The sequence below is a fragment of the Urocitellus parryii genome, chromosome 2 (assembly GCF_045843805.1).
Source record: "Urocitellus parryii isolate mUroPar1 chromosome 2, mUroPar1.hap1, whole genome shotgun sequence".
NCBI lineage: Eukaryota > Metazoa > Chordata > Mammalia > Rodentia > Sciuridae > Urocitellus > Urocitellus parryii.
The window spans coordinates 8,128,288-8,272,466 of NC_135532.1; positions in this window are offsets into that span (position 1 = coordinate 8,128,288).

Sequence of the window (144,179 nt, forward strand, 5' to 3'; positions counted from 1 at the left end):
CATTTCTAATCAGTTACCAGCTTCCAGAGTTGTATCTACTAACTCTCAAAGCCGCCCCTTCCTCACTTCTCCTGTTGGAATGTGGCTCTTCACCTTTTTTAACAGGTACAACCTCTGCAGCCTTCCATGGCCTGGTTCTGAGCATTCCCTACTCCTAGGGTCCTCTCCTTCCAGAAAGAAGTTGGTTGCCTCCTGTCACCTGTACCAAAGAAAGAGACAGCATGCAAACACTGCTGTTGTCCTCCCCAGTGTCATCTCAGGCCAGTACCCATGACCCACGGGTATTCAGGCAATATGTTTAACAAATGCTTTCACAATGCCCAGGGCAGTGCCGACCCAATCCGGTACTCATTTGATTTGTAATTGCATTCATTTTCTATTGCTGAGATAACAAATTACCAAGCCTTGGTGTTTTGCCAACACAAGTTTATTCTTTTACAGTTTTGTGAGTCAGGAATCTCACGTGAGTCTGTTTATTGCGGTCTTTCAGGAGATGTAGGAGAGAATCGAATTCCTGGCCTTCTCCAGCTTCCAGAGGCCACCTCCACCAGCTCTTGGTCCTTTCCTCCCTCCTCAAAGCCAGCAGCAAGTAGCCTCTGTCCTCTGTGACCTTGGCTTTCCTCCTCAGATTTGTTCTCCATGATGATCCCCAACCCCTCTCATAAGAACCCTTCTGACTGCAACAGAGTAATCTCTCCCTTTTGAGATCCTGAATTCATTGCAGGTGTCTGGCTCCTTTCCATGCATGGTGGCCCGTCCAGAGCTTCCATCCACAGTGACATGGCTATTGGCTACCCCAGCAAAAGTCACCTGTTGAAAATTTTTTTAAAAAATATTTTCAGTTGTCAAAGGACTTTATTTATTTATGTGGTGCTGAGAAGCAAACCCAGTGCCTCTCACACGCTAGGCAAGTGCTCTACCGCTGAGCCACAGCCCCAGCCCCATCTGCTGAAATTTTAATACCCGTGGTGAGGGCGTTTGGAAGTAGGGCCTTTGGGAAGCAAGTGAGGAGCCCTCTTGGGTACCATTAGTGCCCACAGGAGAGAGGCCCAAGAGAGACCACCCACCCTTCCCACAGCATGAAATCACAGCAAGAAGGGGCCCTCTGGGAGCTATCCACTGAATCTGGTGGCACTTTGGTAATGCCCCTCCCAGCTTCCAACAGGGTGAGAGGAAATGCCTGTTGTTCAGAGGCCGCCCAGTTTACAGTGTTTTATTAAAGCAGACAGAGAAGCCTAAACAATTAAAAATAATAGCCAAAACAAGTACTTCAGAGCCTTATGACAACCCCTAATGTAGCTGGGCTTCTATTTACTTAATTTTCCCTAGGGAATAATTTTATCTGTCTCTACAACTATCAGGCACACACTTTTTTTCACTTGTTAGGAAATCATGAAAGTTCTTGTGCATCTCATATCAAAGATGGTGCAAAAGAGCTTTATTCTCAGCAAAACATCAGGGGAGGGGAGAGGGAGGAAGAGGGGGTCTGGAATGAGACAGAGCAAACTGTGTCATGTGCCTGTAAGCCTGTGGCTTCATGAGTCCCATCACTGGGTGTAATTATATTGCACTAATAAATTTTTTTAAAAAGAAAAACTCTATTCTGAAACTATCCTATGAAGATTTTAGTTTGTCCTGATTTATCAAAATGGTTTATGCTACATAAATAAAATATTTAGTAAATTCTGACCTATAAAGTATTTATTTACTAGAAATGGTAAATGTAACAAGTCACATTTTCTTTTACTTTCTAAGTATTATTTTCTCCCTTTGTGGAAGTGAAGACACTTCTCCACATTAGCCTTTTGACCTAATACCTCATTATTCCTGATACACTTAAAAGAGGTTCTGTGATCAAATATGAAAATTCATAATTCAGTTAAAGTATTTTGAGTCTTCTATATTTACTAGGTTTATAATTTACATGTTTTAGAAAAATACTACTAATAAAATGTATTTAGACACATCATATATGCCTATACAATATACAAAATATTTACAGTTAGCATATATATTATGTATTAGAAATAAGTTACACTTATAAATATACATTAATTTTACATATATAAATATATATTATATAATATTATACAATTCAATATAAATTATACAAATTTATATATATACATATATTTGCAGATATGCATATTTAATACACAAGTTACCTTTAATTGTATAAAACATTTTTATGGAAACTTATTAAATGAAAATATATAAATACATTTATATAAGTATGTAATATATTTTATATCACATAAATATTTATATTTTGACATACATTTCATACACTAAATATTTTAGATCCTGTAACACAAACTTAGTTAAGACAATATTATAGAATTACTTTTATCTTTATATATGTTTTTGTAAATAACATATTATGCAAACTAAGATAAAACATAATTTTGAAATGCATATCTGCTTACTTATATGTAAAGTTATTTTTAAAAAGCTACCAAGAAATTAGATGCACAAAACATAACTGCAAAAAGATAGTGTTAACACAAAGATTTGAATAGGAGACTTGAAGGCATTATCCTCTTCCTTGGAGAGCTAGGTGAGAAGTACAAGTCCTTTAACTACATTTCAGAACTGGGAGTTTAGATATGTTTAAATTGATAGCTCAACACAAATCCATTTCTATGTAGAACATCAAGTCCTACATCAAATACTAAGCACTTTTATTCCATGGAATCTATTCCTGTCTCTTGAGATAAAATCTACAAAGTAGATGAATATAATTGAATGAAAATGTGCTAAATGTGGAGTGTGTATTTATTATTTGATCACAAGTCTTATTTTAAACCTGCTATCAACACAAGAGTTACCTCTGTATCGTTTTTCTATCTTTATTAACAAATATTTATTTACTATTTCAAAACCACATACACATGTTTATCTCATCCTTATGTAAGTCAAATTTACTGGGCCAATGAGGAACAGGATCACACATCTGAATTAAGTGATTCGCCAACCACAGAATTTCTCATGATTACAAACCCCCACCATTATACCATATCATACTAAATATTTTTATCTACTAGATAATGTCACTCTCATTTCTTCTTAAAGTTGTTGTAAATAGTATTTTGCATTTACCTTTGAGATGATAATTTTAAACCATGTAGTCAATATGACTTTGTTAAAAATTCATATTAAATTTCAGAAATCTATAAAATTTATCACTGGGAAAAGGAAACATTGCCACAATCAGGCAAACATCTAAGAAAAAAATTTGTGTTGACCAGCTGGCGTTTTCTCTTATTTGTTTGTTTGTGTATTTTAGATAACTCAAGATAACCAGAGCCCCAGCTCACAGGTCCAGGGATTCAGGTTGGGGAGAAGATGTGAGGAAATCACCAGAACCTCAGCTCCACCTCCAGCCCCACAGCCAGACAGTAGCCTCTCTGTTCCCTGGGGCAGGGACTGGGAAGTGAGGACTGTCACCACAGGACCTAATGCTAGCAGGTAGGACTGGCAGAGGAGGGCTGTGGTGACCACAGGGTTCAGGACGGTTATAAAGAACACAGAGAAGCCATCCATGGGGACACCGGGTCATCAGCAGCCCAGGTAAAGCCATGGGCTCTGAATTTTCCTTCTCAACCCCCTTCTCTTCAGCTTATGCTATGTACCAGTGTCTAGCTAACATGCTGATTTTTCAAAATAAATTTTAAAATTGTCCTTTCTCACAGATCTGAGCTTTCATGTTTGAACAGAGAGTTACTCATTCAACATACAAATTCAATACCTCTTACATATTAGACATTGGGTAAAACTAACACTACATTGAATAAAAGTGACTTGGTTCCTGACATCATAATTATCACATAAAGAATTATTCAGTTTCAAACTGTTATAAATACTATAAAAGGAAACTTTAAACATTACAAGAGAATATGAACATGGCATTTGCAGGTAAATGGATGGCATTGGAGAAGATAATGCTAAGTGAAGTTAGCCAATCCAAAAAGAAAACAAAATGCCAAATGTTTTCTCTGATATAAGGAGGCTGACTCATAGTCAGGGAGGGAGGGAGAACATGGGAGGAATAGATTAATTCTAGATGGGGAGAAGGGTGGGAGGGGAGGGAAGGGGGCAGGGGATTAGCAAGGATGGTGGAATGTGATGGCCATCATTATCCAAAGTACATGTATGAAGACATGAATTGGTGTCAACATATTTTATATACAGAGGTGTGAAAAATCATTCTATATGTGTAATAATAATGGTGATGCATTCCACTGTCATGTATTTAAAAATAAAACCAATTAAAAAAAGAATGACCCAAAATAATTTAATACTGACTTGGGGAGGAATTTGAAAAGTCTCTTTAAGGAAAAAATATTTTACTGAGACTTAAAGAATAAAAATATTAGCTGTCTTATATTTCAGTACCAAAATTGATCTAAGAATGAACAAAGGCAAGAATACCTACCACTGGGCACAGACCAAGAGGGATGATTTTCAAGCAATCAGAGAAAATCTTGCTATATAAAATATTAATACAATAGAAACTTAAAATATCTTCTTTAGGCTCAGAAATATTTTATGAGAAAACACTAAAATTCAGCCCCTTTTGAGCATGAGGAAAGTGAAGCTCCTTGGGTTAAACAACTTTAATGGTTACCAATTTCATGATAAGAGAGAATTAGAACTATTCTGGATCCATTTGTGAGTAGAGCTAGCATCCATGTCCCACTGACACAGCACTGATGCTCATGATTCAGCAAAAGGATGTAAGATACATACAAGAATTCAAACTTAAAAGATCAAGTATTTAGAGGAGAAGTAATAGAACAGAAAGAAATTTCCCTTAAAAAAAAAAGAGACTTAAATCTTCATAATAACAAGAGTCAAGGGGCACCTGGCAAAATGAATGACAGAGGAAAATCTGTGGGTCCTCCCCACTATGCTTATTATCACTTCAAGAATGTAGAAAGGCTGTCTTCTCCACTGAAGAAAAATGGCAAATGGCCACTGTGCTGGAATGAGCAGGTGGAGACAGTCTCCCATCCGAGCTACAGGGAGCTAGGAGACAGTGGACTGCGTCTTACCAGTGAAAACCCCCTTCCTGGCTCAAGGTCACTGACAATATCTTCCTGGGGCTCACAAAAAAATGTATGAGATAAATGCTAGGCACGTCTATGAGATAAACTAGGCACTTGGAAATAAGTAACCTACAAAAATGGTGGAGCTGCCTCTCTTTCCTCTCTTCCCCTTCACATCCCCTGTGGACTTTTAGATAATACTGAGCCCCTCCCAAGAATAATGGGAATGAGCCCCTAGGTGAATAGCACCTTTACCCCATGTGTTCACCCACAATCTCACAACGCTGACACCTGGGGCTTCAGATGCCTGGTGCTGGACCTAGTGAATTTGAATAGGCTTCTTGTTCCACTGGACACACTCTGAGGAGGAAGGCCAGAACTCTGGCTGAAGCAGTGGTAAATCGATACGGGCATTTCCATGCACAAACCTTCCCCTGAGGTTTAAATGTGGCACAGTGCACGGTACTAAATTCACCTCTCAGAACCTGCTACTCGCTAATCCTAATGGGATCCTCTGTGATTCTCCCTCTCTGTGTGGGGGAGAGCAGGAATGGAAAAGTGCTCCTGCCTCATCAACCCTTTCCTTGCCGTTTCTATTGTATGTTCCGAGCCTTCCTTTCTGAGCATGGCCCAGATCTTATTCTTGTTGACAGGCAAAGGGAAGGATCAGACTAGGCTTTTCTCTCTCGGTCTCATCTACCTGAGGTTTGAAATTGAAAGCCGGTGATTTCAGATCTATTACATCTGTTGAGAAATTTAAAACTCTATTCCTTAAATAAATCCTCCGCCTTGACTTCTACAACCTGAACTGAAGCTGCTAGTTCCCTGATAAATATATATTACTAAATAAATGAGTTAAAGATAAAAGATAACGATGCATGATAACAAAATTCCTGAAATTGAAAATGATTAAACTTATTAGAATATATTTTAATACACTTATTATACAATATACATTAGGAAATATGTTGTATATAGTTAAAAATAAAAACTATAAATAGAATTTGTAGGGAAGAAATGTCAGTGACTAATAAAGAGTGAAATATTTGTAGCATGACAATAATATAAAAGATTGAAAATCACAAAACACCAAAGAACCAGTTTCAAACTAGTACACTAGTTAAGCACAATGATTTGAAAAGTATATACACACAAACAAAAGGACACCCTAAATATTTGTCATTAAACAACTGGAATGCCCGTGATGGCATCTTCCTTTTTTTGTGTCACTGGAGGCTATTCACAGTAACCAGGACCTGACCCTGGTGGACAGCCTAGGGAAACACTATGGGTTTATTTTTGCAGTTGTTTTACTCTATACTTTAATCCTTTGTCATCACAGGGCCTTATGTTGAATCACGTTGCTATGGCAGCCGTTAGTCAAGCTGAATCTTGACTTAAGCACACTGTTCGGTCTGCTTGCCTGAACATGGAATAACCATTTATTTAAGTTTGGATGACCAATGGATACATACAGGTGTCAGGTGAGTGGCAGCATTCCAATTCTGCAGACACAAAAATATGGACTAAACAAAGAATTCAGGAGTCATCAAAAATTGCTAGGCATCATATAACTCTCGATGCCTGTCTGTGTCTTTTCTTCTTGATTGTGTCCTTGAGGGAAGCTCATTGAGGACCATGTAGGCCAGAAGAGGAAAGGAGGTATGAGAGGCTGACAGTCCTGCCGGGGCCAATTAATGCATGGTCTAGGAAAGATCATGCTCTGAACTGCTAATAGTAGTCATTCTTATTAATTGTGAGTTGTAATTGTTCATTTTGTTTGAGAAAAACATATAAAGAATGAAACCCAGCACACATGGTCTAGAATATACTACTCTCCAACAAAAATATGATACGAGTCAAATATGCAAGTCTAATTTTTCTAATAAGTACATTTATAAGAAAGAAAACATTGGCAAGTTAGATTTAGTAATATACTTCATTTAGCCCCATGTGCCTGAACAATAGGATTTCAACATGTGATCAATATAAAATGTTAGATATGATGCATAATTTTTAATTAGTCTTTGAAATCACACTTATTTTACATTAAAAACATATCTCAATTCACATTAAATTGGCAACAGAAAAATCTAGAAGAGTTTATACAACAGAGTTGATAAGTAGATTCACATGCCATAGTTTTTCAAACATAAGATTTTTCATTAGCTAAATTGAATATAAAGGAAACTTAATAAAAGAACTCAACAATAAATCTCCCCTTGTCTTCCATCTGGAGACATCCTGGCTTCTCAGTTTTCAGAAATCAACTAAGTAACAACAATTATTATTTAGTCATTAGATATAGCAATGCTGATGTCCTGGCAAGGAGAGTTTTATCACATTGTTGTAAAAAAATAAAGCAGATTATGAAGCAACATGCATTTTAAATATGGTTGTAAATGTAACTATATAGAAATAAATGGATAGATATCAAGATACACAAAGACATAGAGAGATAGACGTATATGTATGTCTCTGAAATATTCCACTTGGGGTGTTCTGGTTTTTGTTTAATAACTGGTTCTAAAAATATATTCTGATTTGCTATGTTTTATGACTTCCAGTTCCCACATTACAAACATTTGCACACACAGAGTGACGTGGAAGCTGACAATGTGATATCACTGAACACAGGGAGTTGGGGAAAGATGCACCATTACCGGTGGTATTTCCAAGATACACAAGCAATAGATGCAAACAGCCTTAGGAAACAAAAGAATTAAGAAATGATGGATTTTGATTGTATACTCTCTTTTTTCAATAATTTAATAACAACCTAATTTTTAAAATTATTGTATTCAACATCTCACTTACAAAATTCCTGAAGATTTAACAACAGGTCCTATAAACTGGAATGAGTTGCCTCTCACATATCCCCAGCTACAGATGAGAAGGTTTACATCACATTGTGTGGCAAGCTCTACCAGCTGCCTAGTGAAATCTGGGCTTTCTACCACTTGATCCATTGTGGTGGTCAGAAGAAGAATGGATGTTCAGCAGGAGGCTAAAGTCCATTACCATTTGGTCTGTCAATTTAACTAAGTCTAAAAAAGAATGTTCAAGAAAAGTACCATTGGCAACTTTTAAAGCTTGCTGCTTTGTGTTCTACAGGTGACATATAATGTAAAAATAAAACATAATGATAATAGTGCTTCAGTACAGTACTACCTCTGCTGCCAGTTGCTTACAGAAGGTGGTAGAGCCAGAAGAAACAACTAGCCTAGATCCCTGAGTCACCAAGTGCAAAAAGTTACCTGCTGGCATGGAACATGGACTTCATGAGCCAAAATGGATTTCTTTGAGTTAATTCTAAAATTATTTGCAAAAAAGGACATTTTCACAAGCAATACACATATGAATTTGATTTTTATATATTCTTATTTTGCAATAAAGAATATGGAGTTGACAACAAAAATAAATATTTAAGGTGAATTTCATCATGCAAACATTAAAATGAAAATCTTATATATCATGTAAATGTAAGGAAATGTGATGTTTCAATGATTTTGTGAGCTATTTTTTAAAATAATATTAAGACATTAAATAAACTCTAACTTGGGGCTCATTCTCTTGGATTTTATCCATAAATTACTGTATACCCTACATTTCTTCTGACAGGTGACATATATTGTCTATCCTATATAAATATAATCACCTTTAAAAATTGCATTTTATTAAAATAATGTATCCGATAACTTATATCTACAAAAATATGATCTTAACTGTAAAGCTGTTTTTGGACTTTTTGTTTCCCCTAAGGGCAGGTGTCAATGCACCTGAAAGCCTGTGCTAATGGCCCTGGAGGCTGATGAACTGTGAAGGTTCACCTCTGCAGCTGTGGAGACCAAGCTCAGCCCCAACACGTGAAAGGTTTTGAGGTCGCCCCTCAAATATTATTTTTTTTATGTTCAAGGTTTAAAATCACATAATGGATGATCTAGATTCTAAAGAGCTTCTGAAGCACTTCTAATTTCTAGTTGTGATTAGAGGATATGGATTCTAATCTGCTTCACCTAAACTTCTCTTGTGACACTGTATGACAACAGCTAGTAAGAAATTGTGTGGAAACTAGAAAAGTGGGGTCTGAAAAAGAATGTCCAAAAAATAGTATACCATTGGCAACTTCCAAAGCTTGAAGCTTTGTGTTCTACAGGGAATATATAATGTAAAAATAAACACATAATGATAATAATGCTATTCATAATAATAACTTTAATAATAATATGTTATGTTTATTGAATTCTTTATGTTGAAAAACCTAAAACATCTCTACAGAGGTTGATAAAAGATAAAAACATTAGCAAATTTAGCTAATAAGATAAAAACTGATATTTATGAATAAATTATTTTACTTAACAGATAATACCATTCTTGGGATAAAAATTTTAGGAATATAATTGAAATCCATACATACTAAACTTGAGGTGTTCCTGTAGAAACAGAAGAACTTAGGAATAAAAATACATTTTGAAATAACCTCTATCAAGTAACATCACATTAAATAACATAATAAGGGAAATTTGATTGAAAAAAAGGAAATCTCCTTAACCTAGACGTGTCATTTCATCACATAAAAAAAAATGAAGCATTTTTGTGGCTAGAAGACAGAAGATAGGGCTCTGGCCATGCAGAGTTAATTAGATGTGGCCTTTGACCTTGAGCTTATGGTCAAATGCACTTTTAAGTTCAACAAAAAATTGAGCATCTTAAGTCAGTTTTCAGAATATACCACTTGAATTCAATACTATAAAACCTCATTTTATAACAGGAAAGAGTTTGGGGTTAGGAGTGTTCTTTTATTTTATTTTTTTCTCAAAATGCAAATGCCATATGTGAGTTTTGTGATTCGCTTTTAACACACAAGATAAATCTGGACTTCATTTACAGAAGTACTACTTAGTCACTTCAACCAGTGAAACCAAGGGAGATGATGTAATTAATACACTCTATCTTAAGATTAATATGCAAATATATACCTGGGTCATAAGAAATCTCTGGATTTCTTCCAGAATAAAGGCAGTTATATACTGACAGCTTAGATTAAACAAACACTATTCTGCTTGCTTTCTGTTATGCTCAGGATGAAACAAAATTGCAAAATACAAAAGGCATTGATGGTTTTGCTTATAAATTGTACAGAATGGAAAAAATAAAATTGAAGTGTGGAGGGCTGTGTTTTTTAAATTAGGGGCATTTAGTGTAGCATATATTGGAGATCAATTAAAAATATCATTGGGGAATCAAAGAAAAAATAGAAGCATCGTAGAATCAAGGTACAATGCTATAAAGGCCACATGAACGGACCCTGACTGCATAATATTTGCTGCAATCACAGCTGCTAATCTGTTTTAAAGGCCTGGTCCTTGCATCGCAGTTGGAAAGCCTCCAGACCACAGGAGGTCACAGCCGTGAGTTTCAGAAGATCTTCTGGAAATGCTCATCTTAGCTTTTTCTTGTAAACCACCTGTAAGAGAGGGCCTAGGAACTCATCAAATCATGAATACACAATATTGATATTAGATGTGTTCCCACTTTCAAATATCTCAAAGGCATTAGATCATCATAGAATTAAACTGAGAAACAAAATAAGATGGAAACAAACCACTTGCATATAGCCACACATAATTAATAATGTTCATGTATATGTGTCAAGGGTAAAGTATGGTAGAAATCACTTTGTTCTCCTCATGATACATTTTCCTAGTTAATTTTTGGGTTAAACTGAGCCATTCATCCTTATGATGTTATGTGTGTAATCATAGTAAATGTCTGCCTTCATAAAATCAAGGTGAAAATTCCAGCCTGATTCACTGATTAATTGAGACTAGCAGCCCCAGCCCGCCTCATCCTGAGACGGCAAGAGTAAATTGATTTTAGGGTTGTGAAAGAGTTTCATAAGCACTAAGCCATCATGAGAAGATGATATGAGTATTATTCAAGCTTGTCTTGTATGACCACTATAGACCTCCTTTGAACAAGAATCCTAGTATTTTTCAGTGACTGATTCCACTATGAGTATCAATCAAGTGCACGTTGAAAGCTTATTAAATGTAAGACTTAATATGGATATTTTGGAGGTATGAAGATGAGTAATGAACATTTCCTGCATTTAAGGAGTCTTTAATTTATTAGAAGACACTTTGGATGCAATGAACAATTTGAGAATTAATCTTACATTTTAAGATTTTATTCCACAGTAATTAACATTCCTGGCTGAGATATAGAGCCATCAAGATCTGTTTATCCAAAATAGAAGTCACTAGAGCTGTCAACTGGTAGAGGCACTCAAATCCTGGCTGTGGTGGGAACTGAAACCAGTCCAGCCTAAAATCAACTGAGGCCCCGACGTGAGGGCGACTGCACTCTCACGGGCTTCACCTGAAGAATGGCACAAGGTTCTCATGGTGACAATCCATTAATAAGCCCTTCCTGACGCTGGCCAGGGACAGGATGAGTAAACACAATAAAACTGAACCAGAGACTTCCAACTAGCCAAGGCCTACTCCCCAGGGCAAAGGACTTCACCAGACCTCAATTCTGAAATCTTATCCCAGCAGGAGGAAGGGAATTTTTCCCCACTCCAACCCTATATAACCTTGTTATATCAAGTAAGAGAGAAAATTAAAAAATAATAAAAGTCCTAGTCAAGAGAGAGAGGCTAGAGTTTCACAGAGACCACCTGGGAGTACTACTGCTAGGAAAAGGAGGGGGTGAGGGAGCTAGGATCTGTGAAGGCAGAGCTCTGAAATGCACGTCCATCCAAGGGCTGTGGACCCTGCCTCTGCTGCATATCCTATACCCACACCCAACAAAGTTCCAGGTTAATAACAGTGTACAGTGGCTGAAAGAGCAGCCGAATACACACGGTCTGAGGAGTTGTTGATAGGAAATCTTCAAAATCTACAGAACAGACAAAAAGCAACATTCTGAAGGCACTGCAACCTGCTGGTATCTCTAGTTACACAAACATCGAATGCAGCCCACTTTTTATCCACACTAATACACATTTTATGCAAAATGCCTGTTTACTGCAACGTCTGTTCTCTAAAGCAACACGTCTGGCTTTGAACAATGACAATGGAAACAAAAAGTCCAAATGACGTCGAAAGACAAAAAACCAAACAGCTTGGAAAACACAAAACAGCCATCAAAATGAGACTCGGGTATGACTCAGATGTTGGAATTATGAAGTGAGGAATTGAAAATAAGAATGAGCAGAAAACGAAGTGCTATAAGGAAAAGGTGGACCACAAGCAAGAATATAGGGGTTACGTAAGGAGAGAAATGTAAATACTGACAGCTAAAGGGACATCTAAACATCAAAATACAGAAATAGAAATGAAGAACACCTTTGATGTGGTCATCAGAGACTTTATGTGGCTGACAGAAGAATCTGAAAACTTGAAAAGAGGTCAATAAAATCAAACACATGGCTGGAATATCAAAGGACAATAAAGAGGAAAATGTAAACTACTTGAAGTAATAATGTCTGGTAACATTCCATAATTAATAATGCACACTGGAACTCAGATTCAGAAAATAAATAATATCCAGCAGCTTAAATATCAGAAAACCACACCGAGACATATCATATTCAGATTGCTACAAAAACTGAGACAAAAATCAAACCTTAAAGAAAAAACAGAAGATGGCAAAACAAGCACACTACCTTGCTTTACCTACAGAGAAACAAGTATAATCCTTTGGTTTCTCATAAAAATAAAAATAAACAGTAAGAAGTGAAGAAAGTGAAATTTTTAAGAGAATAGTACAATCTAGAATCCGTTATCCAGTGAAAGTATACTTGAAAAAGTGAAGAACAAGTAAAAAGATTTTCTAAAACAACAAAAAATGAACATTCTTGCTGGTAGGTATGTTCCTTGAGTAGAAAAAACAACAAGAAAATATTTTATAGGTAAAAAGCCTAGATCTTCCCAAAAACAGTGTACGAGAAGGAATAAATTAAGTTGAAATAAAATCTTTTATTTTTCTTATTTACAATATAACTTTATGTAAAAATAACTTTATGTAAAGCAATAGTAGTGAAAATTGGTGTTTATGGATATATGAAGTGGAACAATATGAAATTATTTCATAGTAAACTACAGTTATTTAAAAGTGTAGGCTGCATACTCTAAGGATGTGATTGAATAACTGAATATGTCTTAAAACAAGTATGAATGAGCCAAGTGTGGTGGCACATGTCTGTAATCATAGTGGCTGAGGAGGCTGAGGCAGGAGGATTGCAAGTTCAAAGCTAGCCTCAGCAAATTAGGGAGGCACTAAGCAACTCAGTGAGACCCTGTCTCTAAATAAAATGCAAAAAAGGATAGGGATGTTGTTTAGTGGTAAAGTACCTCTGGGTTCAATCCCTGGTACCAAAAAAAAAAAAAAAAAAAGTATGACTGACAAAAACGCTCAAACAGAAAATTATATAAAATGGTCATCAAATAGCAAATGCAAAGAATTAAAAAATAGTTTAAAAGATCACAGGTATTAATCCATCTATATCAGTAATCACTATAAATGTGAATGGTCTAAATTCACCATCAAAAAGAGAGAGATTATGCAAATGAATAAAACCAAGTCCAATGTCAAAGACAGTTTCACAGTCAACTTTAGGAACTTGAAGAACATACACTTCTGTTTTTTTCTGATGCTCTTCTCCAAAATCATTCACACATTTCAAGCCACTTCTTATAACTCAATCACCAACTGTGTATGCTATGATGTGGTTTGGCTTGGGCTATATATCCGCTACTTCAGTAAGTTTTGTGCTATGTGCAAATAGGATACACGTAACTTCTCTGTACAAGTAAAGCAAAATTGTTGCAATTTGATGGCCCCAATTATTGCTTTTATTCAAATTTTATCATAAGTGGTCACTGTATATTATAAATCAAACAAAATATACTATGTTCTAGTCCATTTATTTTCTTCCTGGCCACAAGAATATCAGGGAACACCGAATCAAATAACTTACCAAAACCTAAGCTAATTTTCCAACTGCCACTGCCCATGTCCTGATACTCCACTCTAATAATCCTGAAATGTCCTTAAAGGGTGCCAGTTAGTTTTAGTTAAACAAATCTGGTTCACAAAGATTGACTTTTGTTTTGAAACCCTTCAAAATGATACTTCAACTCTTTCTCGTTTTTTTATTACATTATTATCAAACATACCTGAGTATAGTGATTGTGATTTTGTTTTCTTTTTGTAAATACTATGATGCATTTTTTCTAGGACATCTCAAGAAACATTAAATAAAGATTCACAATTACACTTATGTGTTTTCTACAAAGGCTGGGTTAGTATTCATGACCAATGAAACAAACTCATTTAGATAAGAAGGGTTTTTAAGTCAAATTACCTTTTTTTCCTCTATAAATTAAATCTTCTTTATATATTTAACCAATACTTATTAAATGCAGGTGAAGGGTCAGACACTAAGTTAAAAGAAAAAAAATGATACTTGTGGGATTACCTTATTTTCTCTGCTACCTGAATTTTTCCAATTTTAACAACAAATTAGAATGGATAGATAGATGGATAACTTTTGTTATATATGTATATATTAAAGACATGGAAAACAACCAGTAAAAAAAAAAATACTTAATTTATTTGAAAATGGTCCGTTTTTGTATAGAAATATACAAATATGATGGATAAAATTTTTAAGAAATTTTAAGCCTAATGATTAACTAAGGAGTTTTGAAATATCGGCAAGACTAACAAATTGTTAAGTATGTGTAAAGTATTGGCATGAATCTTGAAAGACACAGATGTAATTTTTTAAAAAGTGGCAAATGTTGGTAATAACCAGTAAAACATGCCATAAAAGAATCAATAGAAAAGATCAACTAAATAAGAATTCACTTGAATATGGAAAAGAGAGAAAGATAAAGTCATTCCATGCCACTTCTGAAGAGACAGCTCTGTCCCCTCCAGGTTGAACACTCCAGAAAGACAACACAAGGTTTACTCTAGCCATACATACCCACCCTTAAGAAGCAGAAATAAAACTCATAGTTTTTCAGGAGCTAATTTGGAAGTTCATCATGGGTCAGATATGTCCCCACCTTTCCCTTGTATATACCACTAACCTGAGGGTCTCAAAGGCCCACCTTTGTGTCTTTGCTTATTAACAATCATACCTTTGGAAATTGAATAATAATCCATGTGATTTCAACATATTTCTTTTTAGTATTTGAGGTTTCTTTTTCAATATCTAAGATAATGTAGTAGGGTACTTGGAAGATACCATTGCAACAAAGTGATTTCTACACAGTAGCTATAAAAACTATATCATTGTGTGTTTTCTGTTGTTAGTAATTTATTCAAATAACTAAAGTCTACATAAGAGAATGAGAATTGCAAAAAAAAAAATAGAAAAGAGGATAACTATGTTTAGGTCTGGTTTTTAATCTATTCCACAATGTTGTACTTTTCCACCTACGAAGTGAAAGTCAATGAGACTTTATAAGGAGGTATGATTACTATATTTTTATAAATAACTGAATCTTATCTATATTCTTTATACAATTAAGAGCAATGGTTGAATTGTAAACTATTCAGCATATGAAATAAGTATTCCAATTATGAAGTACAACTCTACAAGTGCATCTGTTTTCCATATTCCTGATTTACATATTTACATACTTCACAAAAAACTCATAATGAATTTTCTCAGTAGTAGATATTGATATAGATAAAATGAGCTATTTCTTAATTATTAATAGCCATTCCATTCATTACAAATACCATGAAGCAATTAGAACTTTGAAGATCTAATAAAAATATATTTACTATGCTTCATCATTCCAGTATAGTTTGAAAGAGTGAACACAAGCTCAGGAATCTAACATTTATTATAGTCAGCAATCATTTGTGCAAAAACAATATTGAATCAATTTTTTATGAAATGGGTCATTCCTTTAGCATTTCTTATTTAAGGTTGGGGAGAGAGCTCAGTGGTAGAGCACTTGCCTAGCATGCAGAAGGCCCTGAATTCAATCCCCATCACCACATAAAAAATACGTATTCTCTTACTTAAAATCATTCAGATATGGAAAAAATATTATAATGTTTTTGTGACAGAATACAAAAATAATGATGCCATTTTTTCAAAGCATGAATTGCTAAATTGTTCATACTAATGATAAAAATTTACCTAATTCATAAAACAAACTCACTTGTAAAAGAGTAGTTAAAAGAGGAGTATTGAACAATGAAACTCCTAATATTAAACATTACAGAGTTTAATTGTTTGTTAGAAAGAAAGATAAAAAGAAAACATAATTTGCTTCCTCTGAAGATACGAAAGTATTTGTTCCATATTTCTTTATAATGGGAAAATAATATTTATTTAACATAATTTAATAATTTGAATAAAAGATGAGAAAATTTACATTCTCAATTTTTATTTATTTTATAGTATTGAGGGTTGAACTCAGAGATGCTTAACCACTGAGCCACATTCCCAACCCTTTTTATTTTATTTCACTTTTTAAAATTTTAAACAGGGTTTCTCCAAGTTGCTTAAGTCCTCACTAAATTGCTGAGGCTGGCTTTGAATTTGCGATCCTCCTACCTCAGCCTCCAAGCCACTGGGATTATAGTTATGCACCACAATTCCAGGCTTTAATTGTTTAAATTGAAAATTTAAAACATATCTGAAAAGAAACAATAAGTCAGAAATATGGTTGTCCAGAAAGACTGGTCAAGAGTGGGTTATAAATGGTAACGGACTTAGTTTTCAGACTCAGAGTCTTGGTTGGCTTTATGCAGGTGTGTTAAGTTTTTAAACATCTGAAAAGTTGAATAATAGTTTTTAAATAACTTACTTTGTGCTTTATTCAACTTTTTTGCTCTTACAACCAAAAGACCTAAAAAGAACAATTAGAAGAGGAAACGTTTCAGCAGTCTCAGTCCACAGATGGCCAACTCCATTCCTCAGGGCCTCGGGTGAGGCAGAACACCATGGAAGAAGAGTGTGGCAGAGGAGAAGAGCTGGGAGCATGGCACCAGGAGGCAGAGAGAGTGACTTCTCTCCCCACAGACAAAATGTAAACCCCAAAGGCACTGCCACAAAGACCCCCCTCCTCCTTCCACACCCCACTTGCCCACAGTAACCACCCAGTTCATCCCTTTCAACAGATAATGCACTGATTGGGTTAGGGCTCTCAGTACCTGATCCTTTCGCCTCTATATCTTCTTGCATTATCTCACACATAAGCCTTTCCAGAACACCTCTTATTTAAATCATGACACTCTGTGTATTAGACTGTGTGCCTTCCCTCGGAGAGCTCCTCTCTCAATACGTTTTCCACAGTACACATTTTAAAAGCACATGCTAGAGAAATTTATTCTTTATAATGATGTTTTAAAAACGTTAGATCTGAAATAAATTCCTGGACAAGGTGTGGGATTTCAGTGTCTGCTTTGATCTCTAGAAAAGCAAAGATTAGCCAAGTTAGCAATGGCTTTCTTCTTGCATGATGCAATTCAAAAGTTTGGTTGTATGCAATGTATTGATTTCGCCCTTGCCACGCAAAAGGCTTCTTAACAGATACATGTTACCAGCAGGAGGACGAAGTTAATTAAGCCTTTAGGCTAAAGGTGTTTGGACTCAAGGCTACTTTTGTGTCCAGGGTCAACACAGGGTATCTCAGGCCAGTGACAGCACCGAGAGTTTCAGAGTTGCAAACCTAGTGCCCATGTTTTATTCTTCTATTTCTTTCACAAAGGAGGACTCAGCGATGCACTGCAACCAACAGCAGGATGATTCATGTCCCATCACCAAAAAATAAGAGGCCGCTCTACTTCTTCTGCACAGGCATAATTATACTCCTGCTCTGTCACGGTTACTTTTGATAGAATACAGGAAAGGTAGATGGATTGTGGAAGTCCTCACAAAGTGAACAATTTGAAGAACTACAGAATGAAGCAAACTGGACGCAAGGTTTCATGATACTTAAAAAACTTCTGAAGCCAAACTATAGTAGTCAAAAGTTTTGCTATGTTGCAAAACATTTGCATAATCTGATATGAGCCACATTACATCCTAACTATTGTAAGAAATTCTCCCAATCTGAATATCATTGACACACAAACGTTCTCTGAGCACTGTTTCTCAAGGCCGTTTCTGAGGAAGTTGTGATGCACGCATCTTTGGTAGGACACAGTATTTGTTTAGCAAACTGCTGATCGTGTTTTCTTAAGTTATGTTGTGTAAAGATGGTGGATATAATGAAGGTTTAACTCTCACAAGAAATATACAGGCCATTCTAAGGATGTTACCAGGGCCTCCAGCTTGGCACATTTACCCCTAATTATACAGAATTCAACTTCATCAGAGAAATTTTGGTCTAATGGAAACCCCTGCCTGGACTGGAAAGCACATTTGTCAGCAACATCCATTATAATAGATAAATAATCCCCACTTGTTCATTCCAGATCCGGACTTCCAGAGTGCCTCCTGATAATCACAAAATATTCTCAGGACTCTTCAGAGGGCATACTGGAGAGTCAGGAGATGGTTCCATCAGTAATTTGAACAGAAGCACTTTTTCTCACATCTATTGGGCAAAAGTTAACCTACTCTGTTTTCATGCACATGTAATCCATCAGCAAACCAAGCTCGAATTTCTGATTTCCTTGCCCCCTTCATATTTATACTACCATCAATTTCCCATTTTTGAATGATGCAACAGAAATCACAAAAACCCTTGGTGAATGGCACTTTCTCTCAACTATGAAAATTCCCTCTTGATTCAGGCTTTATTTAAAAACAAGAGCTGACCAACTGTGTGTGAGTGCATGTGTGTGAGAGCGTATGTACATCTGTACGTGGGAATGTAAAATACAAATGTGCATAGACTAAAATCCTTCTCTTTTCCTCATGTTAGCTTCACACCCTTCCCACTCATGTACAAGCAGGGTAAATAACTGTGAGGGGAAAAACAGCAAGAGTTGGATTTGATATTTCTTTCACATTTGATATCAAATAAGATCCAGTAAAAGTATCTGGGAAAATATGTAGGGGGAGAAAAAAGCATAAATTTTATTCTCTTTCAAGGACTTTGTAACAGATAAGTCACAAAAGAAGAATCTGGCTCTAGAGTGATAAATATGGAAATACAAGCTACATGCAGTTCTTGGTGTCTGTCAGTTGAAGGCTATGTGAAACCAACGTTGGCATGAATATTCTCCTAAAAGGCAGCAGTCAAGTCCTGGTGAGGTATGTTGTAAAGTATGAATGGGCTTTCATTTTCAGAAAGACAGGGGATCAAAGATTGAAGAAAACAGAGGTGATGACAAATTCTATATGAGGAAATTAAAATTAGAGTTCTAGAGCAGACAGGGAATATGTATGGTGAAGAAAGAGAGGAGAAAATTCTTTTATTTTGTCATATACAAATCATTAGCTGTGCCATGCACCATTATTTACAGATAGCAGCTAAATTAGTAAGCGGTAAAGACACCTCTACAAAGAAAGCTCCAAATTTGCATGTTGACTTTGCCTTGTAGTGCCAAATACTGAATTTCTATGTCAACAAATTTGATCCAACTTACAAAAGCCAACTATAAATACTGAGTGAAGAATTTTTTGTTAAAATGCTGTATCCTGGTCTCCCACAGTCCTTCAAAATTAGGTTTCCTGTAAACAGGAAAAGTTACTTTTGTGATCCACATAAGTCTGATTTTCTGTCCACTCTCAATGTCATTCTTAGACTTAACTTACTAAACCCACATAAGACAATGTAAATTGTAGATAAGAAAGCATTAAGCTGACTCTCAATAGTATTTTGTTCATTACTTTTCTCTAGACAAATTTAAGTACAAAGCATGTAAGTGAATCCCATTCTTTTCCTTTCTTAAATCTCAAATACAGCCCTTTTTTGTGGTTACATAGTAGCTTCTTATATTATCTATAGAAACACTGCTTTTCTATTCATTTTGGCAATATACAATAAGAATTTCTCTATTGTACCAGAATTTCAGTGAATATAGACACCATCATTTTGTGTCGTAAAATTAGATTTATGAAGATTAGTTTTAGCTACATTCTGTCTTTTAAAGATACCTCCAACCATTGAAAATGTGAATTGATAAGGCAGGTAAAATAAAGTATTTACAAATAACTTATGAACACATTCTTCATTTTAACTATGTAACTATATAACCTAAGCAAAATTAAAAGTGCTATGATTTATATACCCAATATTTAGAAAATGAAATGTAAGAGAATTTCTTTCCTAACTACAGATTATTTCTTAAAGAATCCACACATCTGGATTTGAGATATCAAAACTATGTTTTTTTAAAATCTTTATTTAAACAAATAAATAATGAGTACTTACACATAAGCTGTCGTTCTAAATTACTTTTTATTTTTATATTTAAAACTCTCCTTGTCTAAAGTGATTTCAATAAACTCAAATCATATTTTCCTATTTTTGTCCACTACACTATTAAGTAATGAATCTGAGGAACATTGTCAATAAGAATATGGGCTATTTTATCATAAATTGTCTGGAAAGTTTTTAAATGCTAATGCCTGGTATATTTTCATTTAAAGGATATTTCAATTATAGAGTGTCACACAGCAGAACAAAACTGTACCAACTATAGACCAGCCCAGTGGTAAACTGGTGGATATAATATGCTTAAGAGCAAGAAAATGTTTTACCTAAAATTTACAATATGGCTTAAAAATCAAAGCAAACATTTTGTGAGAAAGGTGGAATGTTTACTGAAAATTCATCATGAATTTGTCCATGACTTTGCTTTCCTTCTACCCCGGTTGCTTGGATGGCAAATGCATTGGTGCCCTCAGTTAGTAAGCAGTTTATTTGTTAATGGAAGTCTTCAAAGTTATTTACTTCCCAAGCTTTTTACAAACATAGGAATAATCTGTATTCGTAGGTCAAAGTAGTAAAAATGGATTTTTATTTATCTGCCATGTTCCTGACATGTCACAAATGAATCTCGGTTAGTGACATTATCTCATATTCCCTTGGTAAAGATTAACATGACACTGAATCAAAGCTTCACTGAGGTTAAAGTCTAACATATCTTTGGTTTTTGCCAATAGAGTGCTTGCTATTAATTTGTAGAAAAGCCTGGTAGGGTTTCTTCTTCAATTGAGCTGCTTTTTATCTAATTTTTCTATGATCCTCTCTTGTGCTTATTAGTGAGTTCTTTCCTTTGGAGACACCCTTGAATCAGTTCATATTAGAGAAAATACTTCAAGTTTACAGATTCCAGGTACAAGAAGGTATCTGTCACCACTTCATTTTGAATTAAATAAGTGAATCTACCTCAATTTTAGAGCCTAAAAGTAGTATGATCGGATATCCATATTCTATTGACCTCCTTATAAACAAAAAATGATTTCACTTGGCAGTGAGATTTTCAATGTTTCACAATACCTAAATTTGAAATATTTAAAATTTATCTAATAAAAAAAATTTAACAATGTGCAGGAAACCCTTTTGTATTCCTCTACGTTGATGGATGGTTGAACTCTGCCAGTTGTGTATGGGATAGTAGAGAGTGAGGTATACAGTTTCCAGTGTGGAATTTGTGCTCATCTAGACAGGGCTGTGCTTTGAGTTTGTTGTTGCTATGGTAACTCTCAGTGCAAGGAGGCTTCAAATTCCTCCTGTGAGTCTTGGTTTTATATGGCGCGTACAATTTTGTGATAGTAGTTTTTCTAACGCCTACTCCCCTTTTGGCTTTTGGCTCTCCCTTCTTGAATTTCCCCTTTGTGCTGCTCCCTAGAGAGCCTACCTTGAAACTGTCTTCATTTTTGACTTGACACTTGCTGGCATGCTGATGATGGGAAGTGGTATTTTCCCTGAGCTCCAGTAGGACTGGGTCTGTGAACCTGGGTCTCAGGGAATGGCATTCTCAAATGACCCTGTCCCTCCTGCAGGTGGGACATGGCACCTAGCAGACATTGCTGAATCTGTTGCTGTTTCTTTATTTATTTTTGTGTACTTCCCTTCCTAAGGTGCTGTAGGTTTCTACCACACCCTCAGGCTACAGTTATTGTTTTCTTTCCTTTCAAATTTAAGGGACTGTTCTACTGCAGCATGCATTCGTGTTCTATGGATGCATAGCAAATTATTGGAAATGTAGGGCCTTAAAATAAAACATTTTCTCACAGTTTTTGTAAGTCAGAAGTCTGGTATGGTGCCTGCTTGTTCTCTGCTTCGGGTATCACAAGATTGAAATCAAATTTGCCCAGCGGAGTTCTCATCTAGAGTCTTGGTAGAAAACCCACATCCACAGCCATTCTTGTTATTAGCAAAATTCAATCGCAGGACTGAGTTGTCCCTTAGCTTGCTGTCTGGCTCTTCAAGGACAGGGGCATTCCCTTGTGTCTCTCTTCATCTCCAAAGCTAAAATGTCAAATCATGCTTTGAATTTCTCAGAACAGAGAAACTCTCCACTCGTGAAGGGTGATGTGACCAGGTCAGACCTGTTTGAATGGTTGCTTTGTTTCAAGGTCAAGTGCACACTGCAGGATCTAACCTAATCACAGCAGTAAAATCCATCTGACCTGCAGTCCCAGGGATTATGCACATCACATGGAGGAAACACGGGGGTATCTTACGATTCTGTGGGGTTCAGAGAGAGCTGTGTGGACCTGGGCAGTTTCTGGCACAGGATGCTTGTCCCTGGCCTCATCCAGCCCCCTGTGATTCAGCCCGGTCTTCTCTGTGAGCTGCTGGTGTGTTGCCTGAAGGAAATGCCCAGAAATGGGTATGAAGCCCTCTATGTCTGTGGTCTCCAGGGCCTCATCTCTCACAGCAAATCACACTTAACCCTTAGCAATTTGTGATGAATTTCCAGCTGAATCTCCACACCAGCTTGCCTAGGGTCAGTGGTGTGGCTCTCGGGCACAGGCATGCTGCAGTCCTGCACCCTGCAGATGCCCCTCTCTCTCCAGGTTCAGGATAGTTGTTTGCTTGGCACCTTAGTTTTCTAAAGAGCTCAAGGAAAATTGTGAGTTTGCATTTTGTTTTGCACTGTTTCATTGTAAGGGGTGGGCCTGGTTCTCATTCCACCTCTCCACATCTCTGCACTGAATTCAGCATTTCATGCTGAGTTGAGAATTTTACACACAAAAGTTTTCGATGCTTACGTAGCCTACTGCTTTGTCTATTTTTTTTAATAGATTCTGTTTCTTTATTCACTACTTTTCTAAGGGATTCCCACTCTCTGAGACTGAATGCATTCACATGATCAACTTCTATGTTTAGCTTTTACATTCAATTTTTAAATAATTATGCACAAGTAAACATAAACTCCAAAGAATTTCTTAAACCCTTTGACTCTGTTTTGGATCTTTTGTCCGGTTGAATTTCCAAGGCTGTTCAAGCATAGCTGGACTGGCCCGACCCCCTGTCCACCCATCTCCTCATTGTCATGACCCAAGTCTCCCTGGTATTTCCTTCCTATGTAGCTTTCTCTCAGTTCCTGTACTAAAGTTCACAAGTATCTTTTGCTGTGAATCACTCTCCACCGCCTCATGGCCATTCAGGCCCATGCATCCCCCCGACATGCATCCCCAGCTCCCCCAGGGTCTTCCCAGGCTGTATTTTTCATCTCTGATGTGTTTACTTTGCCTCCTCTTAGCCCCCCTCTGGTTATTGCTTTGTTATCTAATCCATAGTGAGAGCAAAGAGCATCAGTGAGATTTAGGAACTTACCTTCTAGTGTTAGTACATTATGCTGGGAGTATGCTTTGAAATCTCTCAAGTTTGGTTGCTTCATCTATAAGAAAACGGGTTATAAAAAATTGTCTCTAAGTCTCTGGCCAGTGTTTAAAATTCCACAATGGGGAACAGCTCTAGGCTTCTCCAGAGCAGGTCCCTGGGGTTCTGTGCCTCTTCCCACTGTACCTGGTCTAGGGAATAAGTGGATTCCTAAAGACCTAGATGTGGGATAAACTGATTGCATCAAGAATCTTGGTGGTAGCCAGGCCTGGTGGCACACATATGCAATCCTGGGAAGCTGAGGCGGGGGGGTTTGAGTTCAAGTCAAGCCTGCGCAACATAGCAGGACTCTATCTTGAAACAATTTAAAAATAGAAAAATCCAAAAACTTTCCTAAGGCTCATTCAGCCTAACAGATCCTCTACCACACACATTTGTGCACTGAATTTCCTAATGTCGTAAAAAAGTGACCTCTGGGACATTCAGGGAAGATCCCGAGTCCATGTCAGCCACACAGCTAGAAAGCACAGCATTAGAAGGTGTGCTGTCCAGATTTCTGTTTCTGTCACCAGTGTAGTGTCTGCTTCAAGATGCTGGTGCAGAATTCACTTTATGCCATTTCCAAACAAAATGTCTGTGGAATCTTCAAGGTGAAAATCTGTGCATCAAATTTGAAGGAAAAACAGAATTCTCACCCTGTTGTGTGACTTCGGCTAGGCTAACTGGAAAGCAAACAAATAAGAAAAGAGAACAAAAGTTGAGAAAATATGAATTTTATTTCAAATCTTGATTTTATTGCAAGTTCTTTAACATACAAAAGGGTGAGGTGGAACATTTCTACATGTGATTCCAGTAAATATAATGTTAGCCCCCTATTGACACATCAAAAGAAAGTTCCCCAAATCTATAACTTCCATGTGTTCCAATCGGTCCTTCTCTGTTTTACTTACCTATTTATTTACATTTCCCATCTGTAATCCACAAGAGCCCCAGAGGCTCTGGTCAACTGCTTGATGGGAAAGAGGGCCTTTGTGGTACTGCTGAGCTGTTCAGTTCCAGGGAGCTCTTCCATTCCGTCTGCCTTGGGCTTGCAGGACCCTGGAAGATGGATGAGCCAGTCAGGCCAGGGTGAGCTGCACATCCATCCACGCTGCCACTGCAGGGACAGTCCACTTTGCATGATGGGCAGGGGGACACAAGTGTGTGTGTGTGTGTGTGTGTGTGTGTGCACTCGTGCACTGCCCTGCGTTTTCCCTCGTGTCCATCCCTGGCCCTCCCTGAACCATGAGGGCCTGGTTACTAGAAATGCACTTCGGAGGCAATGGCCCCCACAGGAGTTACTGTGCTTTCATTCCTGGCATTTTCTTAGGCTTCAGATACATTTAATTCTACCAAATATTTGAGTGGATTCATGATTCATCTACCTAGACTGGGTTACTTTGGTCCATGAATCTAGAGCTTCAGCCTGTAAATCACATAAGAACCTGAAAGGCAAACGAACTTACTTTGTTTTACTGTTCATTACATACTCTATTGCTCGGCTCTATTTTAATTACAGTTACATGAATTCTAATGTGAAGTTAAATGTCATGGCATTGGTTGAATTATATACTACACATCATTTTATAGTACAAATACTGGCTGACTTTAATTTTTTTTCCTTTTGTTCAAAATCTGTTTGTCTAAGATTGTTTCTGCATTTATTTTAGAATTAAATATCAAGAACTCTTGCCTGAAGCAGAGAACAATTTGCAAATTTTACAATCATGATGATGTGGTTCTACATAAAAGGCCAGCTATAAATACTTAATGTATCAGTCATAATAATAAGGCAAGAATTGAGCATGGGTCTCTGTGATAAAACTTGGAAAAATATCAGAAAACATTTGAAATAAATAATGGCAAATCAAAGCTGTTTATTTAAACCAGCAATGAGCTTTAGAAGTAGGCCTATATATTAAGAGTGTGTGAATGATTTTCTAACTTTTCCCCCTCTTCAGGCATTAGCTCCTATCTTACTGAAGACGTAGGTGGGTCCCTAATCACATACATGAGAGTTTCAGCCACATAAACCCATCATAATGCCTGGAAGATTGCAATGATTTGATTGAACAGTTCTGGGTTAACAGCTGCTGGGTTGGGGGGCTAGTCAACTAATAAAACAGCTGAGGCTTGGCTTTTACAAAAATAGGGAAGGGATAGTTATCTCTGTCATATGTAAGTCTTGGAGGTCAGCAAATTCTTTATGGAAAGAGTGGTTTATAATTTTAGCCCTATCTAATGTGTGAACCAAAGTGATGCTAGCAGAGAGAGGGAAGATGGCAAATTGAAAAGTGTCCAAGAAAAAGCAGGATTACAAGAGCATTAGATTTCATACTCAACATGGCTAGAGCATTTTGTGCAAGTATGGTGATGGTTACAATTGATGAGAAGGGAGAGGATCCCAGTGATCAGGAGAACCTTGTAAGACACACAAAAAGGCTTGAACTTAATTCTGAGGACAAGAGACTCCGTGGAAAGAGTTTGAGCAGGAGCACACATGTCTGAATCTGTTCTTTAGCGTGTTCATTAATGAGACACTGGGAAGAGTAGAAGGGAGAAAGGACACTAAATCAAAGACAGTTGCTTTGAATTTGACCAAGATCAGGGTAGCCTGTGGTCCAGCAATGGCATTAAATGTAGAAATGGGTACATGAACTATCATTTACAGAGAGGAAAATTCAACTGTCTTGGCAATTGATTGAATGGGAAAAGAAGAACGGGGTAAAAGACTTAAGCTGAGGTCTGGGATCGTGGCAAGGTGAATTGAAGAAGATAAGGAGCCCAGGAGATGAGCCAGCCTTGGAAGCACGTATTACAAATTCATTTTGTAGGTGCTGATTTTGAAATTTGTCTCCAAATGTCAAGGGAGGTTTATCTATTAGAAAATGATGTAGAATCGTCTAAATTTCAAAAGAAAGTGTCAAGTTTGTTAAAGTTTTAACAAGCCAATATAACTTTGTATTCTTCTACATTGTAGCTTATTAAGTTAATTTCTATTATCGTTGCAACAATTTACCACAAGTTTGGCAGCTGAAAGCAAAATCATCATCTTGTAGTTTGGTGGGCAACAAGTCCATCGGGTCTCATGGGGCTAGAATCCTGATCCTTTGGGCTTTGCTCCATTGTGAAAACTCTCAAGAGGAATCATCTCCTTGCCTTCTCTGGCTTCTAGAGCCTGCTCACATCCCTGGCTCTTTCAATTTCATGGACCGACGTGATAACTTTGGATCACCTGGATTATACAAGATAGCCTCCCCATCTCGAGGTCAGCTGATGAGCAACAGGTAATTCTATCTGTAGCCTCAATTTCCATTCATCACCTGTCACAGTATACTCCCAGTTTATAGGGATTAGGCAATGAACATCATGGAACTGTTATCGTACTTGTTATGTAGATGTATTGAGTCGACTGGAGTCCAGTTATCTAAAACGAAAAGCATGGTGGCTATTTCAGCAGGCACAGAACTCAAGCTAGCACAGGTATTGGGGGACTTGGAGAACAGAAAGGAAACATTGGAGGTCTAAACTACAGGAAGCAGCTAACAACCTTGGTGCTTGGGGAATAGAATAAAATTATTACCAAGCACTATCAGAAATTAGGACCTTGGAAGAAAGATCCCAAAGTGGTAAGGCATCAGATAGATGCCTGAGGAAGGGGCACTAACTCAGGTGGTGTTGGTACCCCTAACATGTGCAGAGAAGCTTGTTCTAGAAGTGCAAGAAAAAAATACAAAACAATGACAATAACAGCAACCAAACCTGGAGCTGCAACCAAATGACCACAGTAAAATTCAGCTGCCAGGATGGCTCAGAGCAAAACTATCAGAGTGAGGATGGGAGCGTCTTCCCTCCTCCTCCTCCAGTCTCCAAGTCCACTATTGCTCTCTCTTACCAAAGCACTCAGAAATGGCAATTTTCACAATCCCAGCAGTAGCATCGTGTATGAATAGGCATATATATTTAAAAAAACACAGGTATAACAGTGGAAAAGAATAGAACAAGTATAAAAGACTAGGTGTCCATCTTGAGAGCCAATAGGTGTTTCTTGGCACAGCATCCTGCCATTAGAACCTGTAGAATCAAGACAGAGGACAAGATATTTTTAACAAAGAAGTGAGAGTGAAATACCTGCTATTTCCACTCCAGGAGGTGAGCACAATCGAGGGAGAGGGAGGAATGACTCTCCTCCTAGCAGAACCCCAAGGGGAGGAACAGCAGGAAGCGGGCTGGCTTGGAGAGTGGACATCCGCCCATGTCCCTGGTCACACCACACCAGGAGCAGATAAGCCTGCCGAGTCTCCTGCATCGCCATTCCCACAGCAAAGAACGGAACTCTGGGTTTCTAGAAGTTTCTATATGCCATGTGAGGAAGGGGCCCAGGAAGTACTAGGAAGACCTTGGGATCATTGGGGTACTGAGATTTGGCAAAGAACCCCGTGCCTGAGTGGAATCTAGTGTGAATGAAATCTAAGCATGGCACCACTGTCCTGCCTCAAATGCCACCAAGGCTGTCAGACCTCAGTGATTAAGGATTCACGAGGCAGGTCACAAATGGTGCCCCGCAGGAGAGAACAGCAAATATCTGAAGGACACTGGGTGAGTCCAAGGCCTCCTGTCTTCTTCAGCAGGTCATGTCCTACCTATAAGCAGCCATGGAGAATCTGAGAATGAGAATTTAAAGAAAATTACTAACAAACCTGTGAGTCAGCACGTCTAGATTTTTCTCTCCCCTGCCCGCTCCCATGAAAAGACACTTTTTGAATAATTGAAGGGACCCTAAAAGCACTGAAAAAGTGACAGATTACAAAGAAGTCATGTTTACACACTGCAACTCAAGGCGGAAGGTGTGTTTTTCTGAGCCTCACTCACACGCATTAGGGCTGAGAACTACATGAGTCACATAAATATTAATTAACATCATCTTATTACATAAGGCTGGAAGGCTTGACTGAACAGGGAACCAGAAACTTTAAGGACAAGGAAACCCTAGTTGTATATCCCCAAGCTACTGTACCTGTGTCTATATTTCATATATAATTACCAGGACCTATTGTCCCAGTTTTATAGTTTCATATATGATTATGCAAAGCTATTAATATAGTTGTCTATGTTTCAAATATAATTATTTGAAGGCATTTGAAGAAGCTGATATTTAAAAGGAGGGTTTGCAATACTACAAGAGAAAAGGACCTAGGACCAAGTCCTGGAAAGACTAGTTCATCAGACTTAAAACAAAAAAAGCACAGCAAAGAAGACCGCACATTTGGAGCAGTGTGTGCATGACTTCAGAGAGGCCAGGGAAAGAAGACGGCTCAGGAAAGAAGAGGTGGTCCAGAGCACCAGATGCTGCAGATACTAAGAGAGAAAAGGACTGGAAAGTGACAGAAGAGCCATTGCTCCTACAGGTGTCTGCATCCACAGACTGGAGAGAAGAAGCCAAACTGAAGCAGGTCTGAGGAACCCCAAACAACAGTGTGGCAGGGAATGCAGTACTTACGCTGGAGACCCCTCCACTAAGCGACATGCTCATTTTATAATGAAATGACAGTGAAACACAACTCCCAGAACCGAGTGGCAGCTGGCACAGCAGGGAAGTCTTCATGGCAAGAAGTGAAAATCTCCAAACCATCAACATCCAACCAGTCCTACACACATACGTACACTCACACATGCACAAACGCTCATACCCACACACATACACTCACACGTATGAGTATACATACATGCACACACCACAGTCTAAATTTAGAAAATGCTCAGGAGTCATGGTGATAAAATAACAAGAACTATAGTATTTAAAACATTCTCTCTGCTAGGCCCTGTATTGGATATATCAATTAATATGTAAGATCTTGTTTCATCTTTACATGCTACCCAGTAGATTTTCAGGAGATTCAGTTTAAGATTCAGAAAAATGAGTTTTGGAGAGATTGAGTAACCAAGCAGCCATATGACTTTGGCAATTCTGTTGCACAGAGCATTCAAAAGGTATAGGTAACAGCTTGTAAAATCCTGGTGTCTAGCTCAAAATAGGCACATAGAGAAAGAAATTATGTTGCTACTCTGATTTCTGTCAATGTCCTTGTGCTTAAGATTTATCTTCTTTGAAAACAGCTTTTCTTGAATCTCTTAAACCCTGAATGGTTGGTGCAGTGCACAGGCCTCAGGATACCTTTAACCCACCCTTCCTATTATGTGTTGATGCTGCACGTACTCTGATTCAATTTTGCTTTTTCATAAAGGATTATCAACAACCCTGATTTATTCAGCTAATCACTCATATTAATCTTTGCCTTCATTTGGCTTTTAATTCCTCCCTGGGGTCACTTGAATGGCTTTTCTACTGTCTGAAGTAAGTTTCTTAGGATTCTCATTGCCAGTGATGATCTTTTCAGGTGGTTTTGTTTTGTGAGAGACAGTTGGCAAAGTGGTAATGAGAAGAGTCACTGGAGATAGAATAGCTTCCAGCCACACACTGGCTTACACTGCAGGGCATTGGACAAATTAGTAAGCCCTGCATGCTCTCATGTTCTCAAAAACGACAGTGGATAATCAGAGCAGCTCCCTCACAGGTCACTGGAAGGTAACTGAGATGATGTATCTATATACACATATTCAATCATTATGATTTTATATGAGTTACTTATAAGATACACATATATATCTAACATGAGTATATGTATGTAAGTATATTCAAGTGCCATTTATAATAATGACTTTGGTTATCCGAAAAGGTCTATTTAATTCTCCTTCTTGGGAAATATTATTTTAACTATAAAATTCTAGGTTGATAGTTATTTTCTTTTATCATGTTAACAAAATCACTCTACTCTTGTCAGTTTTCAGCCAGTTGAACCACAGTTTTGTTTTTCTTGTATTTAATTCCTTTAACTGCAATGTTCTTTTGTTTCATTAAAAGTTTATCTAGACTAGTACTAATTTTTCTTTATACTTCTTGGGAGTCCCTGTATTTTGTAAATCTGCAGTTTGCTGTTATTAATCAGAAAGGGAAATTCTCAGTCTTTTCTTTTCAAATGTTAGTTTTTCTAATTTGTTTCTCATTCTCTATTTTCAGGACAGGAATTAAAAGCTTGGTAAATATTTTCCCTCTACTAGTCTTCTTTAAATCTGTCTTTCATAATCTCTTTTAGTTTTTCCTTTCTGCGATGCCTTTGAACAATGTCTCCGGACCAGTCTTCTAGTCTGCTAATTCTCTCTGTAGTTGCATCTATTCTGATTTTAAAACAAATGATTAAATTTCTTATAATTTAAATTATTTTAATTATTGCATGATTTTTTGGTTCTTTTTTCAATTGGATGAGTATTTTTTTAAACAACTTCTCCATGAAAAGTTTTACAATTTTCTCTTTCTTCTTATTTCATAGTGTAAAACTTTTTATATTGTGATCTTTATACCACATTTTCTCTATCTGTAGTGTTCTCAGAAATTATCCCAGATGTCTCATACTGTGATGAGTGTTATTTACTTGACTTCTTAGTTTTAAATACATTTATATGACCATTAATAATCCTTGGTTAATTATTTGTATTAGCATCTGAAACTAAGTGGGAGCAAGTGCATAAGAAAATATCTGGATTTGCCTGGTGCCTTCTAGTCCACAATCACTTGAAGTAAATTAATGGTTTAAGTTATTCCAGTTACTGCAATTTGGGGCTCTAAATTGAAAGGCTACTTGTAGTTTTACTCTGAGATTATTTTTGCATCTATTTACTACTTTAGTCAGTCTCAAAACAGCTCTCATTGAGGTTAGTTCTGTGAGTCTTCTATTTTTCTGGGTGATGTCTTTGTGTTCCTAAAGTGACTTCAGGAGGTTCTCCAAAGACTCCACATTGGGCAGACAGCAAGATTTCACCTCTGTCTCACTTAATACATGGAACTTTTGAAATGAAAGGTCCATGTCACCAAGGCTTGCCAAATTCATCAGGACAAAAGCAGCTGTCATTTTTGTTTATCACTCTAGAAACTTAAGGTTACATTTTGCCACATTATTTGTGTTGATTTTATTTTATACCATTTCCAATGCCTTTAAGATGTGTCTTATATTTTTCCTAACATTTGTACTTAGGATTTCTGAAGGAGTTTATACTAAATAAACTAGACTAAGGCCCTCATGGAAACAAACTAGCTTCTCTGGGATTTTACCCCTGTTTTTCTTTTATTTGTACTATAAATATTTCTCTATTTTATCAGCTATGTGCTTCAGTTTAATTTCTTTTATTAAACTGTGAGCTTCAAGTGTACAGAGGCCCTGTCTATTTTATCTTTTCTCTTTGCTTCAGGCCAACCATTTCCGGAATAAAAGACAAACTCAAAATTTTGTTTGATGGGAACGTGTGCATCCAAACATGCACTAGAACTTCAGAAGCTTCTCATACCAATGTTAACATCATGATTCAAAGCAACTCTTTGGATCTTCGCTTCTTAAATTACTCTCAAAACCTGAGGCCCATTCTTTTCACTAACTTCAGAAATGCTGCATAATTATTCACACAAAAAAAACAATTTCTCATATTTTGGAAAAAATGGGATGTAGTTTGGTGATAAAAGGGATGATCAAATTGCTAAATAAATAAGATTTCATTTTATTATAAAACCATGTATTCAGGGATTAATATGATGGAATCTTAGGGACATAATTCCTAAATCGACTTGGATTAAAATTCACAAATTCCACCCTGATTCACATTTAGAGAAATAAATTAGAGTTGACTTGTATAAATGTGTCTCTACCAGTTTCATTTTTGCAGATTGATGCATTTCTATAAATATTTCTACATTTTCATTTCATGATACTTGGTTTCTAAATAAATGAATGTTTGGAAACATCTGCTTCAAAGTCTTGGAAACTTGGGATAGCTGCACACGCTGGTGGTTCAGTCCTGAATGCCCACATCCAGTGCATTAGTGTCTTAGCACATCTGTCTTCCACTTTATGTGCATGGCAGACATGAGTCTGTGATTTTGAGATTTTTTTCTTATATGTAAGTTTATGTGATCAGATAAAACATTAATAATGTCAGCAACTGGTCTCACCTGAAAGGTTATATTTTCTATTTCTATATTCAGAATATAATGTTAATATTTATCAAGGTTATTCAAGCATTCCATATTTAAATATATTGCATGAAGTTTTTCACTTGAGGACATCCGGTGCATGGTCATGATATGTCCATGAGTACCGGTAAACATGCAAGTTGTCTGTGGCACTGCCTGCCAACTACATCTGTGGTTAAGTTCAATCATATGGAGATGAGTACATTTTTGAGAGTTCTGTGTTGTGATCATCATAGATCTAGCCATGCTTTACAGAAACAGCCTTAGCTGGCTAGAAACATAAGTTGATGCAGGAGGAAACAACAAGAGCTTCAGTACGCAGTTCAGCTATCTAAAGAGAGAGAGCAATGCATTTTTAATGAAGTGGATACACTAAATGAAGATTTTTATTGATGTATACTTTTTGTTTTTTAAAATTTATATTGAGGAATAACTGAAAAACAACAACAATCAAAAGAGTAAAAGAATAATATAGCCAATTCCTGCATGTTGGAAGAGCAGTCAATGTTTTATGTGCTGCAAATGCCAGGCAATGTCTAAAAATGGTTTCAATTCCTATGATGTCATGCAAAAATTCAAATCTTCTGCTAATTTGATAAATCTCATTCCCTCTAGTCTGCTGTGATTCAAGAGAGTCTGTCCTTAATTTTCATTAAACTGAGATTTTTCTGATCACATGACTCTCTCTCCTCTCTCTCCCCGTTTCCTAACCTAGCTCTAATTTTTTTAAGCATGCACTTGTGTTTATTTGTCTCTGCAAACAATATGAATGATAGAAGCAGCAGACGAGCCAGGAAGCACTCAGTGAATTGCCGCCGCCTCCCATTACATCTGGCTGACTCTGATCATTAATTGCCTGTCACAGCCACTGAGCCATGGAGCCAGCAGGGCTGCCACCTCCTGTTTGGTCAAGTTGTCATTTCCTATTAATCTGAGCCCTGTTGTTTTTTCCATCGCCTTTACTTTCTCACTCTAGACAGAATGAAAATCTATTATCTACATGTGATATGAGTGTATCAAAACTTTAATTTTGAAGATAAAAATGGAATGATATAATTTCTTTGTATAAAATGTGAAGCTCTAACTTGGGCTGCGTGACATATATTCGATATCATGCCTAGTTTCAGGGCTTGAGTCTTTTTCCTATTCCACTACCACTCAGCTATTTTTATGGCACCAACTATGATCTGGTGAAATTGTATAAATTTCAGGCAAGAACAAAACATAGAAAATCATATAAAAATGCAAAGAAAGTCTTGAGGTCAGCTTGATAATGGTCAGAAAGTCTCAAGTATTTTAAGTGTTCTTTTCTACAAACTATGAAGAAAAGCATATAATGTAGAGAGCTCCTATTATTTGTACATTAGAGCTCATGAGCTCAGGAGGCAGGTATGACATCACAATCATTAATGTCCTATGTTGATATTATCTCAGTCTTTCATCACCTTCACAATACTCCAATCCAGTTCACCAGCATCAACAGGAGAATATTGCTGGCAGGCCCCCCATCCATCCATGTCCTTGGGACTTGAGTGGAGACTGGTCTGTGAAGAGGCAACAATCAAACACAAAAGAGTTAAGTAGGTGTGTAGACACATACATGGCATGCAAATGTACATAGATAAATAGATATATATATAGAGAGAGAGATACTGACCTTAATACATAGAGCTGTGTGTATATATAGTATATATATACATATATATTAAATATATACAAACACACATACACATATATATGTGTGTGTGTGTGTGTGTGTGTGTGTGTGTATGTATACAAAGTTTGCTTTTTTTCTGCAATTTATTAGTCTTATATGCCTTTACTTTGCAATTATCTATGGATGTCTGAGGACTGTGCTTGAATCTCCAGAAAAAAAAAATCCCATGGTGGATTATTACTAGCATTGATAATAAACATTAAAAGAGACATAAAAATGTACTTCAAATGTATGCATTTATAGCAGCAAAGGGAAGCCAAGCAGAAACACAAATTGAAGAGTTTGTATTTATTAAGATCCTGTTCTGCATGATCCTTATTGCAGAGACCAGGTGCAGCAATAGATGTAAAACCCAGAATGTATCACACTACTAAATGGAGAAAAGAGCAAATATTGTACCTTTCTGAGTGAATTTATATTTAATGCCTACTACTTTTAGAACTTATTATATGCGAAATTGCAAATTAGGAGTTTGGGTTATATAAGTTAAAAAAAAAATAAGAGATAATCCTGTCAAGAAACTTATAATACAGAAAATTCTTCATCAGCCTAAGTCATTCTCTTGAATATTGAGGTCATATGATATTACACAACATTATATTCTATAAATGTCGAATCTTTGGATGATGATAAAGGTAACAGGATGTCAGACTCATTTAGGAGAAATGTTTAATGTAGATAGCCCATTTAATAATGAATTCCAATTGCATAATACAACTTTTACAAGGCCTTTGAAGAATCTGGCCTGCAAAATCCCCTTGGTTACAATAAAGGTATAAAAAGGCAATGACTAAAACCAGAAGATACATTTTTGAGAATCGTCAGAATGTTAAGAAGAACCACTTAACTTTGAAGAAGGCCTAGATAGGTGCTTCCCTTCTGACTCAAGACAGAGAATATGTGAGCAGATCATTAAGAAAGCTTAGTTCTTTATTGCATCAAATATAAATTCCACCTATTGTGCAAGTTAGCTAATGCTGTGCAACAAGCATGCTCACATTTCTGTGGCTTAACATCACAAATATTTTTCATCTAAAAGTTTCTGTGGGTCTGAAACCAAGACCAAGGTATTTAGATATCTGTTATGAGCTGATTTACAAACCTCTAAAATTTATATGCTGAATTCTAAGTCCCAGTACCTTATATTTGTCTGTATTTTGTATACAACATTATACTAATCAATGTGACTGTTCTCCCTACAAGAGGAAGAAGAGATACTGGAGGCTCATGTGCACAGAAAGATGACCTCAAATAGGTGGTCATCTGCAAGCCATGGAGAGAGGGTACAGAAGAAACCACCCCTGCAAAGTTCTTGACCTTGAACTTCTAGCCCCCAGAATTGTGAAAAAATAAATTTTTGCTCTTTAAGGCACCCAGTTTGTGGCATTTTTCTATGTCATCCCTGACTAGAAGAGACAGAAATTACAGAACCTATCACAAGACCATACTGGCCATCTGTTAATGTGGTCTCCTCTGGATCTGTTCTTCCTGGGCCCACCACCTTATGAAAGGTAAGGGAAACAACAGTCAAGTTCAAATACCTCTGATGATTTCACTTGACCCAAAGGAAACTCATTCACCAAAGAGTAGTGCTGGGACCATGTCCACCTTTGCCCCATTTGAAATCTCAGATTTTTTTCCCATCTTTCTTATCCCTGTTCAGAAAGCCACCTTGTCTCATCAGTCAGTCTGTTGTCTCCAGAGATGTCCATGTCTTCCTCCTACAGTCATCCCCAAATCCAACCACTGACATTCCCAAGCCCACAACACACACATTACACAGCTTTGTTGAGGATGCTGGCTGGAGAGATGAGAGGAACCTCACAGAGATGCTGCAATCCTTGGGTGAAGATCTTGGAATGTCAAAACCTCCCTCTTTCTTTCCCAAGTTCAGAACCAATTTAAAAACAGAGAAACATGGGAGACCCAGGAAGAGACAGGTTGTCATTATTACTGATTTAGTATAACAAGGGGAAAACACATGGAAAAGCACAATTTCTGTACCAAGTTGATCTGAAATAACATTAGGACTGAGACACAGAGGGCTTCTTCTCCCGCACCTATCAATCAGATAAATTAACATGAGCTACTCTTCCCCTTCTACTAAAATGTGAGGAGTGTGCACATAGGCAATTTTCTTAAGATATGCTTTTTCTGTATACTGAAATAGACTGTACAGACTCCACTAAGCCAGCCAGGTGCTATGCTCATCTGGGCAGGACACTAAGAACCTTGGAAGCAAACATACCAAGAGACCTGCAAAGGACTATCACAGCTTGAATTCACATTCCCTGATCTCATTGCAGGACAGTTGAAGTATAATCTGAGCCAAAGGTCAATTCTAAGAGAAGTATTTGAAATCCTCTGGATCATCGTAAATTCATCAAAACCACCAAGGAGTGCCCCCCCCGCCCCCCAAATCAAAGATTTAGGTAGCAAACAATCTTAACATTCAGGGCTGTTGGATTATCAGGAAGAAACAGGCAACTGGAATTTATTTTGCTGTTGACAGATTTCTTTCAATCTGGAGCCCAGATTTTTAAAAATTATTTACTAATTATTTATCCTTGAACTTTGTATTCATTTATTTTCACCAAGCAGGCCATCTCTCAGCTTCCCCATCCAGAAAGTTCCACTGCAATAGACATGATGTTCTGAACTGAAGTGGGCCAGAACGGAGCCAATTGCTCTGGCTTCATGGTCCCAGAGCAAATCTCTGCTGCAACTGCCCCAGCAGGCTCTGCCACTAGGAGAGCCTTGTGTAGACCCATGGAGTGAGTATGGCTGTGGGAAAAGCGATGGCCTGGGCCTGATCCGTTAAAGAGCCGAGCCATAACCTTGCAGGTGCCTGGCCGTGCATATGCGTATTTGAAGGAACAATATGATAAAGCTGGAGAAATTAATATCTACAGCATCTTCTTTTAAATGGGACAATAGTTTTTCATAGGAAAAAAAAATACTTCTACTCTTCTTTGAATTTAACATTGTAGGCGGTTTTTCTCTTTGAACCACCAGTGGCCTACTATCATGAAATTGATCCGAGCAGGACACTAATTTACTTTACCCAGAGACTAAAGATTTACTCTAATTTCTGTCCCAAAGTAAGACCAATCTACCCCCCCCCCAATATATTTTACCACATTAAACAAAAGGATAATGTAAAGGTCAACTGATGTCACAGATATAGACCAAGTTAAAAATAGAGCTCTGTCTACTCTTAGCAAATTCTGAAGGAGAATTTAGAGCTCTAAGACTAGTTCCTATTGCCCTGGTCCATCAAATTCCACGTTTAAGATCTCAACTTAAAAGTTCAAAGAAATTTAAAGTCAAATACCAGACCCATATTCTCTGTCTTGCTCCGTATCCACATGGTCCCTGTGGAGACCACTGTACTCTCTCTCAGAGGACAGTCCCTGTGGAGACCACTGTACTCTCTCTCTCAGAGAATGGCCTTCAGATCCTTGTCCCATCATACATGGTCATTGCCACACGGCCCTGTGATCCGAGTTTTCTCCAGACACATGGGCACATCACTGAGGAATCCCCTCCCGCTGTGTATTCAGAACCCAAGCTGCTCCCTGTTTTGCTGAAAGCCTTAGCACTAGGACTGCAGTGGGGTCCAGTACCCAGCCTGACCACTGCATATGAGTTCACGAGGCCTCGGGGTCTCCTTCCCACTGCTCCTGAGTTTATCCTTTAGAGCAGGTCAGCTGGGCCTGCCTGGTGCCTTTGCTCCTGCCCTGGTTCTTCTCTCCCAGGGCTGGTTCGCTGTGTGGAGTTTGGTGGCTGACATTGTTACCACCATCCCTTTGTCACCTAGTCACCACATTTCATCAGTGATTCCCACCCACCTTGCCCCTCTTCCCCTCTGCATGGGAAAGCCACCTTCTGAAGCTGTTCTGCCATCAACATGGCTCGCACCAGGCCTGGGACTCAAATTCTCACTTTCCATGAAGTTGGCTTTTTAATGAAATAACTGAGTAAAATTTTATTTATCCAAATCACCCATGAATTTTCTCACAATATGTAATAATGATAAATCTGAATGCTACACAGTATTATAAGAATGATACAATGAACCCCCTTACTTTTGTCCCCCTAGATGTAGCAATTTTTAGCATTTTACTACTTTGATTTTTACTTTCTATATGCACATTTTCTTTGATTTTGATAACACATTTGAGAATTATCTGCAAGCACAATGACACATCATGCCTAAATACATCAGTTATGTGTCCCTTAGGAACAAGAAATGCTAAATATATCTACTTTACAATGGTCACATTTAGAACACCTAACGTTAATTTTATGCTATTAGCTGACACTGAGAGCCTATTTGTTGTTCTCCAGGTGGCCCGATGCTGACCTTTAATGGATTTAGTTTGGTTTATTTGTTTCATCAATTCTGGATTCAATTAATGATCCTGCTTGTGTTTAATTTTCATGTCTTTCTCTCTTTTTTTCTTTCTTAATATAGTAGGATATTCATCCTTTTTTTCTTTATATATGCATGTGTGTATGTATGTATGTTTTTTTGTTTTTATTAAATTCCAATTTTTTTGCTTATTAGTTTCCAAAGGGGTAGCTATGGATTGACCACTTTGGACAAAAGAAATACGTCATAGGCGGCAGCCTCCTTTTTAAATGTGTTTTATCTCCATTGCATCTTCCTTGGGCGACTTAACCTCACAAATCTCTCAGGTACGTTTTTGGTGTGAAGAGGCAACATTTGGACTGCATGTTGTGAATTTGTACTGAATCGTGTGAACTGAATCATCTGAAGCTCATCACAATCCTATTATATTGCATTGACTCTTCCTGGCACTCCCCTCTCAGGCTCTCAGGTTGGCTCACGTGGTTGCCCAGGTCTTCGGCAGCACCTCTGATGGCTGCCTGTGCTTTGAGCAAGATGCATCTCATTAGATGCTCGGTGCTCCTGGGGATCCCTTCCTGACTCCTCTCTGAGTTGTGCTCCACTGCTTTCTTGCTGAGATGGTGACAGTGGGAACATCTCCTGTGTTCTGCTACCTGCTCAAGGCTGTCCGGCTGCAGTGTCTATTCCCAGGTCTAGTCCTGTTCTCCTTCACATAGATCCAGACTATCTTCTAAAAAATCCCAGGTCTCTTGTAACACATGTCTAATTGTTCCTTCATGTCTCATTACAAGTTTTTCCAACTGAGCAGGGCTTTGTTTCATTGTTTGTTTGCTTGTTTAATTAAAGCTATTTCCAAAGGAAAAATAGGAGGAGTTGGGAATAAATGTATCCTCAATTCATCCAAGACACTGCTGTCTCTCTGCCACCTCTCTGTCTCTCTATCAATAAACTATGAGGTAACTGTGACTTAAGATTTCTAGACAGCAGATCCTAAGGCAGGGATTTGAGATTGCAAGCCTGAGATTTATCGAGGGAGTCAAGGTGGGCCTGTTCACAGAGTTCTCTAGGATGAGTTGCACTGCAGCATTGTTTCCATCTGCAATAAAAGGAGTGCTACGCTAAATCCCGTATCAGTCCATGCTCCCTTGTCTGAAAGTCACCCCAGAGGCAGTTGGACCCCATCACCCCCTGGGTGACACCTCTGGAGAAAAGGGGTAGTTAGCAGCTCTCTTTCTGGTGACAACTGGGAGGATGAAGTGCTAGTTTAGCCAGTTGGTCAGGACAGGGCACCAAGAGCAGCCACTACCTATTGATCACACCTAATCCAAGAGAAGGGATCAACTCTGGGTGTGGTAGAAATAATCTCCTATTCCTCCCCATCTATTTAGCCTATTGGCCAGTTCTAAGTGATTGAAAGTATAATGTTCTATGTCAATGCACATGCAAAATTTCATTTGATCTTCCTAAATAACTCTTCGACCATTTGAAGTAGTTAATATTATCTAATGATTTGTTTAATTTTCTTTTTCCTTTCCAGCTTCTATTTTCTCTGCCTGCCTGATGTCTGGCTTGGGGAGAAACCAAATCTGTACTTCACAGAGGAACAATGGCTTATCAAAAGTCCTTCCTCAGTTCCTCCCTTGGGACCCAATATGCCAGGTGCAGCCTTTGAGCTCAGCATGCACTCAGTCTCTCCTTCAGGAGCTCACTGAGAGTTTTCAGGACTCTCCTGGAGATGCTCAGGTTGTGCTTTCTGCAAAGTCTGTTTATCAACCTTCAGTACCTTCCTGAGGGATTTCTGACCTCCAGCTATCAGCTCCATTTAGTGAACTGGATTGAAGTTCTATTGCACATACAATATAAATTTTCCATCACACCTCTATGTATAAAGGTTCACATCATCTAATGTTCCTCAAATGGAGTACACTGCACAGCAGAACCTGGAACACTGGTGTTCAGAACATGCAAGGGTGGTCCCTTGGTCACCTTGCCATTTCTATTTTTATTTATTTATTGTCAGTTCTAATGCGCAAACTATATAGTTATTCAAATTCTTCCAGGATAAGTGTTTTGCAAGGCAACAAAAAGATGTGCATGGTTGTATGGTAAGAACTTTAGTGAACATCATTAAAATTCAGTTTTAAAATATTTGTCTTTAACACTGTCCCAGAGAGCAGTGACAAATGTCAATGAAGAGGCTTCCCATGACAAATGTCAATGAAGAGGCTTCCCACAAATAAAAGTGCTCCAGGTGGACTTGCTCTGTCTGCACTGCCCCATGCTCTCTGGAACACCCATCTGATGAGGGCATTTCAGAGCCTAAGGAGCTGAGTACTGCGCATTTCAGCAGGACAGACAGGAAAGGACCGGACCGGTCCCCTGGGGACCTCAGATGTCTTGGGGACTGGAAAGAACAGCCCAGATCTTTCTTGATCTAACAAAAGAAGTGGCCCAGCTCTTAAAGCCCCTTCTGTTTCCTGTCACGGTTGTGATTCATGGACTATTGTACTTCTACTCTTTTCACAACTCAGCTATGACCTTTCACGTGCTCAGTGAAATTGATCCTAAAAATTTGCCTATAGATGAGGCCATTGACAAGCATCTGCATCCTGAGCTTCATCCTTTATAGATGGCATGAAATAAAGAGTATATTACACACATCTTAACAGCAATCTAAATGTTGTTCTTTGCATAATAATCTGCCAGTGCATCTCCAATACCTCCACTTCAACACTATCCTCAACTTTCCCCAGAAATTACTGAGTAACTCAATACACTTTTATGTCACTGTTTTTACTTTGGGTTTATCTATTGCAGTAACTTTTTATTTCACCCAAACTCACATCTCATCTATCTTGGCTGTGACACAGGGAATTTAGATGCTGGGAGACAAGTCTCTTCTAGATCTGGCAGATGCAATATTTTAGCCAAAAAAAAGAAAAAAGAAAGAAAACCCAGCTTATTTTACTTGTGCTCAATACAAAGTTTAGAGTCCTAAGTGGAAGAACCTAACCAAAACACGCAAGGAATTCTTTTGTTGAAAGGGTGACCTGTTTGGAAGGCATGCCACAGTGTTTGGGATCATTTTTACCTTGCTAAGAGATTCCTGGCAACAAAATCAAACAAACCTAATTAACATAAAAAATGAAAGAAAGAAAAATTCATCAAGTACAGTTATCCAACATACTGCTCACTAGGTGGTGCAGGAGCAGATGGGCTTCCCGGCCTTCCATCCTCCCCATCCTCCCAGTTCATACCAGATCCTCCCTGTAGAGGAACTTGCCTGCTAATCCCAGGGATAGAAAAATGGTGGCAAAGGTGGAGAACGGAGGAGTAAGAAGAGGCAAAGCCTTGAGGGTTCTCAAGAGCAATGGCTCTTCATGGACTCTAAAGACATTATAGGACTAGAATCGATTGGGAAAGTTAAGAAAGGCAGATATGAAGCAGATTAGGAGATATTCCATGTGACATGCTGAGGAGGGTAGATTCGTTGTGTGGTCAGCCACTAAAGCATCTTTATCCTTGGAAGAGCATCATAGTTATATTTAGCTTTCAGATACATGGCGCTGATGAATTAGAAATGCTGAGCTGAGACAGAAGTCATTTGAAGTAACACATAAGGAAGATGATGGGGATCTTACTAAAAAAAAAAGCAGCTAGAGAAATGCAGATGAAGGTTCCCTCATCATTAAGAAAAAGTTTTAAAGAGACAAACAAACAGATTGGGTGGTCTGTTTGATATATAGAAAACAGGAGAAAAACGTGTAGAGCCTACTTCATTCTTCTCGAAGAGGTGGACATTTGTTTGTGTCTTATCATAAAAATTCTAGTTGCTTTGAAAATGACTTTTGCAGCCTAAGGATGGAGACTGTGCCAGCTTGGGGCACTTCTTTCTGATCCAGAGGCACTTCCACCCTACATCTTATAAAATGATACAATCCCTCCTGGAGCTCTACATAATAATGACTGAAGTGACACATGATAAGTAAAGGCACAGGTAACAGTGAAGGGCATTTCCAGGTACAGGGAAAGTAGACAATTTCCTTGACTTTAACCCTCATAATTTCTACCACTAAGCTCCATAATTCCAGTCCATGAACCCAGCCTCCTGAAACCTGGCACCAACCCTATTCTTAAGCACTAGAGCTTAATGGTTTAGGGTCAGATTAGACTTTTCCATTCGTCCCTAAATGAGCACACATGCTCTGCTAGTCACCAGGCACAGCCTTGTTATCTTTTGTAAGTGGAATAAGTCAGATTCATAGTGACTGAACCCCTGAACTAATTGCCATGATCCCTTTGGTGCAATTTGTAAGAACCCAAGTTTATTAGTTGGAAGGTACTTTGTCTTTGCATTCCTATTCAGAATGAGAGTCCTTCCCTTGTTTCAGATTTTCAGAGAACTGTGCTGCGAGCATTTGTGTCTAGCCCATGCTGAAGTCAGCAGCTTGTCTTCCTGCAGATTCTTAATTACAGATCTGATATGGATCTCACTTTTGTCCTTGCCAGACCTTGATTCCACATCCCAGTGTTATCAGAGCTGCGACCTCCAGGTCATCATGGGCCTCCTTAGATGCCCTGCCTTCCTACTGTGACCTCCACACTGTGACAGTAGCAGCATTTCCAATTGGAAACACCCCTGAGGATTTTCTCCTGACCCTGTGTGGCCCCTCCTCCTCGTTGTCCTTGGCCTGGTTCATCACACAGCAGCAGACCAGCCTGGCTCATGGATTCAGCTGGTGAGAGTGAGTCTCTGTCTTCCCACTCTGTTCACATCAGCATATTTTCCATTCTGTCCTGTTTATATAGTTTGCAACAAAATTACATAGGCACTCCAATATGAGAAGGAAAATGTTTAGGGTCAAAAATGCAATATGTGTGTCACACAGAAATGAATATATTTTCCTTAGGTCTCAATTTCTCTATTCGCCCTTTTCTGATTTTACTGGAAAGGAGGCCAGAGCAGATTCTATTCTGCACTTTGTTGTTTTCTATTATCTCTACTGGTTACAAAGATAGGTAGCACAAGAATACTCTGTCAAGTATTAAAAACTCTGCTAAAAATAGAATAAAGGGCTTTAAAAAAAAAGTAGAATACCTACAAGGACAAAAAAAAAATGGAGAAAACAATCACTGCAAAGTTTTGGGCACTGAAAACAGCCAAATAACTTAGTAAGTGACAGGAAGTTAAGCCCAAGGCAAGCCTCCAGAAACTTCCCAGGGAAATGCAGAAGCCAGCCTTTTCACACCATGGGATCTGAGGATGGGATAAGAAAGAAAATACTTGATTGAAAGTTAATACGTTTTATGGTTCATTCCTAGGGAAGTTGTTCATCTTGTGAGAGGCACCGCAGTCTCCTATTTCTCTATAATTGAAAGTTCACCTATAGTCCAAGGAATGGTAAACTGCTGATAACAGGTTTAAACTCTACTCTGGAGGAAAAGATAGATCTAATAAGCATGATGCTCAGATATTAACAGGTGCAGGTATTAAACATTGGTTTATTCTGATCACTGATGTTTAAAATAAAGGCATCCCTGACCAGTATTACAATGAAATATGTAGTACCTAAACTTGAATACAATAATTACTAACAGACAACTAAGGAAAGCCACTAACCAGAAAGACAGAGACATGTGTAAACAAGCATACACAATAAAGGAATGGAGAGAAAACAGAAAATATAGGAAGGCAAAGATAACCTCAAAAATCTGTAATTACTATCTTCAAAAGGACCAAATGCATATTAACATTCATAAAATAAGAATAGGGTATTACACAAGTTCGTATTCAGGGGAAGAGAAATCTTAAACATTAAACACCTGATAATAAAGTTTAAAAATCAATAGCATATTTACATGAGAATAATGAGATAATTCAAAAAGAGTAAGACAAAAATGAGAGGAAGAACTTAAGAAAATGTCAAGGACATTCCAGATATTAATCTAATATCTAATTAATAATACTTCTACACAAAAGAAAGTGAGGACATAAAGAGGAATAGAAAATAAAGAATAGAGGGGAAGACTTTAAACAAAAAATTGTTAAATATTGCACTAAAAATAGAACTTCAAAGATGAAAACCTCCAAGGTGCTAACAAAATGGGTAAGAAATGAAAGTGTTTCATCCTCATAAGAACTCAGAATCTTGGGGATGAGGAATATTTTCAAATAAAAAAAAACAGAGAAAAAGATTACATATAAAGAATGAAAATTCAGAAAGCAGAAGGAGAGCCCCCCCCCCACCCCACCCCAGACATGAGAGAGCATGGGTGTAAGATGTGACAAAGGAAAGGACAAGGGAAACCGCTGATTGGCTAACTCCTTCCCCTGTTTTCAGGGAATACTGGTTCACACAGGCTTCCTGTGCTTCGATTGGCTGGTTTCATGTGTGGCATTCTCATGAGTGACTCATCTGGACCAGGCCCAAACCAAATGAGTCACTCCTGAGGATGCCACATGCTCTGCCCCAACAATGGTCTCCTGTACCTTTTGTTTGACATATTCAATGAAAGCATCAACTCAATGAAAGTGTTTGATAATAAAGATCTGCTCAGACATAGAAAGTCTCAAAAAGTTACCCTCCCTGTAGCCATTCTCAAGAAACTGCTTAAGATTTAGGTTAGGAGCCAATGAGAATGGGAAAGAGTAAAACACAGAACTCAGGCACTTAGGATCTAGCCTAGGAGAGAGTTAAAGGACACTGTCAGGAGGATAGGAAGGCACACCCAGAAATACCAGCCCTGGGGCAGACTGGAGAGGGAGCACACAGGGTAGGACCCAGAGGGACAAGTCCATGGGACAAGAAAGAAAGTCAATGACATGTAAGAATCACAAGTTGATATATATTTGGGGGAAAGGACCTGGGAGTGGACCCTGGTTGTATACTACACAACTAAGCAAAAACATATACCTACACATGGTGTTTGACCCAAGGGTAAGGGATAACGGGTGAAATTTACTAGATAATAAACAAAACAGAACAAAATCCCAAGGTGGTTCTGATTGCAAGTGTGGTTTTCTGCAAGGAGAAATATTTTAAATGGTATAAAATTTCCAAGTCTAAGTGAGAATTCAGGTTTGTTTTCTAAAGTTGTTATCCTACTATATATAAAAGACCCATATAACTGTATCAACCCTTTTGTGTATTACTTTATTGAAAAATTAAAGAAATGCATTTAAACATAAATAATTACTTCCACAGTATTAATTTGCTAGTGCTGCCATGACAGAATACCAGAGATGACGCGGCTTACACAGCACAGGGAGGCTACGAGTCCAAGATCAGAGGACCACATAGGAAGGCCTCTTCACGGAGCTTGCACATGGCCCCCCTTCCTACCATGTCTTCCCTCAGTTTTTCTGGTACATGGAGCACTTCTGGTGTCTCCCTTGTCTTGAAAGGACACCAGTCCTACTAGATTTGGGCACCACCCCATGACCTCACTTACCCTCACCTATTTCCTTTAACGGCCCAGCTCGCAAAACCACATCCACAATGGGGTTAGCGCTGTGAGACACAGAACTGGAACCGGTGGTGGTGGAGGAGGCCGGGAAATAATTCAGTTCACCTCTTTCTTTTTTCTTTCTTTCTTTCTTTCTTTCTTTTCTTTCTTCTTTCTTTCTTTCTTTCTTTCTTTCTTTCTTTCTTTCTTTCTTTCCTTCTTTCTTTCTTTCTTTCTTTCTTTCTTTCTTTCTTTCTTTCCTTCTTTCTTTCTTTCTTTCTTTCTTTCTTTCTTTCTTTCTTTCTTTCTTTCTTTCTTTCTTTCTTTCTTTCTTTCTTTCTTTTCTTTCTTTCTTTCTTTCTTCCTTCCATCCTTCCTTCCTTCCTTCCTTCCTTCCTCCCTCCCTCCCTCCCTCCCTTTCTTCCTTCCTTCCTTTCTCTCTTTCTCTCTCACACACACAAACACACACTTCTCTAATTGTTAAAAATCTGTCCAATTCAAACATTTTGTTTAATCTAACATTCATTCTGATTGACCAGATCTTGAACTGTAAGTGGTCATAACATATGTTATTTTCTATTTTATAATCAAATATTAATTCCTTTGGGAAGAGTATTTCTTTGAGATATTTCTAACTTTAATGATGAATTGAGCTGGGTGTGATGGTGCACGCCTGTAATCCCAGAAGCTTGGGAGGCTGAGGCAGGAGGATTGCAAGTTCAAAGCTAGCCTCAACAAAAGCAAGGCTCTAAGCAATTCAGTGAGGCCTTGTCTCTAAATGAAATACAAAATAGGGCTGGGGATGAGACTTAGTGGCTGAGTGCCCCTGAGAGTTTAATCCTTGGTGATGATGATGATGATGATGATGATGATAATAATAATTGAGTCTATGACTAATAGCTTTCCCAAATACTTTAGATGGAAAAGTATTTCTATTTATGAGCATAATAAACATCTTTTCAATTGCTAAAGGATTGTAACATGAAATTTTTTTTAAAAAATCACTCTTGTCAAGGAGACATAGGAATGAACCTATATCTCACTCTATATATCACCCTATATATGCTCTTAATTTTCAAATTGAAAATTTTAAGCCTAATTTCTATTTGTGCACCTGCAACTGAAAACCAAATCAGCTCCTACTTCCTTCCTAGTTTTGTGGATACATGTCCCTGATTAGTGGATGCAGGTGCTCTGCAAAGAACATGAAAATGTTTGCAAATCTGCCTCTTGGATTAGAGGTCGGCTCCAGGAAAGCAAGCATGGTTGTTGTTATCACTCACTCTGGGATTGAGATTCGGTTCCCCTGATTGAAGTTACTTTGAGATTTGTTTCTGCTTTGCAATTTGGTAAAATCATTAGAGACTACCAGGTTTAGTTTCTATACAAGTGAGGTAATTAGTGTAGAGGGTTTGGGTCAGTGTACAGAACCTAGCAAGTGTTCAATAAGTATTACATATATACACATGCATATAATAGATTGCTGCCTCAGCCACTTGATTTGTTCCTTATTTCTTGGGACTGGATTACAATGAAATTTTTCTAATGGTCTATGAACCTCTCCAAGTTGATTTTCTAACCAGTTAGCAGGGTTCATATCACCACTCCTTCCTTAGGCTATCGCTGTGTTCCAAAGATTGATGTGATACTTCTCAAAAGAAACCAGACCATTCAACTCAACAAATTCTATTAGAAAAAAATACATTTGGTTCCTCCAGAAGATATTGTCCAGGTTGATAATAAACTTCAAATTTTAAAAAATCTAATTTGCTTCTACTTTTTTTTTAAAAAAAAATATCATTTTGTAATGAGCAAGTCTGGTTAAATTACTGTCAAATAAAGCTAAACTGTAGTGACTTATAAGCTATATTTGTAACATATTAAGTAACCAATAAGTATTTGTTATATGAAGGCATGATTCTGCATGTGAGCAGGAATTCTATGCTATGAACTCTTACATATGGGTTATTTTAAATAGTGCAAGGTTTTTCATGTACCATAATACCATTATGCACTTTTATTTTTAAATTTAAAAACACGAATAGTGATGAGCATGAAGTTCTGTTAATGATATTATAGAGAGTATAAGAATACCAAATTCACTTTAGAGAAGATAGAAATTTGGTATACGACTAAATAAATCTTTCATTTAAATTAATCTTTCATTTCCATTTGTTGGTAATGTCATGTTTCATCAGGTGGGTGTCTCATGGTGGGATATGTTGTCCTTTTCACTATCTTGTTCTAAAATAGACACACAGAAAGAGATATGTTTGTAAAGAAGAAGGAGAGAGCAAGAAGACACAGAGATATAAGAGAGTTTCTTAAGGAAGAAGAACTGTCCTGGAGGATCCTGCAGGCTCTGAAGAAAACAGATGCATGGTCTCACTGTGGTTCTTTCCTGTCAGTATTAAATGTGCCTTTAAACTCCCAGGTTTACTTGAGCCTTATTATTGTATTCTGTTGTTTGCCTGATCTGCTTTATCTGGCTCTGGAGCTTGCTTAGTGAGCGATGTGCCCTGTCCAGCATTAATGAAGTTTCTGAGCCTTATAAAGGTTGTTTCAACTGGGGATGTTCCTGCCTTTGTCTCCTTCAATGATAACTGCCCAAGAAAAACATTTGGAAAACCTCCTGTTGAATGAGTTTCACCTGTGGCATCACCCAGACCTGAAATAAAAATCCTTCTCCTTTAAGTGGGGATCTCAGCAAAGACAGGGTGCTAATCCACAGTGACCCTTCCTGGGCATGCTTTCATCGCTGATGACAGCTAGTGAAATGGAACTGGACGCAGAGCAAATTGCTTCATTAGTAACATAGACTGGAATACCTGTGGAACCGTAACCTGCACTTCCTGATACATGGGCCATGTAATTCGATCATTTAACTCCTACAATTTAAACTCATATTGTCAACTTAAGAGGGGTTTGTTTAAAATTTTAATACGTTCTTTGATAAAATGCAAAAGTATTACATTTTCCTAACGGTTGGCTCTACGTTCAATGATAGCACATAGCAATGGCATAAACAAGATGGCTAGTAAAATGATGAAATGCTGAAAATACCTGACTTCAGGGATTAATGTTAGAGCACAAGTCTACCCAGAGGCAGTAAGTAGTACGTTTGCACTTTTCATTTACTATTTACTAATCCTATCAGGAGAGAGTGGAGTTAATCACTTTAAATCATGAGAGTTGGTCTTAGTGATATTTGACAACTGCAAATGAGTTGGTTTTAGGTATACATGCTCTTAACGCCTAAGAACTAATGCCTGCGCTGCATAACCCTCCTGAAGTCACTGGGTGAGGAAGTCCTGGGAAGCAGGTTGAAAAAAACAAATCAGAGTCCATTTGAAAGGACAGATATTTTTTATTCTCCCATTGATTTATTCCATTGGAAATATGCAAAGTGAACTTGTTTTAAGATTCTATTTTCTTAGTCCACATATAGAATAAAATATGCATGCTAAAATTATGTCATTACACATTTTCATCAGTTTGGTTGTCAAGCCCCCTTTTTAACGAACAAGTACAGCACACAATGAAACAACGGCAAGACTAGCTCTAATTTGTCATACATTGTTTCTCATTTATCCTAATCACAAGAGTGAGGGTATGTTCCCATTTTAGAAATAAAGAACATTTGGGTTTTGAAATTTAGGTAATTCCAAAATGAGACACATCCAATAAGCAATGACATCAGCTTTCAAACTCAGGGGCCCCCCTTGTGAATTTTTAAAAACTTATCTTTTGACAAAAATAGTTGGCAGAGTCTTGTTACAAATTAGTACTTTACCTACACAATTCAATCGAAACATCCCAGAAAAGAAAGTGCTCATATTTCTTTTCTGTCACTGAGGAATGGTACTTGAATGACTCACCCCTGGTCAGAGAACTGAGGGAGCAGAGGAGAAGACTGTTTGTGCTACGGGTTGGGACCCATGGTCCTCCTCCTAGGCCCAGCTGCCGATGGGAGACAGTGCATACAAAGGTCTCCTTCAACTAGACTAATTAGCTTAGATTAGAAGGAGAGGGCAGCTGGGATAATGAAGGAGAATGAGAGATGGCACTCTGAGGAAGCTGGAAGGATAGAAGGGAAAAAAGATATTTAAAGTGGGGAAAAGAAACGTGAAAAACCAGGAGGCTAAGTCCCCTTCCCACGTAAACACTTGTGTCCATTTAGGGGACTGAATCAGTGCTGAAGAACTTTTGCTTTCTCATCTTCAAAAAGGAATCAATAACAGAATCCAAAAGGGTAGGAATGGACATTAGAAAATAACCCATATAAATAGATTGCCTAAGAACATTCATTGATAATAAATACGTATATACATAAGCATGAAAACAGAAAGATAAATAAGCACATAGTCTGATTTTTACTTCAATCTTAATATGTTTACAATAATTAATTTTGTTTAATTTTGTCTCATTTCAACTCTCCAAACATCAGGGCTTTTACTTTTGACCCCTGGGACTGATTTCTAGTTAATTCAGCCATAGATTTGATTGAAGAGAATCCATTGATCTTAACAAAACATTGATCTTAACATTAGAGTATACTGAAATTTGTTGTCAAATCTATTATTATAATTGTTCATTCATCTGATTTAAAAATCACTAAACATGTTAAAAATCTCCTACATTGATGCCAGATTTTCTCAATTCTCCTTGTAATTCTGCATTTGCTATTTTTCTTATAAATTATAAATCTGTATTATTAGTATAAATCAAATTCAGAACTGTTAGCTCTTCCTGGAGGATTTCAACCTTAAAGACTAAGTATCATTTTTATATTTCATAATAATTTGTGCCTAAAAATCCACTTTATATGATGGTGATACAGCTATAACAGGTTCATGAAGTTAACATGTTCTTTCCCATTTCCTTTGCTAAGTTTTTTGTGTGTCTCTTATAAGTATTTATAAGCACACTTTCCTTAATTTTAATCTATTCTGAAAAATTTTAACATTAACAGGAGAATTTTGTCCATTAACATTTATTGTGATTATGGTTCTATTTACATATAAGTTTACCATTTTACCACATGGGATTTCCCCTCTGGAAATCTTTATTTCTTAATTTATCTTGCATTGGTTAAAGTGTCCTCTGCCAAATTCAAATTTTCTTTCATTTTGATATATGCTACATATTGTTCAAATATTTTTCTATATTTTATCAAAGGTATCTAACATTACAAAATAAAAAGCAAAGTAGTATCTTCAGCTTCTCCTAACCACACAGGCCATTAAAATAATTGAACTCTTATTCTGTTTTGTTTTTATGGCATAAACTGTATTTTATTATTTTATATATAGTCAATATTTTATTAAAATTTTCCACATGTTTGTTGTTTATTTCTCTCACCATTTCTTTCTGCAACTCAACTTTTTCACAGGGATTGTCTTCCTTCCTCCTATAGTACAATATTTATAAATTACTGTGGTTGATCTGTTGAAGTTAAATGGTCTCATTTATGCTGGCTTTGATTTATTTTTTTTCAGCAAAAGACAATTTATTAAGCATGTAATTCTCAATTGACAATTATTTTATGCATTTACCTTGGAAAACATTGCCCTATTATATGATTCTGACATCCATGGGTTTTGTTGAGAAGTCAGTTATTTGCATTACTGTTATTCCTGTGCAGGTGATCTGTCTTTTCCTCTTAAACTACTATGAAGATTTCCTCTCAATCCAAATCATTCTCTCTCTCTCCTTCAATATTCTTTGAGGTGTCTAGGTTTTCCCTTAGTATCACTACAAATTTCCTTTTTATTTATCTTAAGATTTGTTGAAATTTCTGAATCTGAAGTTTGGTTTCTTATATTAATCTGAGGAAATTATAATAAATATTCTCATCAATAACTTCTATAATCTTGTAAGCCCCAATTAAATGTGTGTTACTTTCACTTCCTGTGCAACTTTCCTTTATAAGTTTACTTCTGGATTTCCATACTATTGCCCAAACAATTAATTTTGAACTTCTCTACTCACTGATTCCTTCTTCAACTGTGTCTTGACCAATCATTAGTCTTTAGAATCTGAATATTATATTCTGTGCTTAATTTCTAGAATTTCTATGCAGTTCTTAGTATCAAATATAACTGGTTGTGTTTAACTTTTCTTTTCCCTCAGATATTGAAATAGTTTTAATTTACATAAACATTATAAAATCATTTCCTGTTATTATTTGTAGCTAATAATTAATTCCTAGGGCATTCTTTGGATAGCTAAATTGCTGAATTTAATTTAGCTTCTTGTTTCTTCTGAGAAATCTAAGGGTGACCTTTTTTTATGTGTTTTTCAATTTGTGGTCGGTGAGAATTCTTTAAAGCCTGGCTTAAACGTGATGTTACTTTCTCCCAAACTGTCAATGGCACCACCCAAATGGAACCACTTTAAAATAATCACTTTAAAATAAACAATCACCTGATAGTTTTTGGATTTCATAGGTGGCAATCTATATAAGAACAGTTCTCTAATTCACAGCCAGGAATTCACAATTCTGATTAATTTTTATTGATTGGCTGATTGATTGATTCTTGTGCTGTGATCCCAAACAAAGGCAAGTAAGTATCCTTACTGAGTGTGGTCAGGAGATGGTTACCTTCCCTTACCGTAAACTTTCACTAAGTATGCAACAATTTAACCCTTTAAGCTTTATCCAGGAATGTCATTTAGCATTGACAACCTATGTTGGTCCTCTGTGACCTCAATGAGGCTTATTAATATGGAAATTGAGGTCACCTTCGGTATATTAGTATTTGCTCCATAAACCAATCACTTAAGCTCTTGTTTATGTGTAAATAATGCTATCTCATCTTATTTTGAGAAATTTGAAGAGTTTCCTGTGCTTTCTTGCATTACGATGCTGTATCTGGTGTTACCTTGGTGTTTTCTCACTTTGGAGTTTTGGGGATACTAAATTCACCATATTTTTAGGAAGCATTCTGGATTTATTTCATATTCTGGTAATCTATAACATTGGAAAGAGAGCAAAAAGAAAGAACAAATAAGCACCAGGCAGTGCTAATTGATCAAGTTTCTGAACCTAGTTCCTCCCATGCCATTGTTGAGTCTGGATCTCTGTTGCCAGGTCTGCCCTTGAGGGTTGGTTACTCAGCTAAGCTCCTTCTTGAAGCTGAATCTATGCTCCTGTCTGCTTACCCATGCCAGGGAGGTTTGAGAGTGCTGGTTCAATTTAGTTAGCTTGTCTTTTCAGAAAAGGCTGTATAGCCTAACACAGAAGGAATTCTCAGTGGCCTACAGATCTTCTGAACCCACACTCTCCATTCTAGCAAGAAACATTAAGTTCCAATTTGGCCTGATCATTACCTCGTTTGGCTCAGAGCCTCCCCAAGGGAAATCAAATGCAGACGGTGCTTTTTCTACCTTTGTTTCTCACAACGGAGGCGGAGGCTCGGAGTCATGTTGAAGTCCAAATTTCCTTTCTGTTTATTTTAAGCTTCAGATGAGCTTAAACAACCACCAAACAGGTTTGTACACAAAGAGAAAGACAAATCACATATTATTGTGCTAAGATGTCATCAATTTTGGAATGCAAATATGAAGGAAACCACCCCAAGTGGGATGCAGACTCACAGCCACCTTGTGCTCCTGCCTCTGTGGAAGGCTCATGCTGAGGGGGTGCAGCCCCTGAGGGTGGAGGCCACGTCTGTGCTGCACCTGCACAGCTGCTCACAGCATCTGTAGTTTTGTCCTTTGTTTCCCCCCAGTTCATCACTTTATAAGACACGTGGCAGGCACTTAAGTGGCAGAAAGAATTAATGTCCCTCCAGTGGGTAACAGGAAGTGCCCATGCCCCTTCTAGCACATGCCTTTAAAGAAATCATTTCCCCTGCCTTTGCCGCTCCATTTCTGTGGCAGGAATGAGATACAGTGGCTGAAGCCAGTAGTCACACTAGACCATGACCTTGGGAGAAAAGACTACAGGGCACACCACAGAGGGAGCCGAAATTTCCACCCCCATGATGAACACACTAGACTTGACCCGAAGTCTCTTTGACCTAAGCGTATTTAATATTAGAGCAAAATTTGTGGGTCTCGTGTAAGCCACTATAACGTGCGCGTGCTGATGCTGTGATTAGTACTCACAGGCAAACCTAATCTCAACCAACATATGTTTGGGTACCAGGGGGCCACAGGAGCAGGACATAATTCAGCATTTACTTAGTGAAATTGGCATAGTAGTGTTTTTTTCATAGTAGTGTTTTTCATTATCCTGAGCTATTGTAGCTAGAAAGCTTATTACATTTGCACTAACATTTGATAAAAATACCCTCTGCTGTTTTTTTGTTTTGTTTCTTTTCGAACTGGGGATTAAACCCAGAGGCATTTAACTACTGAGCCACATCACCACCCTTTATTGTATCTTATTTAGAGACAGGGTCTCACTGAGTTGCTTAGAGCCTTGCTAGTTTGCTGAGACTGGCTTTGAACCCACAATCCTCCTGCCTCAGCCTCCTGATCTACTGGGATCACAGGTGTGTGCACCACTGTTATAGTTAAAGTTTCGTCCCTGGGTTTCATAAACTGACTTCCAGACCACTCACGTATAATCGAATCAAGCCTTTATTAAAGCACACCGGTAGCGGCTGACCAGAACATAAAGCTGTTCCCCTGATCAGCCCCGAACAATTGCAAGGGCGCTCCTTATAAGCCTGAAAACCACAAAAGGGATGTTCAGGGGGTCTAGCCAATGCAAGCAAGCCAGGTTACAGAAGTGGGACAGTGCAGTCAAGCGGAGGGAAGCCTAACCATTCACAGTTAGCCCAGTCACCCCAGTTACAGAAACAGAGCCCTGTTACCCTAGTTACAGAAACAATGCCCCATTAGGTAGTTCCGTGTTCTTAAAGGTTTCTACAGCAAAAGGAAAAGAACATCTTGCTCCAGTCATGACTCTTCTACTTGGCATGGTTGTTTTACAGGATGAAGTCATGAAACAAAATGGAGTCACATTTGCTCCTACTATCACACCACCATGCCTGACTTTCTGCTGGTTTTTAAGAGCAGATCTTATGTCAATGGATACAGAAAGATTAGAAAAAAAATACAAAAAAAAAGGTCAGATTTTTTTAAATTTTTTGCTGACTGCATCTTGACATGTTCTGCTAAACTCTAAGGAAAGATGAGCATTGCCTAAGCTAGTCGGGCTCCATACAGCCATGGGAGGGTATGTCCAGAGACCTCTCAATGTCAGCAGAGTGAACCTACTAAGCCAGGTCCTTGCAGATCTGAAAAAATGAAATGCTCCTCTCTAAAACTAGAGCAGTTATTCTTGGCTCTTAAATGGCAACCTCAGGAGGAGATCACTTCTATGCTGTATAGTGGGGCAGTCCAAGAACAAACCCAGATTAATGGTGTTTCTCATGAAAATGTGTGTTCTGAGATAAGCCTCATCCTGAGAGAGCCAGGATGAGGACTAGGAGAAGGTTTACATGGGTGGATATGTGGAGATGCCTGGATGTGGATCTATTGAGGGACACAGCTATGGAGATGTACATTTGTATGTCTATTATGAGAAATGCAACTCTGAAGGCTGGCTGAGCTGGTTCAAAGTCCACAGGGCAGCACTAAGGAAAGAAAATGATGAGCAAGCAGAAACATGATGACCTTGAGTTATAGGTCAAAGTCCACCAGGCAGTAGAGGAGGTTAATGAGCAGATCAGCAGCAATCAGAGAAGTCAGCGGATCCTGACATCAAGAAGTGTGCAAGGGCCCCAGAAGGCAGGTGCCCTGCTCTGTTTTCTCCATCCTGCTGGGAGTGGGAGTCATGGGGAGGAGGGAGACTGGACAAAATACAAAAACCATTAGGTGGAATACGTGGCTTAAAAGCTAAGAACTGTGCTCTTAATTACCTTCTCAGGGAATCGACCGAGTGCAAATAGCCTAAAGCAGAGAACTAAATTGGTGAAAAACAAATTATATTTTCAAAGAATCTGCAAGCCTGACATGCAAATATCTGTATTTGTTCAACTCTAAAACAATACTTGGGTCTCAAAACCCAAACCCTAAGGAGCTGTTTAGCTCCAGAAAGATCAAGTTCCCATATTCCCATTAGATGTAGCTGTGCAGTACAGTTTAGGGGAAAATCACTCAGATGGCCAAACCAGGTGTTTACAGAAGACAAATACAACAAAGCCCTCCCACCCCCAGATTCCAGATATATAGTAGCCAAAGATCACTGGTGGTTTATTCCACTGCCAAATATGAAATGTGCACTACTCCATTCCTACATGATGTATGTGATAATTGGTAAGGAGCAGTGACTGCATTTCCAACTGAGAGTTTTTAATTGTGACTCTCCCATTCCTACTCCATAAATGTTTATGGAAGTGATGGGAGTTTCCTTTGCATGTGTATGCTGTTGAGTAGGATGAGGACCACACACTGCCCTAACCAAGAACTATGCATTGCCTAGACCTGGAAGCAGTGCTTAAATATGGAAGGTAAGTAGACAAACGGAGTGTCGATCAACCAAGGCAGCAGCTTCTTTGCTTTCACGGGCAAATGTTCAGTTGGCTACATGACCTCTTAAAAATAAATGTTACACATCTTTGCTTTGTGTGTTTGCCCACAGGGGGGAAAAATCCTTATAAGATAGCTGGCAGGGGCTGGAGTTGTAGCTCAGTGGTAGAGCATTTGCCTAGCTGGTGTACACCTTCTACGTGTGTCTTTGTCATCCACTCCTCCATTTCATTGTCAGAAATGCAATTTACAGTGATTACTTTTGCCCTGAATGATTTGGAGGAACACAGTCTAGTGAAAGCAGAAGAGGGACCTGGTAATAGCCTGGATCCCTAAAAGTTTATTGAACAAATTTTCCTCAACAACAATGTGGGGTCTGAGGCAGACATCAACACTTGCCAGAAACAATAGAATCCTAATCCTCCCCAGTGAACTATTTCATAACCCGTATTGAAAGAGGCAACTCTTCTCTATAGTTTCTCATCATCCCCCAAGCTGCTCCATTCTAGAAACTTTGTCCACAGTTTGCACAACTGTGCCACTAGGCATCTGCCCGTACTGTGCATGGATGCTTCACAGGGATTTCTGGAAAAAGCTTTTCTACCATTTATCAACCGAGTTATGTTGAAGTAAACACTGATGTAATTCTTTTGTCTGAACTACATTTTCACATGCAATTTTTGTAGAATCTCTCTTGTTAGTATGAGTTTATGCATGGCTCATGAGTTATACTAATTAAACAATTTGTTCAGCAAAATGTGGCCCAGGTGTCTTGTACACGTCTCCTAGTTATGCAGGTATAAAAACCAAGCACACCTCTGTGGTCCCTGCTATGTGGAGAGCCGGATGGCTCACTAGCCTTGTGTTCTGTCTTTTAAGCATCCAGACACACAGCCTAACTGTGTTAATTCAGTTTTCTATTTGGACTATCATTGAATAGTGCATCAAGAGGTCACAAACTGCAATATAGCAACTTCACCTTCAAACATGATCTTTTAAGAAAATAGAACAATTGCAGGAAACAATACTGAGAATTGTGCATCATGTATATCAGACTTCAAAATGTTTTCGCCAGCATTTCCCAAATTTTGTTGTAATAAACGTTCAGCCAGATAAAAGATTATATATGGAAAAAAAAGGATTTACTTATTACGTAAGTCTAAACAGGCAAGAGTTCTTAAAAAATATAACCAATGAGAGCATTTGTTATGTTTTCAATATTCTAAGACGCAAACACATCTCTGAGCTCTACTGCAGATGCTATCAGGTGTATGTCACAACAAGTTTCTCAAACCCTCCATTGTCCATGTTCTGTGACACACATTTTAAATACCCTATGCCTCATTAACAGTAAAATCAGGGCTGGGGTTGTGGCTTAGTGGTAGAGTGCTTGTCTAGCATGTGTGAGGCACTGGGTTTGATTCTCAGCACTGCATAGAAATAAATGAATAAAATAAAGGTCCATCAACAACTAAAAATTAAAACAAAATAACAACAACAACAAAAACAGTAAAATCAAGCCCCTGGCACTGTTAAGCACATTTGGGTGCCAGGATCTCATAACTCACAGTGCAGTTTTTATCATGGAGTTACCTGCAACTCACTAGTTTCCTCTGTGTGTTCCAATCACGAGGCCATATTGAATAGTGAACCCACTATAATTAAACTTATTGAGAAATGCTTACCACCATAAAAAGTCTGGGAGCTAGCATGTAACTCCAAATCTGTCCATCCAGAAAATGCTGAGGCTCAGAAGAGTTTCCAGAGCCTCGTGGGGCTGCTGTCTGTGTGGCAAGCTCGGCCCCAGGATGCACAATAAATCATGGATCATTTGACAAAGATGCCAAATGAGGCATATGATCCCAATAAACCTGAAGTCTGAGTGTAAAGACTTATGTACCAGAGACAGGTGTCAGAGAAAGATATTCCCTGATAGAACATATCTCGTGTGTGGTACCATGTGTAAAAAATCCACAAAAACATTTAAAGATTGATAAAATGGAAGCTATCTGGGAAGTTTTTGTAGCTGTTTAATCTCATCTAAAATGTGTTTTCCTGCAATTATTTATCATTTTAATAAAAATCAAATTTATTATGAAGAACATATGACATAAAAATCCCTTACATGAAAAATGATAATAACTACACACAACTGAAACACTAATCACCTTACCTACCACCACTGTCTAAATGCTTACCACTCATGTACGACTGAAATCCGTGGCACCTTCTTGTTCCTGAGGAGCTACAGTGAGCAAAATCCACTTTGTGTATATGAGGGAGGGTGAGACTATTGGGGCTTGAGATTTTTCAGTCTTTATTTTTTTGTGATCTATTGCCTAGAGGATTTTGTTAATTTACAAGTTAGCAAACCACCATTTTTTCAAACAGTTCATTTCTCCTGAGCATAAAAAGATCTAATTTGTGTAGTTATTAATTTTCTCATTTCTATCCTGTCTTCAGCAAATAAGAAAACACATAGAAAATGATGTATCCATGCGCCAGGATAACTAATGACCTGTCCATACTGAAGACGATGCCTGATTTGCATCACTAACAAAAGGCAGTCTCTCTAGTGACACCCCATTTCTGCTCAGGGCAGACTGGACTGTGAGGCTCCTCGGCTGAAAAGCAGGAGAGAAAATATGTCCTCCAGCAGAGAATTTATATATGGGACATATTAAAATATACCCAATTTTAATGAGAAATGCTTAAAAACATAAAAAGCCATAGAAGGGATTTAGCACGTTTTCCTCTCCTGTGTCCTGATCCTGGGACGATTAATTTACATTCCAGTTTTAACCTTTCTCTCAATCCCAAGTCACACATCTGGAAAGAAAGAAAAAAAGACAAGAGATAGACTCTGGAACCGACTGTCTCCACATAAAACAGAGGACACCCTTCTCCCAGGCCCACCCAGCACTGTTGCTCTAGCACTTAAAATTACTTACATACTGAAGACTCAACAGTTTGTCACCAAGCTCTGCATCAACAAGCCTCCAACGTATCTGTCATCAGTGACCCACATCAGTCAAGTGTCCCATCTCTAGGTCATCATTTCTCAACCTTTTGTCACTCGACCGAGAACAGGCTGGCTGGAGGTTGGGTGGTCAGAAGTGGCCAGTTCCCCATCCCACCTGCTCATCTGCCACATCAGCCCCTCTGAGTACACACACACACAGGACTGGTCTGCGCGCCTCTTATCATTGTTTTATTTCTTCCATGACATGGTGATTAAATCTTGATGTGATTGGGATCTACCTGGTGGGCTCACTCAAAGTCCTGATGACCAGCCCTGCCAGGGAGCTGGGTCCCCAGTTGACTGGGTGCTGGACAGAGCTGCAGACAGTGGCTCTAAATCTTTGTCACATAATCCAATAGCTTTCATTAGGCCTGAAACTTTATTAGATTTGGTGAGTCTCTGGCCAGTTTATTCCTCAGGAGAATATTCAGAATGGGAGATGCAGCTCACATCAGTCTGTTTCCCTGAAAAGTAAATATTAAAAACTGGATTTTAATGCATGTATTTCATAAAATGTATGTAGGAACAAATACACATAACAAGAGTCTTAGTTTATTTCTTTTTTTTTTCATTCCCAATTGATTTATCTTTTAAAATTGGGCATAGTTTTGGGATAAAGTGTGGTACATGCATATAATGTGTAATCATCAAATCATAGTAATTAGCATTCTAATTTCCTCAAACATTTATCATTTTTTCTATGTCAGGAACATCTGAACTCTCCTACTTCTTTATAAAACACACTAAATTGCTGTAAACTGTTTCATGCCTACTGTGTGTGAAGCTATTCCTTCTCTGTAACCGCTCTTCAGAGCCCATATCCAACCTTCCTCTATCCCCTCTCCTGCCTGTTCTGTCTTCTTATGACCAATTTTCTCCTCTCTTTTTCTATGGAATCAACTCTTTTGGCTTCTACATGTGAGAACATGTGGTATTTGCATTTTCATACATGGCTTATTTTATTTCATATAAATGTCCTGCCGTTTCGTCCATGTTGCTACAAGTAAGATCATCACTATTTATAACTGACTAATTTCCCCTTGTGTGCATATAGAACACATTTTTTAACCCATTCTTCCACTGATGGATACTTCTTTGGAGCCATATCTTGAAAATTGTGAATAATACTACAAGAAACATGGAAATACAGATGTCTCTTTGATATGATTTTATTTCCTTTAGAAAACCATTAGTGGAATACATGGATTATATGGAAGTTCTTTTTTTAATTATTTTTTGAGGAAACTCCATACTATTTTGCATAGTGGCTGAACTAATTAATAATACCAGTAACAATTTAAGAATTCCCACTTTTGAGCATCCTCACCAGAATTTACTTTCTTTTTTTTTTTTTTTTTTTTTTTTTTAGATAATAGTTGTTTGAAATGGGGAGAGAGGACGTTATGGTTTTTATTTGCACTTCCCTGATTGGTGATATTGGGCAGTTCTTCATAAATTTGGCTATTTGTATGTTTTATTTTAAACACTGTTTATTCAGATCATTTACCCATTTTTAAGTTGGATTATTTACTTAGTTGAGTGTTGAATTTTTTGTTGTTGTTTCTTGTATATTTTGGATATTAGTCCCTTTGTAGATGAATGGCTTGCAAATATTTTCCGTGATTCTCTAAATTGTCTCTTCACTGTTGATTATTTCCTCTGGAGTGTTTCATTAATTATGAAATAGCTCAATTATCCTTCTTCTCCTAGATTTATAGACTTTCTAGAATGTGCTCTGCACAAGAAAGCCTGCTACTTACAGGCCCAGGAGCTCTAGTGCTCTGTCAGCCCCTTGCCCTCATCCTCCCCCTCTTCCTTCCTTCTTCTCCCCATTTTTTCTCCTTTTGGTGTCTCTTCACCTCTCTCTTTCTATATTCAGACAAAACATCAGGAACTTAGATTGGGCACAGTAGAGCACGCCTCTAATCTCAGGGGTTCAGGAGACTGTGGCAGGAGAATTGCAAGTTTAAAAGCCAAACTCAGCAACTTAGCAAGACCCTGTTTTAAATAAAATATAAAAATGGGCTGGGAATGTGGCTCGGTAGTTAAGTGTCCCTGGGTTCAATTCCCACTTAAAAAAAAAAAAATGAATGAACAAACAAACCATCAGGAACTTACAAGATGCTCTACTTAGGTCTTGCAAATACTTGGATTTTTGTATATATTTTTTGTGTTTATAATTTTACACATGACCTTGGTGCCTTTTAGTTTCCAGTCATGCAGAAGATGGAGCTTGAAATCACTTGCCCAGTTAGTTATCTGGCATTCCATTGCCATGGCATGGCTGTGCAAGGCTTAGTGGGCACCTGATCATGATAATATAAACAGGATGAATAAACCAGTGCATATTTCTGATATTAAAAATATGCTGATTTTTATGCCTTATTTAAGCTCTCTACATTATATAAATAGGAAAATCAAACTGCTGATCATGTTAATGTAGATATCGCAATATTTTGTCAAGTTTTTATTCTTTGCTGAAGAATTGAAGCCACAGCATTCTGTCATTTCTATCAGTATTTTGTTTACCTGATATTTTCCAATTCCTCTACCTTTCCCATTTCTTTTTTTTTTTTTTTATTGGACGTTCATAACATTACATAGTTCTTAATACATCATATTACACGGTTGATTCACGTGGATTATGAACTCCCGCTTTTACCCCGTATACAAATTGCTGTATCACATCAGTTTCCCTTCCATTGATTGACATATTGCCTTTCTAGTTTCTGATGTATTCTGCTGTCTGTCCAATTCTCTACTATCCCCCCTCCCTTCCCCTCCCCTCCCCTCCCCTCCCCTTTTCTCTCTCTACCCCTTCTACTGTAAATCATTTCTTCCATTTGTATTATCTTGTCTTGCCCCTCCTTTCCTCTTATATGACATTTTGTATAACCCTGAGGATTGCCTTCCATTTCCATGCAATTTCCCTTCTCACTCCCTTTCCCTCCCACCTCTCATCCCTATTTAATGTAAATCTTATTCTCAAGCTCTTCGTCCCTGCCCTGTCCTTGTTTACTCCCCTTATATCAAAGGAGTCATTTGGTATTTGTTTTTTAAAGATTGACTAGCTTCACTTAGCATAATCTGCTCTAATGCCATCCATTTCCCTCCAAATTCTATGATTTTGTCGTTTCTTAATGCAGAGTAATACTCCATAGTATATAAATGCCACATTTTTTTTATCCATTCATCTATTGAAGGGCATCTAGGCTGGTTCCACAGTCTTGCTATCGTGAATTGAGCTGCTATGAACATCGATGTAGCAGTGTCCCTGTAGCATGCTCTTGTTAGGGCTTTAGGGAATAGACCGAGAAGGGGAATAGCTGGGTCAAATGGTGGTTCCATTCCCAGCTTTCCAAGAAATCTCCATACTGCTTTCCAAATTGGCTGCACCAATTTGCAGTCCCACCAGCAATGAACAAGAGTGCCCTTTTCCCCGCATCCTCTCCAGCACTTATTGTTGTTTGACTTCCTAATGGCTGCCAGTCTTACTGGAGTGAGATGGTATCTTAGGGTAGTTTTGATTTGCATTTCTCTGACTGCTAGCGATGGTGAGCATTTTTTCATGTACTTATTGATTATCACTATTTGCAGATGATATGATTCTATACCTAGCAGACCCAAAAGGGTCTACAAAGAAGCTATTAGAGCTAATAAATGAATTCAGCAAAGTGGCAGGATATAAGATCAACACGCATAAATCAAAGGCATTCCTGTATATCAGCGACAAATCCTTTCCCATTTCTTGCCAACCCCAAATAAATGAATGAGCAAGGAGTCTCTCAGACCTCTGGCAAGCCTGCATAATTCACCGTGGGGGTGGCAGAATAGCCACCATAATTCCTGTGACCTGTGGGTTGCAGTTTGTCACACCTAAAATTACATATGCTGATAGAGACCACAATAATGGGAAAGGGGAAATGTCTAAAGAACATAAACCTTTGCACAACCTGAAAGGATTTCTAATAGCTCAGATCTCATTAAAAGATAAAGTTTGTATGTGAAGCCAGACAAAGGGACGAGGCCAGAGGGCCGCCTGACTGACACAGCACCTGCTCCATGTCCACCGGAGACCTCCACACTGGTCAGCAGCTGGGACTTCACCTCATTTTTATTTAATTTTTGTAACAACAAAATGTGCTGCTATCCTTTTCTTTCCCTGAGCACCTGGAGCTGCATTTCTTCTACACATGTAACAGTATCTCACTGTTTAAAGAACTATAAGACCCAAACTCACCACTCAGTGACCACTTCCCAGTGGCTCTTTTGAATCAATTAAAATCTTTACAGCTAAATACCATCAAATTCAAGATCTGGTAAAACAGCAAATTCAAAAAGTGAGAACAAACACAGCCTTTCTTTCAAACACACACAACCTCCTCATATGATTGGGCTATATTCCTATGACTTATTTATTTGTTGTGTCTCTTTGGTAAGGAACAGAAGAGTGCCAATGAGGTATGATTTACCTGCTTGGTTTCCTAACGCATGACTTCACCAGCTACCCACACTGTCAATACTCACTGTTCAGATCTCCAACCTTGGCAGCTGTGCCTGTATCTGCTGGCTCTCAGTTGATGGTGGCCTCAGTCCTGGGTCTTCTAATAGCATTGGGAAAGTCACTTAACTTCCTCAGGATTTAATGGAATCAAAGTGTTTCATAAGATTAGATTTAAACATGTATGGAACAGCTTCTCTGTAAGAAGTTCTATAAAATATAAGCATAATACAAGGACAAGTGCGATTAAGTCTCTGCCCATGAGAAACTTCTTTTTTAATTGATTTTATTTTTTTTAAATACATGACAGCGGAATTCATTACAATTCTTATTACACATATACAGCACAATTTTTATATAAAGTATGTTCACATCATTTCATGTCTTTATACAGGTACTTTTTTTGCATTACAACTCTTATTACACATATATACCACAATTTTTCATACCTCTGTATATAAAGTATGTTGACACCAATTCGTGTCTTCATACATGTACTTTGGATAATGATGTCCATCACATTCCACCATCATTGCTAATCCTTTGCCCCCTCCCTTGCCCTCCCACCCCTCTTCCCTATCTAGAATTCATCTATTCCTTCCATATTCATCTATTCCTCCCACTTAATGTGATCATCAGAGAAGAAACCTGGCCAGGAGTTTCCCACCTCCAGTCCTGTGACCCTCTCACTTTACGTGAGCCTCTACTCACTTACGCCATCCACATGTGCATAACCACAAGGGATCTCATCATCCCCAAAACTTCGCCATCTCTGTCACAGAATTCCAAACCAAATAGCCAAACTTTCCAATTGTATGACTTGACTACATCTAGTTCAGTAATCACTGGGCATTCAACGCCATGTTGATTCACTGCCCTTTTTAAGCTTCACCTACATCTCAGAAGTTTGGTGTTATGAGTGATAATACCAAATAAAACCTAATAAAATTAAGAAAAAAATCAATGAAATAAGAACTAGATAAAAAAAATTCAAGACCAAAATTATGGTTCTTAAATCATAACAAAATTGACAAAAACCATAGCAAGATTATTTGAGAAAAAGAAAAACAAAACAAAACTAAAAAAAAAAAAAAAAGGTTGAAAGATTCTGTAGGAAAATAGAAAGCCCAGGACAAATCATAGAGTGAGAATTGGAATTTGGAGTTAGAGAAAAGGTTGATTACAGAGAACAACAAATGTTTGGACCATGTAAACAAAGTAATGGTGACATAATCACCAAATTATTTAAAATAAGTTGAGAATTGACAAATGAGATTATAGCTACTCAGTGTCAGAACCCCTGGACTAACCTCACAGACATGATTATCCATCAAATAAGCAGCCAGACTAAATGATCACCTGGGGCCCATTCAGGCCTGGATACCCACGAGTCTAAAAGTTTCCTAATATCTCCTGGAATATTCTGCTACTTTGCAGAAGTCAGTACTCATTTCACTTATTTCTTTATAAACCAAATGGTGCTTACTGATGTAGACTATCAAATCTTTCTATATAACACATGATGATTATTAAAGTTGATTATTTTAGAAAGGGGCCTTTAAGAATCTCAAATTCTTAGCTAAAAACTGTTAGTTGGAAACTTCATTCATACTTTATATGGATGAGGATGCTATATATGCAAAAATGGGTACATATACTTTAGAAAGAAAATGGATATTTTTCAACTGTGAGCTCAAAACTCCAAACTCATCATTACTCTCAACTCATCCTCAATTCCCCCTCCTCTCTTTTTCCCATCTCAGTAAATGGCAACATTATCTACTTACCACCCCAGGCCAAGGACCCTGGAGCCACCCTTATGTGGTCTCTTACTCTCTGTAGCAGCTCTCAGAGCATCTCTCCAATCTCCAAGCCCTGCTCAAAATCTCTAAAGCCTATACTCTTCTCCATTTCCCCCGCTAGTCCTCCAACCACCTTTATCCACTCCCATTTCTTCTCCAGATTATTATGACTCCATCCCTGGTTCATGTCCACCAATATTGACCTCTAAAATTGATGATTCTAAAAGTACATTGTTATCAGAATGAAAACAAACTCTCTTAAATGTATGCAGAGCACTTCTTGACCTTTCTCCCTGGTTAACTCTGTGATCATTTACCTTCATCATGCACTCACTTAGTCATCAGCCATCACTGCCACACCTGTGAGTACTGCATTGTCCCACCTTTATGTGGTTGTCCAGAGTAATTTCTCATTTGGGAATAGTTGTCCTTACCCCCCCCCACTGGTCCAAATCTGATTGGTGATCATCTGGAGATCAACTTGGGTGCAACCTCTGTAAACCAGCCTTCATTATCCCCATGGGAAAGGCTAACCTGAGCCTGAGCCTGTGTGTACCTGGTGTAAGCAATAATACTGCACCGCACTGACTGTTTACCTGTCCATCTCCTCAACAGAATATCTCACTTCTGAAATGCCAGATCTGATAGAACGCCTGCTCACAATGGGCAACACAAAATGTTCCTTTAAGAAAATAAATGAGTACATAAGCCACTGGAATATTTACAAAAAGAATGAGAAAATTTCAGTAGAAAGTGAAAGTATGAAAAAAATAGCTTATTTGATGGGATATTTGGTGCTGGTGAGAAAAAATAACTATAAACAGTCGATGTGTTCAAAACAGCATATTTATGAAATTCCTCACGATGGTTTTACTACATTCTGTCATATTTGAAAGGGCTTTCCGAGTAGGAAAAATAAACAAACAATTCAAGATTAGTCCTAAAACAGGTATTAAATAAACAAACAAAAATCTGGTATGTACAGTCACACACACACACACACACACACACACACACACTTCCACAGAGTTTGACAGAAATTGGGATTAAAAAAAAATCATGAAAGGCATTCTTTGAGATGGTCCAGAGAGAATCAACCAGACCTTTAAGGTCAAATGCAGCTTGTGTTATGGAACCACCCCTTCACCTAGATCTCCTTAGCTCCCTGTGAAAGAGACCAAGAAAAGAGGGAGGGAGTGGGGAAGGAGGGAGAATGCACAGCAGGGAGGCAGAGACGGAGAGGAGCAAGGAAGGAGCCAGGACACAGGGGAGGGTGGGATAAAGGAAGAGGGTGGAGGATTTGTGTTCCTCACAAGAGAACCCTCTGCAGGAGAAATGTTATATACGCTGTCTCCTTCATAAATTGAATTTTTTACTTTCTTGAAATAATGCAGAAATGAAGAGCAAAGAAGAGCTTATTCCAGCAACTTTAGATAAAGTCCTAATTTGAGAGTACTTGCCTCTTTTCCCCCTGAGAAAATGTCCCATGAGCAGTAATGAAAATACGTGGAAGTCGGCTCCAGTGCCCTGCCAAGCCCTCCTCTCACCAGTAAGTCTCTGTGTTGTTTGACCTTCAAATGGACTCCTCCATGTTGGCTTTTTCATCTCATAGGACTTTACCGCAGTGCACTTTATTAACGTGAAGAAACATAACACCACTTTCCAGCTCATCCTCACCTTCTCCTGGATTCACTCACCCCTGCCACTCACAGGTAGAACCTTCTACATTAATTTCAAGTCGTCAATACTGCCCCCTGGGAGTGACACAGATTGCAGAAACATGCCATGGGCAGTCTGCCTCAAGTTCCTGCCTCAGAGTTGCCAGGGTTCACTTTTGAAAAATGCAGATACCTGACCTCACTGCATATCCACCAAATTAGAATCTCTGCATTCTTAACAAGCTCCTAAAGTGATTCTAGCAGGCTTTAAAGTCAGCTCTGAGAGAAAAGTTGTACAAATTAAGCCCCATTGCAGTGATGTGGAATGCTAATGAGAAAAGTAGAGGTCTCCTGGATGGTGCAATACTATTAATATGACTGGCTCATTCTACAGTTCTGGGTGTGTGTCTGGGGGTTGAAAACCTGAATAAAATTGGAAATCTCTTAGAAAAGTTCTGAGAGGAAAAGCAAGGACACGGAGGAGTTAGACAACAGGGCGACCGCTCCCCAGGCTTTGCATCTCTCTGAGCCCCAGGGAGCTTCCAGTAGAAGAGAACTGGGCACTTACTGATGAGGTATTCCAGCGGAAGTCATTGCTATTTGTTTTTCTCACACATGGGTCCCACCATTCTTATATCATTATTAGTTTAGCTTCTGTTTGCTTATTATTATCATTACTTTTTGGGAATTACAATGGAATTTATATGACTGATGCCATAGACCAACTAATGACCCCCAAAGATGTCCATGTGCCAATCCCTGGAACTTATATATGTTAGCTTATGTAGCAAAAGGACTTGGCCTTTGTGATTAAGTTCAAGGTCTTGAGATTGGGAAATTATCCTGAATCACCCTTGTGGGTCCTTCATAATCACCAGGGTCCATCACAGAGGGGAGCCCGGAGAAGCTAAGAAGGAGAAAGGCTGACTCACGGGGAAGCAATGACAGGGACCCGAGATGCTGGCGTGTCTGGCTTTCAAGCAGAGAAGCAGCCAGCATCTCAGGAGTGTGACAACCTTCTGGAAAAGGCAGGGAATGGCTTCTCCTCTGAGCCTCCGGACCTTGGCCTTAGCTCACTGAGACTGAATTTTAACTTCTGACCTTCAGAACTCTAAAATAATACATTTTGGTTATTATATGACACTAAGATTGTGGTGATTTATTTCAGCCATAAAAAAGCTGTAAAACTGGTGCAGGCAAAAATTACACTTATTAGCATTATGTATTTATGTCACACTAATTAAAATAGAATATCATGTCTCCTATGAGTTTAATCAATAAAACATGTAGCACAAATATTTGAAAATAATCTACATCTACCAAGGATTATTATTCTGCTTTTGCAGTGGATTGCTTTAATAGGCTGGTGAATTCTATGAATCTCATCTGAGGATATTTTTTTTAATACATAAACCACATACATGGAAATAAAAAACAACTGCACTGCAGTATTGTTCTTAATGCTAAATTAGCTATCTTCAAAATGAGGTGGAAATCATTTAGCAAAGCATAGCCTATTGCTTGGATCAAAAATTTCATTTTATTAATGGTAAATATGAAGTATCTATGATGAGGTATTTTGCTTATCTGCACCATTGAATCTGTCTGAGGACTTTTCACTGAAATAATGACAGTGTCTGAAACATCTTGCTAGCATGCAGCTAAGCCCCACAGATCTGTATAAAGGCCTGTCTTTATCCAATTGAATCTTAGACTCTTACCCTCCTAACAAAACTTATCTTTTGGTGCCTGGAGGCACCTGATTAGAGTTTCTGAGATTACATTGGTCGAAGCCATACAAAACCACTAATCCTAGAGATTGTAAAGAAAACAGTAGCATATTGCATCTAGTTATAAACAGCTATAGAGAATACAGGAATGACGGCTTATGGCTTATGGGATGTACTAGTGTAACACATGTATACAACAATTCATCCTCCAACATGGAGGCATTAAGAAAATTTTGCATGCTTCTCTCCAGATGCACTACTCATTGTTTTCAGAATTCTTCTTGAGAACTTATTTTTGATAGCTATATCCTATGCAATTACACATTATAAATGAACATGTCAAATTACTCAATTAGATATGCATACATATGAATAAGCAAAAAAAGTAGAAAAGTTGATTGACACATAGAAAAAAAATAAAATTAGATCCTTAGAAAAATATCTCAATGGATTATAGCAGCAAATGTAAAAATTCAACTAAAAATCATAGTAACCTATACACTTCATTTATCTGACAGAAAATTCCAGATGGTATTTTAAGCAAAGACTTCAAAATAAAAAGAAAGTTGGTAGAACTAATTTTTTTAAAAAAGTAGAAATGTTTGTTTAAAATTTAAAACAAATTGGTTGCACCATTTCAACAAATATTACACAGGATATTTGTGTTTCAAAACTAAAAATATTTAACAAACAAGTAGAGGATGGTACAAATAATAGGGGAACAAGTGAAGAAACAAAGAGTTCACAAAGAAATATACAGGAATACACTTTTGTTAAATTCCACCCCCGTAATACATAAAAAATCCAAATTAAGACAGAAATTATAAGAAAAACATTTTAAGAAAACTTCAGTTTTCACAATTGACATAGAAGGGACATAGATTTATTTGTGGAGCCAATTTGACTACATATACAAATTGTATTAAAAGAGCATATAATAATTTTATAATCATTCCCAAAGAAATAAACAGAGATAGCCAAAAAGATTATGTACAAAGGCATTCATCTTTAAAAGACAGAATAATGGGAAGAACTTTAAAAAAAAAATGAAACATCGTCATTATATGTTACACGTAAAGAGCAATCTGCAAAAGAAAAAATGTAAAAGTATAAATATATAGAAAAAAAGCTGAGATGATGTGCACCAAAATATCTAGTGAGACTTCTGCTTCCAGGCAAGATGGAGTAACAGAACAGATTTATCCTCCCACTCAAAAAATCTAAATGTGAAAACAAGATACTTGAAACAACAGCTCTTAGGACTTCGATAACTACCCAAAGGAGAGTGGTTTCTGAGCAAAGGGAAATGAACAATGTGAGTCTTAACTATTGCTCCACTGATTTGGAGGAAGTTTCAGGCTATAGTGCAGGGAGGGGAAACCCCGTCAAGTCCATGTCTAAGGTACACCTAGGATTCCAGCAAAGGCAAGGTGAACAGAGATCTCACAGAGGCAAGCTCAAAGGAAGAGAGCTTCATGGAGAGGAATATGAGGATCTACAGAGTTGTCTCCCTCAAGAATCCAGCTGACTGATGCTTACCCATGCATTCACGTGAGAAAACTACCTGAGATCAGAGGGGACAGATCTTGGAGCACCAAAAAGACCAGGAATAGTACCTGTACCCAACAGCCAGAGTAATAAACATTATCCAGAAAGAGCTGATGAGTGAACTTGAAGGGTCTTGCTTTAGTCAGAGAAACATTTAGCCCTGTAGAAAATGAATATCTGGCCCCATCTAACAAAGTGTTAAAAGAAAATGTGAAAAAAACTAAACCATGACCAATCAACTTAACCATGCCTCGCACAAAGCTCAAGAATACCGAGAATACAAAAATGTGTGCAGCATATTCATGTTGTTCAACATCTAATCGAAAATCACAAGACACATAGAAAAGTGAGAAATATTACCCATAATGAGTATAAGAATTAGTCAGTATTTTAATTGATTAATTTTTAAGTTTCGAGGTCCAGAAAAAAAAAAAAGAACATGAAAAGAGATTTGCCCTTCTATCCCATATGTTAAAGGAAATAGAGGAAAGAATAGTTAGAGATGGAGATTTAAAAAGTCACCAAACTTCTGGGCTAAAAACTACAATGTCTGAGATGAAAATCATACTGGATAGAGCAGAAGGCAGATTACACATGGTGGAGAAAAGACCAGTGAGCTCAATGACTAGCTTTGCTTAGATTTCCACTGCTGTAGTGACAAATTATCACAATTTTAGCACACCCCCCCACACACACACACACAGAAAAACACACATTACTTATTTTGCAGTTCAGTACCGTTAGAAGCCCATCACAGGATCTCAAGCTAAATGGAGATCCCAAGCAGACCATATTCCCTCCAGTGCGATTTGAAGAGATAGGTTTTCTTATCTTTTCCACCTTCTAGAAACTGCCTTCATTTTTTGGTTCATAGCCCCCTTCTTCCATCTTAAAAGACAGGAAGGGTGGAGAAAGCTCATTTAATGCTGTATGTCTGACCTATTTTTTCTGCACAGTTTCGTGTGATTAGAAGGATCCTACTCATATAACCTTCCTGTTTTAAGGGTCATCTGAAAAGAAATAGGAATTCTATCATCCACCCCAATTCCCTCCCTCTTCTATGTAACAGAGCACATTTAAACATAGACATTTTGTTGTTTAGGATGGAGAATCTTTTGAAAGGCCATTATTCTGCCTTCCACAGTGACACAGCAATACAACCTATGCAAAAGGAACAGAAAGAAGAGAAGGTGTAAAGAAATTTAAAAAAAAATCTCAGTGAGCTAGGGGATAACTGCTGGACTCAAGGGATGTATAACTGGAATTGCCCAGGATGAGGTGGGCAAGGTAAGAAACTAGTATTGAAAAAAATCCCAAATTTAAGGACATGCATAATCCCACATATCAGCACATCTCAACAAACTCTGAGCACAAGAGACCTGAAGAAAACTACCAGGCTCATCATCCCTAAATTACTCTATCTAGTGGTAAAGAGAAAGTCTTAAAATCAGCCCCAAACAGAAGTCTAGGTTACATAGAGAGGGACAAAGATAGGGGAGCAGTAGATTTCTAATTGGAAACATTCAAGTTCAACCCAGTGTTGCAACATCTTTGTAAATGAGAAAAAATATTTTTCTACTGAAAGTAAAGAAGAAAAATTTATTTAAACCAAGCAAAGAAAGGTATTTTCATGAAGAGGGATAAATACTTGTCCAGACATACAACCCCTGAAAGAAGTTTTCACCATCAGACCTACAGATAATCCATAGCAAAGGAAGTTCTTCAAGAAAACAGATACAATGTGACCATGTTCCTGGGTCTACAGCACTGGAGTAAGGTGGAGACAAGTAGAGGATTTTTCTTCCTTAAATATCTTTAAAATACACATAATAAGAATGTCCTATGGGAATTGTAATACAACTAGATGTGAATCATGACCAGAAAACCCCACAAAGGCTGGAGGGGAGAAATTCAGGTATGTGAAGTGGTGCAAAATCACTTAGGCTAGACCCTAGTCCATGGACTCAAAAGTCACCAGAATAACACAACTAAAAGGAAATTAAAAATTCATTTGAACTAAATAAAAATTAAGACAACACATGTGAAAATGTGTGCAATGTAGCTTAATTTGTCTTTACAGAGAAATTTATGGCACTAAATGACAATATTAGGAAAAAATAAGTGTCTCAAATAAATGACCTTTTTCTCCTTAAGGGAGAGAGAGAAAGAGAGGGGCAGGGGAGAGAATTTAATTAAACTCAAAGTAAGCATAAGGAAAAAAATTAAAACAGATTGTGGCAAAAAAAATCAATAAGATAAAAATAGGCAGATGTATACTATATATAATATTTATTTTAAACATAATTTAATAACATAGAAATAAATAAGATAGATGTTATGAGAATCTAAGAGATACATTTATTTTTTAAATCTCCACGCCCGAATATTTAAAGATGATCTTAATAAAGGACACATAATACTCAATATTGAGATGTAATTAAGGTCAAAATCTTCATGAAATGAAAACCAATTTAGGGAGAGTGAGAGAATTCTTTTTTCTGAAGTCTGCGCTACAGAAGTGGGCACGACATAAATCTTTCAGGCATCCGTTCTCGATTGCACAAACATCTCCTAGGTATACAGTCACAGTGAACTCATCTGTGTGCTGGGAACCGAAGGGACAGTGGTGACCCAAGCAGCCAGTCAACAAAGCATATTTGTAGGGCAAAATATGAGGACAGAAGACCCCTGCATCCCAGTGGCTCACCTTCTGCACACCTCCACCTAAGAGGCTCACTTGGCTTCCCTGGAAGGCGTTTTCTACCCGGCGAGAGGTTGCCTTCCAGCCACACAGTTCTTTCCCATGGCAGCCCTCTTCTCCCACTCAGGGTATGTGTGCAAGTGTGCCCCTGGGTGCATGCCAGTGTCTGAACTGGAGCATGAGCAGGAGGGGTCGCTGCCAGGAGCACTGCTGCTTCCTCTGTGCAGTCCTGCTCACAAGACCGGACTCAGCTGCACACAGTAACTATCTTTGTACCTTCTCCATCTTCCCCTCCAGTTGGCTTCCTTTTGGATCCCAGGGGAAAAAAAATGTTCAATAAGTTTGACTACTTCCACATCTCCAATTCGGTCTGAGTTTAATCTTCTACTGCAAAGCTCCTAGGAGCTGGACAGACATTTTCTGTCCATGAACCTAACTCAGTGGCTATGTGCTTATGGCAATTAAGAGATTGAAATGGAGGTTGTACGTATATTTAGAGAATAATCTAAATCTACCAGTTTTCAAAATTCATATCAATGCCATTAACCCCAATCACCATTAAATATAACATCTGCTTTCAAATTGCCTCTACTAAATAGTGCATTTTTTAGGGGACATGGTTCACTGATTTTGTGTCTTTTGTATCTGGGAAAACACCCAGCAAGTAAAAAGAGATCAATACATATTTATGCATCAAATAACAGTGGCCATTAATTTCATCTAAAGACTTTGAACTTCATTCATCAGCACACTGCAAAATGAGATCTCTCACTGCCCAACTTCAAAAATGGTTGAAAAACATATCAGAACCCACAGAAGTATCCCAGAGGAGATTGTGGATCGCTCTTCACTGGCCAAGCTAGGTAAGCCCAGTAGCTATAATTCTCCTCTCTGAGCAGTTCAGGTATTTGTAATTTACCTAATGTGAATTCCATTCACACCTCAGTGTTCTTCTGACAATTTTACCTGTGAAATTAGACCATCTGGGAAATGGCTTGTGGGGGTTTCCACTAGTGTCAAATTAGAATCCTTTTTTAAAAGCATATTATTTTTTTCCTGTGTATAAAGCTAAGAATAACTAACATTAGACACTATCTTGGTAATGACTAACATCTCCATTCTTCCAGCAAGAAATGTTCGGTATCTCAAACAGTCTTCTCTATTTAAGGAACCATGTTCACAAACACTGCCCATGTTATGGATTCACCTCACACCTGGTTCTTGGAACAAAAGCTTGAGGGAGACATTAACGATTTCCTGAGCTAGTTTTTTGTTTTTGTTTTGTTTTGTTTTCACTGTTTTACAGATACTTGTAAACATCAGAACATCATTTTCCCTGGAAATTGCCCAATGAGAGTAACCCCACAGATAAGGTGGGCTACCTACTAGACCTCGGTCCTTCAGAATTCTCCAGCCAGATAATCTCAAGATTTCCAGATGATGGGATTGTGGCTGGTTCTTTAAACTTGCCTTTAAGAAGAATCATCATTTATCAATGGCACCTGAAGTCCTCTTGGTGATATACTGAGCTGCACGTTAAGAAGGAGCCAGTGCTTGGAAACCCAGGTAGGGTATTATCTACATCACCCAGGGCAAACTAGAACGGTCCCCAGAGCACCAGATAGAATAGAGAAGTTAATCTAACGGGTAGAGCCACACTCACTTTGTTGCAGTCCATAGATTCTTGGTAAGAGCTCTGTCTGAATTACCTTTTACCTCCTCCCTTGTCTACGTGGGGAAGGCTGGACAGGGGACAGCCACCTGCAAATGTCTGTCAGAAGGAAGTCAAAGGCCAAGAGTCCCAGGTGATCACTGTGCTCCCCACAGAGCCCCCAGTCCACACCACCCCCTTCCCCTGCCAATCCATGAAAGGCTTTCCTAGTTCAAAGAACAGATGAAAATCATGATATGATGATTTTTATCTTGCCAATTTACATAAAGATGCTCATTCCTTAACTGTGTCTTCATAGAATGGTGGCACTAATAATGGTCTTCAGGCTTTGATTTGTGAAAATGATTTTTATAAATAGAAATGCCATTTCCATGACTAATATTGTTCTCTAGTATTGAAAAAGCAAGAGACTATAAAGTTACCTTCAGATACATCACAAACATAAAACATGATATTAATGTTACATTAAACAAATAAAATGAATTAAAATTTGCCTGAAAAGATCAACTAGAAATTTGATTTGTATGTAATTACAAATTTATTCAGGGACCAGGAATCAGAGAGGTTCCTGTTTAAAACATCATTTATTAAAGTTAAGTGTCTTTCATCAGATTGTAGAAGAAATTGTAAGCTTTACTGAGATACTTAACTCATCCAAAATTCAATGCAAGTAGAAAATAATAAATATAATTTTGAGCATTAATACATTTTATAAAAGTGGTAATGTTTTAAAATGTGTAGATTAGAAAATGTGAAATATATATCTAAGACTTCTTGTTTTCAAAAACAATTTTACCTTTTAGTAGCAAAGAAAAACATATTCTAATTGCTAAGAAAACAAAGTATGGGAATGCAATGCTCCAAATGAGCTTTGAAATAAAAACTTGTCCATTACATTGATGAAGAGATCTAAATATTTACCTGGACATAAATAACTGTCCTACAATGTGCCTTTATAAATCATGATAATGTAATAGCAATGGTTCTAAAATATTCTATAAACATAAAATATGTGTATTAGAGGGGAGACCATGAAGATGAGACATAATGAATTAGTGAGGGCTACATCTTTTTTTAGAGGATTAAGTGATTTTTGTCCATTTTATTTTGCATATAAACTATGAAGTTATTATAACTGTAAAGTACAAATTGTACAGAGCCTAAGTATATTAATAAGAAATTAAACTAGTTGGGAACTAAGGTGGAATTTGAATTCTCTGTGTTTCATAAATTGTAAAGACTATGCAGGATTGTAGCATAGACACATATCCACATTGACAAACATTCATTTATTGATGTCTTAAATCCCAGTAGAAATTCTAAAGGAAATAGCAGTGGTCAGAGCTAAACTGACCCAGAGGAGCACGAACAGGAATTTATAAAGACATGACTGTTCCCAAGACCTCCAACTTTGAAAAGAGGAATTAATGGCTATAAAGGATGTATGACAGTGGAATTTCTCAAGCACTTGGCACATTACTTGTCCCAAACCACAAAATGATGTGTAAGCACTTCAAGAGAATCTCAGGAGGAAAAGAAAATGGTTTCTACTTGCTCAAAAAGGATCTTACAATTTGTCACCTTGGAAGGGTTCCATTTCATTTTTTTTTTTCCCAGAATTTGTTTCTTAAGTGTGAAGTGCGGAACTCTCCTTCGCACTCCTCAAAGCCTGCTCTCCTCTCATATCCACAGACTAACTGGCAGGGGGAACAGCCAGCCTGCGTGCTAGGCGGTTTTTTAACGCTCTCTGGTAGTTTTATTTATTCCGTTTTGGCTTAAAGACATAATTCTTCGTACTTTATCACAAGGAGATGAGATCCTTGCTGCTGCCCATGGTAAGCTTTTTGTTGCCACTCTGCAAAAGCAGCCCCCTAATCAGCTGGACCAACTTCTTAACCCGCAGTCACGCCCAGTGGTGACAGTTGTGTGGACTCACACAGTGAGCATTTCCTTGCAGGTTACTTTGGGGGGAACATCAAACCAGGCTGTGCCATCTACTTTAATCTGACTTTGAAAATAAATTTCTTATCTTCTATCTTGCCCTTCTTAAATATAAGTAAATTATCTGATATCTGATTATAAGTATTTTGCAGAGGGAATCCAACCTCTCATCTTCTTTTGGTATCTAGAACACCAGCAGCTAGTTGCTCAATAACTTTTGTGAACAACCAATCTGATTAAAGTACATGCACTCACTAAGCTCCTATGAAGTTTTCTCATTCAAAAGTCAGCTTGCATAATATTCTCCTTCCATTTCTGCAATTCTTGCTTCCCTTCTATTTAATAGCCATGCCAAAAGGACATAGTTATTCCTGACTTCTACTCTTCATTGACTTACCCCAGAACCCCATGACCTGCATGCATACATGCATATACTTGTGTGTCAGCAGTTTTCTCTCTCTCTCTCTCTCTCTCTCTCTCTCTCTCTCTCTCTCTCTCTAGCATTCAAAGTGTTCACTTTGGGTTTGTCATTTTGTTTAGGCTTTAAATGTTCTACCTTATGAATAATAACTGCTAATAGAGTCAGTGGGAAGATAGTTTTGAATTGATAGTTTAAGCTAAATTATATGTCACTACCATACCTTAATTTAAAAAAGCATTTTAGAAATGAGTGACTTGGTGGCTGAGGGAAAATTTTACCTATTTGGTGCTTTACAACGTCATCAATCTGAACTCAAACGAAGGCTAACCATGCACACTCTGCACATATTTTTTGTTCAACTGTGTTTGATATTGTGCTGGGACTCTGGAGTCTTAATATCACCCTCACAGCTCATCTGGAACAGTGCATTGTTACGTGTCATAAAGATGTAACTTACAAAGGATGCACTTTTATGTGTAGGCTTTTTTATTATTTTAGTGCAGGTAATTTTCTAAGCATTTTTTCAAATAATATGTTGCATTACCCATTTCAAAAACGTGGCTGAAACGTGTTATTTTGGATCCTATACAGCATGTAAAACAGGTGTGTTGTTGTCCCCTCCAGTGGGGAGCATTGCCATCAGCAGCTGTGAAAGTACTTCAGCATCTAATGACCCAACCAATGGACCATAGGGATTCCAAGAGCACAGACCCTTGCAAATTCCTACAACAGTCAGCACTATAAGATTTAATTCTGTCTTTTGCAGATTTAACAAATTGGGAAATCACATGCTATCAGATTGTAGTAGTCAAAAGACACACCCATTTATATAGGCACCTCTCAAATTTGCCACTCAATCCACACATTTCTCTCTCTGACACATCACACAATGGACTGAGCATATTTCCTCTGTTTCCAATTAGCACCAGTTGTTGTGAAGTTAACAAGAAATTAGAAGAGAGTAAATGGAACTACTTGGTTTTTGGTAATGATCACCTACACTCATTGTAAGAAATGAGACTGAATTCTTCACGAGGTTAATAAATTATCCCTGAAGACAATTTCAAAAATGTAGTACAATAATGAAAATAGAACTGGCATCATGATAACAAAACCCTCCCATGCTTCCCCTTCTGACTAAAGAAGGTACCTTATAGGCAAATGCTTACCTTTCTATGTTTTCTTTTTATTTTTGTATAAATGTAGCTTATTCTAATCCATTAGCTGCAAAATGAAGACTTCTAGAGATACTTCTAGAAGAAAAAAACACCAAAAAAATGAAAGACATAGAAAAATGTGAGTATAGAGAACACGCTTATCTTGCTCGTGCTTGAAGCTGCAGTAGCCACTTTGTGCCCATGAGGAAATCATAGTCACTGATCACCACTCCATCAATGCCAACAAACCTTCTTTGTGTGACAGCTCCTTATGATGTGACAAAAATAAATCCCTGCCATTGAAGCCATGATGATGTAGGTTGTAGGGATGTGTGTGTGTGTGTGTGTGTGTGTGTGTGTCTGTTCTTATACTGATGATTTCAACTTATTAGCTGAAAGAATTTAGTATCAAATAAATAAAGTACATAGTTATGAAGGTAAGATTTTAGTTCACTATAATATTAAAAATTAGTTTACAAATGACATGAAAAGCCACCGTGTAGATTTCAATTCAATTCATGGAGATAAATGAGGTCTTCTCACATTTGAAAACAGTTCAAGTATCTGAGCTGTTTCTGTTGCATAATAACATTAAAAACAGAAATGTATAAAAATGAAATTTTCAGACAAGTAAGTGATTTGTTACATTTTAAAAGAGAAAACCACTGTATTTATGGCAGCTTCCAGATAGGTAAAGAGTTTCTGCTTAAAGATATCAAATTGTCCAATGGCAAACCATGTTCCATAGCATATGGTAACTCAATGAGAAGAGAAGGATGGTAGGACATATCCCTTGGCCTTTTCAAAATTACACTTACTAATTAATGTTCTAAAAAATAAGAAAAGGGGCAAAAATAATTAAAAACTAGAAGCTTCTAGCTTATATACTTGTATCTGTTCACAATTAGTTTCCATGATTTCTAGTAACTAATTTTAGCAATTGTATCATCTAAAAGTGACTTAAAATGATGCTGATCACCTAAAGCTTTTCCTTCTTTGTAACCTTTTCCCTCCAAGACCCTGACTGGCTTCAATTAAAGGAAAAACATTGATTATTTCTAAATGCTGGTTTCTGGGCAGTAAAGAAAATAGGGGAAAAAACTTATTATAGAATAGTGATTTTCAATAAAATCAGTTCAACATTCAGGAAATTCTGAAGTTTACTTCAATAAGAATGCAAATTTCCAGGCATAGCAGAGGAAGGAATCATTTGCAGCTTTCACCAAGAAGTGGTTTCTTCTGGAAGGTTATATTTCTCTTTGGTGCTATAAGGAAGATAGCTCGCCATTCAGAGGCTCCAAAACTGGCTAAACAAACTTCAAGAAGCAAGATGCAAGAAAAGGAGGCTGTCATTGTCATGCACGTTGAGCAATTCAACAACTTTAAACTGTTTTTTTCAAAGTAAAGAATGCAGAGAATAGAACCTTGTGTTTTTGCTTGGAATCTCTTCTCTGCTAACCTTTCTCTGAAAAGACATGCCAGACATTATTTTCAGACAATTGTTCTGTTCAGAGAAACAGTAAGAACAAATAAGCTAGGTACTTGAAGTGCAAAGAACATTTTAATGGCATTAGAAACAATTTTGCTTTGCTAGCTGCAGGGGTAGCAAAAATAGCCAAAGAAAAAAACAGTCCAAAAATATGGTGAATAGATATTTAGATTTATCACTGAACCTCATCTGCTGTTACTCAGACCTTTTCTTTCGCCAACTGATAATAAATGTCATGTACCCTTCATAGACAGGTCCCCAAAGAAAAACTGTCTCCGCATTGAGGTATAACGTTCTTCATCTTTTCAAAAATGACAGGCATTCCAAATAAAAGATTAAAGGCTTAAGATGGCAATCCTTCAGAGTTGGAAAAAAAAAAAGTTCTGAAACTCAGATATTCTCTCACAATTATAAATTAACTTTGCAACCAACATACATAATACCTTAGCTTCTCAAGCAGTTAGTGAAATTACAAGTGATATGTATCAGGTATTCTTAACTCATCTCAGCAAGTACATGTAGAAAATCTGTATTGCATTATTATGGTTTCATAAAAAGAATAGACTTTCTTATTTAGAGTAGTGTTAGGTTTACAGCAAAACTGAGTAGAAGGCACCCCTGCCACACACAGCCCCAGCCTCCCTATGATAGACAATCCCCACCACAGAGGCACATCTGTCACAACTGATGGACCCACATTGACACGTTGGCACCCGAGTCTGGAGCTCACATTAGACTCTCTCTTGGTGCTGTACATTAGTAGCTCCACGGCTCTGAACAAATGCAACATGGGGGCCATTCATCACTGTGCCATCACCTAGAGTATCTTCACTGTTTCTACCCATAGAATCCACTGCTCTTTTTACTATCTCCATAGTTTTGCCTTTTCTAAAAAAATCATATATTATGTTTACATTGGTGCATTATAATTATAGGCAATCGTGGGGCTCTTTGTGACACATCTTTACATGCACATAATTTGATGATTTAATTCCTCCATACTCTCCCTTTCCTCTTCTCCCTCCCCCTTGATCTTTTTTCCTTGTGTCTACTGTTCTTCTATTTTCGTGAGAGACTTTTTTCTATTCCTTTCTTCTTTGTAGTTTCTGCATAGGAGAGAAAACATTTGACCCTCGCCTTTCTGAGTCTGGTTCATTTCCCTTAAAATGATTTTCTTCAGGTTCATCTATTTACCAGCAAATGACATGATTTCATTCTCAAATATCTTATTTCCTAAGATGGGAATCACACAAAGCATAGCCTTTTTTAGATTGGCTTCTTTTACTTAGTAATATGCATTTAAGTTCCCTCCATGTTTTTTATAGCATGAAAACTCCATGTCTGCTTACCAATGGATAACATTGCTCTGTCTGGACATACCAAATGTGTCTATCCGCTCACCTATGGAAGGCTCTCCTGGCGTTTCCAAGTCTGGGCAATTATGGGTGAAGCTGCTATAAACCTTCCTGTGCAGTTTTCATGTGGACAAAGTTTTAAAGTCCTCCGGGTGAATGTCGAGCAGATTGACTGTTGGATCTTATTGTGAGAGTGCCTTTCGTTTTGTAAGAAACCAGTGAACTGGTGGCTTCAGTTTCCACCCTGAAAAGCCACTGATGGGAAAGCTGATGCCCTGCATCCCCATCAGCATTTGGTGTTGTCTGTCAGACACTATTAGAATGATGTTCTAATAGATTCCTGGTGGCATCTCTTTGCCATTTCAATTTGCATTAGTATTGCATTTACTACTTAAGGAGGTTTTCATGTAAGATAACTAAATTTTATAATTAAAAAGACAACTACATAATCACACAATAATTATACAACGTCTAAAGAAGAAGATGAGAAATGCCCTGCTGGGGCATAGTTCAGCTCTCATAGGAGCTGGTGTAGTGCAATGATAAAGGATGTGCTTCTGTGTTCAGAGAGTCTATGTTCCAATATTTGTATCCTATCTCACTCTGACCTTTGGAAATTGACCTTATCTTTATGTGCCTTGGCTTTTTAATTTTAAAATTATTTCTTGCACTTTTTCATACTTATTTCCTAAGGGATGCATTATACTTAATTTCCCTGCCAAAGATACCCCCTTTCCTCTCTTCTCCTTCCCACTCTCTCCTGCCCTTCCTCCACTCCTCCTTCTCTCTTTCCTCCACCTGTTGTAGAGAAAATAAAAGCTGAAGCAGAAAGTCTACATTCATTTCTACCCACTTGAAAACATTTCAGAAAAGCCTGTTCAGTGGTGCTTTGCACCGATATTTCAGTGAATGCCTATGTGTGTCCTCTTGTTTCCTATCGATATCTGCACACGTGCAGCACACACATGAAAGACACTGGTCCTTAGTGCCCATCTCATGAAATAGTGGAGTTCCACACTCCCAGCTCAGGTGGCATCCCTGCCTTGATGCTGTGCTGTCCTCTGTCCTACCCACGGTGGATCCCTGGCCTGACTGTGCAGCTCATTTCTCCCACGGATGTCTTTAACATGTTTTGCACACGTCATTTGTATCAGTATTACATGTTCTACTTACATGTACATGTTGTCACAAAGCAGGCCTGTGCACACCACCCCAAGACATGTTGTGTTACTCGGCTTCATTCAGACTCAAGGGCTGCTCCAGGTAGCTGGCTCTCATTGTCATATAGAACTTGGTTGTGCTAACATTTCACACTTAATTCTCATTTGATTTCCATTTGCAGTTTCCTGTTTTCTTCTCTTTTTTTGCAAATATGATGCTAGGCATATTCTATAATGCGTCTTCTTGAGTATATATGTGCAGGTTTCTGTCAGTTATAATACATGTGGAACAAGTGGCATCTCATAAGGTAGACGTTTTTACAATGCCTTTTCTACCTCAGAACACCTAGATCGGAATCATATTGATTACTTAATGAATTCAAGAAAATTGTCATTACAATAATAAGGTTAGGTCTTTCATGGCTTGATTTTATAGCTTCAAATTTATATTTGAAGATTACGTTTCCAACACATGAAATTTGAGTTGGGACCTTTGGAGTATAGAGACTGTGACCCCATAACAGGATTCATACCTTTACAAGAAGAAGAAGAGTCTTGAGTGTGCACCCTGCTCCTCTCTCTCTCTCCCCACGGAATGCCTCTGCCATATCATGAGGCAGTAAGAAGTCTCCTTGAGCCCAGTGCAGTGGCCCATGCCTGTAATTGCAGCAACTTGGGAAGCTGAGGCAGGAGGATCCCAAGTTTGAGACCAGCCTCAGCAACTTAGCAATGAACAAAGACATTTAGTGAGAATATGTCTCAAAATTAAAAATAAAAAGAGCTAGGATGTGGCTCAGTGATTAAGAGTCCCTGAGTTCAATTCCCTGTACCAAAAAAAAAAATACAAAAACAAAAAAAAAAAACAACTGTGGAAGAAGTCCCCTTGACCTTGGACTTAGCCTCCAGAAGTATAAGAAGTAAATTTACTTTCTGTGCAAATTCCCGAGTCTGTGCTATTGTGCTATAGCAATGCAAAGCAAACAAATCAAGTCATTTCCTAACATAGTCCAATAAAAGCTGTAAGTTTCTTCCCAAAGACTTCATAGCTTTGTTACATCAAATGAGTCCTCGGCCCATTGGTTATTTTTTAAAGTACATTTTAAAATAATATCTCATTTTGTATATTTTAATTTATGATATGGAGATTAACCAATGCTATTATATTAATTATATGGATGCCCCTTGATGTAAGATAGGGTTATATTCTGGTAAATACACCATTAGTTAAATACATATTAAGACAAAATGTGTTTAATACAGCTAGCCTACCAAACATCACGACGCTCAGCCTCGCCTTCCTTTAGTATGTTCAGATCTCTTACACTTGACTACAGTCAGAAAAAATCCTTAGCACAAAGCCTATTTGATAATAAAGTGTTGAGCAGCTCGTGCAATTCATCAAATACTGTACCCAAAGTAGAAATTAGAATGATCACATGGGTATACTTTTGCACCATTGTAAATTCAAGAAATCACAAATGGACAATCCTAAGTCATGGGCCACCTGTAAATCTGCCAAACTTGGTTGACTTATTAACCATATTAATTTCGTCACTCATTTTGAATAATTCATTGGATTTTCTAAGTCAAAATCCACAGCATCTGTGAAGATGCTCTTTTTTTTTTCTACATTCTTGATGTGTTACACATTTTACTTCATTTACTTCTTCTTTTTCTCTGGACCACTTTGAAGAGAAATGGTGATTTCTGGCACCTTAGTCTTTATCTCAGTTTTAAGGAGAATTCTTCCAGTGCTTCAATTTTAAGGATCATGTTTGTTAGGGTCTGTAAACAAGTCAGGATGGCGCCTGGCATTTTGCCAGAGGGAGTGGTTTGTGAAGTAACGCCAGAGAGCCATTAAGTGTGGAGATTCCTTATTGGTTGACTGCTGTATCTAGTTTATGTTAATTAAGATAAGCTGTGTGGAATGTATAAATACCCCTCCTGTCCTACAATAAACGGCTCCCACTCCTGCTGTGTCCATGTACACAAGTTGCTCATCACCCCCCCGGTTATTTTGCTGCAGCCGGACTGCGGCACATGTTAGCCATATTTTCTGGTCACCACATTAGGAAATGTTTCCTCAATTCCCAGTCGTTTTTTATTTATTTTGATTTTTTTAAACTCATAAATGTGTGACTGATTTGGTGGAATCTATTGACGTGAACAAATGTTTTCATCCTTGGTTTGTTACAGTGATATAATTAACCAATGACTTTCCAATCCCAATCCATCCTTGAGCCTGTGGAAGTTCTGGAGGTCTTTTCCTGATTTGATCTTTATTCTTACACTGTATGCTGGTTTATTAGAGTCTTGCCTTATGGTCAGAGGATGCTCAAGGAGGAATGTACTGTGTAGAAGGCTCTGGATGCTTTGGCTCCCTTGTTACAACTGGACCTTGCAGATAACCCAAGTGATGTGAATGGGCTGGGCGGCACTGCAGAGGGCCAGGGTGTCTCATTAGCCAACGTGAGGCATTGTTACATATTTCATCTACAAGTGGTAAAATGGGATGGCATTATTTTAAAAATGTATATTCACAATCTGTATATTACACCTGTATTACTTGACCTGCAGCCAAAGGAGGTCATGATTTCCAAACAGTAGGCTGGAAGTCCTGGCATGCTGCAGTCAACTCACAGGAGTACCAGGGGTATTCAAATTTTCAAAGAAAAAACACTGATACTCAATAATATCTGTCTATCAGTGTATTTTTGATCTATATTCCTGATTTGTCATTTTGAACCCTTTTATAAAGGAAAACCTTAAGTATTTGTTTAGCTGAAAAAGATTTTCTTCATTTACTTATTTATGAAGTTTTTGGTTTAGCCTTTTCTTCTTCACATCTTAAAATTTCTCAAATTTAGGTATTATCTATTTTAAAGCTATCCATAATATGCTTGTTTTTTATTTTATCATTTCCATCTTTGGCTTACATGCTTTTTCTGAAGTATACCCCTGAGTTATTCTCTACATAATTTGAATTTTATTGGTGTCCTTTCTGACTTGGACTCTTCTAGTAGATCTATTTCAACAAGTATCTTTTTTGTTGGGAGTTGGAGAACCATCTCTGCCCTTCACTTCCCTCTACACAGTGGAAGAATTCCTTGTTAAGGTGGGAAATAATCCTTTGGAAGTAATAGCCTAAAATTATATGATCCAATCCACCCACCCAACACACACTGCTAAAACTTTCTTTATAAACCATAATATTTAGTGCTGTCTCCCAGGTCCATAAGTGGGTAGTGACTCTGAGTTCATTCAGGTTGACCGTAATCCTCGTCCCTAATGGTGATTCTGTTAACACCACCCAATTAAACTCCCCTTTGTCTCTCAAATCCATGTATCAAGTATTTAGAAAAATAAACAGTAGTCTGTCAACAAAAGACTCTACAAAATGTACACAAGAAAGGCAAATAAAAATACACACTTCTCAATATAGAGTCTATTTTGAATTAAAACATTAATTTACAAACTTGGTCTTCAACCTGTAAATGCTAGGTTGAAGATAAATTATATAAATTGTCATGCTTCAAATCCATCTTAGATATAAAGCTACCAGAAAAATCTGAAATATTAGAGCAAATTCAAATTTTGTTCTTAATTGTAAAAAAAAAAATTGCTGTTTAGAAAAGCAAAAATTCATGTGAGCATTCTAGGATCTGCCTAATTTATCAATAATTTCACCCTTGTAACTAATAAGCTTTAGGAATTTTCCCTAATGAAAGGCTCCATATTTGTATCCCTTCCAAATGGAATTGAGAAACTTGGGATGTTGTAAATTCCCTGAAGAGCAAATAAACTAGCTCTGGTCTTGGCTAGTTTTGCTGAAATACGTGAGGAAAAAAAAAAAGAATTTTGTTAAACTTTTCAGCTCCATATCAAGCTGAATGCCGTCCTGAATGCCTCCACTGTGCAATGCACTGGAGATCAGCTTCAGGACTCAAGAAGCGTAAATTCTCCATCTGGATTATATTGTAGGTGTGAAAGTCTGTAGTTGAAAGACATGTACTTGGCAAAACCCTAAAATTACAGGAAGCTTTTTGAGTAAGTGAAAGGTGAGAAATTACTACAGTCAGAAGATCTGAATATCTGATTTCTTCATTTTGAATTTTACAGTTTTCTTTACAGCCCTTGGAAACTTGAACGGGTCTAAAATCACTATCATTTTATATTTATTATTCAAAAAAAATTTCTTTAGAAACATTTTGCTCACTGATGTAGAAGACTATTGCTTTATAAAACTGCTATAAAATATACAGAAAAACCCACTGTATTTTACAAGTTGGACTGTACTGAGAGTCAAGACCAACAAGGAAAGAGAGGGGAGCATAAGGAAAATGCGCTTGGACAGAAGTGTGTACCCCCAAACTACATTTCCTTACGTTTTAACACTTGAGAGCAGATTGGAAAGTCAAAGCCAACCCTGGTGCCCGGATGGGGAGGTCCACACAAAGACAAGGTCCCCAGGTCCCTGACCCATTAGAGGTAGGGACCAGGTCCCCAAACAGCTGAGTCAGCCCTCCAGGAATCCTGAGTTCACAGGTGACCTTGCCCACCTCCACGAAATGTTCCCAACCTGGATTCCAGACCATGTCACTCCTTCACCTAGAATCTCTACCTCCATATTGTTTTTTCTTTTTTTCTTTTCTTTTTTTTATTTTTCCAGTGAAGCTTTTATTTTATTTTTTTTTTAATTTTTATTGTTGGTTGTTCAAAACATTACGTAGTTCTTGACAAATCATATTTCACACTTTGATTCAAGTGGGTTATGAACTCCCATTTTTACCCCGTATACAGATTGCAGCATCACATCAGTTACACGTCCACTGTTTTACATATTGCTATACTAGTGTCTGTTGTATTCTGCTGCCTTTCCTATCCTCTACTATCCCCCATCCCCTCCCCTCCCATCTTCTCTCTCTACCCCATCTACTGTAATTCCTTTCTCCCCCTTGTTTTTTCCCCCCTTTCCCCTCACTTCCTCTTGTATGTAATTTTGTATAACCATGAGGGTCTCCTTCCATTTCCATGCAATTTTCCTTCTCTTTCCTTTTCCCTCCCACCTCTCACCCCTGTTTAATGTTAATCTTCTTCTCATGCTCTTCCTCCCAACTCTGTACTTAGTTACTCTCCTTATATCAAAGAAAACATTTGGCATTTGTTTTTTAGGGATTGGCTAGCTTCACTTAGCATAATCTGTTCTAATGCCATCCATTTCCCTGCAAATTCTATGATTTTTGTCATTTTTTAATGCAGAGTAATACTCCATTGTGTATAAATGCCACATTTTTTTTTATCCATTCGTCTATTGAAGGGCATCTAGGTTGGTTCCACAGTCTTGCTATTGTGAATTGTGCTGCTATGAACATCGATGTAGCAGTGTCCCTGTAGCATGCTCTTATTAGGTCTTTAGGGAATAGAACAAGAATGGGAATAGCTGGGTCAAATGGTGGTTCCATTCCCAGCTTTCCAAGAAATCTCCATACTGCTTTCCAAATTGGCCGCACCAACTTGCAGTCCCACCAGCAATGTACAAGTGTACCCTTTTCCCGACATCCTCACCAGCACTTGTTGTTATTTGACTTCATAATGGCTGCCAGTCTTACTGGAGTGAGATGGTATCTTAGGGTGGTTTTGATTTGCATTTCTCTGACTGCTAGAGATTCTACCTCCATATTGTACATCTCCAAACAGATGTTTCAGACGAAGCTCCAACACAAGTGAGCCAGTTACGCATGCTAGCTCTGTGCCAGGTCCACCCACCTGCATACCAACCTCTGTCCAGGGAACATACACTTGGACATATCCTGTTGTTTCCTCTCACTGACCAGCTGAGGTGACTTCTCCCCCACAACACTCTGAAGAACCATTCTATTTCCCATATTTCTATCACCTGTGTCCCGATCTATTTAAAGCAGTCTGATTCTTTGACTTAACACCTTATTATTTCTTACTCTGCTCTCCATAAACATCTTGAAAATTGGTCTTCCGGACTGCAGGTCCCATTTTTACCTTCCCATGATAGCCCACTTAAAGTAAATCTGATTATGACACTGATTTTTAAAATCCCTGCAATGACCCCATCTTTAAAGACAAACTTGATGGCAAATAACTGCATATTTATAAACATGTAAATTATATACAAACATGGATTATACATAAGAATAATAACATTGTCTGATGCTTATACAAAAACAAAAAGTAGTGTAAACCAAAATTGTTTCCTGATAGTTTATAATTTGGAAAAATAATTGAAATTAAAACAAAAATAATTTAATTGCTTTAAAACATGAAAAGTTGTTAATAACTTTGGGTTACATTAAATTGTGTATGTCTAAGATCTAAGATCCACGAAGATTAGGGATCATAAGTAAAACTTTCAAACTAATAGAAGAAAGATAAAGATTCTTAAACTTAATTGAACAAACACAATTTTCTGACATAGCAAGACAATGAAAGGTTTAATGGAAAAAACTTTATACCAGGCAAATTGCTTATTTTAATAAGATGTTAGAATTTAGAAACAATGTGGGTATATATAGTGATAAAAATCCATCAATCTGAAACAGAAGAAATATTTGTTCATATACTTTTGACATTACTCACTCAATATATATGAAGTAAGAATTTAAAGTATTATAAAAATGGTTCAAAACCAGCATTACAGTGGGAAACCATGATCTACATCTCTAAGAAAAAAGAAGTAGATCACAAGAAAATGTATGTATTAGACCAGTATTATTATATTAGGGGCCAATCAAAAGACAAATCACATAGCAATTTGAACTGGGTCATTTAAATACATATTATTAATTATTCACTACAGTTGGAGGATGACAATGGATAAACTTAATTCTAAAGAATATAAGAAGAGCAGGTATAAGATCACCTTCCACTTCTAAGAATAAAACAGAATACCTAAATGCTCAACCCCACAGCTGCAAATGTCCCCGTGTGCTGTTTTCTACTCCCAAAGAACCTGGGGGACTCCGCAGGGGAAGGTTTGTCCATCCTGTGACTCATGCACTCCTGGCTGGAGACGGGTGGAGGCCACACCACTGCTACCAGCAAGGGCCGCCTGTGGGATCAGTGGAGGCCCTGTGTGCAGGTGGAGTTCTTCCGATGTTTTCTGAGTGCATTCTTCTACTTACAGCCCAGGGCATTCAGCTTTGATTCTGACCCAAAGACTGGCCATCAGGTACGTGGTCAATTTCCCCATGTATTTCTTTTGATATCACATTCTTTAGAGTCCTTCTTATCTCACTATAAGCTTTTCTAGACAGTGATTAGTGTTTATGCCAATACTAAAGGAGGAAAAGGCCTAGGAGTCCGCTCACCTACTCTGCTTCCTCTAGGCCTGAGAACCAGACCTCCTTGGACAGGGCACAAGTTCACGAAAGAGCCAAGAAGGTCACTGGGTGCCATGCTGGCAGACCACACTGGGAAGTTTTCATCTGAGTGGTCAGGCCGGAGCAACTTCTGAGAGAAGAAGGAGGGGGTGTGTTGGAAGCTGCCGGGGAGCAGCTGGTGTGGACCCTGCCTGGCCTCCACCTACTTCAAGAGCCTGCAAGAGCTCATGCAGCCAGCAAGAGGATCCTGCCTCCTCCCTCCACACCTCTACCAACAGGTCTGTACCATTTGGTAAGAGGAAGATGTCTGGGACCACATGCAGGGTAGAGGGTACCTATGGACTGAAGGGGCAATACCTTTATAACAGCGCAACAGTTCACGTGGTCTAATTGATACAAAAAGAAAACTGCAACTAAATTTGACTTCCACAGGAACATATCTGAAAACATTTATAACAATTTATTGAATTTGGAAACTAAGAATAAACTAAATTCTATGCCTTTATGAAATGATAATTATAATGGACATTTAAAAGTATTTAGAATAGGCAAAATGGAAATAAATACTACACGGAAGACCTCAGAATGTATTTAAAACACTTCTTAGAGAGAGATCAACGGCTCAGTTTGAAAACGAAGAAGGCCTTTAAATTAATGAGCTATGTAGTTATATTACAAAGTCAGGAAAAGATCTTAGAAATATGTTTGAACAAATTGTGGAGCAAATAATAGCATAAAGGCTGAAGTGAATGTAAATTGAAAATAACATATTGGGGGGAAATAGAAATCAATCTAAGTCTCAACAAGGCCCAGTAGTGTTTGGTTTTGTTTTTAAAGCAAGCCCCTGGCAGGCTCACAAAGAGGAGAAAGAGGAAGAAGTGGAAGAGTATGAACCAAAAGAGAGGAGGGGAGAAGAGGAGGAAGAGAAGGGAGAAGGAAAAATGGATGAAAGGAAAAGGAATATAATACAATCATATGGTGAAATTTTTTCTTCCAAATATCAAGATGACACCAATTTTTTTTTTTTGAGAGAGAGAGAGAGAGAGTGAGAATGCCTAGCAATTGGAATTCTCACATGCAGTGAAATGGTACAAGAACTTTAGAAAATTATTTTATAGAGTTTTAATCATCCCCTTGGCTTGCAACCCAGAAATAGTAGTTCTGGTGGTTTTGCCAGAAGAAACAAGAGTGCATCCACAGGAGGACAGTACATAGTAGCTCTAGGGTTTCTGTTCATAGTAACTGAATTCCAGATGCAGCTTTTGTGTCCATAAAGGTTTCTGTGGACAGACAACCTGACTTGTGTCCCATCCCTGAAACACCGCTCAGCAATGAAAAAGAAACAAACTGCTAATCCTTTTACCAACAATGTTTACCTTGAGGCTGAGAGGAAGAAGCACATGATGTGTTGTTCCAGTCACACCAATTCCAGAAAAGGCTAACCTGGTCCTCAGCAACACAAAGCAGAGTAGGACCTGCCAATGCTGGGGGTAAAGAAATTGTAATGTGAAATGAGGAGATTATTTGGGGGTGATTGGAATAACTTTAACATGATTTCAGTGAAGGTTGTTTATGTATGTTTGTCAATATTCCTCAAAATGTTCCTCTATAATGACTACATTTTGTTGTGGGTAAATTATACTTAGATAAAATTATTTTTTAAGAAGAAGAAATAAATACACAAATTGCAAAGAAACAAAGTTCTTGTATGTTTCTTAGCATTTCTTCTAACAGCACAATCAAGAATTATTTGAAATTAACTAAATTAAATTAAAAAGGAATTGTATAAAAAGCTTACTACAAAGAACTGATAGTTAAGAAAACAAAAAGTCTTAAAAGTTTTTTAAAACTGCTGAAAAACAAAACAAACAAAAGTAGTAAGTTGATTTTTTAAATACAAATCTTGATAATTAAAAATTATGAGTTGCTAATGAGGTAAATGTTATATGAAAGTTATGTCTAAAGTTTGAATGTGAAAAGTTGAAAATGTGAAAACACATTTGTTTTTACAAATGGCAATAATACTTTGTTAGTGTGATAGGTCAAGTAATGATAATCATCATATGAAAAAAAATTACAAATTAATTACATAAAAACAAATCACATGAATATCAAAACTAATCCCCCAAATCATGACAAACACAAAATAGAAGCTAATTCCTGGACTTTCATACTTTTAAGATGGAACATTTTAAGCTTATAATACTACTTATCACACTGGAGTATAGTACTTTGAATCAAAAATGACTTTGTGACTATGTAGTAGTAGTCATATGAAAAAGGAAACCAAGAGAGGAAGACGGAATGCCAGTTTATAAATATACAGGTAAATCAAAATTAGAATATCAGTATATTCAAACTTCAGTAGAATAATTGATTCAGACAGCATCATCCATTGATGCTCAAGTCCTTCAGTGAAAAGCTTACATAAGTTGCATAATATAGACTATTCACATGGTCTCAAAAAGTCACCCATAGAGAACTCACTGATTGAAAAGGGTAAAGGGCAAAGTGCCACATGGTGAGTGACAGATCCATGGTCACCACTTTGACCAAGTGATCAAATTTCCTATCACTAAGACATACCATCACTAAGATGTTGTAATAATTTTATTACATTTTTATACTTCCGTTAATGTTTCTATCACAAGGACGTAATTAGATAAATTAAAAACAAAGGGACTTACATGCTATAGGGACATACTACTTCAGAGTAAGGAAACAGAAGCTTAAGACAGCTGTTCTTAAAGTAAAATGAGTAAAGCAACATAACAATCGAATATAAGGCTTAAAACTTGATTGGATCTGGATTTTGAAGATATTCTCAAAGATTCTTTTAGGAAAATCTGTGGAATCTGAAATTGGACTGTATACTATATGATATTTCGAAACGAACATTAATAGTCTTCGGCATAAAAATGACATTTTGGCCATATAGGAGAATATTATTATTCTTATAAAGTGCAACCAGTTAAGTGTGTGTGTGTGTGTGTGTGCACGCCAAAGAAACACAGAAAAAAGCTACAAAACTTTAACAAACTGTCTCCAGTTTAAGAATTATTTGTTCATTTTACTATTGTTCATTCTTGAAATGAAAACTTTTTCAGAATTAATGTATGTATAAAATAAGTAAGTAGTTACAATAAAGAAGATAAAATGTTAACAGAAGATTAGCACTATATTTAACAGTATAAGTCAAGCACACAATCTTTGAAGTAACCTAAAAATAAGATTAGTGTACTTCATTATTGACACATTAATTTATGGTCTCACAGGTTGCAAGATCTAGATCCACTCAAAGTCAAAAAAATCTTCGGAGAATGAAGAGTACAGTAAAATATCATTTTTTTATAAATAATTCGCTCTTTTACATAAAAGTTCAAAACAAAATATATGCATTTGAGGGTATTTAAGTTGTTTTGTTGTTTATTAAGCTAAAGTAGCTGAAGAAAATATGTAAAATAAAATATGAAACTATTATCAGTGTTGGATAAGATTGGCTTAATGAAATAAATATAAGTAACAAAATTTGGATTTTTTTGTAAATATTACAGGCAGTGTAATATCAATGAGAAAGTCTGCAGTTTCAGCCAAGATTTTTAAAATCATTTGGATGATTTACTTTAGCAATATTTTTAATCACTATGTTCAAGTCTCTCTTGAGAAGGCGGTAATGTTAAAAAGTCAACCACATCTCTTGCAATATTTTCATGATAAACTTGATATTTGCATGTATACATCAAAAGTCAATTATAGAGAATTAAATAAAATCCTCGACTACCTGCGAAGTGAAGCAATACAGTCGGGAAGAGCACTTTTACTCTGATGTAAATCCTGGAGTGCCACAATTTGGAGAGACCTGTCATTTCAGAACTTGTGAAATGATCATAAATCCCTGGAAAGAAAGTTCAGTGTCAACAAACTGCCTTTAATACAGGTTTTAATGCTTTCTTTGGCTTTATAAGAAGATATCTTGCAGTCCTTGGAGCCCAAAGAAAATTTAACTGCTGTTAAGAGTATTTGAACATAAAAAATGAACAGAAAACATTAAAAAGGAAGTAATGATAATGTCAGAAAACAAGGAATTTAACTCATAATTTAATTGAGTTGTGGGTATACATTTCTCTTTTTTATTTAACAGCATAAAATTGGAATTTAATTTAATAAATTTGAATATACAGAAATTCATCCAAATATAGTGGACTTCATTTCAAACAAATGAAAATAATGCACATCTGATTTCACTTTAAACCTAACCTAAAGCAACCAGATTTCTACATAAAAGACATCAAATCAGTATGCAAAATGGTCTTTGAAATAAATTTAATATATCAGGTTCTGGGAAGCTTAGGTATTAAACATGGAAAAAGTGGGAAAATCTCATTAAATATTTCTCACCATGGATCAGAATTTGTTTCTTTTTGATTCTACCTTCAGGTCCTGAAAGAGAGAGCAAGCTAATATATGAATGACAGGATAATAATAACATTTTCATATCTCTCATCTCCGAGGAACTCAAATCCTTTATAGGAGTGATCTCATTAATCCTCACAGCATTCCTGCAAGGTAGGTAGGTTAAAAAAAATGAACTATAATAACCACCTTACAAATGAAAATAGTGGGGAATTCTACAGTTTCATAGAAATTAAAATGAAAAGTGGTACCTTTTGATTCAGAGTGTGGTAGTTTAGCTGCTGGACTGAGTTTATTAACTTTGAGCTTAGCATTGTTTTGAAATCAACTCATTAAGTAATTTCTTACTAAAAAAAGTCTCCACCTACTTTATAGTCTTTAATTGCTATTATATATAACTAGAAAATTGAAATTGTGATTGTAAGACTTTTAAATAAGACTGTGAAGAATAAGAAAATCTAAAAATTGCAAGACATGCAAAATAGATTTACTTTAAAACAATGTAAATCCAGGTACGGTGGCACACAACTGTAATCCAGCAGCTCAGGAGGCTGAGGCAGGAGGATCTTGAGTTCTAAGCCATCCTCAGCAACTTATCGAGACCCTAAGCAATTCAGTGAGATCCTGTCTCTAAATAAAATATAAAAAAGGGCTGGGTATGTGGTTCTGTGGTTAATTGACCCTGGGTTCAATCCTCAGTACCAATAATATATAAAAAGTCAAAAAAAAAAACTTAATGTAAGGTAAAAAATCCAATACACATACTATCTTACACCAGGAGGGACCCAGGTGTAACACTACATACGTGATTTTCATTCCAAACCAAAAAAAGTATTCATATGGTATGTACAAATAATAAAATATAACAGAATTTCTCTAGGTGCAGTTTTTATTGATAATTAGTAAAATAATAAAATTCACAATGAAAATATTCAAAGACAACTAAGAATTACATGTAGAAATTTGTAATTGCAAAAAAGATAAAACTTCACTCTTTTTAATCAAATAATCCCAGAATAGACCATTGTGAAATGTTGACATTTTAAATTCTAAGTTGACATTCACAAACATATTTTAGTACATACTTTACAAAGCATATATTTTGCAATTATTTCAAATATGCAATTTTAATCTAACATTGCAAATGTTTTTTTATTTTTTAAAAAATTATTGAAATATTAATTCTAATATTTGTATGTAGCATATCATAAATGCATAATGTAGTGTATATAAATATTCTTAGGGAAGGGAGTAGGTGCATCTACTTTTTAAAATTATGAGAAGGGCAAAGGTGAGCCTCTTCAAGCATTAATTCTTTGGCTATATTTTGCCTTATTTCTGGAAATTGCTTCCTACAAGTGAATTGCCAAGATAATTTCACCTTATTTCTGTAGAATTGCTTCCTACTGAGAATTGTCAGGATGAAAGCCATGAACCAACCCCACATTTGGGAATTTGAAATTTCAGACAGTCCGGGAAAAGTTGTGTGGTTTACATGCCCAGGGTTCCTTTGGTCTCACCCTCCGCCTCTTCATTTGAAGATCATTTTGAAATGGGACAGCAGGATCTCCCCTGACTTTGAAAATGCATTTCTTGGCTGTCTGTGAGGTTGAACTCTCCCACACCACTCACTCATTTTCATTCAGAATTTGTGACTCCTCTTTTCCTCATCATGTTTTTTTTTTTTTTCCTCTTTAACCTTTGGTGGAATAGTTTCTCATATACAGTTGGGAAAGAGTGAGATTTACCAAAACAATAAGAGCTCTTTAAAAATGTCAGGTCATAAAACAGGACACAAAGTAGAAAGCCATCAAACCTTGCCACCCAGCTGTGAGTGAGGCTCAGACATGCAGGACCCCGTAAATGAATGCAAATGTGGCCAGAGACCCACGCTGACAAGGGGTGAGGAAGATCAGAGCAAGGGAAAGAGGTGATTTTAGAACAACACCATTGCATTCAACACACTTGAAATACATTAAATTCAGTTTTAATCCAGTGTAAGAAAAGAACTGATATTGAAGGGATTCGGTCATTGCACAATACATATTTCTGAACCACAAAAGATACTATTTCCTTAAAAATCTCCTCCAGATCAGGAAAAGAGGTTCTGGTATCTATGGTGAGTCTAAAGTCATGATGGTTTTATTTAACCCACATGATTATATGTTAGCTGTTAGAAGATTGATCCTGTGCTCTACAACTAAGATTTTTAGTGGTCATATACTTCCTTCCCCTTCCCCTAGACCCACTGGCCTATTGCTCTTGCTTGGATCATGTTTTCCTTGCTGTCTTTTATTGTATTTACATCCTGTCCAGATTTATAATTTTGTTTTCTAAGGTAGAGGAGTTTAATTCTCAGCCTCAGTCACTTTCCCACATATCATCTCATGACTTGTTTATTTTGACTCATCTACGGGTTTACACACATAAAAGACACTAATTAAAAATACATAAATAAGCATCAGAAAGATCAGTAGAGGGATGGGAAGGGAGAAGGGAGTAGGGAAGGGGAGGGAGAAGTATTGGGGACTGAATTAGAGCAAATTATGCTCAATGCCTTGATAATTATGTCCAAATGAATCCTATTGTTATCTATAACTAAAAATAACCAACAAAGAAAAAAAGATTATTGCTTAGCAAAAATAATAAATTCCTACTTGAAACAAAATAGAATGATTACATGTATTTTGAGAATAATTTATAAAAATTATCAAACAATACAAATAATTAAGATTTTTAAATCACCTAGTGTTAGCTACTGCCTCTGGTGAATCACCATCAACAACTGATGAATGGTGCTTCAAACTATTCTTCATGATACTAAGAAGGACAGACAGATACATAATAACAAAAGCTTCACAGAAACACAGCTTTACTGGAAATATTTTAAATAACATTTTATTAATTCAAAAAAATTGAATTATACTTTAATTGTATTTAATAGAATATGAGTTAAAATGAAAAATGATCAAATAAATATTCTTCACAAGAAGTTACAATAAGTCCCCAATGGAATCCAATAGAAAAAAGAATGAAATAGAAGTTCAAAAGTTTAGGGAGTTCCTATTTTAAATACTACATGAATCCATATCATAAATGATCTCTTAAATCCCTGTTTTCCAATAATTCATACTTGCACTCTTGTCCTGCCTTTTCCCCATCTCTTGCTCCTCATAGTGGATATCAGAAGGCAAAGTTCAGTAATAATCCTACAGTTTGTTGATTATACTTTACAGAGTGGAGAAAGTTCAGTTCTAGGTGCTGATGGAGTCACAGAGCTTTATTAGTTATTTACCTGATTCCTTTCCATTCTTAGGTGTTATTTTATTCTGATATATCTCTAGGATGGCTGGAATTTGGCAATAGGTAGATTGTTAAAATCTCTTAGGTCAAATTATACATTGCTAAGAATGTTTGAGTGCGTGAGAGTATAAAACTTAAAGGTCACAGTTTCCTTTAGGATATTTTTATCAAACCTCCTCTATAATAAGCCACTGAGTATTGCTGTGGAGAATTCTAAGACTGGCTTCAAATGTAACTCAATGGGTAACTATTTTTTCTTCCTAAATATCTACAAGTTCTTTGCTTCAGCCACAGCATTCAGTTTCTTTTTCAGGATACCTCATAGACTTAGTAATTTCCTTTTTGTCCTGGGATCTGGAGAGTTCTTTTAAACTGCATTTTTGAGTCTTGGTATATTTCAGGTATGTTTTCAATTTTATCTTTGATTTTTTTTTTCATTTCTTCTGTAACATTTTTTTCAGGAAATACACTATTGATGTGTTGGTCCCTCTTGAGTTTTCTTTCTTTGTATATCATCTCATATCAGTTTTATATGTATTTTTTTTTCTCCAACCTGTGCACCATGTATTGAACAGTTCTGGTAATTTTGTTCTGCTTTTTTTGAGGCTTCAAATTTGTTTTTCTTATCTATAATATATATTTTTCCATATATTCCCAAGATATGCCAGTTTACCTGCTGTCTCATATATATGTGTGTATATGTTTATATACATATATAAATATATCTACATCCCACATATGCATATACTCATCATTTCATCTTATATGTAAAAAGTTATTTATAAATTAATGATTAATTTATATATTATAAACCATTGTATTTATTAAAATTTAATTTTTAATCTAATATAAAGAGTAATCATTGCAAGTTTCTCTTATACAATAGAGAGCAATTTTTGGAAATCTTACATTTCTTTGAAAAATTGTTTCTGAGGTAGATAACTTACAAATGATCTGCTAATGTTTTTCTTCCCCCTTTACATTTTTTATCATTAACATACAGTGCCATCAGTCCCACTCAAACTGTCTTGCTGTTTTCAGGATAGGCATGGGGGACTATGAACTAAATATACTCCCATTACTATTTTTTTATTATTTTTTAGTTGCACAGGAACACAATACCTTCATTATATTCATTTTTATGTGGTGCTGAGGATCAAATCCAGTGCCCCACACGTGGTCTCTACCCCTGAGCCACAACCTCCACCCACTCCCTTTACTATTTTGAAACAGTGTTTTCCTTTCTTTCCTTGACTGTTAACCTGGCTTTTGTTTTTCTCATTGTTGCTACTTCACGTTTTATTCACCCAGAGAAATTTATGAAAAATTAAATTTTATTCTCTGAGAGAAGCTTAAATACTTCGATTTTCAAAAAAAAAAAGATGAGAAATTAAGAATATTGAAGAAATGCATTTCTCTTTTGGGTCTTCTGACAATAATTCGCAATCTTTATTTTCCATAACATCTGCTTAAATTTAGTGCCATTTTTTTGTTGTTGTTGCTTAAAACAATTCTGTTTGATAGTTCATTGTAAGTTTTCAGAACACCCAAAAGAATTGATAACTTGCATACAAAGACAGCCTAAAGATGATATGTGATGTATCACTGTTTAAATTTAGGAATGGAAATAAAATCAATTAGTGTGGATAAACTGCTTCTTCTGGAAGGACTCAAGCAATGGAAATGAAGCACTTTTTTGACCGGGGATTTTAGATTTATCATCAAAGAATGTATGACCAGGTTTCCAGAAAGAACAAGCTCTACATTTTTATATCTCTTATCTACAAAGGCAGAGCATTGTTAAAATAAAAGACATTAAGCATAAAGACAACAAAACTATCATATTTATAATTGAAATAAATTGTTAAGAAGAAATAGCTTTGATAAAGTTTGCTCAATGGTTTCATTTTGTAATCACAATGTATTCATCTTCAATATTTTTTCTGAATCTGCTCTGGTTAATTTTTCAATTTACTTTATATATTACAGAAAATCTGAATTTGGTTTTTTTTAGCTTATTTCCACTAGCATGTCTTAAAACCTTAAAATGTCCTTCACATTTTAAATTTTTAGCTAAATGATAGCAAACTGTGTTTGAATTTAAGTGTTTATTTTTATTGGGTTTCTACACAGTCAAAAGGAGGACAACTACTGTTAACAGTTAAGTCAGCATCCATTGGTGTATTAAAGAGCTAAGTTTCAGAAGAAAATGATGATGTGTTCCTCTGTGGGAATTTGGGGACTGTAGAATCGAGTGAAAGAATATGGCTGTGTATTAATTACGGCTTTGACATTGCTCCAGATGTGCATAATACACGATGTGTGCGCCAGATGCCCCGTGTGCTCCCGCCTGCACCTGTCCACTGCTGCTCTAGGAAATCAGAACCCCGCTGCTGCAGGTGGGCCGTGGCCAGCTTCCAAGAGCTATCTCATGGTATTTTTGCTGCCCTCTGGGGAGATGTGTAGGATTGCTCTACAGAAACATTTATGATTTCATTAAGGAATGAATCACCCAGAGTCAATGGGGGCCTGCTAATTGGCATTTAGAGATATAAATTTATTTTAACTGCAAATGAAGATATTTCTATCTCCTTCTTCCATAACCAGTTACAGAAGTTGTATGCTCTCATGAAACTTTCTCATTAGACTTGACACCTTTAAAGCTTACTAATGGTTTTTCAATTTAAGAAACAAATTATTTCTAATAAGGAATATTTAAAACCATTTTAAGATAGATTTCAGAAATGCCTATATCTCTTTAAAAATCTCCAATTCGACATAGCTGCTTCTGGAAGTTCATCCAGTGTTTCAGTAAGTTTTCATAGTTTTGCTGTCTTCCAAAAATTCTGGAATTTTAAAATTTCGCAGTTTACTATGTTTATTACTCTAAAAGCATATCCCTAGTTCATATCAATGGGAAAAATAACTGTGGCTATAATTTATTTTTTCTATCTGTGAAAATTACTTCTCATTTACTTTTCAAATATTCACCACCATTTTAAATATAATTATTTATGCATAAATGTCTGAAATTATCATCATAAATATGATTTTGTTTTGGGCAGAACAAATGCTTTTCTGTCAACTTCTATTAATAAATTAATTTTTAACCCTCCGCTTAAAAAGTAGAGAAGTATACTGCTTTAACATATATTTCCTTGTCACATTAAAAAATTCTATAGCTTAAAACATTTGGGGGGAGTTAACAAGATTCTATATACTGGTTATTTTTTTCAATCCAACAAAAAATAAGATAAATAAACCAGTCTATGAATCCTGAAATGAGATATCTCTATTGAAACAAATCTCTGTTGGTAGAAAAAACACTATTCTTTCCTGAATATTTGGCACTAGAAAAATAGATATTTCCAATGTTGAGTTTTTGTTGTTGTTGTTTTTGGTTAACCAAATGTGCTCTCATTCGAATCCCGAAAATCTAGAAATATTTTTATGCTATACGATAGAAGTGTTATGATGACCTTTTTAAATCCATCAAATAGAGTTAAAATGTCACATCTCCCATACTTGTAATTATCACATGCCTTGACAAATGCAAATAAACTTCTTATCCTATAAACTCACCACTCTTTTCAGTTTTACCTGGTGAAGAACAATCATATTCTCCTTTACAACTGCAACCTGTATTCACATGTAGCCATAAATTGATACAATTAATAAAGTCAGCAAAAGAAAAGGCCTACACAGAACTAAATGTAATAATAATTTTTAAAGAATGAAATCATTTTTATATCAAATATAATTTGAGAAACAACCATCAACTTGATACCACTACTAAAATAAAATGCCAGTTAAAGTTAAGGAATGAGCCTGAGTGGACTCTTTAGTTTATAAAATAATTTCCTTAAAACAAAACAAAACAAAAACTTGTGTAACAATTTTCCATGTTTTTATTTATTTATCTAAAGTGAATAAAAAGATATATATATTTAGCACATATTATATGATGCTTGGAAATACATGTACATTTTGGAATGGCTGTGTGACCCTCACAGACTAACCATTTTTTTTTGTAATTATGATATTTAAAATTTATTCCCTTAGCAATTTTCAATACTAGTATACATTGATATTAATTATAAATGTTATGTTACAATAACTCTTTTCAAATTACTTCCCTATATAAATGAAATTTTGAGCCTCAACTGACATCTCCCCATTTCTCCCCTACCTGTTTCCGTGAGGTCAACATTTTAAAGCTCCAAAAATTGAGGAGATTCTACAGTATTTGTCCTTTGTGCTGGGCTTATTTCATTTAACATAATGTCTTCCTCATTCATCCATATTGTCACAACTGTCAGGCTTTCCTTCTTTATCAACAAGGAATCCTACTCCATTTGTAGTAGTAGTTTCTTTATCCATTCCTCTGTTTGAAGCACTTTGGCTGATTCTACATCTTTATTGTGAATAGTGCTACATTGAACCTGAGAATGCAGAGATCTCTTTGACACTCTGATTTCATGTCTCTTCGTTATACACCCCGCAGTGAGCTTGCTTGATCATATGGCAGCTCTGTTTTTAATTTTCTAAAGAACCTCCATACTGTTGCATTTCCATCAATAGTATACAAGAGATCCCTTTTCTCCACGTGCTTTCCGACGTTTTTTTATCTTTTGTCTTTTTGCCAACAGTCTTTCTAACAAGCGTGAGGTGATGCCCCTTTGAGGTTTCAATGTCATTTTTCTTGATAATATTTTATGTTGAGCATTTTAAAATATATTTGCTGATACTTGAATTTCTTTTTTTGAAAAAATATTTATGCAGGTTTTTAAAGTATACTTGCTAAACACTTGAATTTCTTCTTTTGAAAAATATCTATGCAGGTCCTCACCCATTTCAAATCAGGTTATGTGTTTTCTTTTACCACTGAATTTTCTGAGTTCCTTATATATTTCAGATATTAACCCCTTAACAGATAAAAGCTTGTAAATGTTTTCTCCTATACCCTGGGTTGTATCTTCACTCCTTGGTCATTTGCTTGGTGATGCAGACAATTTTTAGTTTGGTATATCCTTTTTTCCTTGTTGGTGGGTGTTTATTGCTATAAAGATTCCTTTTAGAACTCCTTCTGCTATGTCCCATGAGTTTTCATATGTTGTTTGACATTTTTGTTTGTCTCGGGATATTCATTTTCCCTTTAGTTTCTTCTCTGACCCATTTTAGGGGTAAAATTTGCCTTTAAAATGTTCTCAGTCCTTAGAATTACAATTCAATATTCTTAGTAACTTTCTGAAAGTTTCTTCTAAGACGTTTTATTTTATGAAGAGCAGTGAAATATTTTCTTTTATTTCGTCGTTCTTCTGAATGAAACCTTAAATGGTAGAACATAGAAAGTCCAATGTTTAGAATTTGTCATTTTTATTTATTCTTGTGAATTGAATATACTGGTTTTCCCAAAAGTAGTAGATAAATCAAGCATAGTAGAGCAAAGAATAAGAAAATTTGAAAAGTATTTAATTTGAATTAAATTATTAGCAAAACTATATTCAACAGTTGCTTTAAAATTCTTGTGTGTTCCAAAGTTATTACTATAAACACTAATTATACCTCTATAGAGGCAGGTGTTATAATAGTAGGCTAAATTTATACTGTCTTGTTTCATGTATTATTTCAAATTATTTTAAACATATTTCATAATAATATATTTGTTTTTGTTTTTTATTTCACAAATATTGCAATTTATAAAGTATACATAGTTGTGTGTGAATGAGTTTCCATAAATTATGTCATCATTTTGAGAAGACTGTGAAACATGCCTCCTGGTGAAGAATTTATAAACCAAAGTAGCCTTTATTCAACATGGCTCATTTTTTATGAACTATGAAATAGTTAACTCAAGGAAATCAATAAATTATTGCAACCTTTCTCCCATCATATAAGTATTCATGCTGCTGTTCCTTAGTTACATTTTTCTACGTGTATAGAAAATCTGGCCTTATGTACCAAAGTTCAACTCATTCATTTCATAACCACAAATTTTCATCAAGAGCATTTTTATATACCTAATGATTCTCCTTCAGACATTTGTGCCCTAGACAAGATGATGTTGCTAATGAAATAAAACCTCATTTGAACCCCATTCATATTAACCAAAAGAAGTGAACTGAACAAAAATAGTGTGATTTTTTATAAATTCAAAAATAACATATGTAAATTTTATTATTATTTCTTGTTTTATGCTTCTGAGTTCCTTTTCTAAAGTTTCTTTGTATCATTAAGCCTAAAATCATCTTTTGCTGTTTGGATTTTATAATCATTACATTCCCACAGCGTTCTGAGTTTTGCAAATGTTTCATTTCCAAATGAAGAAATTAGCTTTATAGTTCAAGATGTTGTCATATCTTGCTGCACTCATGTAAACATTAGACAATTCAAGTAAGGACATTTTTAATTATCAAAGTTTCTGATCTTATCAGGACAGAAGAAATCTACACAATTAGCTTTTGCTAGAAGAGGAAGCCCATATGCATATAACTGTTCCTTTGTAAGCTTAGATGATTTATAAACCCTGTACTTTGTTGATTTATGTATATACATGATGTTACTTGACCATCTGTTTTATGCTTCATACTGTGCTATATTCTGATATAAATAAAGATAACAGTGAGTGCCTGGCCTTGAAGGCTTCACACAATCTGTTAAGGAATTCGGAAATGAACACATAAGTGAAGTCCAGTGGACAAAGTGACATTACGGTTATATCACATGCCGTGGGCACAGAACAGTGTCCAGCTCTTCACTATGGAGCTGTGGAAGGCTTCACAACGAACATGTCCTTTGCTTGGGATTTTCAAAAATGAGTTGGATGTTGATAAAAGAAGATAGTAAAGGAGATACAAGTGGAGAATTCAAGTGGAAATGCACATATACATGAAGATGGTGGCCCAGGTAGTCATGGTAAAAGATATGGACTACAGAATGAGGGTTGTTAAAATATCATGATAGGAGAAGCCACATAGCTTCACATAAGATGTAGAGCTAAAGCATTTTGTAGAAAATACAGTAAAACTTGAAGGATTTTATGTCAAGAAGAGACATCATCAGGTTTCTGTTTACAAACTGTCTGGGTATAATGGTAAGATGGTTGAGAAGGAGAAAAAGAAACTAAAGGTGATTACACAGATAACAAGAATTGAGATGAAACAGAGGGTGAAAGAGATGCTAATAAGAAAAGGAGACTCCTTATGGGGTTGGGTGAAGTCTTTGAAATATTAGCCACTCATAAAAAGATTTACTTTCCCTGTGTTATCACACAAGAAAGGTATATTTAATTATGGATCCAGCTAACACAGAGACACGTGCTTTGGCAAATATTTTATGGGCACTTAAAATACCACTTTTCTTCTCATAAACATTTAAAATATTATAAGAGGATTAATAAAGAATAAGATAAAAGGTATAGGCCCATAAGGATCTCATCTATTTTTTTTCAAAGCAGAAATATCAGATGTGTCAGTCCCTGGTTGACTACTCCAAGAAGGCGGAAACATCATGGCGGAAGGTCCAACAGAGAAAAGCCTACTTTTTATGCTTATCAGTATTTGATATTTGAAGATATTTATACTAGACATCTTTCACCTTGACATGGCTTGGGTATGAAGAGTCCCCCAATGACCCGGAGTTAAAGTTGTGCAGGGTGGTGCACACCTACAATCCCGGCGTCTCAGGAGGCTAAGGCAGGACCCTGAGTTCAAAGCCAGCCTCAGTAAAAGCAAGGCACTAAGCAACTCAATGAGACCCTGTCTCTAAATAATATACAAAATAGGGTTGGGGATGTGGCTCAGTGGTCAAGGGCCCCTGAGTTCAATCCCCAGTACCCCACCGTGTTGAAGGCTTAGTTCCCAGTACAGTGAGGTAGGGCTCTTATGAAGTACTTTTATTCTGTGGACTAACATTATTGGGAAGCAGTAGAAACTGAAGGAGTTGGGTCCCAGTTGGAGGAAGTAGGTCACGGGGCATGAATTCTGAATCTATGAGGAGGTCCTAAAGCAAAAAAGGAAAGGAAAAAGACACACAAACCCAATGAAAAATGACAAAGTACTTTACTAGACATTTTTTAGAAGAAAATATCCAAATGGCTAATAAGCACATTAAAGGATGTTCAATATCACTAATTACTAATGAACTTTAAAGAAAAACTATAATGGTACACCACCTCACGACATTAGGGTTCATGCATTTCCCTAACCCTTTTGGTATAAAGCACTGAAGCCAGAAGCACTTTACCACTGAGCTACTTCCCCATCCTTTCTATTTTTCATTTGGAGACAGGGCCTTACTAAGTTGTGGAGGGTCTCACTAAATTTTTGAGGTTGGCTTTAACCTATCATCTTCCTGCCTCAGCCTCCCAGGTCACTGGGAATACAGGCATGTTCCACCATGCCTGGCTAGGATAGGCACTATTTAAAAAATAATGATAATAACTTGTGTTGGCAAGTATGTGACATTATGAGGGCCTTGTACACTGCTGGTGGGAATAAAGTGGTGTAGCTACTGTGGAAAGCAGCAGAGTTGCTCCTCAAAAATCTACACGTAGACCTGTCATGTAATCATCAATACCACCCAAAAGGGTGGAATTTAGGGCCTCAAAGAAACATTAGCATGTATTCATAGCAGTGTTATTCACAATATCTAACATGGGGAAGCAACCCAAATGCCCTTCCACAGATGAACAGATAAACAAAACGTGGTGTATATACACAATATTATACGATTCAGGCTCAAGGAGGAAAACATTTCAACATGAGGAAACATTGAGGAGATTATGGTAAGTAAAATAAACTAGTCACAAAAGAATAAATGCAGTATGACTCCACTAATGTGAGGTCTCTAGAATATTCAAAATAGAGACATAAAGTAGGGTGGTGCTCCCAGGGGGAAGCACCAGGAGAGTTCCTTCATGGCTCCACAAATTTAGTTTTACCAGACAGACAGAGTCCTGCAGATGACCAGTAGTGATCAAGGTATTTAATACCGATGAACTGGTGAAGATGGTAAATTTCATGTAATGTGTACTTTATCACAACAAACAAGTAGGGAGGTTATCAGAAATAAAGTCAGTTGAAGGAACTGAGCAGAAACTGGTCACAGAATTAGAAGTGGAAAAAATAATAAAGAGGCCTTAAAAACAAAGAGAGGTGACTATCTGGTGATCTGAGTCACTCTGGAATTCTAACATTCAGCATTGCTTTCTTGAAGCACAAGTTGATGCCTCCATGGTTAAAAGGGAGGGAAACTTCTATATCTCTGATATAATAATTAACACACGTAGTTGTTTAATGAAATTTACATGAAAAATTCTTGAGTGGTAGAAATTGATGGCTATATGAATGTATAATACTCTTAATTAATGAAATAACATTTTAACCAACCGATACCCAACAGCTCATTTAGGATGAAAAAGTATGTGACTAAAAATGAGTTTGTTAACTTCACCAGTAATCAAATCTGAAATTGTTATGGTATAATAACTTTTTTTATAAATCAAAAATTAAGTGGAATAAGCAAGATAACTGGAACTCAGATGGGAATCTCTGAGGCTCCTGATTAACTGTCAGGAAATGACTGATTTTCTAGTAATCAAAATGAAAAAGGCAATCAGGTGAGTATAATATATACCACCCCAGGTTTTGCAATGTGTGTTATCCATAATTTAGCTTTTCTTGTGGATTAATTAGCAACATGAACACTCAGCATATATTAATGGTCTACAAGTGAGAGATGAGAAACCTTCTACAGGTTCAAAGGATCTCGAAACAGCTCAGGAGATGAGTGTATAACATAGTGATCTTTAAAACTGGCACACCTGATATAAGAGGCTGTTAAAACCAGAGATTATAGCAGAAGATATTAAAATCTGTCATGTTCATGCTTGAAGACATCACCATTGGGCAGTTAGGAAAAGAGCTCTTGAAGTCTTCCAACATCTCCTCCAGGTGGAACAAATGCTGTATAAATAAAAATTTAGAATGGATAAAATATTCATTGAACACAAACCTTCTCAACACTACTTAAAACTCAAACCTATTTGGATGAAAGACCAAGGACAATGAGTAGACAAGTGTTATAGTTAGTTCTTTTGGCTTATGTGATCAAAACATCTGACAAAGAAAGAGGAGGAAACGTTTATTTGGGACTCACTCTTTCAGAAGTCTCAGTCCATAGATAGACAATTCTATTATTCTGTGCCCAAGAGATGAGGCAGCACCTCATGACAGAATCCCACAGCGGGGGAAAGCAGATTAGGAGATGGCCACCAGGAAGCAGAGAGTCACTGCTCACCAAGAAAAAAAATATATATACATATACACACACACACACACACACACACATATATACATATATATATATATATGTATATATGTATATATAGATATATCCCAAAGACATGCCCTCCAATGACCACCTCCTCCAGGCACACCCTACCTGCCAACAGTTACCATCCAGTTAGTACTTATTAGGGGATCGATGTACTGATCAGGTTAAGACTCCCATAAGCCAATCATTTCACCTATAGCCTTTCTTTCATAATATATGCTGAGTGTTCATGTCTCACATATGAGCTTTTGGGGAGCACATAATAGCTAATCCATAACATAAGGGGAGGTGCACTTGAATGAGGATGGCTATGTATGGAAGGCTGTGGCCACTGAACACCAGCTCCTGTCTGTGAATGTGGTTCTCATATGAAAGAGTGGATACATAATTTCTCAATTGTACCATAAAAGAAAATTAATGACATTATTTTTTCATCTAGATCCTCATCACATTTATCAGAAAGAGCAATTCAGAAACCATGTATTTGTGCTTTTCTGACGAGGCAGAGATGCTGGCTATGGGCACAGAGAGTGACCATGCTGTGGCAAACTGGCCCTTATAACCTCCTCAGTTATCTGCTTATAAAGTCTGAAAGCCTAAAATTCATAATCTTGGGTGTCATCAAGTCCCATTTACAGTGTTCAGTTGTGAACATGAACTCTCAATGACAAGAGTGTCCTGTTCACATTAACAAGCCTAGTGCGGGTAATTTTAAATATCTTTTGCATACATACCTTGAATTTGGCCACATAATTTGGTTTCCCTTCAGGGATTGCTTTTTTTCTTTGATTTTTTTTCTTAATTTTATAGACAAAGCAGAATGTTTTAATATTCTAAAACTATGTTATTATTATTAAATTAATTAGAACCCTGTCTTCACTCAAAAAATCCATGCTATTAGCAAATTTTGAATGTAAAACCTCTATTTTACTAATTATAATGCAAAATGTAGAAGAAACGCAGCTGAAAATTGGTTTGGTTCAATGTCCTTAGAGTTGGAACAAAATTCATTATACTTGCTGCATGAACAAAATGATTCCACAGATTACTGTCAAACTGTGCTTATGTCATTTAGTATATATTTTTTTTGAGCTTTGTTATCATTATATTTCCTTATCCCCCTCATCAAGGGTAATAATTAGAAACAACTCGCTCTAGACAGGCTCCTATACCCGTTGAGTTTTTTCTATCTCCCTTGCTAGATTGCCAGGATGCCACTGTGGATTCAGTTCAGTCGTGGGGAACATTAATATTAAGGTTTCCTCATGTTGGCACAGGAATAAGCAGAATGTGCCCTCTGACCCCCAGCTCCTGAGGATGCATTGGCACCAACACAAGTGGCTCTCGGAGCAGTGTGTTTAGGGTGACAGAAGCTGTTGCAGCAGGAGTGCCAGCATGAAGAGAATGATGGGCTGCCCTTTGCACCCTAAAGTTGGCCAAAGGGCCCTTTTCTGCCTCAATCAGAGCCTCTGCAGGAGGAGGCTGGTCCCACGAAAGGTCTTCAAAATCAGAAGGCGACCAAACCATTTTTAATGTGAGAAGCACTGTCTAGGTAGAATCCTTTATGGACATGTTTTTCATGTTGTAAAATTAAAAATATTTGTCTCTAATATATGTGCCTGTATGCACCTCCCCCCCCACACACACACAAACGCCAACCAAACCCTGACCTGTTGCAGTTTTATTATCCCATAGTTTGAGATTTATTTAGAGCCAATAGTTTATCCATCTGGCCATAGGAAGAATGTCCATAAACATGTGCATTTGACCATAACATTGTTCACTCTACATTTGTGTTAAAACTGTCCCCCCCCCAGATCATTTTCCTTAATATTTTAAGCCGTATGTTTTAAAAAGAGATTTCATAATGATCTTCTACGTGCCCGAAAGATCCATTATTAAAGTTACTAAGTGATTATTGATTTTTGAAGCACTTTTAAAATTTTAAATAAAGACCATCATTTAACTTCAATATAGAATTTAGGTTTAGCTTTCATTATAAAACATCCATGATCAACCCTTTGAAAATAGTATATAATGCTGGGTCAGCCTTCATCACTTCTGTGATTTGATTCAGTGAACTGTGACCATAAACTTCAAAGGCACAGAGAAAACTTGGAAGCAGTTCAACAGATAGCAATGGAATCAAAGTTTCAGAGCTGGAAGGGACACATGGATCAATGCAATCCCCTAACTGCAGAGAGGAGAAATAGATGGAGCAAAGATTAGAAAGCCAGCCAAATAAAATAGGCATAAAAGAACTATTTATCATGTTAAAAGAGAGGCAAAAGAGTAGCTTCCAATTATAACTATGTAGATAAAAGTGGAGTGTAAGGATACAGCTTCCACTCCCAACAAGGCACACACAAACAGGCGTAATCACTCATAGTCACTCCTGATGATGGTAACACTCTTCCTATCCAACCAGGACAAGCAATGGAAGCAAGCTGTGGTGTAAGTTGACCAGATGCAAAACACATGGGTAAAACCCAACGACGAAGAATGTGAGGTACTTTTCAGAGTATTTGAAGAAGCTGAGCATTAAAATCTCTATTTTTTTTAGTGAACATAATACTAATTAATATTTAAATAGTAGATTTTAGACCAGAACATCTTTTTATGTATTTAATTAGGTGAACATAATAACCCAATGAGATGGGCATTAATATCCACATTTATCCTACGTGGAAACCTAAGAAAAATAAGTTTTCAGAAAAGTCCCACATTAAGAAATGGTTGCAACACAAATCAACTTAAGTGTTTGATTTAAAATATTTGTAATTTCTTTGTGTCTAGCCAAATGAGTACTTCTGTGGAAGTAGTGAATGAAGACTGAAAATTCTACTTTGAGAATGCCTTTCTTCTGCTTAAAAATACAGCAAATCTGTGAACTCTTACAAACTGACCAGAAAAGTCCAGACATGCAGGACACGCTCTTTCTGGAAAGGCCGACACGGTGCCCTCGATGATGCACCATGCCCTTGATGATGCACCATCCGGGAAACATCACGAGACATGTATAACAACATCTGCCAAGACAAGCCTGGGTGGCCTAAGGCAAAGAACCATTCAAAGTTCAAGTTTCCAAGGTGAACTTCAGTTGTTTGGGCAAATACACTCAAAGATACCTAGATAATCCCAGATCAGTGAGTCTTGTCTGCTAGAGGTATCACAGGTTTGGTAACAGGCAGATCTGTGGTCAAATCCAGGTTTCCTTTTATATTCTTGGGCCCACTGATCATATATATTATTTACCCTCACTGAAGCTACACATCCAGAATAGTCAAACCATCTACAAATGAGGGGCAATATCTAGTACAAAGGGCTAGTGGAAACCTCAAGGGAGATTATTAGCATGAGTGCTTCCTGGCAGTCCTGCCACAAAAGCCATTCTGTTATTTTGTTTGGTTATGCACAAGTCTATAGTCCCACACAGACAGAGATAATTTGAATTAGAGTTAGTGAAACAGAGTTAGGATTGGTATTATAGTGGAATATTTGCAAAGCTTTGACTTCTCCTGAGAATAATTAGAATATACGATTATTATAGGTGTTTTGCAAGTATCAGACAAGATAAAATATACATGTCTAAAACAATGACCTACACATCAAAAGTATTTCTTTGCATTTTGCTGAATCTGCTACTTTACAGATATTGTCTAGTGCCCCAAACTACCATGTCATAGCTTTCCCCAGAACTCATTCTCAAATAGACAAAATATTATTTCTAAATAATTATTATAGGATGATTACTAATGTGTGGAATGAGGGTTTCTATTAAACATTACATATATGAGTGAGTAGGATCCTCTCACATCTAAATACTAGAGTCCCACAGCCTCTACACCATTATTATGTTATTATTTTATGGCATAATGTGCTATAAAATAATAAATTAGCAAAAATTTGATTGTGATTTGAATAGATCTTGAAAATATCCTGAATTTACATTATGACACATGAATTTTTAACTGTCTTATGGCCATGCTACCAATAACAGCGAGTATTAATATTTTTGGAGTTTTTACTGTGAATTAAGTAGTCTTTATGCATTTGCATCAAATTCTCATTAGATCATTTGCTAGTATTCTAACTAACAAGTAGACTCACCAATTAAGTGAACAAGCTTAAATGTAATTTATGCTTGTTCTTTCAAGAAATCTGGGTGGTTTCCATGGAAAAATGGCAACTCTCATCTGGGGCTTCATTTAGGAACAGCTCCCTGCATATTATTCTACCTTATTCTCACTGAAGTCTGGGGAGAAGAAGGGAAAATCTCATTCTGAGGCTTTTATAACCTCCCTGGAGAGGGCACACCACACCTCCCTTCCCATTCTACTGAGAAGAACTGAGTCACATGACCATACCCACTGCAAGGGATGCTGGGAAATGCCTCTGCATGTGTCCAAAGAAGAGTGCCCTGGGCCAGGAGTGTTAAATAATTGGTGGTAATGACCAGGTTTTGAACTTGGGTTTCTCTGATTCTAAAATTGTGTTGTTTCTATGACAAGCTAGTTCTTAGATGTCAAAAAATCTATGTTTCTACTACTCATTGCTCAAAAGTCATTGTATATTTTTCTCCTTTTCTATGCTACGTTACTAAAGAAGCCATAATAAATAAGTCCCTTAAATTCAGTATTTTCAGATATCCAAGTTTGTTTCTCCTTTACTTCAGTTTTGGTCTTCAGTTGTGCGTTAGTGAGATAGAGACATATCCATGTGTCCTTCAAATGTTCACTTGTCGGCTACCTAGCACCATCTCTCAATCAGGAAATTTAGTCCTATGCTAAGAGCAGAAATGCTAATATTCTACATTAAAAAAATAAATACAGCCTAGCAGTTAACTGAATATATCACACTGTGGAAGGTTTGGAAATGTACTTCTTAGGTTTGCTTCGAGAGATTGTGTGGGGAGCAGAGCAGAGATGATTGGAAGCCCAGCTGGCACCTCTTTGGTCCTCAAGAGAGAGAAGATGGGAGGGGAGGGGGGGGATAGTAGAGGATAGGAAAGGCAGCAGAATACAACAGACACTAGTATGGCAGTATGTAAAACAGTGGATGTGTAACCGATGTGATTCTGCAATCTGTATACGGGGTAAAAATGGGAGTTCATAACCCTCTTGAATCAAATGTGTGAAATATGATATGTCAAGAACTATGTAATGTTTTGAACAACCAACAATAAAAATTAAAAAAAAAAAAGAGTATACACTGAGGCCACACTTCCCAGTCAGTGGGTGAGTACAAAAAGGGCACTACTAGAGTGGCCTAGGCCTGCAAGTTTGTCCAACTGCCGTAATGATAAACTCTGGCTTAGGAATTGTCATCATGAAAACACCGTTCACAAGAAATAAAATACAAACGATCCTTAAGCGCATTAAAACACGTATATATGTATATAAACATACACACACACACACACACACACACACACACACACCTTTCATATAATAAGTAAAATGTTAACTACAAAGTACAATTTTATCCAGATATTTAAGGAGAGAAATCTGCATTTTGATAACTGACCTTGTCAGAAAGCTATAGGAAAATGGCTATTTCCACATGTTGAGGGGTAAATTAGTATCTTCCTTTAGGAGGACAGTTTGTTAGTGTCATCACTGTGAAGTTGGGGCAAGCAATAATATTCTGAGAATTTACTCACACAAAAGTGAAATAACATAAGGGTCTTCACTGAAGTATCTTTGTCTATCCACAGCAAGCAAATCTAACAGTTAACAAATGCAAACAAGTCCTCACAATGCCATGTGATGCATATGAAGGAAGAGGAGCACAAGAGCTGCATTCAAATGCAGAAATCGTTCTTTCCCAAATACTTGAAATCAAGAGTGAGACACAGAGTCGCATGTGTACTACATTGTACATGTTTCATGCATAAATATACAAGAAAATAAGTGTGTGTGTGTGTGTGTGTGTGTGTGTGTGTGTGTACATGCCAAATAAAACACTGGAAGGAAGCATGAGAAACCCACGTGAGGTTGGAGGGGAGGGACGTGCAGATGGAGGATGAGAATGAGAGATGTCTCATTCAATGCACTTTTATAACTTTTGATTTTGCATTCAAATTCTTTGATCATGTATTCAACTTCTGTAATCATAAGAAGAGTACCAGAGCAAGAAGGTTAAAATATATATTTCATTTATTCCAAACATGTTTATTCAACAACTACAGGGTGGCAAAAGCTACATCCGGCAACGGAGAATAAAAGATGACAATTCCAGTATTGAAGGGCATAGAGCCTAGTGAAAGAAGCTGACAAGCAATCATGACCTAGATTTAGAACTAGAGTGATTGCATACAGGAAGCTGCACCAGCAGAAACAGAAATGTCAAAGGGAAGGCCACTTGAAAAATAATACACTTGATAGGAGAGACTCTGCTTTTGATGAAATGAAGGATTTATGCAAATCAAAACCTGCCAGAGAACGGATATAAGACTGGTGTTGAGAAAGGGTTCCCAAACTGGATTCTGAGTCTTCTTTTGAGGCTGAAAATCTAGGAGAGGAGAAAAGGAAGAAGAAGACCCAGAAGGAATCCTGAGCAATGTCCACATTTATTAGATTTAGAACATTTTTCTTTTTGTGACAAGAATCCATTGGAAATTCGGCTCTGTAAAAAAAGTCTCCACAAAGGGAAGATGGAAGTATTTTTTGCAACTATAGCTAAGCAGAAGGCTTAAAACACATGAGGTGTCTCTGGCAAACTGTCTATCTTCCTAAAATAATCATAATTTAAAGTAAAGCCCCATGGTAAGATAACTACACACCATGACTTAATGTCCCTAAAGTTGTAGATCTGACATCTGGTGGAGATGCTAGTACTGTTATGAATTTAGGATACAGGAAATTGGGAGATTCTTTGGCTGCAGTATTACTCAGGTTTAAAAGATGCTTTGATTCATATCCATTCTTTTATTTTTGATCATTCAGAGGCATCATTTCATGTTGAATATTAATTCCTTCCAGAGCCAGCCAGTAGAGTGTGATGCTAATGAGGCCAAAGTTGCTGGTTTCATCTCTGTGCTGCCTGCCCACAGGCTCCACGCAGGGAAAGACCTTTTTGTCTGCACCTCTAATCAAGTCCCACAGCCTTCTAAGTTTGGCATTGGACACAAAGGGACCCAGGTGAGAGGAGATGAATTCTTGATAAGGAATCATCATCCACAAAATGTTGCAGAAATTTCAAACTTAATCTTACCTCTGACAACATGACAGACTGTGGGCTCAGTCATCTATATTTGTCCTTGAAAATTTTTCTTTTTTTTTAAATCATGTAAGACAGGATGGTTCAAATAAGTATATCACAAGTGATGCATAGGACTGGGATAAAGGGAAAAGCCAAGGGGATGCATCTTCATTGCCGTTGAGTTCCTCAGGTTTCTCTAGACGTTCAGATAATATCGTAGTATTCCTCTTTTAAATCTGAACCTAGCTTTGCCAGGCAGGAGAAGAAACCCACAAACAAAAAGGCATTTGCAGACTCCGTCCCAACTTCTGCCAAGCGTGGAGTTTCCAAGTGCAACAATGGCAGCTGTTCCCCTAGTAACAATAGCTGGAGAAAAGGAACAAGAGAGTCATTATCTCTCAGATCATGATCTGTTGGAACAATGCCCAAGAAATCAGCGTGGATGCTGAGGGACGGCATCTAGCCTCTGATAACCCCTTTAGGTTTGTGTTTCATTTCACCCAAAGAAATTAACAGTGTTTTGTACTCAGAAACAAACAAACCATTTCAGAAGTATTCCAACAACAGAGGTGTTCCTCTGCTTTCTTCTAGACACTTCACGATGCCTACATTAGACAAGCATGTGTATTAGTAGTCACTCAACCCTCCAAAAGTCACCACCCAAAGGACACAGGCATTTATACACTTGGGGAAATAATAGAATTCATACGCTCTTCAAATTCTCCATGAAATATAACCCAGTTTTTTAGTACTTATTTTTTAGTTAGAGTTGGACACAATACCTTTATTTCACTTATTTATTTTTATGTGGTGCTGAGGATCGAACCCAGGGCCTCGTGCGTACAAGGCAAGCGCTCTACCTCTGAGCCAAAATCCCAGCCCTATAAGCCAGTTTTGATCATTAGGTGTGTTTACAGTTTGAAACTGGTATCACAGAATCCAAGTGGACAGGACAGAAAAATATCCAGTCAACCTGATGCTACTGACAACAGGTGAGTAGAAAATAATAAAGAAAAAATAATTATAGAATCAACAAAGTTATGAGCAAAAAAGAAAGTCCTAGATGTTGAAAAAAAAGAAATCCTAAGGAGTCCTGGCATGTGATAGATTACTCCTTACACATGTTGCAAACACCTTGACACATTTACTAAAGATACGGTGGATGTGCAATTGTGTAAGGAAAAAAAAAAAACCTTCAGAGAATGACTTAAGGGAAACTTAGAAAAGAGAATAATGAATTAGGTCAAAGAAACAATTTTTTTTCCTTGCATCATAGAGAGCACCATAGAGAAAAGAGCAATCAACCCACATCAGGTAGATGTGGAGGTTTTTATAATACCTGGAGAATAGGTATCAAAGGCCAGATGCTACACGAATTTGTTATTAAGAGAAATAAGATCTACCTGGGAAATGAGAAATAAGATCTACCTGGGAAATAAAGTCAGGAAAAAAATAAAGGTAGTTTCTATAACCATTATTCAAACTTTTTCTGCTTCTGGAATTCCATGTTTAACAGAAAATTTGAATTCAAACACCCTGGTGATGGATGAGATTACAGTAACATTGATGACATCATGGCGCACTTAAGCTTGAGACTGGAATCAGGCAGAATCTAGATGCAGCCACAAAAATCATAATTGCCAAGTTTTGTTAGTGACTCCTAAATGTCCAGGAGCCTTTTGCAGGCTGCACATAGATTATTTTTTCACCAATTCTCCCAACCTTGCTATGATTCCATATTTTTCATGTTCTATAGATGAGGAAAATCAGGCAAAGAGACGTTAAGTAATTCACCAAGCTCCTAGAGCTAGTGACGGAGATAAGATGTCCAAGGTATGTGGGTGTGTTAGGCAGTTTTTAATCACTGTGACCAAAATACCTGACAAAAGCAACTTAAAGGAGGAAAGATGTGTCTTGGCTCAGGGTTTCCTGGGATTCAGCCCATGATGGGGTGGCTTGAAGGCAGAACCATCATGGAGGAAGGAAAGCGGCTCAGCTCGTGCCAGCCAGAAAGCAAGAGGTGGATAAGAAAAAGATAAACCCTTCCAGGACATGCCCTTTGTGATGTACTTCCTCCAACGATGTCCCTCCCAGCAGTAGCACATTCACCATCCAATGGATTGATCCGCTGAAGGTCAGAGCCCTCATGATAGAATCTTTGCCTAAAAACCCACCTCTGAACCTTGCCACATTAGGGACCATGCCTTCAATACATGAGGTTTTTTTAAAGGACATTCCAAATACAAACCAAAAGGACACTTCAGTCACTGGGTGACTGTACAGAGTCACTGTACTCCAGGGTGTCTCACCTTGCCCTTCCATATGAGTGAAATGATACCCTACATACAAGGGCCTCTCGTGAGTTAGCCTCAAAATCATTGCTTGCTCTAAAACAGTGGCTTCTTACTGGTTGGTGTCATTATGAGCATCATTAAAGTTCTTCTGTGCAGGACATGAGAAACAAGAAAGAACCAATATGCTTTTAAACATCTAAAATGAAGAAGCCATCTTGATTGCAGTTGATTGATAGGTATGAGAATCTTTTAAAGTAACTTTACATCAACATTGTGTCAAAAAGCAGCTACTCACTCTCATTTCAAGAAGCCACATATGTTAGTCTCATGCTATGAGTTTCCCCTTCCTCCACACTAATAAAATAATTTAAGAAAGTTCTACATAATGGACATGCTAAAGAGAAGAGGCACCAAGTACAGCTGTGGGGAAAAAATCGGATGCCTGCAAATATATTAATTTACTGTATTTCTGTTTGTAGCAACAGACCACCTCAACATTCCCTCAATTCACTGAACATGAGTCATGTTTCTTCCTGACTCTAAACTCCTGACCTCCCTTTCATAGAAAAACTTAACTTGACATTAGAAACCAGCATTCATAAATTCTTTCTCTGCCTCTGTGAGACCTAAAGCTTCTCCTAGGCCCTGGCCATTGTTACAACCCAGGTGTATCTTTCTGAAGGATCTGGGAGCCATGCTTTTGAAATGCAATCATCAAAAAAGGCAGAGCCCCTGTCTCCTAGTCTCTGTGGGAGAATAGGAGCCAACATCCACAACAAGCAACAGGTGCAGGGATACATGAGGTGGACCAACCTCCCCCCTGGTCCCCCAGCACCTTTACACCAGCTCAACCCAGCACCTAAAATCTCCACCTTTCATCTCAGAGAGTTGAGCTCCGTCTCCCTCTTCTATTGCAATAGTCTTGGACAAGGTCGTCCTTGCCTTTTAAACCCTGACTGGTGCAATTTCTCTTTGACAGCAGGGGACTTGGGGATTGCTGAGGAGAACAGACACTGCCTGGCAAGAGGGAAGGAAAGCGCATAGTGGTTTTTCTGATGAAGAAGAAAGCCTCTATGTGAGCCCTTCTTGCAAAGGCATCAGCACCTCCATCTTGGTTGGGTCAAGAAATGAGGCAAAGGCAGAAATCCTGAAAAGGACTGAAAAAGGATGGGGGGAGAAAGTGGCAAGGCACAAGAAATAAATGACAGCTTTAAAAGAAGAACAATTATAAAATTTATACTCCAAAGGCATAATAATAGACTTTTATGCAGATTAAGATGCATTTAAATGCAAATTCAAGGCATATTTTAATGCAAATTGATATTTGGCCCTCCTGCCTATTTCTTGTATTTGGCTGTGACCTTGGAAAGACCTCAGTGATGATTCCTTCCTAGTGCTTTAGAACTGTAAGGTAAAGGACAGGTCTATTGTAGGCTTCTCTAAGTGACTGGGTGAGGTTTGGGAGGGAGAAAAGTAACTTCCTAATAACCTAAAATACTTAGAGTACTTAGGCCAGTGTTATGGGTTTAGGCTGAAGTACTAAGTCTCCCAGGGCATCCCAGCCTGGTAGGCTGCAGTGGATTTTAGTGTGCTCCATAAACACCACAAACCAGGGTCTGCCCAGGAGCAGGGATGAGCCTGGGGAGCAAGGATGACCTTCCCCTGGGCTGGAGCACCTCCAAGGACATGAAGTGCCTATGCTGTGTTCCTTTGGACATGAGAGCTCTAGGTTAGAATTAAGGTAATTCTAGTTGTAAGAACTTGAGCAAACAAAAGATTGAGCTTCTCTGAGCCTCAGGTCCCCCCACAAAAACAGAAATAGAAATCTCTAATAGATTTAGAGATGTTAATGATGCTTAGTGCCCCATCTCAAAAAGAGAAGGCACTAAATATAGGTGGCTGCTATTGTCATTATTATAATTACAATTACTTTGATTTTCCTACTTTTTAAATTCCTATTACCAATCATGGAAACCATCTCCACTTGACTTCAGATTCTTCTGTGTGTGTGGGGCGAAGGGGGTGTGTATGTGTGTGTGTACACATGCACTCTTTGGGTAGCTAATGTATAATTTTACTTCTCTAAAAAATTAATTTCAAGCAACTTAAGGTCCAGAGAAATTAATTTCTACCACACATTTGCTGTAATGATGTGTACACATTATTTGCTCAGTAAGCTTTTTAACTGACTTCCAAATTTCATACAGTCTTAATTTGCTGGGGCTTCTGTAACAAAGTACCATAGAATTGGTGGCTCAAAAAACAGAGAAATAAGGGGCTGGGATTTAGCTCAGTTGGTAGAGTGCTTGCCTCACATGCATAAGGCCCAGGGTTCAATCATCAGCACCATTAAAAGAGAGAGAGAGAGAGAGAGAGAGAGAGAGAGAGAGAGAGAGAGAGAGAGAGAGAGAGAGAAATATCTCTCATAGTTCTGGAGGCCACCAGTCCAAGACCAGGGTGCTGGCATGCCTTGTCCCTGGTCACCTCCTCCATGTTTTCATATCATCTTCTTTCCTCTGTGTCTGTGTTCAAAGTCCTTCTTGGACACATGTCCTCTTGGATTAGCACAGACACTAACAATTTCATTGTGTGTTATGGACTGAAGGGTGTCTGCTAAAAATTTGTACATTGAAATCTTAACCCTCAGTACTTCAGAATATGGTGTGTATGGAGATAGGGTTTTGACAGAACTAATTAAGTTAAAATGTTTTATTTTCCTTTTTCTTTCTACCTTTACTTTGTATTTTTACAATATTTAAAATTATTCATCATTATTTCATCATTAAAACTTACTCTGAAACAGAAAGGTCATAGTCCAGGTCCTAGGTGACTTGGAATCACCCAGTATTTTTTAAAGTAGAACAGACTACTGGGATCTTACTGGGATCTATCTATCTTTAATCCATTTCTTAAAAGATGCAGTTTTATAGTGGAAAAGAGGGTAGAAATGAAGAGATGGGAATTGAAAAAGCAGAACACCTTGTACACATGACTAAAGAGAATGTGATTTTAATTTATCGAGAGTAAGACCCAATATGTTATTTTTTACAAGCTCCACAGTGTTCATAAAGTCAAGTCAATCCCACTGGAAGAGTATGTGTCTCAGTGAGTGACCCAGAAGGACTCAGGAAGCCAGAGCCAACATTTGTAATCCTGCTTCTTCTGGAGACCACAGAGTAATTGTACTGCCTTATGAGAGATTCTGGGGAGCTGTCATGTGGGGGCATCTTCAGTGTGAGAAAAAATGGCCAGGGGACTGATACTGATCTACAGGGTAGCCTGGCATTATGCATCCTAAGATTGCCCACCATCTCCCACCAACCTTCACTCCAGAGATAGAAAGAGCTGAGAAGTAACCAGCTCATGTCTTGTGCAGACTCTAGGCAGAAGGAAGACAAGAATACTACACAATCTAAATAATTGAAAGCAAGAAGTTTAATAATGGAAATTGGCAGGTCATTGTATTTCTTCTGTAGGAAGACCAATTTTGTTCACTTTGACCAAATAGCAGGACTACTTTACAAATTGGCAGGTGACCCAATTTGTGCCAAAATCCCTCCATCTTCAAATAATGAAGAAAATTAGCTCTTCTGGTAAAAATAACCTTACTAACATGCTAACAACGATGCTGTATCTACAAAGAAAACTCTTGTGTGTGTGGAGTTATCCATTTCAAACAGAAATCTGTTATTTTTTGGCCGGGTGCAGTGGTGCATGCCTATAATCCCAGTGGCTCGGGAAGCTGAGACAGGAGGATTGAGAGTTCAAAGCCAGCCTCAGAAAAAGCGAGACCCTAGGCAACTCTGTGAGACCCTATCTCTAAATGAAATACAAAATAGGGATGGGGACGTGGTTCAGTGGTCGAGTGTGCCCTGAGTTCAATCCCTGGTACCAAAGGAATAAAAAAAATAAAATATGTTATTTCTTTTTAAACATTCCCTAAATTCCACAATTTATCCCATATTTTATTTTCAATTCCCATCTCTTCATTTTCTACCCTCTTTTCCCACTATAAAACTGCATAATTTTTAAAAATGGATTAAAGATAGGTAGATACTGTTAGTCAACTGCTGTTGCTATATGAAAAAAAAATACTTAAAATAATCAACTTTTAAGAAGGAGATATTTCTGTGGGCTCATGGTTTAGAAGTTTCTTTCCGTGTCCACTTGGCCCTGGAGTTTTTAGACCAGTGGTGAAGAAGCACATCCTGGTGGATGGAATGCAAAAGACAGAGAGGAGGAGCAGGGTCCCAACAGCCCCTACAAGGACACAACCCCGTGGCCCAACTTTCTTCCAGAGGCTCCACCTAACAACACTAGGCCACAGCCACAGGCCTTTGGGGACCCTTGAGATTCAAGCCAAAGAGGCAGATCTCTATGTACATAGATAAATGAATTTGTGTTACTGTAGATATGTGCATAAAATAATGGAAATCCTCATCTTTAGTTAGAAAAAGATTATTATACCCCCTACATGTTTTTGTTATCTCTTTTTGTTTGTTTGTTTGGGGGAATTGCTTGTTTTTATTTCTGTTTATAACACAGACAAAAGAGAAAGAAGAAGGACCAGTGCACATGTCTAAGTGTTTTGTCAGAGCTGAGCATGGAGGTGGCATTACTGTCCCTGGTGAAAATTTGTTTTCCTCACAAACCACCTCACAGTGCGGCACAATTTATCATGATTGTCATCGGAAGCTCCAGAGACAGCAGAAATAGAATCCTAGAGGCTCTGCGCTTCTGAACCTGTGTCCTCAAGTGCATCATAAGATCTCAGGAAAATCATCGTCCTCCTCGGAGACTAGCAGCTGGGTACTTATTCTCACAAGTCGGCCACTGGCCCCAATTGTCAGCCTGAACTCCTGAGTTGGTTGTTTTTAATGCAACTTAGTCGATACATACATTTTTTTCTAAATCACTCAAGTTTATAAACATGATTTCCCCAACTGAATGGCTACAATCTTGTATGCATTCTAATTCTTTAGATAGACAGGCATTTTACATGTGCTCCTTACCCCCTTTCTTTCTCTTTTTAAACTGCATTTTAATGCCCCATGTGTGTTTAAACGTCTGTCAGAATGTTGACTAGGACCACAATTTTATTTCTAATTCAGGGAAGGGGAGGGATATAATGTCTTAAAAAGAGAAAAAGTGAGTGAGTTTTCTGCACTAAGCACTACAGAAGCCAGTAAGGATGCCTTCTGGAACTTTCTAGCAGACAGGGGGTAGCTTAGAGTGACAGCAGGCAGCTTAGGAAGGCAGTATTGGCAACTTGGGAATCCTTTATCGTGTGACACGCTCGCCAGTAGGCAACAATTTTGCATTTCTTTAAACCTGGATAACTTGCTTTTATTTTGGCTAATTTTGAACATTAACACAAGTGCACATACAGAACTGTCAGTTAAATTAACTTTGGGCTGAATTCATGCCTCCTTTCCCAGCTCATTCTATTTAAGTACTTTCAGAAATCCCTTCTCTCCTTGGAAAAACATTGAAACAAAAAGTTAGAAAGGAAGTTCCCCAAACTTCCAACCCGGCTCCCTACCCTCTCCCGCCATCACACATGAGCAGTTCAAGTTCAGTACTCTGGTCTCCCTGTTTCATCAATCACGTTTGTACCTCAGGTCGATCTCCCCAGCTCGGATCCTTCTATAGATCGGATTCTTTCAGTCAAGTTTCTACTGAATGGTCCATCTGGCTCAACACAGGTACATATTCCCACTGCCATGACAAAAAAAAAAAAAAAAAATCATCATGATCTACCTAGTTGAGTCCTATGCCTGATGCTCTTCTTCCTACTCTTTATAAACAGCAGAACCTAGCCAACCACCAAGTTTTCCAAATTCTCTCTCCAAGGCATATCCTGCATCTATCCATTCTTCCTCATGTGTCACCACCCCTCAATCAAAGCCTCAATCATCCCTCACCCAGTTCCTGCAACAGCAGTGACGTGGGCTCCCTCGACCACTCTAACATGTTAATGATGAATCCAGTCTTTCTGAAATACAGATCTCTGCATTGTCCTTCCTGTGACGATGCCTTATAGTCTGAAGAAGAAGGTCCAGATGATTTGGGTAGTGCCCAGTCCTCCAGGATGCATTCCTAGTAAAGCTTCTGCTTCACTGGTGACCTCCTCCCACAACCCTGAGCCCCAGTGTGCAGCTGCACTCACAGCTCCCCACAGCACCCTGTGTTCTCTCCCCTCCTTTCCCTCCCTGGCCTCTCCAGGCCTTGCCCTGTGCTCTGCTCCTTGGTGGCTCACTGTAAGAGGCCAGCTCCTATAGGAAACCTCAGTCACCTCCCCCCCGACACCCCCCAGGAGGCTACCACACCTTCCTTCCTCTCAGGTAGCACTTATGGAAATGGGGACTTACTTTTATAACCCATCTCCCTCCACCTAAAAAGCTCTTTAAGAGCAGCAATTCTGTCTTTTTAATCAGTTTTCATCACTGAATCTGGGTACATCATGGAACACCAGAATCACAGGAGATGTTGTTCATGAATACTGATCAAAGTATGAAGGGGGAGATGGCCCAGGAAGGAGCCTGAGAAGTGGCCGCCCCAGGTGTGTTGCTTTGGCTTCAGGGAGGACGTGAGGAAAGGCTCCCCCGAGGGGCAGCGTTAGCTTTCATCTTGGGAGCAGATTTGGTGAGGACACCCCACTTCCTAGCTGAGTGATTGAATGATGCTGCATCAGTAACAAGTATTATTCCACCACGTTTTTATTTTTTGGTATTTTGGCAGTGGGTGGATTCAATAATAGTCTTAGCTTAAATAGAAATCCAGTACATGCCTTTCTAACCAAAAATTAAAAATACATAGAAAAGAAAAAATGAACGCATTCCCAAAGTTACATACAAGTCTCCATTGAAAATGAGAAGTGGCATTTAGACCTTCTACCTCTAAAAAGAGGATTTTTTAAAAGTATGTTCTACAATAAAGCATATATTATATGTTGTATTGGAATACCACCGTGCAGTGTCAGAATGTACCCTGTTTACATGATAGTAACTTGCTTGGTAAATTAAAAGACTGATTTCTAAACTTTTTAGCAGCAAGTGCATTTGGCTCTTATCCTTTTTCCTTTACCTCTGTGGAGAAAAAACTGCATGCCCCTCTAGTACTTTCTAATTTTCTTCCTGTGCTTTTGAAAGACATCTGCCTCCTTTTGTGTAGATGTTCCTTGTGAAATGATAACACGGCAAAGGCTGAAATATGCTGGGAGATTTCTCTGACTATGAGCACCTCCTCATTTATCCCAGCAGCCAAAGCACAGCTTTCAAATGTCAAGTATCTCTGTAAAAACCTACTTCCAATTTCCTGGGGAAAAGGGAGGAGAAATTAGAAAATGCTGAATGTATAGGTATTTTGTACCCATATAATAGGTAAAGAGAAGAAATAAATTGAATTTATTAGAATAAAAGTTGCTGTAAGAAGGGACTAAATCATGGTAGTTCTTGGACTAATTCCATCTTATTCCTAAGTTCTTGAGAAGGAAAGCCAATTAATAACTAGATATTTTTAAGGAATTATAAACTATACTTTTTGGATCTAAGAAATTTTTAGCTTTCACATCTGTAAAAAACAATTTGCATTTTCCAAGTTTTACTTAGATTCTTACTTAATCAACATTTAAAAAATACAAAGACATGAGTATAAGATAAGGAGGCAAACTGAATCTCTACTAATCATCATTTAGTTATAATTGATTATTTCATAATTAGCCTTCTTATAATTTAATAGGTAGAAATTATTTACATATACAAATAACCACTTCGAGGCAAAGTTCTAACTTATTTTCCCAGTCAAGACCAAAATGATCTTTTTGCCACCAAAACTGACTTATTAATCTATTGTGTGAAAAATCCATCATGTTTACCAGATTGAAAATATTGTATTAGGCAATTGAAAAAAAATGTAACTTCATAGAGTTTCCTGAAGCAGTGTTTTATAGACATTTGGACCAGATAACCCTTTGCTGCATGAGATTCTACCCTGTACGCTGTACACAGCATCCCTGGCCCCTCCACCTGCTAGATGCCAGCGGCATCTCCCCAGTTACAATAGGTAACAATGTTCCCAGACATTGTGGATGTTCCGTTAGACCACTGCTCTAGTCTGCTAGTGTCCTCAGTACCAAACAGCCATTATCAATTATTTAAAGCCCTCAGTGATATCACAGCACATGGTTAAAAGAGAAAAGGGGCCATGGAATGAATGTATATAAGTCATGTTCCATGGTCCAAGAGAAAGATGAACCCAAACTGTGGAGAGGAGCAGACCTGGCTTGCCCTAACAACTCCCCTGAACATCTGTGCTCTCATAGGCCAGACCTTCATTTATCTCATCTTTCTAGTTTTCTTCCATAAAACATAAATAAAAATAAGGATGATAATATAATCAATAATAATGTGCCAATGAAAGAAGTTGACATAGGAAAGAATCCAGCAGACATCTCAGAAGAACTTGGAATAAGCCAAACACAGAAAGACATGATCCATAGATCTCACCCATGTGGAATCTCAAGGAGCTGGTCTCACAGAATGAGGGAGCAGAATGGCAGTCACCAGGACCTGGGACCATGGACCCAGAGCTATGTGTCAGAGGATGCAAGACTCCAGTTAGACAGGAGAAATGTGTTCAGGACCTGCTGTATCTCAGAGGCTGGAATTAATTACAGTGTATTTTATAATTGAAAATTTACTGGGACAGTAGATTTTAAGTCTTCTCACCACCCCACACATAGACAAAATACTTGAGGTGATGCTTATGTTGGTTAATTTTACTTACTCATTCCATAATGTATATGTATATGAAAACACTATTCTCTACCTTAACTATATGCAATTCATGTTGATGAATTGAAAATATATAGTGTGCTAGATAGATATATTGTTTTAACAACAAAAGCAGAAAGGGCCAGTGAAGAAAGTAACATGTAGTACACATGCAACAATTTGTGATTTTTATTATTCATCAAACAAAACATGATTCCAAAAAATTTCAAAAATATACTTTATTTTCCCAAGTTGTTCACAGGGGAAATCTGTCTTGTTTGTCATAGATCAAATTATTTTAGATAAACACGGTTATCCCATGCCTCAGCTCTCACTAACCACTCACAATTTCAGAAACAGCTTTAGTTATCAAGAGGTAGTATAAGCCAAAGGTTAAAAACACAAGGATCAGAATCAGACTGACCAAGGCAAATCATCTTTTCTCCTATGACCGCTGCTCTAGTCCTCTAGTGTCCTCAGTATTAAATAAGCCATTAGTGATTATTTAAAGCACTCAATGATATTACTGCTCGTGGTTAAAAGAGAAAAAGGGCCATGGAATGAAGAAGTCATATTCCATGGTCCAAGAGAAGCATGAACCCAAGCTGTGGAGAGAAGCAAGCCTGGCTTGCCCCAACAACTCCACTGACATCTGCACGCTCTTAGGCCTGAGCCTTCATTTATTTGTTCTACACTTCAGTTACAAACAAGGTTAAACCCATGGTGAAGTCTCACCTGTATTTTTACATTAACTTTTACTGCTATGGGTTTGGAGGCAACTCCAAGACCAAAGAGATAGTGAAGCTCAAGAAAAGTTGAATTAATGGACTTGGTTGAAACTCAAGAAACAATAGAAAAAGAAAATGCATTTGTGGTAACTAAGGAGAAGGGAGGAAAACATCTCTCCAGCTCCTCTACAGGACTGTCAGGCTAATCCTCACCAGGACTGTCAGCTTCACTCTGCAGAACGGTGCGGAGGGGAGTCCTAATTTACTTCATGCGCACAGCTATTGAACAATGGCCTGAAGATCAGCACAGAGTCACCGTGACTACAGCACTGTGCCGTTTCACCACCCCGGGGTGCTTAGCTGCACACCAGCACTGAGAGGTAGAGAGCTGCTCTCTGTGTCTAGTTCCCACAAGACACCACACAAGCAAGATTCTGTGCCTTAGCAAAACAGATCAAGGCAAGAAAGAGCAATAGACCAGGGTTCTGCTCACAAATGCCATCATCTCAAGGAAATGAGCCATTTGCTATGATTGTTCCTTCCATTGCTCTGGGTACTACTCAGTTCAAGATTGAGTATACCATTCTATAAGAAAGACTAAGAAGAAATGTTATTATCAAGAATTAGCAAAAGAAAAAAATATATACATTTCTAAAGTCCAAGGCATTTAGGAAAAAAATCCAAGAAAAGCCTGGTTCCACTAAGAGTCAAGATGTCTAGTTGGAAAAATGATGAATTTCTTGGGGGTCGGGGTGGAGGGACTGACTACTTAATGCTAATAAAGCTTTGTTATATTAGGAATGTTTTCTATATATAGAAAAATGTATGACATCAATATCTTATATAAACAAAAAATGGTAAGTGAATGCATATTGTACTCAATTATTTTTAATGTTTTCCAAGTTCACAGTCTAGAAAACTTGTGCTAATGAAATCAGAAAGTCACTTGACAATGCCACTTGCAATTTCTAGTCCTGTCCTCTGAGCCTCACATCTCACAGGAGCTCAGCTCACTGCTAACATGAGGCATAGCACACGCACACAGGTACACACACACACACACACACATGATATTTACCTTGTTACACTAAAATAATTCAAAAAGCATATAGTAGCTACTGAGACAAATTTCTCAGGAAAAAAATGGGGTGCATTTTCATGTTATCTCATTTATATATTTGTGCTTTATGATATTTATACTTAGGATCAACTAATTCAAAAAAAGAAAAATATAGAGAACCAACTGATGCTTTGACATGCCATTGTAAGCATGCCATCGTAAGTGGCTTGTAAGAATGAACTACATTCAGATTGATATCCTTTAATGTTCATGTTTGTTTGACAAATTTATCACCAAAAATCCCTTAGTGCAATATCCCTAACATGCACAAGTAAATAAAAATGACTCAAATTGTAAGTAATAAAATCTTATGATCAATATTTTAAGAGGATGCCACTGACAGACCAGAAATGTGCCACATCATCACCTCTGAAGTCCTGAACAGATCAATAAAATAAATCATATCTAAGTGCATTTTGTGAAGGTGTGGTTTTTAAAAAGTGCACCCACTGGATTTAATTTTCACCTGCTCATATGTACTATGTTCACTCAATGAGAGAAAAGTGGTTTTTTGTTGTGGTGGTTTTTTGGGGTTTTGGGGTTATTTTGTTGTTGTTGTTGTTGTTTAGGGTATAGATGAATATCAATAGCAAGAGTGCCCGTATTGCTCATGGCATTACCTTATCCTAATTATCTGGTCTTGTTTCTATGAGCTAACAATCATGTTTTGGATACATATTTTATAAAATACATTTACGGGTTTACTTTTGTGAATGAATGGAGGAATTTGTAAGGATTTCACTTTATTAGAATTTTTAAAAACTTGGCTCCTTGTTTGAGTGAAGTTCCTGTTTTTGAACCTAGTGTCTGGGACTATTTGGACAATGGGATACAGACCTTAAGTTGATAGCAGCTTGAACATAACAACCAGAATGTTGTGAAGAAGCCCTGAGAAGAGGCCCACAGGACAGGACACCCAAAACAGCACCAACTCGCAGCCATTGAAGACACCATCTTGAATTCAGGTCCTCCATCATTGAGTCACTTGCCTTAGCTGATACCATGTAGAAAGACTGTGAACCGACCCCACTGTGCCCTGACAAAGATGAGAATCATGAGGAGAATAAGTTAATGTGGTTGTTTTAACCAGGGATTTGGGGATGATTTTTATATAACAACCAAAAGACATACAGACCAACAGATACACTAAACAGTTACTTTCCAGAGAAAGGCAATAATCACAGAATGTCATGGACAATAACAAGAAATTTACTGTCTTCATCACCATCCATGTAATTATCTGTGGTGTCCAGAGGTGGAACTAGAAACCCAGGATTCTGAACCTGAAACACAGTCTAGATCTTACATTTTGTATACGTGCAATCAAGATATACAAGAACTGGGAGATGGAGATTGTTCCAAAAGGAATAGTGCTTTGTTTTCTGCTTAAATAGTAAATGGAGACAATCTGTGATGTAGACTAGGTGATCCAGCCAAGTGAGAAAGACAGAGAAACACCTTGAGAACAGTCACAAGTTACCCACCTCCCTCCGTGTCTGCAGCAGAGCTAATGCTCCTTGTCCCTCCTCTAACAAACTGGCGAAGGGTTTGAGCAGAAATCAGAGGAATGCATGGCCTCCCCAAAGTAATAGTTCTCAACACCAACACATGGAGAGTAAGGAAAAGAAACACTCTCTTGTTCCACCACCGAACAATTAAACTAACATCTCTGAGGGTGCAGCTAAACATCAGCACTGAAACAAGGCTAAACCCACTGAAGGGCCTAAGTGATTCTCCTAGAGCCAAAACTAGCAATCACTAGTCTACTCTCTGCTACTAAGTTCTTTCTTACATATCTCCAAAAAAGTGGAAGCCTGAGAACTGGAAAAACCAATAATTTCCTTTTTTCCTTCTCATTTTTCCTGAATATAAGTAATTCCCTTTCTTAAAAATGCAGTTGAGTAAAAGAAAAAGAACAACAAAAATACTAAAATGAAGAAAAATGGGAATGTTATAAAAAAGCAATGGACTAATAGGCATGTAAAAAAGAAGTGGTGTCACCTCAGTGTCAAAGAATTGAAAATAAAGCACCCAGAGGTAACAAAAAAGCTATTCCTCCCCATCTCACTGGGAACGTTCCTAAGCAGATAATACCAAGTCTTGATGAAGAGAGAGGAACATAAACACTACTGGTTCTTAGCAACACAAACTGGTAAAATGCATGAGCAAGTGATTTAATAGCAACCCTCAAACATGAAATTCAGTTCTGCTACATCAGCAGTTCCCATCCTCATAGGACATTCCTGTAAGTAGGGCACAGTGGTGCACACCTGTGATTCCAGTGACTTGAGAGGCTGAGGCAGGAGGATCACCTATTCAAGGTCAGCCTCCTCCGCAACTTAGTGAGACCCTGTATCAAAATTTTAAAAAATTTTTAAAAAGGGCTGGGGATGTGGCTCAGTGGCAAAGTGTCCCTGGGTTAAATTCCACACCCCCTCCAAAAAAACCAAAACAACAAAAAACCCTCCCTGCAGAAACACTTGCACAAGTAAATAAAACTTTCACTTTTGCATTGTCTATAAATTTTAAAAAACTAGAAACAATTCCAATAGCTATTGATATTGAAATAATTAATAAACTGTAGTGCATTCCTACTAATGGAATATTACATGATCATTACTAAGAGTGAGGTAGCTTCATAGGTAATAGCAAAGACTGAGGTTTCAAGTGACAAATCTAAATTAAAACATGGCATCAATTACACTTACCTAAATATAAAATCCATATGTGTATTTATTTGTGTGCATATATATGTGTATACACACATGTGCATGTATATGTAACTGTCTGGATATAACCTGGGGGAGAGGATAAGGGAGAATTATTGATGTACTGCCAGAATAATTTTTGAAGAATTTTTTTTTCCATGAATGGCGAAAGCCTTCAAATTGAACAGTTGACAGAGTGTCTGCTTATTCCCGTCCTCATTGAAGTTAAGAAATCCTGCCTTTGACCTGCTTGGAGGTTGCCTTCCTCCTCCTCCCTCACTTGGGGTGTGGTCAATGAACAATGCGTGTACCTGGTCCCTGCACCCCAGGTGCCTTGTCTACTGCTAGAATAAAGCAAATCTGATACAACTGTGAACGGTTTCTCTACTACTTTTCTAAGAATAGCCAAGTTTTGTTTCATCAGTTCCCTAATTTTCATTCCTTGTTTCTGAACGCGATTTTCTTTCCACTGCTTACACTGAGAACATTGTCAAATAATTCTCTGGAAATGTGTATAATTCCAGGCTTCTTACACCACTGTTTCTGTCTACCAATCTTGCTTATTGTCACAGCGAGACTTCCATTGTTCTAATTGCTAGTCAGTAAAAGAAACAGAGAAACACAACATTATCCAAGATTACTTCGCCATGTGCATAAGTCTTTTACATTTGTACTCAGTGTTCTAAAAATGGTGTATGTATAGGCAACTCCACACTGAAATTCTTTGAAAACATTATATTTGTAAAAGATCATCATTTGGGAAACATCTATTGAGTACCTTTCACATATAAATATGAGTTTATTGTACCATAAAGGTAATGAGCCAAAACATATACCCTGAATTTGAGCAAGTTCAAATTCACAAAAAACATAGATTATTGATATATAAATGACAACTATATGTTGAAGTTGTTGGGGTTTTTTTTGCTTGTTGTTGGATTTTTTTGTTTGGTTTGGGTTGGTTTGGTTTTTTGAAAATACTTGCTAAACTCATGATTGGTTGAGTATGATTCCGGGCCTTTGGGATAAATCATGGAAGAAAACAGGAAAAAATGAATAACTTGAATAACTAAATTATTATGTTGAGATTATACATGAAAAGATAATCAGTGCTACAAAATATAAGGGGAGAGTCGGGCATTAAGAGTCCGGGCAGGATGGGGAGTTGGGCCAGGCAAGGGCTGTGGCTTAATTAGAGTGAAGAGGGCCACACTCCGAGGGAAGCTGGCCCTGGAAAATACCAGGAGGAGTTGAGGGAACGTAGCCCTGTGTCTTGAAAGGATGCTCCAGGCTTTGGGAACTGATGAGGAGATGTCCAAGGCCAATTGTGTCCCTGGACTGTTTGATGAACTGCATGATGCTCAGAGTTGGGGACTCCTTGGAGTAAATGGTGTGAGGGAAAATGATGGAGGAAGGGAACAGAGATGAGGCCAGGTCATGTGGATCCTTGCAAGCCACTGCAAAAACTTACCCACGGATTCTAAAGGGGACACTTGGTGTGAGCAGGTGCTGTGGTTTGGATACGGTTTGAACGTGTCCCCCAAACATACATGTGCTGTAAGCTGGCTCCCCAGTCTAGCCATGCTGAGGGGGTGCGAACTTTAAGAAGTGGCACCTAATGACAGATAGTTAAGTCTCAGGGCTCCACACAGATGAACTGATCAATGCACATCTCACTGAGTGAGTTTTGTCGCCCAAGGGTGAGTTAATTCTCTGAAGATCAGGTTGGTGTAAGCAAGGCCACTCAGTGTCATTGCCCTCCTGTACCCAATTGGCTCCTTTTTTGCTTCTCCACTGTCTGCGATGCCATGACCTCATGCCATGCCATTTGGAACCTGTAGTCACCAGAGTCCTGAAGCAAATAAACCTCTCCACTTTATGTTTTTGATAGCAACACAGAATAGATGAGAAAGAAAACAAGGGATGTTGTCAGAAGAAACAATTCAAGAAATCATCCTGGATCCTGTATTTACAACAGACCACCAGGGGGCAAAATGAACCCCAGTTCTGAGGTAAGTAGAACATTCCAGAACAAAAGTGATCCCACTTAGACTATGGTGGTACCAATGGTAGTGGTGACAGGGGTCCAGATTCTGGTCATATTTTGAAGAGTGACTTGACAAGACTTCCTGAGGATTAAAAAAAAAAAAGTATGAGAGAGAGGGATCATGATTTTGACCAGAAAAATTGTATATATGGAGTTGTTATCAACAAGGATAAGGAAAGCCATGAATGAAACCGGTACATGGGGCAAATCAAGAGTTCAGTTCTGGAATTTCTGTTGGTACTGCCTGTTGGATATTCAAGGGGAAACTGTAGGAAATATGAGATACAAAACTGGAGTTGAGAACTGACATTGGGTTACTTATCTGCACTTGGGAATTGTGTCAGTAATTTTTTCATTGCTGTGACCCAAATATCTAACTTGGATGAGGAAAGGTTTATTTTGACTCACAGTTTCAGAGACTTCAGTCCATGCTCAGTAGACTCCAGAACAGCACAGCAGACAGACAAGGCCAAAGAAAGTTTCTCTGCTCAGAGGGAAAGAGAGGAAAAAGAAAGACTCAGTGACAAGTTAGAGTCCCCAAGGGCATGCCCCCAATGACCAACTTCCTCCAACCATGCCTCGGCCGGCCTATGTCTTCTACCTCCTCCTATTAGTCCATTCAAATTTTTAATCCACCAAATAGATTAATCCACTGATGAAGCACTTCTCAACAGCCTCACCTCTGGACTTTGCTGCATTAAAGACCAAGCCTTTAACAAATGAGCTTTGGGGGCACCTTCCAGATCCAAACCACAGCAGGAGAAAGCAACGTAGAGATGGCAGGACAAGCCAGGAGACTGGGTAAGTCACAAGGAAGTAAGTGTAGCTTTAGCTATGGAAGAAAAGATGACCAACTAAGTCCTGGGCACTCTGGCCATGAAAAGTGAGAAGAAGAGAAGGAAAGAATAAAAGTGACTGAGAAAGAACAACAGGTAAAGATGGAGAGGAATCTAAGGAGAAAGGAATGCAGAAACTAAAGGAAGAAAGCATTCTGAGAAGGAAACGGTGGTAAGTTACTTCACAGTCTGCCAGTCGGCTGAGCCACGTAAGGTGGGAAGAGCCACTGCTCTGTGTGGCCACGTGGAGGCCCATGGGCGCCTTTGACAAGAGCACCACGTTGTGGGTGTAGTAAAAGCCCAGGCCATCTAGAGGGCAAGTATAAAAAGAGCTCTTTCAACAATTGCTAAACTCAGGGACAGAGGTAAGAGGAGTTAACTGAGAAACTAGGGTCAAGGGACTGACATTTTCAAGAGCTCTTTCTTTGCTCATGGGAATGGTCCAGAAAAGATTACGAGACTGGTGCAAAGGAAGGAGGTGGTGCTGGAGCAGGGCTCTCTGCTCTCACGCACAGGTGGAGGGTGTCTTCTGGGGGGGGCGGGATGCTCATCTAGTACCAGGAGAAACAGAGTGCAAGTAGGTGGGCACATGTGGGAATTCCAGAGAGTTCCAGGAAGGTCACTCTTGATGACTTCATTTTTCACAATATGGTGGAAATCCACTGGGAATGATGTTGAAGGAGAAGGTCCTAGATTTTCAAAAGAGAAAAAGAAAGCAAAAGGAAGAATCTCAGTAGAAAGATGGGTCCATGAACCAAGAAAGTAGAAGAAGATTGTGAGGAAGCACTGAGGGCTCACATAGGGTTTCTGGTTATGGATTTAAAGTGAGACTCGTGGAGAGGAGGTGTTACTTGGCCATATTAAGCTGCATAAAAGAAATCACAGATCAAGAACAAAGTGCGTTAACTGAGACTGTGGTTATGTCCAAGTAGGCAGAGCTGGAGAACGGAAGCTGAGAAGAGAAGCAACTGCAGAAAAGAGCTAATAGACAAGGACAAACCACCTCGTGCAGACATATATGATGGGTAAGAACATGGAGGATAGATTCTTCTAAAACAAACCGAAACTCAAGTGATAATTATCTACATTCAAGATGGTTTTTTTCATTGCAATATATTCAATGACACAAGGTCCTCTGTCTTGAAACCTTACAAAACCTCCTTTGCCACTGTCTTCAAAGTCTGTGGCACTTCTTCCCAGTACAAGCCAAGGTGGCAAACTCTCATCTTTTGAATACTGCTTCTGTATTTGGAAACAGTGAAAGTCTTTTGGAGCCAAATCTAGTGAATTAAGTGAGTGATCAGGCTGTGTAATTCTATTTGGGGTTCCAAATGAAGTGTGATTGCAAAGAAACGAGACTTATTTCCTTGAATGACTCATAAACTGGCTCTGAAGAAAATTCCTAAGGAAGAGTTACACATTTGGAATGAGGGTCAACTTAATCAGGAAAGTGCTTCTGGAAAGAGTGAGTTTCCAATTCAACTTACCAGGAGATGGAAAGGAAATGGGTTGGCACCATGAGGAAATACCTGAATAGGTAATGCTTGCACTGTTTCAGTCATTGTAACTCTAACATTTTGATCTTAGTTTATTCTTAAAATAAATTAGTTACCATAGCATCCTGCATCACTGCTCCTAATTTGTACCTAAGGAAACCAGTCTTCATAATTCGAGAACCTCGTCCAAAATAACAGAATGAGGGGGGGGGGAAAGCACCAACTTTAAATACCTTGATTCTCTTACTCTTAATTTATAGTACTCCCTCTTAAACTGGTGTGGTCCTCAAAATGTGGCACAGGATAGACGGGCCACAAAAATTCCTGTTTCTTGAATCTAAACAGGGCATTATTTTGTCTCCAGGGGTCATTTTGAGACACAATTCCAGGGCTTGGGGAAAGGATGGCAAATGGCATCCAGACCCCTGGAAAGGAATAAGCCACCCCCAAATGTCCAGAGTGATCAAGCTGAGAAGCCCTGCTGTTCATCAGGTCAGGGGTAGGTGAGAATGTGAAGATATCCTGACTGTAACTTTTGCATCTAGTCCTCAGATGTAACAGACTGGAAACGAGGAAATAATGAAAACTGGCAGCTAGGGTTCTAGATTATGAACAGCTATTGGAGCATGAACATATTTATAAATCTATCATTGAACATGGAAACTGCCCTCTATTGATAGCCCATTTTGTGTAGTTATTTTCCAAAGAACCAATTTTAACTTCAGGAATTAGGCTTTCATCATATATGTCGGTCTTGACTCTAAGAAAGTTCAACCAAGGTTTGGAAAATATTGATGAAAGCCCATGTTGGTGGGCCATCTACAGCAGACCACCGTGAGAAAGGATACAGGCAGGTGGGTCAATGAGGAGAAGATGTGGGTCTTCACTAGAAGTCCAAAGCGTTCACCAAGAGGAAAATCATACTTGAAATCCTTAGGAGGCCCAAGGAGACGTGACTCTGTCAAGCATCATTTTGAGAAATCAAATAAAATATGATAGAATAAATTCTGAAATTGGCAAATGTAAGGTTATGTACATTACTGATAGCTTCCTAAGTGGAAATTGGGTTTGTTTTTCATCAAATTGTCTTTTTATGGATGTTAAGAAATGTTTTAGACAGGATTTATAAATATAATGAGATTGTAAGTGGCTTCCGTAAGAATAATAATGGATATGTCATTTAATATTTTGAGATTTTACTTTGTACTGGTTAGAAGGTTTCATCCATTTCTGGCTATATGAAAATTAATTTTCAACTTATCAATCCTTATTACTATTGGCATCTTTAGTCCTACATTTTATAAATGGAATATCTTTATATATGAAAATAACAGCAAGAGAATTTATTTCCCAAAGCCACATTTCAGAACTCACCAGATTGTGTGGCTGTTGAAAATCGATTTTCCCTCACCTCCTGGTATGTTCATGCAGTTTTTGTTTTCCAAGGGGAAACACCTGCAATCAATTGATGAACTGCTGTTTGTGGATCCAACTGTCACTGGGGCCTTGCAGTGGCAAAAGCCTCATTAACATGCTGGGAATGTGCCCTCAGAAACATCTCACTGAAATGCAAACTGAGCACATAGATTATTATCTTTGCAGATTCCTGTTTAAAAAAATTTTTTTAAAAGTCCAACTTTTAGAACTAGATGTTCTGACCCTTATAAAATAAATACTAGGGCATGGTAGTAAGTTAATGGCTGAGACACACTGTTATTCTCCTTCTTTGCCAGCTAAAGGTAATTTTCCAATCTCTTTTCCCCAAAATAAGAGAAGAAAATTAACTGAACCTTACAAAAGGTATTGAGGATGAGATTCTGCTCAATTTAGGTATCGCTTTCAGTAATTTTCTGCATCATCACTAAGGCAATGTCCTTTAGAGAAATAAGAGAGAGAGAAGTTTTCATCTTAGAGCATGATGGGAAGTTGTGTAATTGTATTCAATTGCGGTTTCCATAAGGCTGTGTGGTGTGGCTTCGCTGTCAAGTACTTTCCCTCCTACAGTGTCCACATACCATGTTGTACATAAAGTAATCTAGGTACTCCAAAACCAATCCTGGTTTTCCACTCTTCTCAGAGGAGCACTTGGGGTCCAAGTTTGTCCAGACTACCACAGCTGACCTGGCTCATGCCCCACAGGTAGCTGGCACCTGGGTCCACCTGTATTACATAGGGGCTGAAATAAGCTCTATAATAGGTCATCTTATGAAGTGGCAAAGGCAAAGAGTTGATGAGATACAAATATTCTCCTAATCTGCTCAGTTTGGAAAATTTACTAACTTCACATAAATCTACCCCACACAGATTAGGAGCCCAATAACCTCCAAATGAACTGGAGCGCTTCTGTGATCTTCCGAGAATTTCCCTCCCAGGAGGAACTCCGCTGAGCACAGCTGCCGCTCTGCTGAGGGCACCCTGGTGAACACAGCGCACCCCTCACCCTCAGGGAGGTTGCACACAGTGCTGTAGCTGAAGGATCTCCCTGAGAAATGTGGAGGTCTGTGCAGATCTTTCTTTTCTAATTTCCATTCTCTCATGGGGTACTACGTATGTTCTTTTAAAGATAAGTTCTCTCTAAAAGATAATGTAAACATTGCTTTAATAAGGCAATGTGACACATTCACTCCCTGTCTCCTGCATGCCGCCCTTGCTCTTTTCTTCTCTCTCTCTCTCTCTCTCTCTCTCTCTCTCTCTCTCTCTCTCTCTCTCTCTCTCTCAAATTGTACAAGTAAAATAAGAACAAACGAAATAAGAATGCAAACACTTTCCACCCTTCCCATTCTCTAAACTCCTGGCAGTACTTTCAGAAAAGGTCTTTCCTGCTATTTAGGAAAAACTAAATCACAATTGCTGAAAATTGAATGTAGTATGAAATATGGAGAAAGAGCAAAAAGAAAGGCAGTACGTCTGGGATATGAGGGATGGTAAAGAAATGCCTAGGACACTGGAGACCCAAGGTGCATTGTGGAGCGTAACTGTGGCCTCATTCACTGTGACCAGAGAGAGGAAGGCTGGTGGAAGGGACACAGGAAGCCCCAGACAGCTGGGGGCCACACGTTCTGGAAATACCCCTGTCCTCCATAAGCTGGAAAGTGGAAAGAGCCTGATGTCTCAAGGTGCCCCCACTCCTTGCTTCTCTCCTGAATAAGCCAGTTGCTCAGACCTTGGAGTGCATAGGTTTAATATGTAAAACCCAGAAAATGTCATTAGGTTTAAACTCCTCCTGGTCTCTGTCATTATTGATGAAAATATTTTTTGAGGTGTCAGATTCATAGCTATTGCACGATTCATGGTATAACACAATACTCTTGACATTCTAAAATGTGATTTGTGAATTACTGAAACTTGATTGTCTAGGACCCCAAGGCTCTAAAAGGAGATGATTAGCATGGGATCCTTTGTTTCCTAGGTGGCTGCTCTTGGGCACAGTTGGAAGAGGGCTTCCTTGAGAGAGAAGCAACTGGGAAAGAATTAGAACTGAGATGTGCAGCTATGAAGAATGCAGGCACACATGGAAGAAAGCGAACAACTCCTGGAAGAACTGAGAAAGAACAACTGAGAAGCCTGGAAGAGCAATCACTGGGCTTCCTTTCTGCATACTCAGAGCAGCTATGGTAAAGTGACAAGACCTGAGCTTTGCCTTGTCTCTCAGGAATCATTTTCAGAAACTCCGTTAGCCTTAGAGCCAGAACTGTGTGGACCCAGAGCAACCTGGCAAGTTTTAGAATCTTTAAGTTACAATGTAAGTTACAATGGCGATACTAATATCTCAGGATATCTGTGAGAAAAAAATTAAAAAACAAAATACTTGCAACAACATGGATAAGTCTGATTTCGCTAAGTGAAATCATCCAGACACAGACAGACAGACACCGTGTGATGTCGCTTACTTGAGAAATCTGACATAGTCAAGCTCACTGAAGCAGAAGGTAGAATGCAGGACACCGGGCCCCGAGGAGAGGAGAAGATGGGGAACTGATGGGTATGGGGACCAAGTTTCAGCTGATAAAAGTCCTGGAGCACCCCTTCAGCATTGTGCTTATAGCTGACAATACTGTCATCTACACTTAAAATTGCTGAGAAAGTAGGTGATGTATTAAATGTTCTCATCAAAAAAATAACGTATTTATACATATGTATTACATGGCCATGTATGTATATGCATATTCCAATATATGTATGCATATATGTGTCTATGTCTGTGTTTGCATAAGCACATATGTATGTTGGTATGCCTGAGTATATGTATATTTATATATGTCTACATGTGTATATGTATGTATAACCTGTAAGGTTATTGTGTATATGCACACACATATAAATATGTAAATATATACATACATATACACATGTATATACACACATGCGTGTATATACCATAGATATAGCCAGCCCAATACTTACTATATGCCACTTGTCTTTCCTCTGTTACTGCATTTGCAGTGTCTCCAAGGTTCCCAAGCCCTTAAGAAATATTACTTCCCACTACTAATAAATGTAGGACCTGAAACTACAAACCAGTTCCTCTCCCTTTGGTCCTGTTTCATGCCAGCACGCATCCCTTGGGCTGTGATTATCTGCCCTCTCTAGATGGGGGCTATTTGTGAATGAGGCTGGCAGTTATGCAGTTTCCTCCACGCCTCCCTCAGTGACCTTGGCTTAGCAGATGCTAGGTAAGACTGGCTTGCTAAAGCGAATAGTAAACTGGATGAATGAATGCATAAGTCAATGAATCAAGAGGAATAAATTACTCAGTGTGATTCATTATCATGGTGATGATGTATTCCAAGGACTTCACGTGCAAAATGCCAAAGGGCCTGAGGGTCTTAGTCTCTGAGCAGTCTCTGTTCAATGTTAGGTCAGAGCCAAGAAGGAGAAACAACTCTCACAAGCCCAAACTTCCAATGCCTGCAGTGCTTACACCGTGCAAGGATTAAGTGCCAGAGACAGGAACAAAGGAGCGCACAGGTACCTTCTCAATAGAATCTCCAGGGTCTGTGAATGCTGCATGAGATTTTGGTTTTGCATAAGAGACCTTTAAAATGTTTAGCCATAACATGACTTGGAAGGTGACTTACTTTAGGTTCTGTGTTCTAGTGGAATTAATTTTGTCTGTAATATACATGCATGGATGGTACTTAATTTACCTCTCCCCACCCTGGCTTATAGCTTTATTTTTTGTCAATATAAAATCACAAATGGTCATGTGCACAGCCCAAGTTGCAGCCACAAGACAGGAGGAGACCATCTCAGTGTCCCTCACAGGCTCACAAGCTGCTCAGCTGGACAGGAGGGGCTCAAAAGGTTGACTTTGTGCTTCTCCTGTGTCGTGTTCCTACAGGACAGCTCTGGAAAATACTAACTGATCTTGAGATAGCTGCAGTACAGACACAAAACAGCTTGTAGTTGCTCTGTCACCAGGGATTCCTGGGGAAAGGAAGAGGTAGGGTGATTAACGACACCAGCAAGAAGGTTCTCTCTCCAATGAGATGCTTATGTAAGGCAATCTGGCTCTGGTAACTCAACTTTTCTGCTTGTGTTTTATTAGAGGTCAGAAGGAAAGTGCATCTGTAGGTGAGGCTTTCCCCCTGTGCTTTGAATTGTTTTATGGCTCTGTTCTCTAGCCAAGTGCCCAAGGCACTGAGGAGAGGAAAGAGCACCAGAAGGGGAGTCAGAAGGTCTGCATTCAGACCTCCCATTTGTGGACCTGGGCAAATCGGTTGACACAGTGAGCCTGTGTCTTGGTCTGAAAAATGACATAATGATCCAAGTCCTGCCTTTTCCCCAGGCTCCACCAGTCTTGTCTAAACTCTCCATTTTGCTCTCTTAGCATTAAAAGAACAAAAAAAAAAAAAAAGAAAGAAAATAAAATATGATTAGTAAAAAATGAGCATATACTCAAACAAATCTGTATACATAATTTCATATCTGTGTGTGTATGTGTGTGTGTGTGTGTGTGTGTGTGTGTGTGTGGACTGTTTCAATGTCAAGTTTGTTCAACACAAATGAAGGTGGAACCTCTTGGAAGCTGACATGTGAACCAAAGTGGCTGTGCTGTTTCCTCCTCTCTCCCGTCTCACTGGCCACCTGGGGCAAACTGGAGACAGTACTCTGGATGTAATAGATTATTTCTCTTTCTCTAAATGGGATATATATATATATATATATATATATATATATATATATATTTTTTTTTTTAGAGTCTTGAAACTCACAGTTCAGTTATGAACCAGCAGCCCAGCATCATCAGCACTGATCAGAAGAGCAGAGCCTCACATCCTAACGCAGACCTGCTGAGCCAAATCTGCATTTTAATACAATCTCTAGAGAATTGTGGGGCATTGATAGTGTCTTTCTTCAAGTAAGCTTCCTTCATTCAGTCTAAAGAACTGTGGCTCCCCTTCAAGACTCCAGGAGCACAGGGCGTTACCAGACCCTGGACCCCTTCCTGACCACTCAGTGACTCCACGGAGTTAGTGGAAGCCGCAGCTCTGGTCCCAGGTGCCTTAGTGTGCTGCCCATGCCCTGAAGACTCCTGCATGCCTACCTGATATCTGAAATGTTGTCTTGATCAGACTGGTCTGTCTCCCTGGTGCTCAGGAATATTCATTGAAATAAAAATTCAAGGGAGTCTGTTGTCGGAATCAAATGAGACCATGCATATGGAAAGACAGGTATTTATTTATTCATTTATTCCAGAAGCATCCCTTGGGCAGTCACCGAAGGCTGGAAAAATTCCCAGCCAAGCATTTGAGGAAGTCTGAGGCACAGTCCCCACCTTGGGGACCTCAAGGTCTGAAGCAAAGGGTCCGGGTTTCCCTTCTCTTTCCTTCACCAACCCTGCGCTGCTCCAGCCCCAGGCATTTCAGAGAGTCATCCACAGTCCCTGGGGTTCAGCTCTTCAATCTTGGGGTGGCATTTGGGCCACCACATCCTATTGCCTTGTCCAGAGAAACAATTCCCCGGGGTCCCCTGACCCCTAGCAAGGATCACTGTGCCCCAAACCTCTGCTGTCTCCTGCCCCTGGGGTTCAGCTCTTTGTTCTTTACTGAGCTGTTTCCAGCTGCAAAACAAATGGAAACTTATTTACATTTTCAGTGGAGAATACAATAAATAAACCCCAAAGTATGGCTAAATAAGAATTTAAAGCAGTGTAGTGGAGAAGTGAGCTATGTAAAATGCTATCGTTCTTGTCCTTTGATAGATGCTCCTTACAATCAGCTTCATAGCACGACTCAAAGAAATTGCCTCCAATGACAAAAAAAAAAAAAAATGATAAAACCTTGGTTATTTACAACTGCTATGGGATGAGATTCTGGAGCACCTGAGATCAGGGCCTAAGGAAGAAGTAGAAGCCCATGAATTATGCTCTAAGAATCAGACCTCACCATGTTTGCTAGACCATCTGTCACGTTAGTGTTAGTAGGATTAATCTCTAAATAAATGCATCTAGTTAACTCCCACAGTTCGGAGCAGTTGGTGCACCTTGCCAGCTGCCCAACCCCACTGAAAAGGAGATCTTTGCCCTTGGTTACAAATACAGGGAGCAAGCAAAAGGGAGAAAGAACTGTCCACATGAGCTCTTGGCGGTTAATCCCACACTCTTGGAGCATTGCCCTAGTGGCCTCTGTCCCTGCTTTATCTGCCACAGCCACGTTCCACACCTTCTCTTTTAAGACTTAGCCTGTGAGCTGTAACGTCAGCTATGACTTCCAAAGAACTTTGTTTTAGTCAACCTTTTTGATCTCTGTGACCAAAACACTCATCGAGAACAACTCAGAGGAGGAAATGTTTACCTGGGGCTCAGGGATTCAAAGATCTCATTCTCTAGATGGCCAACTTCATGGTTCTGGGCCTAAGGTGGGGCAGCACATCACAGGGAAAGGAGCCAGCCCATTCTAGTTGGACTTTCTTGGACAAATAAAATCGCTTAAGCAAATTAGAAATGAGGAAATGTTGAAAAACAGCTCTGTGTGAATGGGATTCCCTGGAATTTTTCAGTGTACAACATACACGACATCACCTAGCAGTCCTATTTTAACTTTTTGAATTGTCCTTACAAGCTTTGAATTTCAATGTTATTGGTTTACATCTTTTTTTCCTAATCTAAATGTGTCAACTGTTTTTACAGATGAAGCATTCATCTCAGAAGAAGGACGGTTTTCTAATAGAAATGTTTAGCCATAACATGAATGGTGTCACTATAATTACCATTTAAAGAGGGGAGTGGAAAATGAGGTAGAATAGTGGACTCATTAATTTCCCTGCCTCTAACCAACAATATTCAGATCCAGCGCAGAGAGTGAGGCCAAAAGTCATATCAATCCACGCTGAGAGTGTTTAGCATGGTGAAATGGAATGTCACAAAGCAAAGGCAGAACAGGCTGTTCTGCCACCACGTTGACCTTGAAGCAACAAAACAGAAATGTTAATTACCATTTGGATTATCATTCTGTAATGATGTCTTTATTATGGTAATGATTAAATTTTAAA